General features: G+C 45.1%; 1 protein-coding gene and 1 pseudogene across 1 annotated transcript; both read right to left on the bottom strand.

Annotated features, from left to right (window-relative positions):
• Positions 1-31,476: 31,476 nt before the first annotated feature.
• On the bottom strand, positions 31,477-31,592 carry LOC133389835 (5S ribosomal RNA; annotated as a pseudogene).
• A 1,153-nt stretch (positions 31,593-32,745) lies between these two features.
• Positions 32,746-119,251, bottom strand: LOC133389722 (uncharacterized). The gene is made up of 9 exons (XM_061637748.1): positions 119,183-119,251; positions 117,839-118,366; positions 81,218-81,278; positions 80,745-80,813; positions 51,829-51,940; positions 43,482-43,571; positions 36,816-36,990; positions 35,837-35,963; positions 32,746-33,052 (listed from the first exon to the last, which is right to left on the bottom strand). The coding sequence occupies exons 1-9, from the start codon at positions 119,249-119,251 to the stop codon at positions 32,760-32,762; spliced, it is 1,524 nt and encodes a 507-aa protein (XP_061493732.1). The 3' UTR covers positions 32,746-32,759.
• Positions 119,252-127,013: the final 7,762 nt, after the last annotated feature.

Genomic DNA, 127,013 nt, shown 5'->3' with positions numbered 1-127,013 from the left:
CAGAGGGAGGCAATGGTAAACCCCCTCTGAATACCGCTTACCATGAAAACCTTATTCGTAGGGTCGCCATAAGTCGGGATCGACTTGAGGGCAGTCCATTTCCATTTTCAAGCTACTTCACAGGGTTCTTGTGGGAATGAAATGGAGAGGGAGAGCCGTGTATACCACCTGCACTCCTTGGAGGACAGGTGGGATAAAAATTGTCATGATGAGGTATTCAGAGATGGTTTACCATTTCCTTCCTCTGAGTTTGGATGCATCTTGGTCTGGTATCTCAGCTTTGACCATTCCGCCTTGGGTGACCCTGCTAGGAATCTGGCCTCTTGGTCTAGACTCCTGACGGCATTGCTCTCAGCTTCTTCGACACTCTCAAACCGCCTCACGTTAAGGTGTGCATCCTAGATGTTATTGGTTATTGTTGTGGTTATTATTATTGTTTTCTTATTATTATTATTATACACATTTTAGTATGTACTTAAGACAGTTTGTATCCTGTCAGGAGGCTGTATTCAAGGTAGCGCTTAAGTAAGTAGTTCTGTCAGTGCAAGGATTTCTGCTTGTGCAAAGGGACTTCCCCCTTTCTCCCCTCACGCGCCCCCTAAATCCAGAACATTGGTGGAGGGCATGTGGCATGCGCAGGGGGAGGAGTTCTGTTTCACTAGTGGTAATCTTTGCACTGACGGGATGCATTGTAGAATACCTCCCATTGTACTTCTACAATGACCCTGCAAGGTAGGTTGGGCTGAGAGATGGTGACAATGCCCAGGACCACCCAGTGAGATTCATGGCTGTGGAGAGACTTTATCCTAGGAGTCCCTAGCCTACAATTAGCCCATTACTCATCACTGAACAAGCTTTTCAACTGCACAGCTCCTGTGTCGGGGACCATATTGTTGCCATACTCTGTACAGGGCCTAGCACGCTGCTGGAACCAAAGACATTCTTTTAACAGTGGTGATATTTATTCTCCCTAGTCTGGGTGCTCATCTAAGGCTCAGACGACTACATGTTAGGTAGTGTTCTGTAACTCTTTCCTCTGCAAAGTGGTAGTTATGTGCCTTCAAGTTGATTACGACTTATGGTGACCCTATGAATCAGTGACCTCCAAGAGAATCTGTCATGAACCACTCTGTTCAGATCTTGTAAGTTCAGGTCTGTGGATTCCTTTATGGAATCGATCCATCTCTTGTTTGCCCTTCCTCTTTTTCTACTCCCTACTGTTTTTCCCAGCATTATGGTCTTTTCTAGTGAATTGGGTCTTCTCATGATGTGTCCAAAGTATGATAACGTCAGATTCATCATTTTAGCTTCTAGTGATAGTTCTGGTTTAATTTGTTCTAACACCCAATTATTTGTCTTTTTCGTAGTCCATGGTATGCTCAAAGCTCTCCTCCAACACCACATTTCAAATGAGTTGATTTTGTTGCATGCTTTTAAACCAGAGCAGCCCACCAGGGCTGGATGCGCCTGAGCGGCAGGAAGAGGGTGAGTAAGAAGAAGCTGCTTAACCCTTCCCTCCCCGCCCCTTTTCCAACTCACACTGATCTTTTCCAAGGTGTTTTTTCATCTGCACGGAGAAAGATGCACCAGTTCCTATTGTCTAGTTCTAGCATCTTTCCCTCCACAGGTGAAAAAGCTGCTTGGGGAAGATGATGTTGAGATGAAAACAAGCCATGCTTTCTGTCAGCACCCAGGAGGGTTGGGCAAATCTGGGGCCCACCTGGAGTCGCCAACATTTCCCTTTTAAAAAACTTTTCAGGAGGATAGGGAGCTGACATGAAGTGGATAAGGTATTTAAATTTTTTCCTGCCTTTCTGTTTACTCACATAATCTTCAAAGGCCTTATGGGCCAAAAGCCAGGAGGGATAATTTTGCCCACAAAGGCTGTTCAGCATAATGATTAATGAGCACAAAACCCAGAGTCTGTGAGGCTGTGAGAGTGATGTCTAAGCCACAGGCCTGCAGCCATTTCAGCACGCTCATTTCTTTTCGTGGGGCAATTTAGACCTCTTTTTTTTTTTTAAAGCAATGCTAGTTTTGACCTGGAAGTGGCTCATCTCCTGAGTTGTCCTCGTCAGGGCCATGCATTGGTCCTGATCCAGCTAATAGTTGTCACCATGCTCACAAAGGACCTCATAGCTTAGTGGTAGAGCACTCGCCTTGCATGTGGAAGGTCCCGAGTTCAATCTCTGCCATCTCCGGGTAGGTCTGGTGGAGAGCCCTCCGTGAAACCCTTGAGAGTCGCTCCCAGTCAGTGTAGAAAACACTGAGGTACATGGACCGATGGTCTGAAGGTGTAAGACAACTTCCGGCATTCCTATGTTTGGGGAACGGCTGGAGCTCAGTGGCAGAGCACTTGCCTTGCATGCAGAAGGTCCCGAGTTCAATTCCTGACATCTCCAGTTAGGGCTGGGAGAGATTCCTTGCCTGGAACCTTGGAGAGTTGTGGTCAGTCAGTGCAGACAATACTGAGCTAGATGGACCAATGGTCTGACTCCGTATAAGGCAGGTGCCTATGCTCCATAGAAATCCATGGAAGAAGGTCGTTCTGACTGAGGGTGCAGGTCGATGCTCAGTGCACCTTAACTGTAATTTAGGGTGGTATTCAAGTAACTTTTTGCACTAGTACTAGTACAGTGGGGTTTCTCCCCCTCTCCTCCCCCCGCACAAACACACCGCTGTCCCAAATCTGCTCTGGAATCATAGAATGGTTGAGTTGGAAGGGGCCTGTAAGGCCATCTAGTTCAACCCCTTGTTCAATGCAGGAATCCAAATCAAAACATACCTGACAGGTGGCTGTCCAGCTGCTGCTTGAATGCCTCCAGTGTTGGAGAGCTCACCACCTCCTTAGGGAATTGGTGTTCCGTCAAAATCTGGCGTCCTGCACTCTGGGACTACTGAGAAGAAATCCTGGCCCTCCTCTATGGGACAACCTTTCAAGTATTTGAAGAGTGCTATCATAGCTCCCCTCAGTTTTCTCAAGGCTAAACATGCCCATTTCTTTCCGTTTCTCCTCAGAGGGCTTTGTTTCCAGTCCCCTGATCATCCTTGTTGCCCTCCTCTGAACCCATTCCAGTTTGTCTTCATCTTTCTTAAAGTGGGGTGTCCAGAACTGGACGCAGTACTCAAGATGAGGCCTAACCAGTGCCGAATAGAGGAGAACCAATACTTCATGCAATTTGGAAACTATACTTCTGTTAATGCAGCCTAAAATAGCATTTGCCTTGTTTGCAGCCACATCACACTGTTGGCTCATATTCAGTTTGTGATCAATGACAATTCCAATATTCTTCTCGCGTGTAGTATTGCTGAGCCCAGCATCCCACATCTTTTTTTTTTTTTTTTTTTCAATAATTTTTATTCAGATTTTCATAAAACATACAAGACAAAATCATAAAACATTCAAAGACAAAAAACAAAATCAAAAATAGTTAAACAAAAAGAAAAAAAGAGAAGAAAAAAAAAAAAAAAACAAAAATAAAAAATAAAGAGTAAAATATTGACTTCCCATTTGTCAAAGATCAAATCAGTTATAAGTCTATAATATATAGCAATCCTGTCTCTTAAGTCATATTATAAAATCACTTTCCTCCAGTAGTTATCTTACTTAATCATCAAATCTCATAAACATTACTTTATTCTTTCCACAAAAAGTCAAAGAGAGGTTTCAATTCTTTAAGAAATATATCTATCAATTTTTTTTTTCCAGATAAGCATATCGATTAATCCATCTCATTACTAATTATGATAATCTTATTGTCATAACCATAGTCAAAATAAACATTTCAATTAATCCATCACATCAGAATCTGTTAGGTTCAGTAATTTCAGTAGCCATTGTTCTATTATCTCTATTAGTTCCATTTTCCATCTTCCATCTTCAGTAGTCTTGTTAAGTCCAGTAATTTCAATATCCAATCTTCCATTATCAGTATTCCATAATAATCTTGCTGTCAAAGCCATAGTCATATAATAAGAGTCTGATGGGAATTACCTCTATCCCAAATATTTTCTTGCCATCCATTCTGAATAAGTTGCTGAAATACTGCTGTAAAATCATATCTCTGTTCTTTTTTTCAAAATACACTGGGTCATCTCTTAAAAGTTTTTCCATTATCACATGGCTGCAGTTAATTCCATAGATTTTCTCTATATTGGGCTCCATCACATCATTCCAGTCCAGAAGATAATCCATGCCATTGATAACTTTATCTCTAGAATCTTCATTAATTTCTTCAGAGATAACATTGAGTTCCAAACAATAGATTTTATTTCTAAAGTCCATAGACTCCAAATCTTGTTCCTGTTCCACGTTTGTTCCAATCTTCGGGATCTCCTCTCTCACAGGGACCCCTATTCCAGTCTCCAGGGTCTCCTCTCTCACAGGGACCCCTATTCCAATCTCCGGGGTCTCCTCTCTCACAGGGACCCCTTCCAGGGTCACCTCTCTCACAGGGACCCTTATATCTTTAATCTCCTGCTTCATTTTACTCAATTCAATTTTCGTTATAGCTGTGCATGTGGTTTCTTTTCATAGGTGTAGAACTTTGCTCTTACCCCTGTTAAATTTCATTCTGTTGCTTTCAGCCCAATGCTCCAGCCTATCAAGTTCCCTTTGAATTTTGTTTGTCTTCCAAGGTATTGGCTATCCCTCCCAATTTTGTATCATCTGCAAATTTGATAATCATTCCCTACACCTTCTCATCCAAGTCATTAATAAAAATGTTGAAGAGCCCTGGGCCCAGAACTGAGCCCTGATGTACCCCACTCGTTACCTCCCCCGACTTTGAGAAGGAACTACTGATAAGCACTCTTTGAGCATGATGCTATAGCCATGGATCCACCTGATAGTTGTTCCATCCAGCCCACATTTAGCTAGCTTGCTAATCAGATTATCATGGGGCACTTTACCAAAGCTTTGCTGAAGTCGAGATGTATTATGTCCACAGCGTTCCCACAGTCTACCAGGAGGGTTGAGGGAAACTCCAAACCAGATTCAGGGGGAGAATAAGGAGAACTTGTTCTGTCAGGCAAGGAGGAATTGTTTGTGCTGATGGAATGATTATCTCAGCACTACGTTGAATACCATCCATTATTCTCAGGGCTTACCATGGAACTGAGTCATCATAACTAACTTTTAGTGTATTGGGCCTATTTTGTTTTTAGTTGTACGCCTGTGATTTTTTTTTTAATTACGCCCTTAAAATTGTAATGACTTATATTACCTTAAAGATGTCCTGTGTCATCAGCAGGGGATTAGAGTAGATGACCTTCAAGGATATTTCAGCTCTGTGATTCCAACAGATTTATTGTGGCTTTAGGATTTTTGGACTAGAACCTATTTCATCAAATGCATGATGGACACAAACGCTTTATATGAATCAAGAGAGAGAGATACTTGGAGAAAAAACTACTTTAAGTTAGTGTGGTGTAGCGGTTAGAGCGTCAGACTGGGACCTGGGGGACCAGGGCTCAAATCCCCACTCGGCTATGGAGCTCACTAGGTGACCTTGGGCCAGCCACTATCTTTCAGTCTATCCTACTTCACAGGAATGTTGTAAGGATAAAATGGAGGTGTGTGTAGGAGAACCGTGTAAGCCAATTTGAGCTCTTTGGAGGAAAAGAGGAATATGAATGTATTGTCATGCAAGTCTTTGTCCTTGTTATGCAAGTCCCAAAAGTACACAAGATCAGAAGGGAGCAATGCATTCACAACTATACCTTACCTTGTTTGTTTTATTGCAGCAAAAGCAAATCTTGTAGCACCTGAAAGAGGACTAATCTACACTTTGCTATTGCATACTTTAAAAAAAAAAGGCATGCTTAAACTGGCCATGCTTATCTGGAGAAAATAATTCCCTGGTCTGGAATGTGCTCCCAGTCCAGAAAGAGATGCTGAGCTGGTTTTATGCTCCCTATGACTGCTGTTTGCCCCAGAAGGTGCTATTCAGGGAAAATTGCAGCTCTGTGTGTGTAATGTTTGGCAGCAAGCTATCCCTAGAGCTGGAAGTAGTTCATTAGCAGGTTCCAGTTTAAGCCTGCTTTTTAAAAAGCTTATTTATCATAATGGTCTGGTTGTCACATTCGACTAAGCCATAGTTTGTTCAACAAACGCCCACGAGTTGTCCCACAGATGATCAAACAAATCATGATTTGTTCCTCTACAGTTTGTATTGTTTTCCAGCTGCTCTTTCATCATGCCTTTGCAATTTGGTGAGCATCTGGGGCAAGGTGGCCAAACGAGATAGTAGTGACGAGAGATGAAGTTATACACTTAATAGAAAAAATAAAAATGTCATGTTTGGATGGCATCCACCTGAGAGTTCTCAAAGAACTCAGAAGCGAAACTGCTGATCTTCTAACAAAAATATGTAACTTGCCCCTCAGATCCTCCTCCACACTTGAGAACTGGAAAGTGGCCAATCTTTAAAAAGGGATCCAGGGGAGGGGGTTTCCTGGAAATTACAGGCTGGTTAGCTTAACCTCTGTCCCAGGAAAACTGGTAGAAAGTATTATTAAAGATAAATTAACCAATCATATAGAAGAACAAGCTGTGCGGAAGCAGAACCAGCGTGGCTTCTGCAAGGGAAGGCCCAGTCTTGCTACCTTATTAGAATTCTTTGAGAGTGTCAACAAGCATATAGGTAGAGGGGAACTAGTGGACATAGTGTACTTGGACTTTCAAAATGCTTTTGACAAGGTGCCTCACCAAAGACTCCTGAGTAAGCTTAGCAGTCATGGAATAAGAGGAGAGGTCCTTGTGTGGGTCAGGAATTGGTTAAGTAGCAGGAAGCAGAGAAGAATAAATGGAGGGCCGTAGAAAACTGAGTCCCCCAAGGATTGGTGTTAGGGCCTATGCTTTTTAACTTGTGCATAAACAACCCCTAGAATAAGGGGTGAGCAGTGAGGTGACCAAGTTTGCTGATGATACTAAATTGTTCAGGGTTGTTAAAACAAAAAGGGATTGTGAAGAGCTCAAAAGAACCTCTCCAAACTGAGTGAATGGGCAGTACAGTGGCAAATGCAATTCAGTAAGTGTAGAGTTATGCATATTGGAGCAAAAAATCTTAATTTCACATACATTCATGGGGTCTGAACTGGAGGTAACTGATCAGGAACAAGACCTTGGGATCAGTCGATCAGTCGATGAAGATGTTGACCCAGTGTATGGCAGCTGTGAAAAAGGCAAATTCCATGCTGGGGATCATTAGGAAAGATATTGAAAATAAAACTGCTGATATCATAATGCCATTGCATCAATCTATGGGGCAGGCACATTTGGAATACAGTTTTGGTTGCTGCACCTCAAAAAGGATATTGTAGAGTCGGAAAAGGTTCAGAAAAGGGCAACCAAAATGATCAAGGGGATAGAATGACTCTCTTATGAGGAAAGGTTGCAACATTTGGTGCTTTTTAGTTTAGAGAAAGGACAGTCAGAGGTGACATGACAGAAGTATATAAAATGATGCATTGCGTGGAGAAAGTGGATAGAGAAAAGGTTTTCTCCCTCTCATAACACTAGAACTCATGGACATCCAATGAAGCTGAATGTTGGAAGATTCAAGACAGATAAAAGGAAGTCCTTCACACAGTGCATTGTTAAACTGTGGGATTCTCCCACAAGAGGCAAGGATGGTCACTATCCTGGATGGCTTTAAAAGAGGATTAGACAAATTCATTGTGGGTAAGGCTGTCAGTGGCTACTGGCTATGATGGCTGGGCTCTGCCACCATAGTCAGAGGCAGGATGCTTCTGAAAACAGTTGCTGGTAGCAGATTGCACTCAGGTCTTCCTTGCAGGCTTCCCACGGGCATCTGGTTGGCCACTGTCAGAACAGGATTCTGGACTAGATGGGCCACTGGCCTGATCCAGGAGGCTCCTCTTATGTTCCAAGCCTTAACGAAAACAAACCCGATCTTTGTAAGCCAACAGACAAACCATGCCTTCAGCTTGTGGCTTGTCAGTAGTAAGCAAAGCATAGTTGATCCAGTGGGCAGGGTTTATATACAATGCTAAACCATGGTTGAATAAACCATAGTTCCATAAACCATGGTGTAGCGTTCTGTATAAACCAGATGACTGTAGTATAATTTAGGCCTAACAAATGTATTGTGGCAGACACATTTGTGGATTGGAGCCTACTCCGTCAGATGCACAAACTGTTATTTTCAGTTGGCAGATTATGTCTACTCAGTTGGCAGATATGTCTGTATTACACACGCAGGTATAGTGTGTGTGTGTGGGGAATAAACTATGGGACCAAATTGCCATGAAATGCAAGACAAGTAATATCTTTCTAGTACTGCAATGCTAATTTAACACCTGGAAACCCAGAGTTCCAATTAAGTCTGATTTTCATAGAATCAAATTTGTGGGGGGAAATCACCACCAGCAACAATTTCACTCTGGAGCCTCCCTTTGAAGTCCCTTTGTTTGCAAATAGAGCATTTTCAGGTCCTCAATAGAGCTTCCTGGGAAGATGAACTTTTTCTTAGTAGTTTCCAGTTGCTGCTGTTTCTTATGTCTGATTTGTGGTATTCCCGATCTCTATGTATGAATGTTAAAACTAGACAGTGAAAAAAGCAGGTAAGAGAAAAATCAACTCATTTGAAATGTGTTGGAGGAGAGCTTTGCACATACCACGGACTGTGAAAAAGACAAATAATTGGGTGTTAAAACAAATTAACCCAGAACTATCACTAGAAGCTAAAATGATGAAACTGAGGTTATCATACTTTGGACACATCATGAGAAGACCGGATTCACTAGAAAAGACTATAATGCTGGGGAAACCAGAAGGGAGTAGAAAAAGAGGAAGGCCAAACAAGAGATGGATTGATTCCATAAAGGAAGCCACAGACCTGAACTTACAAGATCTGAACAGGGTGGTTTATAACAGATGCTATTGGAGGTCGCTGATTCATAGGGTCGCCATTAGTTGTAATCGACTTGAAGGCATATAACAACAACCAGTTTACAGTATTTTTTCCCCTCTCTGTACCTGTAAAAGCATCTTTTGTGGAGAAAGTTAGCACATTAGGGAGAAATATTCTCTCCTAACCCTCTCCCTCATGAGCGCTTCTCCATGCAGAGGAGAAGCATTTTTCAACAGGTGACCCTGCCCTCAGCAGTGGTGTAGACAAGTCCAGGTGGGATTCAAAGCAGCCTTGAGCTGTAAAGCAAGGATGAGGAACCTCTGCCCCCTCCAGATGTTTGTGTTGGACTCCCAACTGCCATCAGACATCCAGCGGCCAGGGATGATGGGAGATCAACAACCTCTGGACGGCCAGAGGTTCCACACCCGTGATAAAGATCCACCAGTAGCATTATACCATTTCCTGTCCTGGGCTCCTGCTGGTAGGAAAGGCGGGATATAAATCAAATATACCAGGGCGGGGGAACCTGTGACCCTCCCAGCGTTGCTGGACTGCCGCTTGCATCACCCCTGACGGCCATGCTGGGAACTGGACCAGAGGTGCCCCACCCACTGCACTCTACCATAGGACAAAACAAGGGGACACCAATGGCAGGTCACTCTTGGGAGGCTGAAGCGATGAATGGAGGTGGAGACAGGGAAGAGTCCACAGTAGAAGTTGGTCAATTAGGGCAAGTGGAGCACTGCCCCACCAAGTTCAGTCTGCCCTCAGCCAACTCCTGCCTACCTGCCTTTCTTACATACTTGCAAGACGTCGTCGTTGGGAGGGGGATCACGGCCTGCCAGCTAAATCGTCTCAGAAGTAGAACTTGGGAAGGAGGAGGATGGAGATAAAACTAGAATTGGTTGACTATGCTGGCTGTTGGCTCTGGCTGTACCTACCTGAGGGGCTGCTTGCGTTCCACCCCAGCAGTTCCAATGGATTGCAGCCACCACTGCGGAGGAGCTGCCCCAGATGAGGGCATGGGAGGTAGATAAGTTTTAATTTCTTCTTGTCTCTCCTGAGCCCTTAGAACAAGCTGGGGGCTGCAAAATCCCAACCAACACACAAACAAATCAATAACAATCAACCTGAAACGCGGCAGCCCTTCCTGAACTGTATTCATGCAATGCTTTGGTTGATGGGAGCGAAGGAACTGCGTGGGAACAGCTCGGCTCTGATTATTATACCTTCGTTGCCGTCTGCGAGCCAGCCAGCTTGACCTGCCACGCTGCAACGGAGGCCTTCCGTAAGCACAGAGGACGAGAAACTCCCCCCAGAAAGGGAAAGCCAAGATTTGTGGCCACAGGGGTTGGAAGGGAGAGATGAAGCTGAGTTCGTACATGTGGTCCAAAGATATCCCATGCGACAGTGAGGATTTCTGATGGAGCCACACGAGAGCCGTTGGAATAAGAGGGGCTCTGGGAAGCTCCCCCAAAAGAGGGCATGGAGCAAACACCGTTGGTAAGAATGTGGGCCTGGGGAGGGACATGAACGAATGGATCCCTGAACAGAGCCACAGGGAGCTTCAGAAGCAATTCAGGACTGCCCAGCCTCAGGCAAGAACGCAGGCAGATAAATACAGGATTCCCAGTCTCCTCTCTGCCCAGATGCTTTTCGTAGGAATTTCACTTGGGAATCTGCAGATGGAGTCAGTCTGGGCTCAAAGCAGCTGCGGGGAGGGTTGCTAAGGGAAAATAGCAAGTAGCTGCCTGGTTAAGCCACCGCTGCTGGCTCTGCTGTGTGGCAAAGCTCAGCAGGGGTACAGGCCCAAGTGAACTTCAGGCCCCAGAGTTGCTCCAGCAAGGAGCAAGCTGCGACGGAGCCCTTATTATTGTTTTATTTCTATCCCGCCTTTTGGCCAAAATGCCCTCAAGGCAGCTTACAGAAAATAAACACAAATATAGAAATACATATCAATAAAAACAATACAATTTACAAAAATTAAATAACAAGGTAATAACATTAAGAAAAAGCAACAGTTACAACTTCCAATGAAAATACAATAACAAATCACACTTTCCTAATAAATTCCTAACAATTCAACAATGTCTACTCTTTCAATATGTTGACATCAAAACATGATACCACTGAGGTGTCCTGCTGGTACGGCATCTGCCAGTCCTAATACAGGAGAAGGAGCAGGAGCAGTCCAACATTTTGCCAACATAGACGGTGTCCACGGTAAGCAGTACTTCAACTTGATTACGGGGATGAAGCGGTTGCCGTTCCGGCTCTCGTAGCTCGTTGCAAAGGTGGAAACGAGCCCTTACATAGTAATAGCAGCAGGTGTGGCCTTATTCCTCGGCTGTGCTGTGCTGCAAGATGTTGCTTGACCTAAAGGGACCAGCCTGCTCCAGTAATCTTTGGAGGCAGAGCAGGAGATGCTAGGGTCTTCCATGGTCTGTGCAGTGGAATCCTTGGAGTCAGAGTATGGCAGTGCCTATCCTTGGGAGTGGAGGTCACTGGCCCCACAGGTTATTCTGGTAGCAGCACCTTGGGCTGCTCCTGCACACCCTTCCCCTTAGGTTCAAAGTCCTCGCCTCACCATCTGATGAAGTGGAATCCAACTCCTGGTCTCTGATAAATGTAAATGGACTGCCTTCAAGTCTATTCCGACTTATGGCAACCCTATGAATAGGGTTTTCATGAGGCTGAGAGGCAGTGACTGGCCCAAGGTCACCCAGTGAGCTTCATGGCTATGTGGGGATTGGAACCCTGATCTCCCAGGTCGTAGTCCAACACCTTAACCACTACACCACACTGGCTCTCATCCTGGTCTCTGATAACCGCTCCTGATTGCCGCTTCTCGCTTGCAAATGCTTGTTTGCAAGACTGGGAATTTAAGGTTCCAATTCCGCCCTTGTGGATTGCCTGAAGGCTGGATACAGACTAATTTGTTTCAAAGGAGAAAGTGAAGTGGGCAGAATTAGTGAGGTTCCTCGTCCTGGTCTTTTGCTACCCGGTATGCTCCGGATTCATCTGTCTACTCCTTTGCCTGCATCCTTCCCCATCAGAAATTGTGCCGAGTGGATAAGTGCATGAGAAGAGCCTGCCTGCTGGATCAGGCCAGTGGCCCATCTAGTCCAGAATCCTGCTCTCACAGTGGCCAACCAGATGCCCCAGTAGGAACCCCAGAAGCAGGATCTGAGTGCGACAGCAACTCTCCCTACCTGCAATTCTTAGCAACGGGTATTCAGAGGCATTATATATATAGATATATATAATTTCATTTTTGTTCGACCACTTTGCTCTTATGCTAGCCCCGGATCTTCTGCCTCCTCCCTTAAAAAAAAAAAGACACTTTGCTTATCAGGTGGCCGGGCCCTATGAAGCACAATGCCGGTGAGGTCCCAGCCATTTCCCACCATGCCCCATGGGTGTCTATAGATGTAATGGGAGGTACAATTTGTTTGAGGTCAGTTTTGTATTGTACCCCAGTGGTGGTTGGTGCCCATTGGCGGAAGGCAGTAGCCAGAGCCAGAGCTAGTGACAGGCAGAGCCAACTAATTCTGGTTTTGGCCCTGTCCTCCTCCCTGCTTAATAGGATGCACAGAGGGCACTTCCAGACTGTCGCTATTTTCAGGTGGATTTATCATAGAATAGTAGAGTTGGAAGGGGCCTATAAGGCCATTGAGTCCAACCCCCTGCGCAATGCAGGAATCCAAATCAAAGCATTCCCGACAGATGGCTGTCCAGCTGCCTCTTGAATGCCTCCAGTGTCGGAGAGCCCACTACCTCTCTAGGTAACTGGTTCTATTGTCGTATGGCTCTAACAGTTAGGAAGTTTTTCCTGATGTCCAGTTGAAATCTGGCTTCCTGCAACTTGAGCCCATTATTCCATGTCCTGCACTCTGGGACGATCGAGAAGAGATCCCGGCCCTCCTCTGAGTGATAACCTTTTAAGTACTTGAAGAGTGCTATCATATCTCCCCTCAGTCTTCTCCAGGCTAAACATGCCCAGTTCTTTCAGTCTCTCCTCATAGGGCTTTGTTTCCAGTCCTCTGATCATCCCTGATGCCCTCCTCTGACCCTATTCCAGTTTGTCTGTGTCCTTCTTGAAGTGCGAATTTAATGTGATTTAATTGCATAACAGCAAATTGAGGTTGCACAGTTACAGCCAATTGTGAGGACTTCCGCAATAAACATGCTTCCCCCAAAGATCGGACTTTTTGTGATAGGGAAAATACACTGGAAAGTGTGGGGCAACACTTGCTTCCATGCAATGCCATGAAACCTCCTGCCAAAAACTCAGAATGAACATGCAATAAACAGGTCATCTGGAAGCGCCCTGAGACTGAGGAGCCCTGGACTGGTTGTAATTGAGAAGGCAGGCAGCTGTGGGGGCTGGCTGAGGGCAGGATGAGATTGGTGGGGCAGTGCCTTACTTGCCCTAGTGGACTAGCCTCCGCTGTTGGACCCACTGCTGTTTTATGTTACTTTTTGTTATTTTAGCTTATGCTGTGTTTACCTTGCAGTGTTGTTGATGATTTATTGCATTTTTGTCACTAACTACATAAAATATCTCAAAGCGATCTACAATTTTAAAAGCATACAGAATATAAAACTTAAAATAACATCAAAAAGATTAGAATCATAGAATTGTAGAGTTGGAAGGGGCCTGTAAGGTCATTGAGTCCAACCCCCTGCTCAAGTCAGGAATCCAAATCAAAGCATTCCCGACAGATGGCTGTCCCACTGCCCCTTGAATGCCTCCAGTGTCAGAGAGCTCACTACCACCCTACGTAATTGGCTCCATTGCTGTACCACACTAATGAATTGGACGTTTTTCCAGATGGTCAGCCGAAAATCTGGCTTTCTGTAACTTGAGCCCATTATTCCGTGTCCTGTACTCTGGGACGATCCAGAAGAGATCTGGCCCTCCTCTGTGTGGCAACTTTTCAAGTACTTGAAGAGTGCTATCATGTCTCTCCCTCAGTCTTTTCTTCTCAAGGCTAAACATGCCCAGTTCTTTCAGTCTTTCCCCATAGGGCTTTGTTTCCAGTCCCCTGATCATCCTTGATGCCCTCCTCTGACCCTATTCCAGTTTGTCTACATCATTTTTAAAGTGTGTCCAGAACTGGACACAGAACTCAAGATGAGACCTAACCAGTGCCGAATAGAGGAGAATTAATACTTCACATGATTGGAAACTATACTTCCGTTAATGCAGCCTAAAATAGCACTCGCCTTTTTTGCAGCCACATCACACTGTTGGCTCATGTTCAGCTTGTGATCAACAATAATCCCAAGATCCTTCTTGCACATAGTATTACTGAGCCATCTATCCCATCTTATAACTGTGCATTTGGTTTCTTTTCGTAGGCATAGAACTTTGCATTTATTCCTGTTAAATTTCATTCTGTTGTTTTCAGCCCAATGCTCCAGCCTATGAAGATCACTTTGAATTTTGTTTCTGTCTTCCACGGTATTATCTATCCCTCCCAATTTTGTATCATCTGCAATTTGATAAGCATTCCCTACACCTCCTCATCATTGATAAGAAGTCATTAATAAAAATGTTGAAGACCACTGGGCCCAGGACTGAGTCCTGAGGTACCCCACTCGTTACCTCCCCCCAGTTTGAGAAGGAACCATTGATAAGCCTCTTTGAGTACAATTCTGGAGCCAACTGTGGATCCACCTGATAGTTGTTCCATCCAGCCCACATTTAGCTATCTTGCTAATCAGATTATCATGGAGTACTTTGTCAAAAGCTTTGCTGAAGTCGAGATATATTATGTCCACAGCATTCCCATAATCTGCAAGGGAGGTTACCCGATCAAAAAACAAGATAAGATTAGTTTGGCTTTGTTCTTCATAAATCTATGTTGGCTTCTAGTAATCACTGCATTGTTTTCTAGAATCATTTTTGATTCCCGTCACGAAACAATCCATTTTTAATCCAGGTTCACAGACTATTTTAAAGACAAAACAGAAGCTCCCGATTTAATAATCTGTTTTTTAATAATCCAATTCGCCCAGAGGCACTCTTTACCTTGTCGCAGAGGATGAGGTCTGGTCTCTAACTCTTTTTTTTTTTTAATCATGTGGAATCTACTTGAAACAGCCTTTGATCTGAGCACTTAGCCAATTCTTTGGTGTTCTCCCCGGTTGTCTCTTTCTGGGTGGGGGAGAAAGGTCAAGAGCCTTTCTGCAAACCTGTTTTACTTTGCTATTAAACCAGCACAGCAGGGTGGCCAAAGTAAAGTTTACGGCCATTTTTATTTCTGTAAAGGGAGGAAAGCATGCTTTATAAACATCTTGAGAGTCACAGAAAAGAGAGGTGGAAAAGCAACTTAATTCAACCCTAGCCAAACACAAACTCTCTGTTGAAGAAACTTTGAAAGAAACTTTATTGAGACTAACAGAGGGACCTTGCCTTTTCATTTGGGGATGGACCACCACCGGCAGAAAATTCCTGGTTCAAAAATCCCTTTTATTTTATTTTCGGGATAGACCATGGTTCTTAGTCCAAATCGTGCCACCTCTAGGCTGTGTACATGGTTCTCCTCCCTCTCCATTTCATCCTCACAACAGCCCTGTAAGGTTGGTTAGGTTGAGAGACTGTGACTGGCCCAAGATCACCCAGCAAGCTTCAAGGCTGAGTGGGGATCTGAACCCTCATCTCCCAGGTCCTGATCCAGCAGACAGCAAGAGCAGGAAGGCTTCTCTGTCTCTTCCCAGCTCTGCATTGGACTAAGAACTAAAACACACAGGCTACCTCCTGGCCGTAGCCAGGTGCATCCCTGGCCATTTGTTCCTATAGCAACACCTCTGCTCTTGACCAAGTCTTTAGATGTGTTAATGGAGGCACTTGACCGACTTGGCCGGGCCTATTAACTGAACAGAGAAACTGCCTTGACCAGTTCAGCAGGTTCCTTTCATATACAGGCTTGGAGGGTACCCACAGACAGGGCTGGCGCCAGAGGGCAGACTGGGGCCAAATGCAGCCCTCCAACCTCTCTACCTGGCCCTTGGAACTCTCCCCAGGCCACACCCCTGACATCTTGATGGAAGATAGAGAGGGGTGCATCAGTCTGTGTTGAAACAAGCCTGCTGCATCCAAGTAAAGTTTACATTACATCCATTGCTCCGCCCATTTTTGCCTCTAGCCCGGCTCTTGAAAGGATGCCCAGAACAGAATGTGGCCCTCAGGCTGAAAAAGCTTCCCCATTCCTGGACTACAAGGGTACGTTTCGGCACAGAAAGGCACAGCCTCCACCTACATATAATTGTGCGCCACTGGTGTTTCAAATGCTCGGCCTGCTCAACAAGATTGGATGCTTTATAAATATCTGGTGGGTTCCAGTGGCTGAGCACAGAACGGCCTGATGATCCTAGCAAGCACACGGGAACCTAGAATGCCCCATGTTGGATTCCTGTTTTTTACTGGCTGTTTGGAAACTGTTGCATTAGTTATGGAAGTCTGCTGAAAATATTTTCGTAAGCATATGTGAAGGATGCATTCAGCTGCTAGCCAAAGCCATTGATTATAGATAAAGCCAGAGCTATTGGTTAATAGATATATATATGTCTAATAAATATCATTCCTTTTTATCCCAGGACCCTTAAAGATTTCCTTTCAGATCCTTTTGGGAGGGTGGATTTCTCCAGGTGTTAAGCCTGGGGGGACCACAATCAACACAGACTTCAGCATCAACAATGCAACAGGGAAAAGAAGGAATGAACAGTCTCTCAGAATCTTAGAAAGCCAGGAGATGGGGGATTAGGCCAGCAGTGCAAAGAATAATGCAGGAAAATGCATCCAATTTTTCAGGAGTGTGCAAAATCCTTCGGGGGTGCATTTTCCAGTATTACATCAGCCTGCAACTGGGACAGCTCCATTCCAGAGGGATGACATGCCCAACAGCCATGCGATGAACGCAGAGTCACGTGCACACACACCATTTGTTTCTGTGAGGTGTAGCACCAACAGAAGCCCTGTAATTGGGAAAAAATAACGTTTATAGCTAATGGAAAACATTTGGGTAGATTGAGTTCTAAAGCGAGGCAGCCGCAAATCAGCCAAAGCAATTTGAGCTGAGCAGGACTGGCAGGCAGCAGCTGCTGCTGGGCCCTTTGCTTTGAAAGTGACAGAGCAGCGCCTCCTTTCGGTAGCCGCCTGCGGACGTGGCCAGCCTGATTGCCAGCAAATGCACTGCAGGCCTGCAAGGAAAGCAGCGAGCAGTTTAAGAGGCACAGCTTTACAGCCAGATCCCTTGCAAATATTGCAGCCGATGCTGGGATCCAAACATCCCGGTTTGGCCACTGCCTCTGCATGCTGGGAGGGAGGGAGATAAGCTTCACCTGGTGAACTTCTACTTGCCAGGAATTTGTTAAAACAAGGGTGGGAAACCTCAGACCTGAGGACTCTCTGGCTGGCCCTTGGGATTATTCTCCCTAGGCCACAGCCCTTCTCCCCACAACCCTCCCCAGCCCTGTTGTGCATCCTCAAGGGTTTTTGCTTAGCTAAGATGTGTCGTTGGTCTCTGATAATGCTTCTTGCTTGTCTGGATGGAGAACAGAGGGGTGTGTGTGAGGGTGTCTAGAAACCTGCCTGCTGTACAAAGGTAGAACTGGCATTTGTTGCTCTGCCCACCACTGGCATGCTGCCCGTGGAACGTTGCGTGGAAGAGAATGTGGCGCTGGGGCTGGAATGGCCCTCAGAAACCCTGCCAGCACTCCTGATCAGTGACCAACCCACCTGCCACTCTTTCACATTCTGCTGCTACGTGGGGAATTTCAAGCAGAGCTAAAGTTTGCATGTAAGAAAGCAGACGCAAACACACGCAAAACACAACCCAATGAAAGGAACGGGCAGGAGGAGAATAGCAGAGATGGACTTAAGATGCTATATTAGGCTGCATTAACAGAAGTATAGTTTCCAAATCGCGTGAAGTATTAGTTCACCTCTATTTGGCACTGGTTAGGCCTCATCATGAGTACTGCGTCCAGTTCTGGTCTCCACACTTTAAGAAGGATGCAGGCAAACTGGAACAGGTTCAGAGGAGGGAAATGAGGATGATCAGGGGACTGGAAATAAAGCCCTATGAGGAGTGACTGAAAGAACTGGGCATGTTTAACTTTGAGAAGAGAAGACTGAGGGAGATATGATAGCACACTTCAAGTACACGAAAGGTTGTCACATAGAGGAGGGCCAGGATCTCTTCTGGATCATCCCAGAATGCAGGACATGGAATAATGGGCTCAAGTTACAGGAAGCCAGATTTCAACTGGAGATCAGAAAAAACTTCCTAACTGTTAGAGCCATACGACAATGGAACCAATTACCTAGAGAGGTAGTGGGCACTCTGACACTGGAGGCATTCCAGAGGCAGCTGGACAGCCATCTGTCAGGAATGCTTTGATTTGGATTCCTGCATTGCACAGGTGGTGGACTTGATGGCCTTATAGGCCCCTTCCAACTCTACTATTCTATGATTCTATGAAGTCTTTACGCTTTATGCACAGGGTTATCTCCTATGTTTGAATCCCAGTGTGTCCAAGACATTCCGGATTACCCAGTTTTTCCTCACAGCAACCCTGTCAGGTAGGTTAGGCTGAGAGATGGTGACTGGCCGGGTCTATCCAGTGATTTTCATGGCTGAGTAGTGACTTGAACAGACCCAAGTCAGGCAGAGCAACTTCACCAAGCATCATTATCCCATCAATTAAATTTTGTTCTTTCTGTCTACATGTAATTGGTCTGACCATTCCATCCCATTCCCCCAGCCTTCTGTTAAAGTAGATCTGGTGAGGGGAACCCCGGACCCTCTGGATGCTAGAATCGTAGAGTTGGAAGGGGCCAACGAACTTCAAAATTCCCCATCAAGGCCATCGAGCCCAACCCCCTGCTCAATGCAGGAATCCAAATTAAAGCATACCCAAAAGGTGCCTGTCTAGCTGCCTCTTGTATGCCTCCAGTGTTGGAGAGCCCACCACCTCCCTAGGTCATTGGTTACCTCTCTAACAGTTAGGAAGTGTTTCCTGATGTTCCGCCGAAATCTGGCTTCCTGTAACTTGAGCCCACTATTCCGTGTCCTACACTCTGGGATGATCAAGAAGAGATCCTGGCCTTCCTGAACTGCAGCACCTATCAGCCCCAGGAATCATGGCACATGGACAGGGATGGTGAAAGCTGTAGTTTAGCAACATCTGGGGGTTCAGCAAAGGTTCCACATACCTGCAGTAGACTCTACGGAGCAGAGTGTGACCTAAATACAGGATGCAGGATGGGTTCATCATGAAGTAAAGGGAAGGGCAGGCTTGATTCTTAGTTAAGAGCCTAAGAAGAGCCTGGTTGCTGGATCAGGCCAAAGAAGGCTCATCTAATCCAGCATCCTGTTCTCCCAGTGGCCAACCAGACGCCTGTGAGATGCCTGCAAGGAGGGCCCGACTGCAACAGCACCCTGCCCACTTGGGATTCCTAGCACGTGGTGTTCAGAGGCATATTGCCTCTGACCCTAGAGAGAGAACACAGCCGTTGTGGCTAGTAGTTATTGATAACTGCTGGTGTGACCAGCAAGAGGGGCATGTTTATCTCCTCACCAGCACCTGTGAGGAGGTACACAAAATGGGTTTTTTATTCTCAGATGCATCTCAGTGGATCAGAGTGCACGAATCTATAGTTTGGGTAACCTCTATGAAGCAGGCTTTGATCCCAAACCACAGTGCGGTCAGAAAAAGAAGACACGTACCAACAGAGTTAAGAAGTAATATGGAAGGTTCCAAATTCCAGGTTTGCTAAGGAATAACCCCTTTAACTAAACAATGGTCTGTGGCCAAGGTAAAGTTCAGGTCAATGAAACCCACACAAGCTAAGGTATCAGTTTAATTTACACTTGTACAGTTTCTCTAGAGGCTGCAGATAAAGGTTTAACTCCAGGCAGGTAGAACAATCAAGACATAGGATATTCTTTCATGTATTGAATCACTCACTAGTATCCCCCCTCCCAATTTACACTCACCCTAATGAAGGCTCAAAGTATATTTAAAGCCTAGTATTGTCAGGGAGTCTGCAACACCGCCCAGGGCTCCAACAATTTCCTTCATCTACACAATGCCCCCTAGGAACAACACCAGGTCTACATGGAACCATGAGAACTAAGGGAGGGTGAGATCTTTCAGGTCTAGCAAAGGTTAGGGTGAGATCTTTCGGGTCTAGCAAAGGTTACGGAAAGGGCAGTGCTTTGGCTCACAGGCTAGATGCAGAAGTCCTTCTCATCTAGGAAGGTTCCTTCTCAACTGGGGGGAGGTAACAAGAGGAGTACCACAGGGCTCGGGCCTGGGCCCACTGCTCTTCAACATTTTTATTAATGACTTGGGAATGCTTATCAAATTTGCAGATGATACAAAATTGGGAGGAATAGCTAATACTGTGGAAGACAGAAACAAAATTCAAAGGGACCTTGACAGGCTGGAGCATTGGGCTGAAAACAACAGAATGAAATTTAACAAGGGTAAGTGCAAAGTTCTACGCCTAGGAAAAACAAACCAACTGCACAGTTATAAGATGGGGATACTTGGCTCAGCAATACTACATGCAGGAAGGATCTTGGGATTGTTGTTGATCACAAGCTGAATATGAACGAACAGTGTGATGTGGCTGCAAAAAAGGCAAATATAGTTTCCAAATCGTGTTAAGTATTGGTTCCCATCTATTTGGCACTGGTTAGGCCTCATCTTGAGTACTGCATCCAGTTCTGGACATCACACTTTAAGAAGGATGCAGACAAACTGGAACAGGTTCAGAGGAGGGTGTGACGTCCTTCCCCTGGCACTATATAACCTATAGACTGTGCCTTAGTCTCTTCCTGGTTATTTTGATACCTTGTGTCTGTGTGTTTAAGTAATTCCCAACCTCCCTGAAGCCTCTTGCCTATGAAGCTCACAGCTCTGGGTGGTTCTGTGGTACTGGATGTTGATACAATATCTCTTCCTTCACCGCTGCCACCATTTGATACTATTTCTTCTTCAGCCTTGGTTACCCTGCCTCCCCCCTGGTCTGTGCACGCCAGCTGAGGAATCAGGCTTTAAGTGAACCAAGAAACTATTTATTGATAACACTAAGAATAACAAGATTACTTATAGGTTTCATTGACAAGCATATGGTTTCATATATGTTTCTCTTATGTTCCTAATTCCTATTATATTTGCCTCAGAACTCCCAATCCAATCTCTCAACAGCCACCTCTTACTCTCCACATCAACATCCCTGTCCACAACCACCCTGTGCAACACCCACCACCCACTAACTAACCAACCACGAGTGGTCCACGACTCAACTGTCATCCTCTCATTTATACCGTCAGCCATTCAAACACACAGCCAATCATCATCCAGCATTATACAGCCCATGTACTCCCCCTTCTCACTCACTCCACTTACCATATTTCCTATAATAAACCTGCACTTACCATATTTACATTACATTCACATACAGGAATATCACATTCCCCCCCTTTAAAATACAAGCACAGTATTACTCCTGATCCAGGACTAATACGATGCGTTGATTACACTGGTGAGTCACTCAGGGGTAGAGTGTCCTTTCTGCCCCATATCTCGGTCACGTGACTGCAGTTCCGGCCACCTGCCTCAAAAATCCATCTGCCAACACATTGTCCTTTCCTTTTATGAAAATGAAGTCCACCTGGTGTTTCTGCAACACCCAGGACCACCTCTGCAGCATGGAGTTATTGTTCCGCATGGTATCCAGCCACAGCAACACGCGATGATCAGTCACGACCATGCATCTTCGTCCCCACACGTATGGACACAGCTTGCTCAGGCCCCACACGACCACTAGACATTCCTTTTGCACAGATGAATAGTTTTTCTCTCTTGATGTCAGTTTGCGACTTAAATATGCTATCCGATGCCTGGTGCCTTCTCTCTCCTGCATTAAAACGACTCCAAGAGCTAAATCTGATGCATCCGTGGCCACGATAAAAGGCTGCTCAAAATCTGGCGCTACTAACACAGGGCTTTGACACAATGCTTGTTTTAATTGGTCAAAGGCCTTTTGACACATTCCAGTCCATAGCACACGCTCAGCACACTTTTTCTTTGTCAAATGATGTAATGGGGTTGCTATTTCCCCAAATCCTTTTATAAATTTCCGATAAAAACCAGCCACACCTAAAAATGCCCTTACTTGTTTTTTAGTTAAGGGAATGGGCCACGATTGTATTGCCTCGACTTTGCTCCATAAGGGGATTATCTTCCCACTTCCCACCTTATGTCCTAAATAGATCACCTCATTCAGCCCGAACTGGCATTTCTTGGCTTTAATGGTTAGCCCAGCCTTCTTAAGTGCCTCTAACACTGGTGTCAGGTGTTGTACATGTTCAGGCACTGACTTACTAAATATGACTATGTCATCTATGTAGGCCATAGCGAAATTTGACATGCCTCTTAAAACTGTGTTAATGTCTTTGAAAGGAACTTGGTGAGTTCCTAAGTCCCATGGGTAGAGTTACAAACTCGAACAACCCATCCGGCGTACTAAAGGCAGTTTTGGCTCTGGATTGTTCTTCTAACTCCATCTGCCAAAACCCTTTACACAGATCTATTGTGGAGATAATTGTTGCTGCTCCCAATAGTTCTAGCATTGCATCTACCCTAGGCATAGGATAAGCATCTGGGACTGTGATTTTGTTGATGGCCTGATAATCAATGCAAAATCTGATCGTTCCATCTTTTTTCGGCACCAACACTATACTTGTGGCCCAGGAACTGATTGATTCCCTAATCACACCTAGTTCTAACATATCTTCCACTTCCTTTCTGATCTCATTCAATACTTTCCCATTCACACTGTAAGGAACAGATCTGATTGGGGCATGATTTCCAGTGTCAATTGTATGTTTGGCTACACTGGTTCTGCCAGGTCTGTTGCTAAAGAGATCCCCACATTTTTTCAAAACTCTCAAAATTTCTTCCTTGACTTCTTCCTCCACCTCCTTAGACCATTCCAACTGATTTACCCCTCCTTCTGCTTTGCTCTCTTGTACCAAGTCTGGTAATTCGGGACCACTTCCTTCAGGGAACAAGGTAACCTGTAAAACCTTGGCATCCCTGGTGTGATACGGTTTTAGCATGTTCACATGCACCACCTTATGTTTTTTTAATTTGTCTGCCGTGATTACATAGGTCAAAGTGTCAAGCTTTTCCCTTTCTTGGTTCTGTTTTCACTGCTCTTCCCTCAGCAGGATTACCAATAGGGTTGGCAACTTTACAGTGGAAGCGGAGATGTCCAGGCCTACCACATTTATAGCATAGTTTCCCCCCCATTTTGGGGTACACAGACCCACTCTGAGGTGTCCTGTGCCCTTCTGATTTTATTGGAGGGCTCACTCGCTGTGGTACCACCTCCCTTCTGCCATTGTTACTTGCTCTGGGTTTAAACTCTCTTGATGTTTTTCCCACCCAGCCAGTTCTATTTGAGGCAAAGTGATCTGCCAGCTCTGCTGCCTCCTGCACAGATGTAGGGGAACAGTTTTTAACTAGGAGCCTTATTTCTGGTGGTAACTGATGGTATAGTTGGTCCAGTATCATGTGGCTTTTCACCTCTTCCACTGACTGAGCCTTCGCACTCCCCATCCACTTTCCAAATATGTCCATCAATTTTGCTCCCAATTCTACAAAAGATCTCCCTGTTTGGATCTGGCAGTTTCTAAATAACTTCCTAAAGTAGTCAGGTCCCAGTCTGAATTGTTTGAAAACTGCCTCTTTAAATTCGGCATATGTTACTGAGGGGATATGTCTGAGCGGAAATATTGGTATATCTCTGCCAATTCCCCTTTGATTAGATTGGATAAATATTGCATATATCTTCCGGTAGCCCCCACATCTGAGCTGCCTTTTCAAATGTGTTGAGGTAAATTTGTGGGTCTTGTCCAGACTCATATACAGCAAAGTCTTTTGGAGTGACTTTTATTTTTGATCCATCTTTCTCTTTTCTTGTTTCATCAGAATGAAACTTCTCTCTTTCTAATTTTACCTTTCCACTTGTATCTGAGCATCCATTCTCAATCTCTCAGTTTCCAACACACGTTGCTTTTCCTTCTCCTCAGCCTCCATTTTAAATCTTTCAGTATCCATTCTCACTTTCACCATTGCAATCTCTCTATCCTTATCTTTTTCCTCACGTTCCCATCGTAACTTCTCTCTTAAATACTCTATATAAGCAGGATTACTTGAGTACCCTACTAGGGTCTCTTCTCTGACAGGTTCTTTGTGTTGGATTGATGCGAATTTTATCAATGCTATCCGCAGTTCATCTACCCCTTTTCCCTCGTGAGGTAAATGGAACATTATGCATTTATCCACCAGCTCCTCTCTTTTCATTTTCATATATTTAGCCATGTTTTTGGAGCTCACGCACTCTTTGTCAGTCACTCTCAAGTAATCTTTATCTGTTATTCCTTTAAGCCATACCACTTTTAGGGACTTTCTGTTGTTCGTATCCCACCGCTACAGCCACCACATGTGACGTCCTTCCCCTGGCACCACCTGTGATGCTCTCACTCGTGGCTACCAGCAGTCAGGATCGTCTTGTTTATTTTTACCTCTCTCCGCTCTAGCACAGATCTCAAAACATCCCTCTGCTAGGCCACACTACCCAACACTCTGTGTATCCAATATAACCTATAGACTGTGCCTTAGTCTCTTCCTGGTTATTTTGATACCTTGTGTCTGTGTGTTTAGGTAATTCCCAACCTCCCTGAAGCCTCTTGCCTATGAAGCTCACAGCTCTGGGTTGTTCTGTGGTACTGGATGTTGATACAATATCTCTTCCTTCACCGCTGCCACCATTCGATACTATTTCTTCTTCAGCCTTGGTTACCCTGCCTCCCCCCTGGTCTGTGCACCCCAGCTGAGGAATCAGGCTTTAAGTACACCAAGAAACTATTTATTGATAACACTAAGAATAACAAGATTACTTATAGGTTTCATTGACAAGCATATGGTTTCATATATGTTTCTCTTATATGCCTAATTCCTATTATATTTGCCTCAGAACTCCCAATCCAATCTCTCAACAGCCACCTCTTACTCTCCACATCAACCTCTCTGTCCACAACCACCCTGTCCAACACCCACCACCCACTAACTAACCAACCACGAGTGGTCCACGACTCAACTGTCATCCTCTCATTTATACCGTCAGCCATTCAAACACACAGCCAATCATCATCCAGCATTATACAGCCCATGTACTCCCCCTTCTCACTCACTCCACTTACCATATTTCCTATAATAAACCTGCACTTACCATATTTACATTACATTCACATACAGGAATATCACATTCCCCCCCTTTAAAATACAAGCACAGTATTACTCCTGATCCAGGACTAATACGATGCGTTGATTACACTGGTGAGTCACTCAGGGGTAGAGTGTCCTTTCTGCCCCATATCTCGGTCACGTGACTGCAGTTCCGGCCACCTGCCTCAAAAATCCATCTGCCAACACATTGTCCTTTCCTTTTATGAAAATGAAGTCCACCTGGTGTTTCTGCAACACCCAGGACCACCTCTGCAGCATGGAGTTATTGTTCCGCATGGTATCCAGCCACAGCAACACGCGATGATCAGTCACGACCATGCATCTTCGTCCCCACACGTATGGACACAGCTTGCTCAGGCCCCACACGACCACTAGACATTCCTTTTGCACAGATGAATAGTTTTTCTCTCTTGATGTCAGTTTGCGACTTAAATATGCTATCCGATGCCTGGTGCCTTCTCTCTCCTGCATTAAAACGACTCCAAGAGCTAAATCTGATGCATCCGTGGCCACGATAAAAGGCTGCTCAAAATCTGGCGCTACTAACACAGGGCTTTGACACAATGCTTGTTTTAATTGGTCAAAGGCCTTTTGACACATTCCAGTCCATAGCACACGCTCAGCACACTTTTTCTTTGTCAAATGATGTAATGGGGTTGCTATTTCCCCAAATCCTTTTATAAATTTCCGATAAAAACCAGCCACACCTAAAAATGCCCTTACTTGTTTTTTAGTTAAGGGAATGGGCCACGATTGTATTGCCTCGACTTTGCTCCATAAGGGGATTATCTTCCCACTTCCCACCTTATGTCCTAAATAGATCACCTCATTCAGCCCGAACTGGCATTTCTTGGCTTTAATGGTTAGCCCAGCCTTCTTAAGTGCCTCTAACACTGGTGTCAGGTGTTGTACATGTTCAGGCACTGACTTACTAAATATGACTATGTCATCTATGTAGGCCATAGCGAAATTTGACATGCCTCTTAAAACTGTGTTAATGTCTTTGAAAGGAACTTGGTGAGTTCCTAAGTCCCATGGGTAGAGTTACAAACTCGAACAACCCATCCGGCGTACTAAAGGCAGTTTTGGCTCTGGATTGTTCTTCTAACTCCATCTGCCAAAACCCTTTACACAGATCTATTGTGGAGATAATTGTTGCTGCTCCCAATAGTTCTAGCATTGCATCTACCCTAGGCATAGGATAAGCATCTGGGACTGTGATTTTGTTGATGGCCTGATAATCAATGCAAAATCTGATCGTTCCATCTTTTTTCGGCACCAACACTATACTTGTGGCCCAGGAACTGATTGATTCCCTAATCACACCTAGTTCTAACATATCTTCCACTTCCTTTCTGATCTCATTCAATACTTTCCCATTCACACTGTAAGGAACAGATCTGATTGGGGCATGATTTCCAGTGTCAATTGTATGTTTGGCTACACTGGTTCTGCCAGGTCTGTTGCTAAAGAGATCCCCACATTTTTTCAAAACTCTCAAAATTTCTTCCTTGACTTCTTCCTCCACCTCCTTAGACCATTCCAACTGATTTACCCCTCCTTCTGCTTTGCTCTCTTGTACCAAGTCTGGTAATTCGGGACCACTTCCTTCAGGGAACAAGGTAACCTGTAAAACCTTGGCATCCCTGGTGTGATACGGTTTTAGCATGTTCACATGCACCACCTTATGTTTTTTTAATTTGTCTGCCGTGATTACATAGGTCAAAGTGTCAAGCTTTTCCCTTTCTTGGTTCTGTTTTCACTGCTCTTCCCTCAGCAGGATTACCAATAGGGTTGGCAACTTTACAGTGGAAGCGGAGATGTCCAGGCCTACCACATTTATAGCATAGTTTCCCCCCCATTTTGGGGTACACAGACCCACTCTGAGGTGTCCTGTGCCCTTCTGATTTTATTGGAGGGCTCACTCGCTGTGGTACCACCTCCCTTCTGCCATTGTTACTTGCTCTGGGTTTAAACTCTCTTGATGTTTTTCCCACCCAGCCAGTTCTATTTGAGGCAAAGTGATCTGCCAGCTCTGCTGCCTCCTGCACAGATGTAGGGGAACAGTTTTTAACTAGGAGCCTTATTTCTGGTGGTAACTGATGGTATAGTTGGTCCAGTATCATGTGGCTTTTCACCTCTTCCACTGACTGAGCCTTCGCACTCCCCATCCACTTTCCAAATATGTCCATCAATTTTGCTCCCAATTCTACAAAAGATCTCCCTGTTTGGATCTGGCAGTTTCTAAATAACTTCCTAAAGTAGTCAGGTCCCAGTCTGAATTGTTTGAAAACTGCCTCTTTAAATTCGGCATATGTTACTGAGGGGATATGTCTGAGCGGAAATATTGGTATATCTCTGCCAATTCCCCTTTGATTAGATTGGATAAATATTGCATATATCTTCCGGTAGCCCCCACATCTGAGCTGCCTTTTCAAATGTGTTGAGGTAAATTTGTGGGTCTTGTCCAGACTCATATACAGCAAAATCTTTTGGAGTGACTTTTATTTTTGATCCATCTTTCTCTTTTCTTGTTTCATCAGAATGAAACTTCTCTCTTTCTAATTTTACCTTTCCACTTGTATCTGAGCATCCATTCTCAATCTCTCAGTTTCCAACACACGTTGCTTTTCCTTCTCCTCAGCCTCCATTTTAAATCTTTCAGTATCCATTCTCACTTTCACCATTGCAATCTCTCTATCCTTATCTTTTTCCTCACGTTCCCATCGTAACTTCTCTCTTAAATACTCTATATAAGCAGGATTACTTGAGTACCCTACTAGGGTCTCTTCTCTGACAGGTTCTTTGTGTTGGATTGATGCGAATTTTATCAATGCTATCCGCAGTTCATCTACCCCTTTTCCCTCGTGAGGTAAATGGAACATTATGCATTTATCCACCAGCTCCTCTCTTTTCATTTTCATATATTTAGCCATGTTTTTGGAGCTCACGCACTCTTTGTCAGTCACTCTCAAGTAATCTTTATCTGTTATTCCTTTAAGCCACACCACTTTTAGGGACTTTCTGTTGTTCGTATCCCACCGCTACAGCCACCACATGTGACGTCCTTCCCCTGGCACCACCTGTGATGCTCTCACTCGTGGCTACCAGCAGTCAGGATCGTCTTGTTTATTTTTACCTCTCTCCGCTCTAGCACAGATCTCAAAACATCCCTCTGCTAGGCCACACTACCCAACACTCTGTGTATCCAATATAACCTATAGACTGTGCCTTAGTCTCTTCCTGGTTATTTTGATACCTTGTGTCTGTGTGTTTAGGTAATTCCCAACCTCCCTGAAGCCTTTTGCCTATGAAGCTCACAGCTCTGGGTTGTTCTGTGGTACTGGATGTTGATACAATATCTCTTCCTTCACCGCTGCCACCATTCAATACTATTTCTTCTTCAGCCTTGGTTACCCTGCCTCCCCCCTGGTCTGTGCACCCCAGCTGAGGAATCAGGCTTTAAGTACACCAAGAAACTATTTATTGATAACACTAAGAATAACAAGATTACTTATAGGTTTCATTGACAAGCATATGGTTTCATATATGTTTCTCTTATATGCCTAATTCCTATTATATTTGCCTCAGAACTCCCAATCCAATCTCTCAACAGCCACCTCTTACTCTCCACATCAACCTCTCTGTCCACAACCACCCTGTCCAACACCCACCACCCACTAACTAACCAACCACGACTCAACTGTCATCCTCTCATTTATACCGTCAGCCATTCAGACACACAGCCAATCATCATCCAGCATTATACAGCCCATGTACTCCCCCTTCTCACTCACTCCACTTACCATATTTCCTATAATAAACCTGCACTTACCATATTTACATTACATTCACATACAGGAACAACACAGAGGGCAACAAGGATGATCAGAGGACTGGAAACAAAACCCCATGAGGAGAGACTGAAAGAACTGGGCATGTTTAGCCTGGAGAAGAGAAGACTCGGGGGAGAGAAGATAGCACTCTTCAAGTACTTGAAAGGTTGCCACACAGAGTAGGGCCAGGATCTCTTCTCTGTCGTCCCTGAGTTCAGGACACTGAATAATGGGCTCAAGTTGCAGGAAGCCAGATTTTGACAGAACATCTGGAAAAATGTCCTAACCATTAGAGTGGTAGAGCAATGGAGAGGGTTGGCCTCGATGTCTTTACAGGCCCCTTCCAACTTTACGATCCTGTGATCTTTTGATTCTACATTCTTCAGGAAAGGTATATTCATTCCCAACTCTTTGAGTTTCTTTCTCTCTTTTTCTCTCTGTATAACTTGGTGCAATTTTTAATGTGATTAGGTTTAAGGACAGAATATGGAGAAGCCGATTGGTTCCCCATTGGAAAGGGTGTGAGACAGGGGTGGATTTTATCACCCTACTTGTTTAATCTATATGCAGATCATATGGAAAGCGGGATTGGAGCAAGATGAAGGTGTGAAAATTGGAGGAAGAAATATCACTAATTTAAGATATACAGATGATACCATACTACTAGCAGAAACCAGTAATGATTTGAAACAAATGCTGATGAAAGTTAAAGAGGAAAGCACAAAAGCAGGACTACAGCTGAACGCCAAGAAGACTAAAGTAATGACAACAGAAGTTTTATTTAACTTTAAAGTTGAAATGAGGACATTGAACTTGTCAAGGCTGCATGGGGTTGAAAAGGGTAGCTAGAGAGGAGACCTCCTGGTTGCTAGGCTAATACCTGTCCTTTCATCTCCTGCTGTCTCTTCCTTCCTGCTAGACTGATATGCATAGGATGTTGACCACATCTCCTTCCTCCTTTTTCTTGAGAGGGAGAGCAGACATATTTCCTTTGTCTCTCTCTCTCCTCCAAGCATGAGGGCAAACACTAGGCTTAGTGTTTGCACCTCCAACTTAGCTAGTTAGTTAGATACAGGACTCTTTCCTATCAAGCATGTACTTCCAGAATAAAGTAGTTATTCCTTATTTTAAAGCTTGAAGTCTCTGTCTGACTAATTTGCAGGGAAGGTATAATCTTTAGCAAAGATTCAAACACACAAATAGGCTCACCCAGAAATCTCCGTTCCCAGCATCGCCACTCTCTGACACTACCTGCATTGACGGGGTGGGACTAGATGACCTCAGAGGTACCTTTCAGCTATATGAATGTGTGATTCCAGTCTCATGCCCCAAGAGGTGTGGGAGGGGATGCCCATCTCAAAGAGTCCCAAGGCCTCCTCCTGACTCAGCTGAAGCTACTCACCCTGGGAAGAGCATAAAAAGGAGTGGCTCCCTGAGAGAGGCGTTGAGGACCAGGAATGGTAGGTCTCGGAGGGGATGCCGCATCTGACCAGGGAGTGCCACAATCAGGTCACACGGGGGCCACGCAGGAAGGAATGAGCCTCTGGAGGACACGAAGCATTGATCCCTGACCTTGTCCCGCTCCTCCCTCAGTGGCTCCTTTGGCAACCGTGTACCCAGAAGACCCAGTGGAATTGGGGGACCCCAACGTCCTCATCTGCTTCGTGGACCGCTTTTCTCCCCCGGTGCGGAACATCACCTGGCTGAAGAACAACGAGGTGGTCTTGCAGGGTGTGGAGAAGATGGACTTCTACCCCAGCATGGTCAACACCTTCCACAAGTTCTCCTAACTTCCCTTCGTCCCGGAGCAGGGTGACTTCTATGTCTGCCAAGTGTTTCTGGACCTTGCTTCTCAAGTTACCCCTAAGTTTTAACTTTGGACTGCTATTTGACCTTGCTTCTTGGGTAGCCCGTTCATTTGCACCTGCTCTGCAGGTGTGCTGCCTGAAGCACGACATGTTTGGTGTTAGATGCTGTTGGCGGGTGGCTGCAGCTGCTGTCAGCTGTGCTTACCATGGGAACAAGGTGGCCACTGTGGGCTCGCAGCCTGACGCTACCTCCCCGGTTTATCAGGCAAACTATGAACGAATGAAATCTCCATTTAAAAGTTTGATTGGGAAAAAAAAGGTCTTCAGTAGATGCCCAAAGGAAAATAGAGACAGCACATGTCTGATATGTAATGGGATGGAGTTGCAGTGATTGGTTGGATATGTAAGAGGTGATAATCTTCTAGGTATCCTGGCCCAAAGCCGGGTAGGGCTTTAATCTTTGGGAGCCTGCAAGATTACAATTAACTACATACTCTTTGTTGCTGTTGTTATTATATGCCTTCAAGTCGATTACCACTTATGGCGACCCTATGAATCTTTTTTTGGATACATTCATCGGGTTTTCATGGTAAGAGGTATTCAGAGGTGGTTTACCATTGTCTTCACCCGGTATTCCCAGGCAGTCTCCCATTAAAGTACTAACCAGGCCTAACCCTGCTTAGTTTCTGAGATCAGATGAGATCGGGCGTGTTCAGGGCAGTACGGCTGTAGGCAACTACATACTTAACATTGCTAAACACATTGGTCCACTAAAATTTCACCAGTCCTCTATTTTAAAGACACAGAGTAAGGCTCACACTGAAGTTTATTCCGCATTCCATTCATTTACATAGTTTCTCCCCTGCATGCATTCTTTCATGTAAAGGCAACAATTCTTAGTGAAACTCTTTCCATACACCACACATCTAAATGGTTTCTCCCCCGTGTGTGTTGTATGATGTACATTAAGTGTACTACTCACACTGAAACTCTTTCCGCACTCCATACATTTATATGGTTTCTCCCCTGTGTGTGTTCGTTGATGTACAGTAAGATGACAGCTCACTATAAAATTCTTTCCACCATCTGTGCATTCAAATGGTTTCTCCCCTCTGTGTGTTCTTTGATGTAAAGTAAGGTGACTGCTCTGAGGGAAGCTCTTTCCACACTCCATGCATTTATATGGTTTCTCCCCTGTGTGTGTTTGTTGATGTACAGTAAGATGACAGCTCAATATAAAATTCTTTCCACCATCTGTGCATTCAAATGGTTTCTCCCCTCTGTGTGTTCTTTGATGTAAAGTAAGGTGACTGCTCTGAGGGAAGCTCTTTCCACACTCCATGCATTTATATGGTTTCTCCCCTGTGTGTGTCCTTTCATGTAGAGTAAGAGAAGCCTTTTGACTGAAACTCTTTCCACACTCTGTGCATTTAAAGGGTTTCTCCCGTGTGGGTTCTTTGATGTAAAGTAAGGGAGTAATTCTGAGAGAAGCTGTTTCCACACTCCATGCATTTATATGGCTTCTCCTGTGTGTGTTCTTTGATGTAAAGTAAGGTGACTGCTCTGAGGGAAGCTCTTTCCACACTCCATGCATTTATATGGCTTCTCCCCTGTATGTGTCCTTTCATGTTGAGTAAGAGAAGCCTTTCGACTGAAACTCTGCCCACACTCCATGCATTTATATGGCTTCTCCCCTGTGTGTGTTCTTTGATGTAAAGTAAGCTGACTGCTCTGAGGGAAGCTCTTTCCACACACCACACACCTAAATGGTTTCTCCCTCGTTTGTGTTCTATGATGTACATTAAGCCTACTGCTCACACTGAAACTCTTTCCACACTCCATACATTTATATGGTTTCTCCCTTGTGTGTGTTTGTTGATGTACAGTAAGATGACTGCTCATTATAAAATTCTTTCCACAGTCTGTGCATTCAAATGGCTTCTCCCCTGTGTGTGTTCTTTGATGTAAAGTAAGCTGACTGCTCTTACTGAAGCTCTTTCCACACTCTGGGTTCTTTGATGCAAAGTCTGAGAAACAGAGGATTTCTTCCTCCCATTCTTTGGCCGGTTTCTTTCAGACTTTTTTGGTCTCCTGTGATTTCCAGACGACTCTTTTTGTACTTCTCGCTTAGCCAATGTTACCAGTGACACCATCTGTGGTTCCCTATAATTCTCATTCTTCTGCACATCATCTGCTGAGGGGGAAGAGGGAGAAAAAAAATAGTGTTGGAATTTCAAGGCAAAGACAAAGGATCTCGTTGCTTATCAAGCCCAATAAGCTACTTCTCAATTTTTCCATCTCCACAGTTCTCCCCCTTTCTCTTTCTATGCCCAGCTGAAACCAAGATTATCTGAATATTCTACAGTGTCACACAACATGAATTCTTCTCACATCCATATTCCACTTCGTATCACTGGGTCCAGATGTGTCTTGTTTTTTCTCCTACTGTGAAACAACTGAGATATATTTCTAAAATAATATACAATAAGTGGAGTAAGGGGGAAATGAAATACAGAAGTGAAATTACTATTTCTATGAGAATACTGGCTTGGAAAATTACTCTTACAATATATCAGCAGAAAACGAGCAAATAAAATTCATTCTCCACATTTCTGCATTAATTTCTGATTAAAAAAAAATCATCCTCATTAGTGCAAATCTACCCTAATAAACACATTTTGTAGGGAGATTTGGCCAATGTACACATATTTGCCAGCCATTTCTTGTCAAATACATTTTTGCATGTCATTTTCACTCATATATTCATTCTTATGCACAATTTCTCCTAATATATCATTTTTGCAAACATTGGTTGGTTGGCAAACTACATCGCAAAATTTGAATAAGTGCAGATTTCGAAGGATGGCTGTGTTTCTGTTCTCATCGTTTCAGAAAGTGCAAATTTGATGAATTTGGCTTGAAATTCCCACCCTATTCTTAGATTTCACAGGATGTCTAGAATTGCATGACTACATCACTGTATAACAGTATATTTTCAAGCTTGACTAATACTGTTGAACCGAACAGGCTTTATGTAACAGCCTCACTGCTCACATCTAACTTTAGATTGTTTATGAACAAGTTAAAAAGCACAGGTCCCAGTACCAATTCTCAGGGGACTCCACTTTCTACAGCCCTCCGTTGGGAGAACTGTCCATTTAGTCCTACTCTCTGCTTCCGGCTACTTAACCAATTCCTGGTCCACAAGAGGACCTCTCTTCTTATTCCATGACTGCTATACTTACACAGGAGTCTTTGGTGAGGTGTCTTGACGAAAGCTTTTTGAAAGTCCAACTACAGTATGTCCACTGGATCACCTCTATCTAAATGCTTCTCAAAGAATTCTAATAGGTTTGTGAGACAGAATTTATCCTTGCAGAAGCCATGCTGGCTCTTCTTCAGCAAGGGTTGTTCTTCAGTATGCATGGTTATTTTATCTGACTCTGCCAAGAACCGCCCACCCATAGTTCTTCCATCTTGTCTAGAATCAGCTTCAGTTTCTTGAACTGCATCTACCTATTACTGTCTCCAGACCTTGGCTGAGGACCTGCCCTGCCTCTCCTGGTACTGATGGAAGAGAGAGACACAGAGTTGAGGGTCATCAGCATACTGGAGAAGACTTGCTCTAAATCACCTGAGCTCCAAATTGCGGGAAAGGCAGGATTTAAGAATTTCAAATAAAATAAATTGTAAAAATATACAGAGCCATCTTTCAAGTAAGCATGCTCGGTGTTGCAGCCTGATTTTAATTCCCAGTTCACAATTCAGTTATAATTTGTATAGGAAAAAGGATCTATCCGTGGGGGTGAAGGGAGAACCCTGTTACGAATTTCATTGGAAAAAATACAAATCAGGAGCAACCAGAGAATGTTCCTCAATGTGAATGTAGAAGACAGCTACGTTTTCTGGTCCCTGCTGGGGATGCCGTGAGCCTCGTCAAGGACCCCAGCTCCAACGCAGGTGGGCAGGATCCAGGGAGACACCAGCCCTGCTCATAGCTGGATGCAAGCACAGCTGTGCCCACCTTGATTCTGCAAACTGCCCCCTCCGCCTCTTCCTGCTTCAGAGACAAAAGCTGACCTTTGGAGCGAGCAGGCAGTGGGTGCTCCCAGGCTCCAGGGGAGCATCTTTTTCCACTGGGGTTTAGACCACAAGTCACAGAGCGTGAAGTTACCTGCTAGGGACTCAGAAGATGCTGTGCATGGGCTTGGGAGTACCTGCCCTCTCCTTCTCCCGCTGCAAAGTATGTCTTTTGGTCCTCGGGCAGCGGACATTTGCAGACACTTTTCATATTGAATGATCAAAAAGCCCCAACAACAGAGGAAGCTGCATTATTCCAGGTTAGAATCATAGAATCATAGAGTTGGAAGGGGCCTTGTAGGCCATCGAGTCCAATCCCCTGCTCACAGCAGGGAATCCACAGCTAGAGCATCTCCCGCAGATAGCTGTCCAGCCTCTGCTTGAAGACATCCAGCGAAGGGGATCCCACCACTTCCCTAGGCAGTCGGTTCCATTGCCGAACTGCCCTTACTGTCAAGAAGTTCCTTCTAATGTCCAATCTGAATCTACGCTCCTGCAACTTAAAACCATTAGACCTACTCCTACCCTCTGGGGCAGCAGAGAACAAATCTGTTAGAGTCTTTGAGCGTAGAATCATAGAATGGTAGAGTTGGAAGGGGTTTCTAAGGCCATCAAGTCGAACCCCCTGCTCAATGCAGGAAGCCACATTAAAGCATATTAGCCCAGCCTTGTCTCCTGCAACAAGCAATGGATCTCCAGGATCAGAGGTGGACAAACCCCTTTCCCGGCATCTGCCACCCATCCCCAAAGGAGATGCCAGGGACTGAACTAGGATCTTTCATGGGCAAAGCAGGTACTCTCCCCTTGAGCTGTGGTCCCTGCAGTGGAGGGTTAAATGGCACGAATACTAAATCTGTACTTTCAACATTTATCAGTCAAGAAAAAAAAGTCTCCTTACCTAGAGAGGCCACCATGTCATACATTTCCTCCATCACTTCCCTGTGCAGAGCCCTTTGGCTGTGATCCAGCAGAGCCCACTCCTCCTCCGTGAAATGCACGGCCACCTCCTCAAAGGTCACCGGACCCTGGAAAGGGAAGAAGAAGAGTTAATCTCTCCAACAGAGTAATGGCGTGTGGACTTTTGTTGATTTATCACGCCTGTGGTTGCTTTTAGATCTTGCAGTGAACACCTCTAACTTGGAAGGCTTTCAAAGAGGATTAGGTAAATTGATGGAGGATAAGGCTATCTGGCCATGATGCTTCCACTGTCACAGGCAGCATGCTGGGGATCGTGACCTAGCAGGCCAGGGGTAAGTGCATTTCGGTTCATATTGGACTCGTAGAGTTTGCCTGGGCAATGGAACACGCTGAGATTACTCCCTTACTGACCCCCTCTTCTTTCACGACATGAGTAAAACCAGAAACCGCTCGACTCTGAGTTTCACGCCAACGGACGTGTTCCACACCATTTTCCTTCGATTTTAAGGTGTGAATGCATGAAGATCAATCTGCAACTAAATGTTTTTGCTGTTTCCTGTAACAAACGGAAACTTCACTCGTGCATTCAATAGAGCTTTTGCGCAGGGAATGCATTTCTAGGTTTTAGACTGCTTCTACAAAATGTTCACAGCAGCACACAGCTGACTCCTGCGGAAGATCCCACCTCTCTAGGAGTGTGTTTTAAGACATGTGGGCACATGCATGTTCTGCCAGGTACATGAAAGAGAATCACAAGTGGGGAGAGTGCTCTTGCGCTGAGGTCCTGCACAACAGGCATCTGGTTGGCCACCATGAGAACAGGATGTTGGACTAGATGGGCCATTGGCCTGATCCAGCTTTTCTTATGCAGTGTCAAAGGTGAGACAATAAGGGATATTCTTCCACAGCTCCTCCCCACTCCCCACAGATAGAGGCACCCCCAATGATTCCTCTCTTACCTGAAGGGGCTGCCCGGCAGCTCTTTCCACCCCACCCCAGAGAAGGGACGGCCCAGACAGTCCCTCTGAGGCCATTGTGCTGCCCGCTGGGGAGTCAGGTGGGCCGCCTCTGGGGCTCTCGCAGCCACTGCCACTGCCACGATGCACCTTCAAGTCAGGAGCTGCTTGCGAGTGCCTGCAGGGAAGAGACGGGAGGCGAAGAATTTAATCACATTCAGATCTCAAGAGATTAAATATTACAACGGCATGTCTCTTTCCTGTGTTACTTTCCTCCAGCCTCAGTGTCCTTCAGGATGCTTGACCTGCAAAGGGCCTTCACCATCAGGCCCTAGATAGCTCCCAGAGCCTTCCCCAGGTTCTTCCAGACTGCCCTCCGTGCCTGGAACGAAGGCCCCACCTCCTTCACCACCCCCAGTATTTCCAGCCATTGCATTCTCCTTCCCCCTCATCTATGCCCCTGCTGTTTCAAGGCCTTTCCTTCTTGCCCACCACAGAGGTTTTCCTCCAGCTTGTGAACAATTTCAGGCATTGTTATTGGACTGATGGGAGTTGCAGAGGGCACCAGGTTGCAGAGGGCTGTTCAGAGTTCTGCAGGCGGCGCACAAAGCGGAAAGCTTAACAGCATTCTCACCTACCTTAAAGGGTTGCAGTTTGGGCAACTGAGATAAAAAGATTGTTTACTTATATTTTCATCCATGTATCTTACTCTGTTTTTATATTTTCACTGAGGCCTTTCTGTAATGAGCTCAAAGTGGGAAACATAGTCTGACACACACCCTCCCTTTGTCTTCACAACCACACTGCCACTGAGCTGAGGTCACCAAGGGAACTTCAATCCTGAGTAGGGATTTGAAATATAGCTCAGTGTACAATGGGAAGCTGACATCCAAAACGTCGAGTGGCACATAAAGTCCCCCACCTAGCATTGCCAGAACTCCGGCAAAGGGCCGGAAACTCTGGTTTTGTGCTTGCTCTTCTGATCTCCGGTCAGACTGGCCCCCATGTCCAAAAATCTCCGGCTTTTGTGGACGTTACTGGGGGGGAGCAAGTGGAAGTCTTCTGTTCCTGTGTTTGGTGGACAGAAGACATGTGCTTCACACTGGGCTTCTGCGCAGGCTCGCTCTTCCCTCGTGCTCTGTGTTAGGCGGCATGAGGGAGGAGGTGAAGAGGCGGGGGGGAGCACCAGAGAGAAAAAAATGGACGGTGGAGGAGAAAGCCAGGGCAAGGATGATGGAGAAGGCAGCAGCAGAATGGAGGTGAGTGACGATGGTGTATGTATGTGTGTGTAACCCCCGCTCTCTCCCCCCCACCTGTCCTCCCCGCTGGTTTAAAAGCTCAATCGATCAATCACTCTGCCCCCCACCCCCATTTCTCCCCCACCTGCCCTCCCCGCTGGTTTAAAAGATCAATTGATCAATCACTCTGCTCCCCCACCCCATTCTCTCCCCCTGCCTGCCCTCCCCGCTGGTTTAAAAGCTCAATCAATCAATCACTCTGCCCCCCACCCCCATTTCCGCCCCACCTGCCCTCCCCACTGGTTTAAAAGCTCAATCGATCAATCGCTCTCTTGCAAAAGCTATAATATTTGATTCTCTGAAGGATCAACAGCTTGTTTATATAAGTGACTGTAAAAGTGCCAAAGAGATGCTAGACAAACTTCAAACAGCTTTTGGATTTCAAAGCTTTAGATGCCAAACCATGTTGATTAAAGAGATAGTGTATTTAAAATTGCACACAAAGGAAAATTGTGAAAAACATATCACTTCCTTGTTGCTTATTTTTAACAAATTGAAATTGGCTGGGCTTGATTTTAACCATCAACAGAAATTGGGTTTTCTTTTGGGATCTCTTGGAAAGAGATTTGATTCATTTATTTCTGTTCTAAACCACAACCCTGAGATTCTTTTTGAGGAAGCTCTTGCGAAACTCCGAGAAGAATGTGTGATCCAGAGAGACTTAAATGATAATGGATCAAATTACCTGGCTAGCAGGGATAAAAGGAAGGGAAAAGCCACTCCCAAGAGCCAATCACAATGCTGTTTTTCATGTGGGAGGCGTGGTCACCTGGCCAGGGACTGTGACTCACCCAAAAGTTCAACAGCCAATGGCAGCTCTCCCAATTTTAAACAAAGAGAACAAAGGCAGCATGCTTCATCTAAGGATAAGCAGGAACCTCAGAGAGACGGATCCAAAGGAAGAAATTTCCTTTTAACGCACAAAAGTCTTGTGGCTAATAATTACAAACAAAAATCAAACAATTGGATTTTAGACAGTGGATGTACAAACCACAGTTGTTATAATGAAGATTTATTTGATTAAATAAACAGTGATACTGAAGGAAGAATCCAGACTGCAAATGGTCAATATATGAACATTAATGGATCTGGATCCATTGCTCTTAGGTGCAAGGTATCCGATCAAACCATAGTAAATGTAGCAGATCATGTTTTATATGTCCCAGACTTAAATTGCAATATGCTGAGCATCTCAGCTTTAGACAAGAAAAGATTTGCAATACATTTCCAGGATGGAAAGTGTACAGTGACCAAAGATGATGAATTGCTTGCATTAGCTTATGAAAATGATGGTGTTTATGAACTGAGTCTTACAGCTGAACAAGCAAACACAGCCGTGGTGGACAAGGAAGAGACCAGCCTAGAACTTTGGCACAGAAGACTGGGACACCGTGATGCAAAGGCGATCTTACAGCTGCAAAAGCAGAATCTTGCCACAGGTATCAAGGTAAACCAACAGAACCATGATAAAGCAAGCAGGTGCGTAAATTGCATTGAGGAAAAGGGTGTTAGGCCCAAGGACTGAAAAGAGAAGCACCAAGGTGCTAGATCTCATACACAGTGACCTCTGTGGACCATTTAATGTACCCTCACTTGGGCAGAATAGATATGTTCTAATTTTTGTGGATGATTTTTCAAGGTACTGTGTGACTTACTTATTGAAGGACAAGAGCCAAACGCATGAGATGCTGAAGAAATACATCTCCATGGTGAGCACAAAGTTTGAAAGGAAGCCGAAAGCTCTACAAAGTGACAACGGTGGGGAGTTTATATCGCACCAAACACAAAGTTTCCTGGAGGAACAAGGCATTTTGCACAGGAGGACTGTCAGTCATACTCCAGAGCAGAATGGGATTTCTGAAATGAGACTTAGATCTCTTCTGGAAATGACAAAATGCATGCTTGCTGACGCTGATCTACCCAAAAGGCTGTGGGGTGACGTGATTGTGGCTGCAATCTATATCCAGAACAGATTGCCAACCAAGGGCACCACACACACACCATTCCACTTGTGGCATGGCAGGATTCCAAACCTAGCACATATCAGAGTGTTTGGAAGCATTGCTTTTGCCTACATAGCAAAACAAAAGAGGCAGAAGCTAGATGCTAGAACAGACCAGACTATTTTGATAGGATATGCTCCTGGTAGCAAAGGCTACAGAGTTATGAACCTAAAGACAGGTGAAGTCAGCACAAGACACGTTGTCTACTTCGATGAACGAAGCAGAGCTGACAAAAGAGGGACTGTGCTAGATTTCTCAGAAGAGCAAGGACACCACGTCCAATCTCTCATAGATATCCCAGTACCAGTGACATCACAGATATCTGCACAATCTGATCCAAGCCTTAAACAAGAGGAAGAGGCAGAGATTGCAGAAAGTGATGATGAGGCTGAGAGAGGTACAGACGCAGATGAGAATGATGAGATGACTGGACTGGAAGATGCTGCAGAGCCAGACCAGATCCCAGAACAAGCTCCCAGATCCTCATCGCGAACCAACAAGGGTGTACCACTTCTACGCCTGTCCTACCTCGCAAAGTCGGTGCTACCCAGAGAACCATTAACTTGGGAGATCAAGCAGATGCCAGCATCCGAGGCCACTCAGTGGAGAAAAGCCGCTCAGGAGGAGAAGGATGCACTGCACAAGAATAAGACTTGGACCCTGACAGAACTTCCACCAGGCAAGAAAGCCATAGGATGCAGATGGGTGTTCAAGGTGAAGCAAGATGCAGGAGGAGAAATTGCTACAAGGCAAGACTGGTTGCCAAAAGTTTCCTGCAGAAATATGGAGAGGACTACGATGCTACTTTTGCTCCTGTTGTCCGACACAGCACAATAAGAATGCCACTAAGCGTGGCAGCCTCCAAAGAGATGCACATCAGACACCTCGATGTCAAGACTGCCTTTCTGCATGGAGAAATAACAGAGGAGTTGTACATGCAACAACCTCCAGGTTTCGTGAACCAGAAGCAAGCACATCTTGTATGCAGACTTAAAAAGGGCCTGTATGGGCCTTGCAAGCTGCAAGGGCCTGGAACGAGAAACTGGATAAAATGCTCAAAGAGCTAGGCTTCAAGCAAGGTGATGCAGACCGATGCCTATACACCAGAAGCAAAGATGGACATTTGACATATATTCTGATTTATGTCGATGACTTGATTGTGGCGAGTCAAAGATATCAAGACTACAGAGAAGTTGTACATCATTTGAACAAAGAAGGTGAAATCAAAGAGCTAGGCACTGCAACATACTACCTAGGCATCCAGATTGAAAGGGAAGCAGATGGCTCCTACCTACTCAACCAAAAACAAAAGATTGTTGATCTTTTAGAGACTCTAGAACTCAAGGATGCCTATCCTGTAACAACGCCTATGGCAACAGACTTTCTTAAAAACAATGATGTAGGTGAACCTTTACCAAATAATAACAAGTACAGAACAGCAATAGGGAAGCTTTTGTACTTGACCACAAACACCAGACCTGACATAGCAAGTGCAGTAGGAATCCTATGTAGGAAAACTAGCACACCCACACAAAAGGACTGGGTTGCTGTCAAAAGGGTGGCTAGATACTTGAAAGGGACTATGGACTTTAAGCTGAGATTGCCAGCTAATAGTGATCCAAAGCTTGTGTGTTACACTGATGCTGACTGGGCTGGAGATAGCTCAGACTCCAAGTCAACTAGTCGCCTTTCTGTTCATGTATGGAGATGGACCTATCTCCTGGGCTAGTCACAAGCAAAGACATAATAGCATTTTCTTCCACAGAATCTGAGTATATAGCTGCTGCAGAAGCCTGCAAAGAAGCCATTTGGCTCAACAGACTACTAAAGGACCTTGGAATAAGGGTGCAGAGACCTATCCAGGTGATGGAAGACAACCAAAGTTGTATTAGACTTTCTCAGACTGAGAGAATCACTCCACGTACTAAACATATAGCTATAAAATATCATATTGTACGTGAGTTGACAGAGAAAGGATTCATCAAGATGAACTACTGTCCAACTGCAGAGATGACAGCTGACATCTTGACAAAGCCATTACCAAGAGACGGTTTCCAGAGACTTCGTGTCAAGATGGGCTTGTTAGATTAATGCATGCAAGTTAGAGGAGCAGTGTTGGAATAGGCTAATATTGCATGGTCACTTTAAGGGATATTTGGGAAATATCCCATGTACCTGTTTACCATGATGTAACTTCCTAATGGGTGGGGTTTAGTTACCTGACTTCCTTCTCCTTTGTCCTGGGGGATTTTTGAATATTCTCACTTACTTGCTGATTTTCTACCTTTGAGGGAGGCCGCATGGCATGATGCTCTCTCTAAGAGCATCCATTACCAACACCAAGATGGACTGAGACCTATATTTTCTTTCTTCTAAGCTAAAGCCTATGTTCTTTTTTTTTTTAAAGCCTATGTTCTTCTAAACATATGAGGTCGTGAGTAAACATTCTTTTTTCTTTTACCTAAAGGATTGTGTCTGTTATCATTTATATAGAGAAAGGTGGGCTGGTTTACATGCTCATTCTGCTGCTTGTATTTTTACAACTCTAAGAAATAGGACCAACCAAATTAGTTCCTATTTCTGTGTGTGTATTTTTATAATACCAAACAGAGAATGAGATCTTTGTTAATGCCTAGGAACCAATAAGCATGAAAGAGGAGTGTTAGCTACTGAGAAGAGTGTTTGACTCACTTCCTTTCACCCTGATTGGCTCCAATCAGCAGGTAAGGTCAAGGAAGCATGTTAGAAGACTCTTCTCAATGGCTAACATACTCCCCTTTCATGCTGATTGGCTTGTAGGATGCTGGGGACATAGGGACCCTGCTGGAACCCTGCTCCCAGAAAAATAAAGGGTATAAGACCCCCCCGAGACCCCGCATGACTATACCCCTGTTCCATAGTCTTCGCTTTCCTGCATGCTTTTTATTTTGCCTGCAACCAGGCTATCCCAGGCCTTCAATTTTTTAATATTCTAGAATTTATTTGTTCTGAAAAAGTATGTCTTGCTGGTTCAGTGCTTATATATATATACATTGCAGCCTTGTAGCAGCTTTAAAGCAGCTAAACAGGCATGAAATTCCTCCAAGAATGTTTAGGATAGTGGGGCTGCTGGAGATTTTATGTTAGTGAGTGAGACCCCTGCCTGTTTTGTGCTTGGGCTGTTCTGCTGAAAGTGCTGCGTGCTTGAATGGTTTAGGATAACTTTTAACGTCTCTGCTAGGAATTGCAACAATGACCACAAATAGTATTAAGCGGCTGGCTGCAAGCACTCATTTGCTACAGTTATGTACATGGACTGCTACTACTACTGTGTCCAAGGACTACTGGGATGTTACTTGGTGCTTAGATTGACAAAGGAATATACCAACCAGGAGCCAGTTCTTCTGTCCTTGATCTCACTTGGTGTGGGGTTCAAGAAGGTAGGTGGGCACATGCACTTCTTCTGGTCTGCCAGGCCCCTAGAGGAAAGGACGGTAGTGCTCAGCTGACTGCTTGGCTGGGTGAACTAGGCATGGCACAGAGCAGCTGAGAGGTGCCAGGGACACAATGATATTTTATTAGGACTCCAAAGTCATGGCTGAGAGCTAATGAAATAATCTTTTGGGAACATGGTACCTCTTCGTTTCAATTAGAGCCAAATGCATCAGTTTGTTGGGAAGAGGCTTGTTGGGAAGAGGAAAGGATACTCATCTGCTCGGTGATGGCTGCCTTTAGTCACACCTTCCTGAACCGATACAAGCTAATTGTCTAGACATGTTCCAAATACCATCCTTCAGCATCCATCTTATTCATATGCCCTAAGAAGCACATTCTGTGTAGGTAGCCAAGAAAAGTGTGTGGTTGCTAGTTTGAGCAGTTTGTTTTTTATTAATATTTGTTAAGCAAGCGCAATGGTAGGCAGAGTGTGAGAGTATCTTTCTATAATATCTATCTTTACTTAATCATTTGCATTTATTTATGTGAATGGTAGAGGCGGATTGGGAGGAGAAATGGTGGGTGGCTTCCCTGTGTGTTGTAATCTTAAACAACATCTATGTACTATTGGACCTGTAGGGTTTGTTTGTGTCTCTAGGTTTGGAAGAAGTATGGAGGTTTTGCATTCCTGTTTTTCTTCAGGTTTTAAAAATGTAGTGTGTATGATCACTTGTTTGGCTACTGTGAGAAGAGGATGCTGTATTAGATGGGCCTTTGTCCTGATGCAGCACGCTCTTCTGCTGTCTTGATTATAAGATGTACTCTTTATAGTAAGGATACATGTTGTGGAATCACTTTATTAAATACAAACAGAAGTTTCTCATTGGTGAGGCAGATGCACTCTATGTGGCCAATATTCTCTCCAAAGTTCAATGCATGGTGAGCACCACCAACACCTGCTCACAAACATAGCCTCCTCTCACAGACTTGAGCAGAGAAGATAATGATTAGAAACTATAAGCCTCCGAAAAAAATGGCATGAGCTTACACTGGGAGCACATGCCTCACCAGTAAGAAGCATCTGTTTGTATTTCATAAAGTGATCCTACAACTGGTATCCTTTGCATAAATAATACAACTTATAACCACCACAGTAGAAGAGCATCCTAGGTTAGGCCATAGTCCAATCTAGTTCAACACCCCCTTCTAGCAGTGTATATATATGCCAAGGACTTCTTGCTTAAAATTGAGTCTTTAAACAAGCAGTATCAATTCCACAACAAGACTATACTTGCTACTTTAGATGTCACATCTCTTTACACCAGTATACCACATAATGATGGGATTCAGGCTTTAAATGAGTTCCTTAACACCAGAGATATGAACAATCCTCCAACAGAGGTTCTCACAACTTTAGCTACGCTAGTCCTGACTTGTAACAACTGTACATTCAATGGAGAACACTACCTGCAACTACAAGGCACAGCTATGGGGACTCGCATGGCTCCATCATATGCGAATCTCTTTATGGGTAAACTTGAACAGGAGATCCTCAAAAAGGCCATCAACAAACCACTTATATGGTGGTGATACACTGACGACATCTTTATGGTCTGGACGAATGGTAAAGAGAGTTTGGAACAATTTAAAAATTACATCAACTCTATCCATCCCTCTATTAAGTTTACATTTAATAGTCAAATGACAATCCGCACATCCCTTTTCTGGATGTCCTTCTTACCATTGAAAACAACAAAATAGCCACTGATCTCTACAGCAAACCCACTTATGCCCACACCTATTTAAACTGGAAATCCTGCCATCCTAGGCATATAAAGAAGGACATTGTGTATAGCTTAGCTCTGAGAATCAAATTTATTTGCAACACTGAAGATAAATACCAGAGAAGGATCAGTGAACTTAAAAAACACCTTCTTCGAAGAGGATATTCTCCACATATTATGAATTGCAACATCCACCGAGCCTCCATTCTGTCCAGAGAAAACCTCCTCCATCATATTGAGGTGTCAAAGAGCAGAGAGCAATGGATTCCATTTGTGGTAGATTTCCATCCAGCATCTCTTAACTATCACCGAGCAATCAAGGAGAGCTACCAATTGCTGGCAAACTCTGAACATCTTACCAGAGCCATCAGCAGGCCTCCTGTTATAGCATTTCGCCAACCTCCTAATTTGCGCAGACTGTTGGTGAGAGCTGTGCTTAAGCCACCTATCACCAATCCAGGGTCTCATCCTTGTCACTCCAAACACTGTATCACCTGTGTGTACCTCAGGGAGACAGCCACTTTTACAAGCACTAGGACAGGCAGGACATATTACATCAAACAGAACATCACCTGCAGGTCCTGCAATATAGTTTACATCATCGAGTGCAAAAGACCAGGATGTCGTATCTAATACGTAGGAAAGACCACAACTGACCTATGCACGCGCTTCAGGAACCACAAGTCGGCAATCTTGACAAAAAAAGTGGAGCAACCAGTTGCAAAGCATTTTAACATCGAGGGTCACAGCCTGTTGGACTTTTCCATTACAGCGATAGAGATGCCAGCAGATCCAGCAGCACTGACCAAAAGGGAGAACTTTTGGATATACTCTCTGGACACATTGGCACCACATGGCCTGAACCTGGAGGACAGTACCGCCACTACTTAGCTTCTGCCAATGAAGCCCCTCTGAGCATTCCATCCTCAAAGCTCTATAACTGCCACCTTGGTAACAGCATCTGTATGTCGGCAGCTGATGAAGGCGGAAGCTGAAATGTTTTGTTAATATAATAAAAACCTCTGTTTGGTTAATCACAATTACGTTCATATATATATATATATATATATATATACACACAGAGAGAGAGAGAGAGAGAGAGAGAGAGAGAGAGCTCTAAAGTTCCCTTACAAAATAGAACCAGCCAATGAGGTTTTGTCAAGTAGACATTCTAGGGCCGGTGAAATGACCTGCTTTAGGTAACAGAATCAGTGGGATAGATGAAGGCAAGAATTATTTTTTGAACGGTGCCATGAGATTTTTTTTTTTTAATGTTGGCTCTTCCATTGTGGAGGGTGGGGATTTGGGCTCCTTTTCAGGCAGTGATACACCTCCTGTGAAAATCCTAACACAAGAAGCAATTTTTGTTTATTTACTTTTCAAAGCTAGCGTAACTCAGTGGCTGAGCAACTGAACTCTGAATCAGGAAGCCCCTGCAGCACACATTGTGACTTTACTGTGGGATAGCCTGGCCTCAGTGATCCATGCTTTGATAACCTCCTGTGTAGACGACTGCAATGCACTCTACATGAGGCGCCCATTGAAAACTGCAGCTGGTGGGGAATGCTGTGGTTTGGCACTGAGAGGGCTGGGTGGGGGAAATCTCTCTATTTCTCAGACTGTTGCTGCGGCTTCTGGTGTGTATTAATTTGAATAATCATAAAACAAGTATAAACAGTTGCAAAACAGCTTAAAGTGGCATAATTCTGAATTTTGGGTTGGGTGAATGAAGTTTATTTTTATTTATTTATTTATTATTTGATTTATATCCCACCCTTCCTCCTAGTAGGAGCTCAGGGCAGCAAACAAAAGCACTAAAAACACTTTAAAGATCATAAAAACAGACTTTAAAATAGATTAAAACAAAACATCTTTAAAAACATTTTTAAAAGCTTTAAAAACTTCTTTTTGAAAAGAAAAGGTTCCAAAGCGTAGGTGCTGCCACTTTGTTGTTGTTGTTATGTGCCTTCAAGTCGATTTCGACTTACGGCGACCCTATGAATAGGTGACCTCCAAGAGCATCTGTCATGAACCACCCTGTTCTGATCTTGTTATGTTCAGGTCTGTGGCTTCCTTTATGGAATCAAGCCATCTCTTGTTTGGTCTTCCTCTTTTTCTACTCCCTTCTGTTTTTCCCAGCGTTATTGTCTTTTCTAATGAATCATGTCTTCTCATTATGTGTCCAAAGTATGATATGTGTCCAAACTCAGAGGAAGGCAATGGTAAACCACCTCTGAATACCTCTTACCACAAAAACCCTATGAACAAAGCATCCAAAATGCTGCCACTTTACAGGACTGATTTCTTACAAGAGCAGAACAAGTACTATGTGGCACTCATAACATGGACAGCACAGGTTGAACTTGGCCTGGTAGCAAATCAACAACCAATGCAGATTTCAGAGCAGAAGGTATTACGTGTGGATAGGATCTCACTCATGTCAGCAATCATGCTGCAGCATTCTGCATTAACTGAGCGGCTGCCAGGATTTTTTTTAGTTTTGGTTTTCGGTTATGAATCCTGACTGGTTGTGGGATGCCAAGTTGTCTGCCTTACTCATAGGAATCTTGTTGTGGTTGGTATGGTATCATGTTTAATGACATAAATAGGGCCCGCCCTGTGATGTCGCTAGGGCCAGCCCCGTGATGTCACTAGGGCCCGCCCCCATTTTCTCAGGTTTTTGGATGGTTCCGACCTGGCAACCCTACCCCCACCCTTCATGCTCAGAACAACCCAGTGAGGTAGGCTCTGCTGGGAAATAGCCACTGGCCCAAGATCACCCAGGGAGCTGTGTAGCCGAGGGGGGACTTGATTCTGGGCCTCCCTGGTAGGCATGTGAAGGCCCATAAAAGTTCTTTTTCCTGTGTTTTTCCTAGGCCTTCACATCTGCACCTCCTAGCCTAAGCCCAGTGCTCTAACCCACTCCTTGAGTTCTCGTGTATGTGTGTGTGTGTTTGTCGAAGAACCTTCTGACTTTTAAATGGCTGCAGCATACTCTCCTATAGAAAGGTCAGACTCACAGCCACTGCTTTAAGGGCTCTTTCCTCCGGCCCTGCCCATCCCTGTAAAGTGGCTCCCAGAAAGCGGATCAGCTGGTGAGGAAATGCGGCCCTCAGGCTGGACAGTGCCCCTCCCCTGCTCTAACCAATACATTATTGACAGGCTCTCATCCTGCCCACCCTATAGGGTTGTTTTGAGTATTGGCCAGCTATTGTACTTTGGACCATCTATAGCACTTAGGAGGCCCTCCTGTCAGTATGGAGGATCCTAAGGCAAACAGTGAGCCTGTGCAGAAGCGCTTCATATACTTTTTTTTTATAACTTTAATAAGTTATCTTTTACTTTCAATGGTTATTACCTGAAGGTCACTTTGAGTGCACATATTGGTGTAGAAAAGAGACTACATAAGAACATAAGAAGAGCCTGCTGGATCAGCCCAGTGGCCCATCTAGTCCAGCATCCTGTTCTCACAGTGGCCAACCAGGTGCCTGGGGGAAGCCCGCAAGCAAGACCCGAGTGCAAGAACACTCTCCCCTCCTGAGGCTTCCGGCAACTGGTTTTCAGAAGCATGCTGCCTCTGACTAGGGTGGCACAGCACAGCCATCATGGCTAGTAGCCATTGATAGCCCTGTCCTCCATGAATTTATCTAATCTTCTTTTAAAGCCATCCAAGCTGGTGGCCATTACTGCATCTTGTGGGAGCAAATTCCATAGTTTAACTATGCGCTGAGTAAAGAAGTACTTCCTTTTGTCTGTCCTGAATCTTCCAACATTCAGCTTCTTTGAATGTCCACGAGTTCTAGTATTATGAGAGAGGGAGAAATTTTTTTCTCTATCCACTTTCTCAATGCCATGCATAATTTTATACACTTCTATCATGTCTCCTCTGACCCACCTTTTCTCTAAACTAAAAAGCCCCAAATGCTGCAACCTTTCCTCGTAAGGGAGTCGCTCCATTCCCTTGATCATTCTGGTTGCCCTCTTCTGAACCTTTTCCAACTCTACAATATCCTTTTTGAGATGAGGCAACCAGAACTGTACACAGTATTCCAAATGCAGCCGCACCATAGATTTATACAACGGCATTATGATATCGGCTGTTTTATTTTTAATACCTTTCCTAATTATCCCTAGCATGGAATTTGCCTTTTTCACAGCTGCCGCACACTGGGTCGACATTTTCATCGTGCTGTCCACTACAACCCCAAGGTCTCTCTCCTGGTCGGTCACCGCCAGTTCAGACCCCATGAGCGTGTATGTGAAATTAAGATTTTTTGCTCCAATATGCATAATTTTACACTTGTTTATATTGAATTGCATTTGCCATTTTTCCGCCCATTCACTCAGTTTGGAGAGGTCTTTTTGGAGCTCTTCGCAATCCCTTTTTGTTTTAACAACCCTGAACAATTTAGTATCGTCAGCAAACTTGGCCACTTCACTGCTCACTCCTAACTCTAGGTCATAAATGAACAAGTTGAAAAGTACAGGTCCCAATACCGATCCTTGAGGGACTCCACTTTCTACAGGCCTCCATTGGGAGAACTGTCCATTTATTCCTGCTCTCTGCTTTCTGCTTCTTAACCAATTCCTTATCCACAAGAGGACCTCTCCTCTTATTCCATGACCGCTAAGCTTCTTCAGAAGACTTTGGTGAGGTACCTTGTCAAATGCTTTTTGAAAGTCTCAGTACACTATGTCCACTGGATCACCTCTATCTATATGCTTGTTGACACTCTCAAAGAATTCTAATAGGTTACTGAAACAGGACTTTCCCTTGCAGAAGCCATGCTGGCTCTGCTTCAGCAAGGCTTGTTCTTCTATGTGCTTAGTTAATCTAGCTTTAATAATACTTTCTACCAGTTTTCCAGGGACAGAAGTTAAGCTAACTGGCCTGTAATTTCTGGGATCCCCCCTGGATCCCTTTTTGAAAAACTGGCATTACATTTGCCACTTTCCAGTCCTCAGGCACGGAGGAGGACCTGAGGGACAAGTTACATATTTTAGTTAGCAGATCAGCAATTTCACATTTGAGTTCTTTCAGAACTCTCGGGTGGATGCCATCCAGGCCCGGTGATTTGTCAGTTTTTATATTGTCCATTAAGCCTAGAACTTCCTCTCTCGTTACCACTATTTGTCTCAGTTCCTCAGAATCCCTTCCTGCAAATGTTAGTTCAGGTTCAGGGATCTGCCCTATATCTTCCACTGGTGCTTGTTAATGGAAGATCTCCAAGACCCTCAGCACCCCCCGAGCTGGGCCAGATCAGAACCAGAAGGTGAGATCCACCAGGCAGCTTTGCCCTCCCCTCCAACAAACTCCTGCCTGGAGGTTGTTTACTGGGAAGGCATCTCTCCCCCTTCCAAAAAAAGCACGCCTCATTTTCCTTGCCTCACAGGAAACCCAAAATCTGAATGAAAAGGACGGAGGAGCTCCCCCTCACTCTCCCTTCCTCCCTCCATCCCAGAATCCACAGAGAGGAAGGAAGGGGATTGATCCAGCCCCAGCCCCCCTGCAAGTGGGGCCCTCAATGTCATTCTGAAACCTTCTCCCTATGTTGAAAGGGAATATCACCCAGAAATTAACCTTTTCATCACCTGTTACAGAGATCCGCCTTGAGAGTATTAAGCTTGGGTCTGACTGGTCACTGTATCCCACTTCGCCAAGACCTGACGCTCATCCTGCTTGTGACATCATACATGACATCATAATCAAATCTTGATTTCAGACTAGACTGTATCCATGCTGGCTGTGGTGAATAAAGCCCTGTACTAGGTAACCGTCAGCCTGACCCTTCAGCAAATCAGGCTTCAGGTGTCACCCCAGAGCTGCTCCTGAGATGTGAACAGAGACAGCAGAGTCTTGTATTGAAACTGCTGCTCTCCATGAGCAAATCTCAGGAAACGGCGATGTTGGGGCAGAATTGGAACATGCAGATACGCTTCCGTAAGGTCAATTGAGGCGAGGAAGTCTCCGGGTTGAATTGCCTCCGCAATAGACCGGAGTGTCTCCATTTTGAATTTCCTGGGGCAGATGAACCGGTTCAGGAATTTCAAGTCCAATATGGCCCTGAAATCGCCATTGCGTTTGGGCACTGTAAAAAAGACAGAGAAGACCCCTGACCCACGCTGACTTGTTGGCACCTGTTCTATTGCGCCTATGTTGATGAGATGAGCTATGGCATCTAGGGTTCTCTGTCTCTTTTCGGGGTCCTGCGCCATGGGGACTGTTGACCACCTGTCCGCAGGAATGCAGGTAAACTCCAGGGAATATCCCTTTTTTACTGCTTCCCATGTCTTCCAAAAGAACTGAAGCCTGCCCCCGATTGGTAACTCCACGGCGTCAGGATTGAGCTGGCTTGGAGTTGGGCTTAGGTGGCGGTGTCTACCGAATCTACTTCCCGTGGAAGAGGTTCGGTGCTGCTGTCGGGCAGTGCCCCAGGAAGAACTCCATGAACCCCTGTTCTGTCTCTTGCTCCTATAAGCGGAAAAAGAAGCCTTCGGACAAAAGGACTGCACTGACCTCTTACGATATTGCTTGCCCTCATCCTTCTTCTTAGCCATGGGCAAAGTCTTCTTCTTGTCCCTTGTCTCTACCAAATGGCGATCCAAGGACTTCCCAAAAAGCTGTCCTCCTGCATAAGGAAGAATGGATAGGCTGGCTTTAGAATGGTGATCCACCTCCCACTGCTTAAGCCAAATGTTTCTCCTGACAACCACCGCATACCCTACGGTTGGAGCTGAATACTGTAAGCTTATGAAACAGTGGAGAGCCTCCCAGAGGACTCTCAGTCAATTTCCTCCTCAAGTTAAAAGAAGGAAAAAAAACTTTTCTCCTCCCCCCCCCCGTCTGACTAAACGCTGACGGTTGGGGCAAGTAAGAGAAAAAAAAATTCAGAGTAAGAAAATCTTTAGAATAACACTTTGCTACACACAGGAGCATCCAGAATGACTCTGTCAACTCGCTTGACGCAGAGTCAAGACTGGCAGTTAGAGAGTGGTTCCCTCCCCCTTAGGATGGCCGCCAACTGACACTTTGTTTCAGTTTGACTCTGCCTGAAGGAGGAGTTAACCCATTCCTATATGCTCCACAACTCCACAACTGAGAATTTGGCTTCTTTGTCGTGACTGGAACACACATGTAGCCAGTCTATGTGAGGACAGTTGAAGTCACCCGTTATTACAGCCTCTAGTACTTTGGATACTCCCTCGATTTCATTCTCAGTGGGCATTTTAATCAATATAAAATACGTATCGGAATTATCAATCTCCAATCTCAGAGACCCTCCCTCGATGGCCTCACAAAGCCTTCCCCGCTGACATGGCCCAGGGCAGCAGCAGTAGGGTTGCCATATTCCAATTCCACATTTCCGGGCAGGCTGATTTGCATATTATGCAAATTATAAATTAGTTGCATAATTTGCATAGTATGGAAATAATGTCCTGATTAGGCAAATTAATCATATTAACAGTTGCATTGTCCAGTTTTGTTTTGTGCCTAGCAATTACCACCAAAAACTGGGGGAGGATCTGAAGATTAAAAAAAATCCGTCATTTTCAACCTTAAATGCCTATTATGGAATTATATCCTGCCTTTCCACTGTTAAAACAGAGTTCAGGGCAGCTTACAAACATAGTAAAAACAATAAACATGCACAATCAATGTAAAAACAATAAAAACATAACAAACATAAAACAAGTCAATGCAGCACTATAAAAATCATACAACTTTTAATGCAGATAGAAATCAAGATGTCAATATTATCAGTTCTGTCAATCATCTTATCTAAAGGGAGCATGTCTGAGCATGTAAGAAGTGTCTTTAGTACACTGATTCTCACATATCCGATCAGAGAGAGGGGAAATGGAGCCTTCTATGATAAAGGCTGGAACGTGATGGAGACCTGGGTGCTGGCACCTCTTTTTTAAAAAAGAAAATAAAAATGCAGGGAATTCTAGAGACCTGGCAAGCTGTGGTAGCATTAGACAGGGTAGCTGTTCCATTCCTTAAGGGGGGGAAGGTTACACCCCCCACTGCATTGAATATACGCATAGAGAGAGGGAGCGCCTCTGTGTGTATGTATATATATACACATGCGTGTAGGTATACATGCACACACTCACACACACATATCCATTCCTGGGGAGATGGAAGTAGGGTGATCTTTGGTGGAGAGATGCCTGCCAGTCATTTTGAAAAAGGGTATGTATCAAAAATATTTTTTAGCCTTTTCTGAATTGCTGAACAGAGGCTCTTTCAGGCAACAGGGTGAGTGAGGCTGCATTCCAATGCAACTTTACTTAGGAGTAAGCACCATTTAACAAGGTGGGTACAGGGCTGAAAAATGCAAATGCTAGTATCACTGCCTTTTCTACAGAGAGGTTTGCTTTTATATCTTGTATCTGTTCACGGGAGGGAGTGTTTAGTGGAATCAAACTCTTTTATTCCATCCTCCATGATGACAGGCAGACCCTCCCATTACATTCACCACTTAAGACACGTATCCTGAGAAACAGGCAACTGAGATGAAAGCTGCTTCTCCTTGCTGACGCAACCGGAGGGTGTATGGGTAAGGGGTGGAGCTGCATGTGTTGATCAAGTGGGCATGGGCAGTTTTCTAAGCTGCTAGATTCTGCAGATGCAGCAGGCAAGCAGCCTAAAATTCTTAATTTTTCCAGGGTAACTGTGGTGTCCCTCATGGGCTAAGAACAATGGAAGGCAGGAATTAGGGTTGCCAGGTCAGAAGCATCCCAAACCCTGACATTTCAAGGGCAGGCCAGAGGGGTTACTCCTGAGTGATGTCAGGGAGTGTGCTTGAGTGATGTCACAGGGATGGGCCCTAGTGCTGTCATTAAGCATGATACATTAAGCATCAATCACAGTTGTTTAGAGCATACAATGAAAAAAAACATTTCTCCGATTGGAAATTAAGGTAGAAATCTTAGCTAAAATATGAAGCCTGATAGGGAACATTTAATCTAGCCCATTTGCTTTCAGTAAGAAGGGTTTAAATGCCCCCAGGCCAGTCACCAGAAGGCCATTGTAGGAAGAAAGGAGCAAAAGTGTTGTGGAGATGTTAGGTGGGAACAGTCAGGAGTAAAAATGGATGCCCCCAAAGGCTGCAATTCTAAACACACGTACTAATGCACTAAGCACCATAGAACTCAACAAGACTTACTTCTGAGTAGATATAGTATGGATTGTGCTGTTGGTAAACCTTGACTATGGGTCCTCTGCAAAGACATCCATATCCCAGCAGGGTTGGCAACCCCCTGCCTGCAGTGCCCTGCCCCTATCTTTTAACATGGCTGCTCCAAAATTCTTAACAGATTTGACCCTTCAGAAAGAGGTCTGAGAAATGAGTAAGAGTAAGAAGATTCTCTACCCATTCTGTCTACCCTGTGGGCTGCTATAAACTCACTTTGACAGCCAACCCAATTCCAGTGAGCAATAATGGACAGAGAGAAAACACACATGGTTTGATCTACTTTCATAGGCAGCAGCTTGGGAACAACAGTTGTAGCCACGCTTCCAAATATGTAAATTCTCTTTTACTACTATTGCGCAAGAAACAAACTGTCATGCAACCAACAAGGTGCATCATCAGTGGGTTTAAGGGGGTTGCCCTGAGCACATGGAACCACTGCTGTTGCTTCTATGGCTGTAACAGAGTTAGGTTAAAGATAAGTGAAATGCAAATAGAAAAAACAACAACACAAAAGGCAGAACACTTTCCTAAATGCAATACCATACCACCACAAAAAGATTCCTATGAGTAAGGCAGAAAACTCAGCATCCCACAACCAGTCAGGATTCATAACCAAAAACCAAAACTAAAAAAAATCCTAGCAGCCAGTCAGCCAAAGTCACAGAAATCTCCATGCAGCACAGCCTGACCTGGGGGCTGCAGTTAATGCAGAATGCTGCGGCACGATTGCTGACATGAGGGAGATCCTATCAGCACATAATATCTCTGCTCTGAAGTCTGCATTGGTTGCTGATTTGCTACCAGGCCAAGTTCAAGGTGTGCTTTCCATGTTATGGGTGCCACATAGTACTTGTTCTGCTCTTGTAAGAAATCAGTCCTTTTGTGTGGCAGCACCTACGCTTTGGAACTCCTTGCCTATTGACATTAGGCAGACGCCTCTTTTCAGCACCTGCTAAAATCAGTTTTCTTGAGGCAAGCCTCTCCAGGCATGTAGAAGCTATTGTGTTTTTAACTCATTGTTGGTTTTATTATTTTGAATGTTTTTCAATATCTGTCCTTAACGCTTTTGCCAATAATTTTATTGTTTTAATTCTTTCTGTAAACCCCTTTGAGATTTTTTTTACAATAAAGCAGTATATAAATGTTGTAAATAAAAATACATAAATAAATGTTGGAATCACTGTGGCCCTTGAGTCTCTTCCCACTTTTAGGAACCAAGGAATCTGCCTTATACTGACTCAGGTCATTTCGTACCATCTAACTCAGTACTCATGACATGGACTAGCATTGGCTCTCCAGGATTCCAGGCAATAGTCTTTTCCAGGAATTGAGTTTTGGACCTTGTATGCAAAGCATATGCCCTACCGATCAGCTACAACCCTCCCCATTTAAGAAAGTATCTTTTAAAATGGTTCTTTGCAATTCACTCTTGAATGCACATCATACCTAGGGCAGATCCATACCATTCATTTATAGCACATTCAACACATATTTGAAGCACATGAATCCCACCACAGAATCATGGGAATTTTAGTTTGTTAAGGGTGGCGAGAACTATAACTGTGAGGGGGAAACTACACTTCCCAGGATTCTTCAGGGGAAGTCATGTGCTTTACTGCAAGTTGGATGTGCAATGTATTGTGTGGATCTACTTAATCAACTTTGCCTGCATGTAAATCACTTTAATTAATTTTTCAAAATGGAAATGAGCTATAAAGTGTACTGGGTGACCATGGGCTACTCACCATCTCTCAGCCTATCTGCCCCTCAAAATGAAAACAATGGAGAACCATGACCACCCCAAGGAAGAAGGGACACTTAAAACGTAGAGGAAAAAATAATCTACAACCATAGTGTGAAATCAAATACTTATTGGGACACAGTATGAAGAAATATTTATATAAACATGACTATCAAATATGTTTATTAATTACACAATCTGTAAAGATATTTATAGTGCAATCCAATGTTTGTTTACTCAGAAGCAAGTCCCAATGTAATGGGGCTTACTCAAACTTGGAAGTGTGCAGAGAACTACAGCCTCAAGTGATAAGGAACTTGTTCTTTCAACAAGCCTTTTAAGTTGAGACCTTATCCCAGTCTGAGTCTGTGTTGGAATTGCTTTTTAATATGTTTTTAAGCCTTTTCTTTTAAAAAAATGTTTTTAAAGCTTTTTAAAAATGTTTTCAAAGATGTTTTAATAGATATTAAAGTCTGTTTTTTATGATGTTTTAAAGCGCTTTTAGTACTTTTGTTTGCCATCCTGGGCTCCTACTGGGAGGAAGGGCAGGATATAAATCAAATAATAAATAAACTTCATTCACTCAACCCAAAATTCAGAATCATGTCTCTTTAGGCTGTTTTCCAACTGTTTATTCTTTACGGTTATTGGATTTTAAAGGGATTTATTTCTTATTGCGAGTTGCCTTGGTTTCCAATCACCATCCCAACCACAGGGATGTTGGAAAGACTCCATACACACACACACACTGCAGATATATAAATACATACAGCCCATATAATAGTTTATTGTCAAACCAGTTGGTCATTGCAAGAAATCAGTATTAATTTTTAAAAAATCAGTACGTATTAGTTTCCTACATAATAAAAAACAGGACGGTGTAAAAGCCGGAATGGAACAGAACAGGCTGGAACGGGGCCTTTATAAAAGAAATTGATGCCGAAAACACTGGGATGTGTTAGAGACACTTGAGAACAACATTTAGGAACAAAAACCATTTCGATAGTATTTTTATTAACCCTTTAACAACCAAAATGCCCTCCAGAACGGAATGAAACAGCCCGGAACGGCGACTTCCCAAATTCACCAGTCCCACATGACTACATGGGATGCATGCAATAAGACACAAAAATTCCACAAAAACCACGTTTCGATACCCGTTCCGGGCTGTAATACGCTTTTACGTAAAACAGCCCGGAACGGCGACTTCCCAGTGAGCCAGACCTCCCAAATTCACCAGTCCCACATGACTACATGGGATGCATGCAATAAGACACAAAACTTCCATGCAAACCACATTCCGATACCCGTTCCGGGCTATAATACGCTTTTACGTAAAACAGCCTGGAACGGCAACTTCCCAGCGAGCCAGACCCAACAAAATTCACCAACCACACATGGTGCAATGAGCTCCTGGCTCTCCAGGAACGACTTCATTTCCTTGAAGCCAAGGTGGCGGACCTGGAAAAGCTGAGAGAGGCAGAGAGGTGTGTGGAGGAGGCCTTCAGGGACGTTATAGCTGTGTCCCACTCCAACGATGATAGCTCTCCTGCTATCTTTTTTTTTTTTACAATAATTTTTATTCAGATTTTCATAAAACATACAAAACAAAACCATAAAACATTCAAAGACAAAAAACAAAATCAAAAATAGTTAGACAAAAAAAAAATAAAAAGTAAAATATTGACTTCCCATTTGTCACAGATCACATCAGTTATAGGTCTACAATGTATAACAATCCTGTCTCTTAAATCATATTATAAAATCACTTTCCTCCAGTAGTTATCTTACTTAATCATCAAATCTCATAAACATTACTTTATTCTTTCCACAAAAAGTCAAAGAGAGGTTTCAATTCTTTAAGAAATATATCTATCAATTTTTCTCCAGATAAGCATGTCGATTAATCCATCTCATTAATAATTATAATAATCTTATTGTCATAACCATAGTCAAAATAAACATTTCGATTAATCCATCTCATCAGAATCTGTTAGGTTCAATAATTTCAATAGCCATTATTCTATTATCCCTATTAGTTCCATCTTCCATCTTCCATCTTCAATAGTCTTGTTAAGTCCAGTAATTTCAGTGTCCAATCTTCCATTATCAGTATTCCGTAATAATCTTGCTGTCATAACCATAGAAATATTAACTTCCCATTTGTCACAGATCACATCAGTTATAGGTCTACAATGTATAACAATCCTGTCTCTTAAATCATATTATAAAATCACTTTCCTCCAGTAGTTATCTTACTTAATCATCAAATCTCATAAACATTACTTTATTCTTTCCACAAAAAGTCAAAGAGAGGTTTCAATTCTTTAAGAAATATATCTATCAATTTTTCTCCAGATAAGCATGTCGATTAATCCATCTCATTAATAATTATAATAATCTTATTGTCATAACCATAGTCAAAATAAACATTTCGATTAATCCATCTCATCAGAATCTGTTAGGTTCAATAATTTCAATAGCCATTATTCTATTATCCCTATTAGTTCCATCTTCCATCTTCCATCTTCAATAGTCTTGTTAACTCCAGTAATTTCAGTGTCCAATCTTCCATTATCAGTATTCCGTAATAATCTTGCTGTCATAACCATAGTCATATAGTAAGAGTCTAATGGGAATTTCCTCTATCCCAAATATTTTCTTGCCATCCATTCTGAATAGGTTGCTGGAATACTGCAGTAAAATCATATCTCTGTTCTTTTTTACAAAATGTACTGGCTCATCTCTTGAAAGTTTTTCCCTTGTCACATGGCTGCAATTAATTCCATAGGTTTTCTCTATATTAGGCTCCATCACATCATTCCAGTCCAGAAGATTGTCCATGCCATTGATAACTTTATCTCTAATATCTTCATTAATTTCTTCAGAGATAACATTGAATTCCAAACAGTAGATTTTATTTCTAGCTCTCCTGCTATCATGGACAACGATGGCCTCGGGGAAGGAGAGCATCCAGCTGAGGAAGAGGGAAACGATCCCTTAGAAGGGACCCATTCCTTGGGGGATGAGCAGCTATCCTCTCGTGCCGAGGATATATCTCCAGGGGCTGGAGGGATCCTTGTAGTGCGTGATTCGATCATTAGGAACATAGACAGTGGGGTGTGTGATGGGTGTGTAGACCGCAAGGTGTTTTGCCTGCCTGGTGCGAAGGTTGCGGATATCGCCCATCGTTTAGATAGTTTAGTAGACAGTGCTGGGAAGGAGTCAGTGGTCGTGGTGCACGTTGGCACCAACGACATGGGGAAATGCAGCCGTGAGGTCCTGGAAGCAAAATTTAGGTTGCTAGGTAGGATGCTGAAAGCCAGGACCTCCAAGGTGGCTTTCTCTGAAATGCTACCAGTTCCACGCGCAGGACCAGCCAGACAGGCCCAGCTTCGCAGTCTCAATGCGTGGATGAGACGATGGTGTCGGGTGGAAGGGTTCGGATTTGTTAGGCACTGGGGAACATTTTGGGACAAGCCGGGCCTGTACAAAAGGGACGGGCTCCACTTGAACCAGAATGGAACCAGACTGCTGGCACTTAAAATTAAAAAGGTAGCAGAGCAGCTTTTAAACTGACTGAGGGGGGAAACCTGACAGGAGCTGAGAAAGGTCCGGTTCGGAATAAACCTCCCCCCTGGGATAAAAACCAAAGAAATGATGAAATTTTAAAAGGGGTAGGCCTAGAAGTAGGCATTGTGAGAGCAGGGGCACAGGATATAAATTCAGAAGAGCAAAATTACCACAGGCCAAAGACACTTGAAGAGAGACACTGCTTACAAGTGCCTGTATGCTAATGCTAGGAGCCTGCGAACCAAGATGGGAGAACTGGAGTGCTTGGTCTTAGAGGAGAGCATTGATATAGTGAGCATAACCGAGACCTGGTGGAATGGAGAAAACCAGTGGGATACGGTTATCCCTGGATATAAACTATATCGGAAGGACAGGGAAGGACGTATTGGTGGCGGAGTCGCTCTATACGTGAAAGAAGGCATTGAATCCAGCAAGCTCGAAACCCCAAAAGAGGCAGACTCCTCCACAGAATCGTTGTGGGTGGTGATACCGTGCCCCAGGAGGGACTTAATACTGGGAACGATCTATCGTCCCCCTGATCAAAATGCTCAGGGAGACCTTGAGATGAGATATGAAATTGAGGAAGCATCCAAACTAGGAAATGTGGTAGTAATGGGTGACTTCAACTACCCGGACATAGACTGGCTGCGTATGTGTTCCAGTCATGACAAAGAAGCAAAGTTTCTAGATATTCTAAATGACTATTCCCTAGATCAGTTGGTCATGGAACCGACCAGAGGGACGGCAACCCTGGACTTAATCCTCAGTGGGGACCGGGACCTGGTGCGAGATGTAAGTGTTGTTGAACCGATTGGGAGCAGTGACCACAGTGCTATTAAATTAAACATACATGTAACTGGCCAATTGCCACGAAAATCCAACACGGTCACATTTGACTTCAAAAGAGGAAACTTCACAAAAATGAGGGGATTGGTAAAAAGAAGGCTGAAAAACAAAGTCCAGAGGGTCACATCACTCGAAAATGCTTGGAAGTTGTTTAAAAACACTATATTAGAAGCTCAACTGGAGTGCATACCGCAGATCAGAAAAGGTACCGCCAGGGCCAAGAAGATGCCAGCATGGTTAACGAGCAAAGTCAAGGAAGCTCTTAGAGGCAAAAAGTCTTCCTTCAGAAAATGGAAGTCTTGTCCAAATGAAGAAAATAAAAAAGAACACAAACTCTGGCAAAAGAAATGCAAGAAGACAGTAAGGGATGCTAAACAAGAATTTGAGGAGCACATTGCTAAGAACATAAAAACCAACAACAAAAAATTCTATAAATACATTCAAAGCAGGAGACCATCTAGGGAGACGATTGGACCCTTGGATGATAAGGGAGTCAAAGGTGTACTAAAGAACGATAAGGAGATTGCAGAGAAGCTAAATGAATTCTTTGCATCTGTCTTCACAGTGGAAGATATAGGGCAGATCCCTGAACCTGAACTAACATTTGCAGGAAGGGATTCTGAGGAACTGAGACAAATAGTGGTAACGAGAGAGGAAGTTCTAGGCTTAATGGACAATATAAAAACTGACAAATCACCGGGCCCGGATGGCATCCACCCGAGAGTTCTCAAAGAACTCAAAGGTGAAATTGCTGATCTGCTAACTAAAATATGTAACTTGTCCCTTGGGTCCTCCTCCGTGCCTGAGGACTGGAAAGTGGCAAATGTAACGCCAATCTTCAAAAAGGGATCCAGAGGGGATCCTGGAAATTACAGGCCAGTTAGCTTAACTTCTGTCCCTGGAAAACTGGTAGAAAGTATTATTAAAGCTAGATTAACTAAGCACATAGAAGAACAAGCCTTGCTGAAGCAGAGCCAGCATGGCTTCTGCAAGGGAAAGTCCTGTCTCAGTAACCTATTAGAATTCTTTGAGAGTGTCAACAAGCATATAGATAGAGGTGATCCAGTGGACATAGTGTACTTAGACTTTCAAAAAGCGTTTGACAAGGTACCTCACCAAAGGCTTCTGAGGAAGCTTAGCAGTCATGGAATAAGAGGAGAAGTCCTCTTGTGGATAAGGAATTGGTTAAGAAGCAGAAAGCAGAGAGTAGGAATAAACGGACAGTTCTCCCAATGGAGGGCTGTAGAAAGTGGAGTCCTTCAAGGATCGGTATTGGGACCTGTACTTTTCAACTTGTTCATTAATGACCTAGAATTAGGAGTGAGCAGTGAAGTGGCCAAGTTTGCTGACGACACTAAATTGTTCAGGGTTGTTAAAACAAAAAGGGATTGCGAAGAGCTCCAAAAAGATCTCTCCAAACTGAATGAATGGGCGGAAAAATGGCAAATGCAATTCAATATAAACAAGTGTAAAATTATGCATATTGGAGCAAAAAATCTGAATTTCACATATACGCTCATGGGGTCTGAACTGGCGGTGACCGACCAGGAGAGAGACCTTGGGGTTGTGGTGGACAGCACGATGAAAATGTCGACCCAGTGTGCGGCAGCTGTGAAAAAGGCAAATTCCATGCTAGCGATAATTAGGAAAGGTATTGAAAATAAAACAGCCGATATCATAATGCCGTTGTATAAATCTATGGTGCGGCCGCATTTGGAATACTGTGTACAGTTCTGGTCGCCTCATCTCAGAAAGGATATTGTAGAGTTGGAAAAGGTTCAGAAGAGGGCAACCAGAATGATCAAGGGGATGGAGCGACTCCCTTACGAGGAAAGGTTGCAGCATTTGGGGCTTTTTAGTTTAGAGAAAAGGCGGGTCAGAGGAGACATGATAGAAGTGTATAAAATTATGCATGGCATTGAGAAAGTGGATAGAGAAAAAAATTTCTCCCTCTCTCATAATACTAGAACTCGTGGACATTCAAAGAAGCTGAATGTTGGAAGATTCAGGACAGACAAAAGGAAGTACTTCTTTACTCAGCGCATAGTTAAACTATGGAATTTGCTCCCACAAGATGCAGTAATGGCCACCAGCTTGGACGGCTTTAAAAGAAGATTAGACAAATTCATGGAGGACAGGGCTATCAATGGCTACTAGCCGTGATGTCTGTGCTCTGCCACCCTAGTCAGAGGCAGCATGCTTCTGAAGACCAGCTGCCGGAAGCCTCAGGAGGGGAGAGTGTTCTTGCACTCGGGTCCTGCTTGCGGGCTTCCCCCAGGCACCTGGTTGGCCACTGTGAGAACAGGATGCTGGACTAGATGGGCCTCTGGCCTGATCCAGCAGGCTCTTCTTATGTTCTTATGTTCTTATGTTGCTGCCTCTCCTTTTGTTGGGAAATGGGAGATAACACAGGATGACCCAGGAACCTCTGGGGTGATCAGCAATACCCTTTCTTGCTTTGTAGGTCCACTAAGCAGCACTATTGATGCTGCTACCAGGTTGCGAATGGCTGGTGAATTGGGGAGGGAGAGAGAGAGAGAGATTGGAGGGGCAAGTCGGCTGGCAGAAGGGGGAGAGAAATAGAGTTTGCCTTCTGTGAAATAGATGCACTATCACAGGAAAAAACTGGGTTCAAAGAAGTGCTCTTGAGTGCTTGGGCTCAGACTCCACCTCTGCCTTGTATTCAAGTTCTGGGCCAAACCTCACCAGTTTCCAAAATCTCAAGAGCTTCAAATGCTGAAAGTTGCTCAAACTTAAGCATGTATACTACACTCATGGCTTTTCTGCTGTAGGTAATGAGAGAAGACACTACTTGCTGCCACTGAGCTACCTCCACAGTATAAATATAGCATACCTGGGCTGCTGCCTTTTTGGTCTGAAAAAAGAAGGGATCGTCCTGTCTCTGCAGAGACCAACAGATCTTATAGTGCCCCTAGTGGGAAGAAGAGTAAACTGCAGCTATTCTCTAGCACCAAAAGCTATCTGTAGTTGCATTCAATACTAGTATAGCAGTAGTAGAATTTTATTGCATAGCTGTAGGCTGTCGCAATGCAGACAGACAAATAAGCAGACAAACAATCAGCACATATTAAAATCTTGCAATAAAATAAAACAAATGGTATAAACTTAACATCACTTAGCGAAAATACACTCCGCAGATTACTAGTATAGCTTACTACAAAAACCTTGCTAGGAAAGAAAAATGACAACGTACTATATTGTTTTCACACACATACCTCATTAATCATTACTAGAGCTGCCAACTAAGTAATAATATTTATTGGAGCAATTTGTTTTGCAGTTAAATTTGCATACTATCAACATTTCATTCAGGATGTTTTGTGTAGATGACTGTATAATTTATAAATAAACACTACAGCTCGTTGGAATGAAAGGTCATCTTTAATATATATTGCAGTAACATAAGAGAATCAAAGTATTCACAAAAATACAGAAGTGTGCCCTTAACTTTCAGCAGTACCAATTTAAATTTAAATTTGCATCAAATGAAATTTGTCTCTGTTGTTAAATTAACTAAAGTTATATTTGGCTATCTACCAAACAATTGGGCGCATAGCACAAATCTTTGCTTGTGTGTATGCAAGTGAAAGTGGTTGCTGTGAAAGCTTGTGGCCCAGAGCATTGACTCATACAGTTATGCATGACTGGTGCATTTGATTGACTTAGCTGGTTCAGATGTTGTTATGGGCTCTGTTCAGAAAGATGTATTATTGCATGGAACGTGGCTTATGTGGAAGTTTTGTGTCTTATTGCATGCATCCCATGTAGTCATGTGGGACTGGTGAATTTGGGAGGTCTAGCTTGCTGGGAAGTCGCCGTTCCGGGCTCTTTTACGTAAAAGCATATTATAGCCCGGAACAGGTATCACAACGTGGTTTTCGTGGACGTTTTGTGTCTTATAGCATGCATCCCATGTAGTCATGTGGGACTGGTGAATGTGGGAGGTCTGGCTCACTGGGGGCATGGCTTCACGGAGATACAAGATGGCCACATAATCCCTTTGCTCTGCTCCTCCCCGAGATTCAACACCCTCTCTACACACACTATTTAACTCAAATACTCTTAATTTCCTCCTGCCTTACTCTGGGGAATGCTCTCCTCCCTTTCTAAGTCATAAGAACGTAAGAAGAGCCTGCTGGATCAGCCCAGTGGTCCATCTAGTCCAGCATCCTGTTCTCACAGTGGCCAACCAGGTGCCTGGGGGAAGCCCGCAAGCGGGACCCGAGTGCAAGAACACTCTCCCCTCCTGAGGCTTCCGGCAACTGGTTTTCAGAAGCATGCTGCCTCTGACTAGGGTGGCACAGCACAGCCATCATGGCTAGTAGCCATTGATAGCCCTGTCCTCCATGAATTTGTCCAATCTTCTTTTAAAGCCATCCAAGCTGGTGGCTGTAACTGCGTCTTGTGGGAGCAAATTCCATAGTTTAACTATGCGCTGAGTAAAGAAGTACTTCCTTTTGTCTGTCCTGAATCTTCCAACATTCAGCTTCTTTGAATGTCCACGAGCTCTAGTATTATGAGAGAGGGAGAAGAACTTTTCTCTATCCACTTTCTCAATGCCATGCATAATTTTATACACTTCTATCATGTCTCCTCTGACCCGCCTTTTCTCTACACTAAAAAGCCCCAAATGCTGCAACCTTTCCTCACAAGGGAGTTGCTGTCCAGTTCAGAACGAGAACCACCAGTCGGAGACGAGGGTGCAATAAATTCTTGTTTTATTAAAGTCATGGATACATCAAAGGCTGTGTGCCTCATAGAAACCCCTATGCTAACTCACTTCAATCCCTAACTGCACTCTAGATATGCTTGGCAATTTGTGAGGAAAGTTGACTCAGCACCCACTTCTGGGCGCGGTAGCCTCCAATAGGAGAGGTCTTGGGGCATAACCTCTCACTCCGTCGCACACATGCCCCCTTCTGCCCTGTCCGCTTCTCCCCACGTCATGAGCGCGGTGAGGGGGGGCCAGCCTCCGAGGGCTCATCGGAAAACACAGGTTCCTGATTGGCAGGCGGGAGAGCGGAGGGCGGGGAAGTGTCGGGCGTTTCTAAGATACTGCTTGGCGAAGGAGGAGTGTCTGCTCTCTCAGGAGCATCCCCCAACAGTCCCGTGGGAGTGCTGGGGGGCTGAGTGCTGTCCCATTGAGGGGCAGGACCAGCCGTGGGAACTGGTGGGGCGGGCGACTTGTTCTCTTCCCCAAGGTCGGGGTTAAACTCAACAACAGCTGGATTGTCCATGCTCCCTAACGGCTGAGGCTTCTGAAACTTATGCCTTCCCCCTCCTTCTTCAGGAAGGAGGCGGGGTCCGTCACCCCTGGGCTCAACAGTCGCTCCATCCCCTTGATCATTCTAGCTGCCCTCTTCTGAACCTTTTCCAACTCTATAATATCCTTTTTGAGATGAGGCGACCAGAACTGTACACAGTATTCCAAATGCGGCCGCACCATAGATTTATACAACGGCATTATGATATCGGCTGTTTTATTTTCAATACCTTTCCTAATTATCGCTAGCATGGAATTTGCCTTTTTCACAGCTGCCGCACACTGGGCCGACATTTTCATCGTGCTGTCCACTACAACCGCGAGGTCTCTCTCCTGGTCAGTCACCGCCAGTTCAGACCCCATGAGCGTATATGTGAAATTCAGATTTTTTGCTCCAATATGCATAATTTTACACTTGTTTATATTGCATTTGCCATTTTTCTGCCCATTCACTCAGTTTGGAGAGGTCTTTTTGGAGCTCTTCGCAATCCCTTTTTGTTTTAACAACCCTGAACAATTTAGTATCGTCAGCAAACTTGGCCACTTCACTGCTCACACCTAACTCTAGGTCATTAATGAACAAGTTGAAAAGTACAGGTCCCAATACCGATCCTTGAAGGACTCCACTTTCTGCAGCCCTCCATTGGGAGAACTGTCCATTTATTCCTACTCTCTGCTTTCTGCTTCTTAACCAATTCCTTATCCACAAGAGGACCTCTCCTCTTATTCCATGACTGCTAAGCTTCCTCAGAAGACTTTGTTGAGGTACCTTGTCAAAAGCTTTCTGAAAGTCCAATAATCACTAACAAAAATGGAGATAACAGTCAAGAAATCAGAAGGCGGCTACGACTGGGGAGGGCAGCTGTGAGAGAACTAGAAAAGGTCCTCAAATACAAAGATGTATCGCTGAACACTAAAGTCAGGATCATTCAGAACATGGTATTTCCAATCTCTATGTATGGATGTGAAAGTTGGACAGTGAAAAAAGTGGATAAGAGAAAAATCAACTCATTTGAAATGTGGTGTTGGAGGAGAGCTTTGCACATAGCATGGACTGCGAAAAAGACAAATAATTGGGTGTTAGAACAAATGAAACCAGAACTGTCATTAGAAGCTAAAATGATGAAACTGAGGTTATCATACTTTGGACACATAATGAGAAATCATGTTTCACTAGAAAAGACCATAATGCTGGGAAAAACAGAAGGGAGTAGAAAAAGGGGAAGGCCAAACAAGAAATAGATTGATTCCATAAAGAAAACTACAGACCTGAACTTACTAGATCTGGACAGGGTGGTTCATGACAGATGCTCTTGGAGGTCACTGATTCATAGGGTCGCCATAAGTCGTAATTGACTTGAAGGCACATAACAACAACAAAAACACCATACATTTAAAGCACATTGCTTCCCCCAAAGAATCCCAGGAAGTGTAATTTACCCCTGACAGAGCATCGTTCCCAGCACCCTTAACAAACTACAGTTCCCAGGATTCTCTGGGGGGAATGATGTGCTTTAAATGTATGGTGTGTACACAGCCTTAGACTCAGCCACCTAGCACTGATCCGAGCATCAGAGAACTAGAGAAAGTTTTAATGGGGGCATGTCTGGGAAGGTGTTATTGGTGGTCCTTGCTGTGGAGCTAAGGCCCCTGAAAGCTGCCCAAGGATACCAGGTGCTGGCGCCAACCCTGTTCTTTTCAAAATGCAGGCAATCCCTCTGCACATGACTCAGCTTTCATAAGCGATGCATCTTTTGCCAGTAAATTATTAAATTATTACAGGGGGTGGGTCAGGGTGCATCAAGCCTTTAATTGCTTGTCCCTTTCCTTCCCTGTAAAAAAAAAATATTCTTTTTACTTTGTTAGAGGATGGCTGGGTAGACTGCAAAGTGCAGCACTGGTGAGATCCTAGCACACACACACACATCTTAATTTTGTTGAAGCATTTATACCTGAAATTTAGCTTATTCAAATGTGTGCCACAGGCTTGTGCCCTGAGTCTGTCGAAGGAACAACACCCCTGTTGTGTCATCTAAGCACTACGAAAATGAGATGCCCCTGAGACCAAAGTACTTCCATGGAGATGGTATCTAGACTGAATTCCACACAAGAAATGAGCATCAGCGTTGCATTTTTTCCCCACAGCCGCCCGCCCTTTCTGAATGTTGTTCATTTGTATCTCAGCATACCAATCTGCTACTGAAAGGAAATGACTGCACAAAATGCGTGAAGAGAAATTGAGTCGCATATCTTGGCAATCCACACATTTGACGCTTTCTGTCTCATCTATGCTGATTTTTTTTAAATTTCCTGTTGTGTGGGTGCCAAGCCTCAGAAATTGCAGAACTGATACCATCTTCTGACAGTGGAGAGTTTTACCAACTTTCAGGCTTGCACTCTGTGCAAATGCGATATCAAGGAATTATGAGTGTGTCACCTGACAACAACTTCAAGATGCTTAGCCCTCCAGAACAAGTGGCAGGTGACAGACACTGAGGCACGTGGCTATTGACCTTGCAGACCCCAAGCAAATGAACTCATTATGATAAATCCAAGGAGGCGGCAGATTTAGGGGCACCAACAGGAATTTCTGGATCCATTATACTGTATGTGGATTGGTCTGACCCACAGCTTTGTATAAAATGTGCATATTCCTTGTGTCATGCACAAATGTGTGTCCTCTTTTGCAGATGGAGTAGAGGATCCAAAAATAAATTGGTGTCCAGACAAAATCTGAACAGATGAAGCTTTCCCCATAATTACATTCCCATGGTTATAAAAAAGGCTTAACTTGTTGAATTTCTGCCTGCCACATAGCTGATACATGCACAAGAACCTTACTTTCACGCAGTGCCAACCCTAAGCCTAGGATGCAATTCTGTACACACTTCCCTAGGAGTAAAGCCCATTAAACACAAAGAGATTTACTTCTGAAATACACAAGTACATCATAGTACTGTAAATTAACTATACAGTGAATTCATAAACCAAGAAACATGCCCAAGTCTCTTTGCAATGTTTTCACATTTTGCATTTGCCGTGGTGGGGATTCTTTAACATCCACCTGCACTTATTGTTGGTCAGTGAAGCATACTGTGAGACTCACAGACAGGGTTTTTAGCAGAGAGAGTGAAACCTGAAGCAGAAGGGTTAAGCTGGAAGAACAGAGCGCCAGGTTTGCCAAGGTCAGCAGCTGGCTGGCAAGCAGATAAGAAGGGATTCTTGCAGAAGCTCTGTGTGGGGGAAAAGTTGTTTGTGGAGAGAACTGTGTCTAATGTCTTTTGCTAGTAAAGACTCTTACAAGAAACTTGCCTGGCCTGGCTTATTTCCTGTTCTGTGCGACACTTGGATTTCTTCCTTGTATGATCTCTATACGCACGCACCAACAGCGGTTATGGGCCCAGCTTATCATACAAGGCAACGGGTTCGAGAGTCGTTGACATGACGTTGTTGCACACAGAGAAAAAGAAAGTGCAAGAAAGAGGCAAGTAAGAGTGGACAACATGGCTGTAAACCTGTCATCCGGGATGCCGATGGAGAGACTGAATGCTGTAAACTACTCCAGCTGGAAATGGAGAATGAGAGCAGTTCTGATTAAAGAAGATTTGAATGATGTAGTAGAAAACACCCCTCCGGCAGCTCCTTCAGCAGCGTGGTTGAAGAAAGACGAGAAAGCGAAGGCTTTTATTACTCTGGGGCTGTCTGATTCTCAACTGTTGCTGGTGAGTAATGAGCTGACAGCTAATCAGATGTGGGAGAAGCTAAGAGCCGCTCATGTGCAGCAAACTGCAGGGAGCAGGCTGTGTTTAGCACGGAAACTTTATCAGATGCGTTTTACAGATGAAGTGACTATGACAGAGCATCTGGCTGAATTTCATAGATTAAATGCTGAGCTGCAAGATAGAGGAGTGCATCATAGTGACATTCAGATGGTCTATATACTGTTATCTTCATTTGATCAAAAATGGGAGGTCATGGTCTCGAGCTTGGAAAGTTTACCAGACGGAAATCTAAATTTGAACTTTGTGGAACAGAAACTTCAACAAGAGTGGAATAGAAGACAAGAAAGTAAGAAAACTGAGTTAAAAGAGACTGTGGCTGTACAACAACAACAATATCAAAGAAACAGGCAAGAGAATAAAATATGTTATTTTTGTGGGTCCCGTGGACATATACAGAGACATTGTTTAAGGAAGAAGAGAAATAACAGGGACTTTGGAAGTCAGAGAACAAGCGTGAACTTTGTTACTAAGGAGGACAATAAACTAATTAACTCTAAGTGGCTTCTCGACAGCGGAGCGTCTAATTGCCTGATCACAGACTCTAGTTTATTTTACACTTCAAAGCCAGTGCAGGAGAAGATTTATCTGGCTGACGGATCGACTCAGGACGCAATTGCAAGAGGCACACTCAGGTTGAGTAATTTGGGAACTATATTGACAGATGTGTTATTGGTTTCTGGTTTAAAATACAACATTCTATCAGTAAGAAAATTGGCTCAAATAGGTTGTAAAATTACGTTTGAAGGGGATAGATGTTTTGTGAGAAAAGATGGTGAAATATGTATGCAAGGGAAATTACAGAACCAAATGTTTATGGTTGAGTGCACTCTTGATAAACCCACGTGTGCCTGGATAGGAGTAAATAAAAATAAACATGAAAACTGTTTACATGAATGGCACAGAAAATTGGGGCACGCACATTTTGAAAAAGTGAAAAATACTCCAAAGCATAGTCAAGATTTGGAATTAACACATTGTGAGCATGTGGATGAATGCGAGGTATGCTATAAAACAAAAATGACTGTGACTCCGGTAAATAAGAGCTGTGAAAGCATGACCACTAAACCCTATCAGCTCATACATGTGGATTTGGCTGGACCTTTCCAGTGCTCAAAAGGTGGAGCAAGGTTTTATTTAGTGATTGTGGATGATTTTTCCAGATTTACACATGTATTCTTATTGAAAAAGAAAAGTGAAGCAGAAGAGAAATTAAAGGCATTTATACAGAGGACAGAGACACAATATGGGGTTGTTATCAAAAATATCAAATCAGATCAAGGTGGGGAATTTACCAGTAATTCATTTAAAACATATTTGGAAAAGAAGGGAATAATACAGAGTCTCACTGCTCCCTTCAGCCCATCCTCCAACGGAACTGCAGAGAGGAGGAACCGGTCATTGCAGGATTCAATGAGAGCCATGCTAGCAGATGCAGATATGAATAACACTTATTGGGGTGAATGTATTCTGTACACTGTTTACATTCAGAACCGTCTTGTGCACAGAGTGATAGGCATGTCTCCATATGAGAAGTTGACTGGAAGAAAGCCCAGGGTGAAACACATAGAGCGTTTTGGGGCAAAATGCTGGGTACATGTTGCAAAACAGAAAAGGCATGGTAAATTAGGCTCAAGAGCTCAGGCAGGACACGTTTTGGGATTTCAGAATTCATATTATAGAATTTGGTTGCCTGAGAAACAACAATTAGTGTTAAGCAGAAGCATAAAGGTGATAGATAAACCTTGGAGAGAGAGTCAAACAGTTATCCTAGATGGTGCAAGCAAGCAGGAAGCAGCAGATGTTCCGTTTGGGTATCAAATACCATTAAGGACTGCATTGACTGATCTAATACACAGTGGCAAACGTACTGTAAAAAGACTGAGAAGTGAAGACATGGCAATGCAAGATACAGAAGTGCCAGGTACTAGTGCAAGAACAAGTGCAGACACAGGTGCAGGTCCAAGTAAAATAGAGAGTGAGGAAGAAATGGAAATAGATAATGTTAGGAGGTCAGAAAGAAAAACAAAAGGACAACCACCTCAGAGATTCACATTTAATGTTACACATAAGAATGATGAGACAGATGAATATCTGGTAGAATGGGAAAAAGAAGGGCCAATAGATAAAGAAACAATGGATCTCATGTGGAAATTTTGTATTGAGGAATGAAATATAAATGTGTTATCAAATAAAAGTGAACAAAAATGACTCTGTGAAACTTGTGTGAATAAAGAAATAAAGAAACAAAAACTGAACTGAAAAATGTAAATAGAAACTGTAAGGAAACAAACCATGTACTGATATGTATTGAAATGAAAAAGTTAATATTGTAGAAATGTAATAATGAACAATGAAGTTTTGTAATCTGTGAATCTCAGGTGGGGGCTGTTGGTCAGTGAAGCATACTGTGAGACTCACAGACAGGGTTTTTAGCAGAGAGAGTGAAACCTGAAGCAGAAGGGTTAAGCTGGAAGAACAGAGCGCAGGTTTGCCAAGGTCAGCAGCTGGCTGGCAAGCAGATAAGAAGGGATTCTTGCAGAAGCTCTGTGTGGGGGAAAAGTCGTTTGTGGAGAGAACTGTGTCTAATGTCTTTTGCTAGTAAAGACTCTTACAAGAAACTTGCCTGGCCTGGCTTATTTCCTGTTCTATGCGACACTTGGATTTCTTCCTTGTATGATCTCTATACGCACGCACCGACACTTATTGTGCCGTAGTATTTGTAGAAAATAACGTCTAGGAGTACCTGATCTCAGACAAATCCACTACAGGAAAGATACAGCCTAGTTGCTAGGAAAAAAGGAAGGGCAAACTATGGAGATTCTAAGAACTAGAAAAAGAGACAGAAGCAGGAAAAGAGCACAAAAGCAGAAGGGGAAATGGCAGCTCTTTAGGGCCCTAAGGATGCCCATTGCCTGATGTCGAAACAACTCATCAGTCACAGTTCTGACTTCACTCATTGGCTAAAAACGCTGAAAGGTGGGAGCAGCCAGACTGGGTCATCTCACAGAAATCAGTTAGAAAGGTGCCTGCACAGTTTGCTTCAAGGGTTTCTTTCCGGGAGGGCTAGATACTTGCTTTTATAAAAGAAAGGAAGCTCAGTCTAGGGCCTCTGCTGACTACTGCCCAGCATATCAGCAGCCCTGGATGGATTTGCAGTTGGCCAGTGGCTCTTCTGTTGGCAAACTGGCATTAGAAACCGCCTCACCTGTTCTGAAGTGTACTGCCTTCAAGTCGATTCGACTTATGGCAACCCTATGACTAGGGTTTTCATGGTAAGCGGTATTCAGAGGGGGTTTCCCATTGCCTTCCTCTGAGGCTGAGAGGCAGTGACTGGCCCAAGGTCACCCAGTGAGCTTCATGGCTGTGTGGGGATTCAAACCCTGGTCTCCCAGGTCATAGTCCAACACCTTAACCACTACACCACACTGGAGGGGAGTAGATTAAGAACATTAAGCCAAGGCCCTATTGCAGTTCTCTCAGCATGAAGAATGGGCAGAAAGTAAGTAAAGTGCAGACCATTGGCCTGTTTCCAATGGACCAACTGGCATAGCATTCTCCAGCCTGGTGCCCTCCAATTATTTTGGACTATAGCTCTCCTTGGCCCCAGCCAAGCACAGTTGCCCGCTAATGGCACATGGCCCCCAGAAGGCTGCTCAGAGGTAGCATCCTCAACCCTGCTCCAGACAGAGGGGTTCTAAAGTCAGGAGGGACTAGAACCAGGAGGTGCTCTTCTGCTCAGGTCCTGCTTGTGGGCTTTCCATAGGCATCTGGCTGGCCACTGTGACAATAGGATGCTGGACTAGATGGGCCTTTCAGCTGATCTAGAAGCAGGACTCTTCTTATATTCTTATGACTGGCTCCTTGGGTCACATGATCCGGTGCAAATCAGCTTGCAGTGTTGCCTTGGTGGGCCGCTGGACCCTCTGCAATTGCAGCTGCATGCCCACCATACATGTAAAAGCTTGGAAAGTCAAGATCAGTTAGTCATTCCAGCTGCAATGTAAGACACCCATTTTTCCTGTGTGATGATGGGAGGCTAGCATCCATTGCTTGTATATTGTTGTAAACTGCCCAGAAAGCTTCGGCTATGGGGCGGTATACAAATGTAATAAATAAATAAATAAATAAGTAGATAAATAGATAAAACTCATATAAAAATACATGAAAATGGAAATGGTCTGCCTTCAAGTCAATTCTGACTTACGGCGACCCTATGAATAGGGTTTTCATGGTAGGTGGTATTCAGAGGTGGTTTACCACTGAGAGACAGTGACTGGCCCCAGGTCACCCAGTGAACTTCATGGCTGTGTGGGGATTCGAACCCTGGTCTCCCAGGTCGTACTCCAGCACCTTAACCACTACGCCACACTGCCTCTCACCAAAATCCTTGGAACTGCAGTTTACTCCTCACAGACCTACCGTTTCCAGCAGCCTTAACATACTACATTTCCCAGGAATCTTGGTTGGATATGTGTGCTTTAAATGTGCTTTAAATGTATGGTGTGTACACGGCCTGAATCTACAACTTCTTCAGCACAGGTTCTGTTCAGGAGGGTAAGGCACTAGAAGCAACTTGAGGCAGGGTGTCCCAGTTTGAGACTCTTAACACTTTATACATTTTTGTCCTCAGGGAAGTAGAATAAAGACAGAGAATTTGGTGTCACAGCAGGCCTGTGAACAACTTGCCGTCTCCACGACCAACAGTGTGCTGCCATTTGCTGATCTCTTTGGGGAAGTAGCAGTGTCAATCCCAGCAAAGGTTTTGGAGCAAAAGTGCGCTTTTACAGAGTCAGCGTTTAAAGGGGCAGGCCATGTTTTGTAGGGACAATGGCTGTCTAATAGTCCGGGATGATGACCTGAGCTTGCATCAATGTGAGCTAACAAGAGAAGATGGACTCTTAATCGCTGGGGATCTCTCTCTAGTGGTTGGAATGAAACATTCGTCAGTGTCTGCAAACGGTGTCCACCAGCTGAAGAAGGAAAGCTACAACACAGCAAAAAGCAGCTGAAATTAGACATTAGAGTTGGGAAATGGTGCTAGGAGGGCATCTGCTTTCATGCAGAAGTCCCCAGTATCTCCAGGAAGGGCTTGGGGGAGAAACGTGTCTGAAACCCCGGAGAGGCACTGGCTGCCAGTCTGCTTAGACAATATTAAGCCAGATGGATCAATGGTCTCGATAGAAGGCAGCTTCCTAAGGTCCTTCACAAAGTTAGTCGAAATGGGGATGCAGCCTTGGGGGTGATGCAGAAGCTTACGAAAGGAATGCCTGTTTCTTTCCAATATGTTCTGTTTATATGTTTGCACATAATACAAACATTACCAAAAAGACCCGGAAATTTCCCGTGCTCTTTAATCCAAAGGAAGCTAAGCTGCATAAGAAGAACCCAGCCGGCTCAGGCCAACATTCTGTTTCATCCAGCATTCTGTTCCCTCCAGGAAACTCACAAGCAGGACGTGGGGGCAATGGCGTTATGCTGCTCATGATCCCCAGCAACCTGTATTCAGAGGCTGCCACTGGTTCTGGAGGGAGCATATGGCCTATCATGTCTAGTAGCCAATAGCCTTTCTCCTCCATGAATTTATCTAATTCCCTTTTAAAGCCATCCAAGTTATTGCCCGTTACCACATCTTGCAGTAACAAGTTCCGAGTGCTTGAAATGAACTAGTTCGGTTGACATGCACCCAGAAGCAGTTCACTAAAGATGAATTAAGTTCATTTTGGGTTGAACTTTGAATGGTTTGAATGTTCATTCTCCCTCTCCCCAAGCAGGAGGCCTGGACTCATACCTTTCCTTTCCTTTATAAAGTAAGTCAATTGGACATGTATAAAGAAAGTTAGAAACATGGAGGCAAAGTTCTAAGGCTTATTAGGCAGATACAGAGGCACTGTTGCTAGGGTATTTTAGTCATTTAATCACAGTTGCCAAGCTTAAGAAGGAAGGGATGTGAGTCATTTCCTGTATCTTCCCTGTTAAAGAGATTAGCTCTCTTCCAACAAGAGCAGCTTGCAGGCAGAAGTACAGTATAGGAACAAAGCAAATGATGCCTTTTGCCTTTTAACAGCTGTGTGTCTGGTGTTGGAAGTGGGGCAAGAGCAACTCCTGTTTTGTTCTTTTGTTTAAGCTCCAGAAGGAAGATAGAGCTAGGGTCCTCCAGATGGATAGGCTTGTTTACCTTTTACCTGTGATGCTCTGACTGACTTCCTTCTGAAGCTAGACTGTGACGCCTTTAGGGAACCTTACCTGCCCCTCCTCCTTCCACCCTTTCCATCCCTTTCTTCTCTGGCTGACCAGGAGAGAGGAGACATCACTTTGTCTCTGCTCTCTCCTAGCATGAGGCTAACTCCCGCACCTGGGCATTATGCCTCCAACCTAGCTAGTTAGTAAGAACTAGATTTGCCTTTTCTATCTACAATGTATTTCTATAAATAAAGTAGCTTTTCTTATTTTACTAAGTCTCAAGTCTCAGTGATGCTGATGCAGGGTAAAAGCCTGCTTTCTTAGGCAAACGCACACACACGCTAGCACACTCGCATTTCAACATCTGCTGTTACTCTGCTGCTGCTGTTGTTTTGCTTTGAACGAAATTAAGCACACAAATACACAGCGCAACATCTGGCACAAATTTTAAAGGGTAAACTTTTTCTACTATGGGAATACAATTATGGTGAAAGCTTTGCCTATTAACATTCTGTCAGACATGTTATTACTTGTGTGTGGCTCCTGATTTACTCTTGGACCTTAGGCTTCAGCACAACAGCCTATAACATTCTGAAAAAAAATATTCCAGAGGATGAACTTTTTATGAATGGCAAGAAATTAATCTGGATGAACTCGAACTGAACTAGTCTGTTTTGTAAAGGGACAAACTTGAACCAGAACTAGTTCCTTTTTGGACAAGACCAACTTGTTCCTTTTCAAAACAAACTTTCCAAGTACAGCGAGTTCCATAGTTTAACTATGTGGTGCATGAAGAAGTCCTTCCTTTTGTCTGTCCTGAATCTCCCACGTTTCAGCTTCATCGGATGGCCTCGATAGGAGGATGTGAGCAACTCTGTAGCCCTGCTGCATAACAACTCCTCATCACTCAGGGATGCTGGGAGAGCATATAATGATGTGCAGCCCTCCATCGTGGCATTGCAAAGCTAAACACTTTCCTCTGCGCTCTTTTTCAGCCATTAGATTAATTTTGCAGAATTACTATATATTCACACTCATTTCAATTCCAGCACAATGGCATCCAATTCCACAGCACACTGCTGCTAGGCGACATCTGTTTTTCTCAACACATCTGTTTTTGTCCAATGCAATTCAAATGCCTTTTCTGACTAACACAGCTATTGTCTATCAAGTACTGTATCAATAACAAGAATGGTACTGAGTCTGTTCATTAGAGAGCTGTTTGTGTTGAAGGTGATAAAACATAAGGATGCAGGCTTCTCAGGCAACACTCTTTAACAGGTGTTGGCGAATTTAGCTGTTTTATAACTGAGAAGGATAATTGGCTGATATTTCATTAATGGAAGCTAATGAGAAGAGATGGTCTCCTGACAGCTGGGAGTCTCTCTAGAGTAGCTGGAATGAGATATCCATCTCTGTCCTAGAAACTCCACGCAGTAGGAAAAGCTGCCCCTGTTTGGATGTCATGGAGTTAATGGCACAGAACCTTGGTCAATTATTAAAAGATAGCAACCCTATCACTGCCTCAAATAGGTGGAAACGGCTGAAACCCAGACAGGTGGTGATCCCTGCAACTGAGATATTTTCAGTGTTCATTCTTGCACAGAGGGATTTGTTTATTTTCCTGCTGTTAAGTCTGCTTGTGCTTGGAAATGTCTTGGGATTAGCTGTTTTCAAGGCAGAGTGAGAGGAGAGTGTGTAAATCTTTCTTTTGCAGGAGAGAGAAAATATTTGGATTCAGTTCCATGGCATCTGTCTGTGATATATAAGCCGGTCCTGTCCTTTCTGAAGCCTGGGAGTTAGCAAGCCAGAGTGGGATGGAGAGGAAAGTGCACGTTGCTGTGGATTTGGCTACACTTCTGTTTCCACATATTTCAGGAGTCTGGTTGTTTACTAATAGAAGGGAAAAGGCACTTCTTGAAATTGCCCACCCCATCTGTTGTTGATACAACCTTCTTGCGCTCCTTGACAGAAGCTCTCCATCAAGGAAAGAAAGTGTTCGTCCCGCCTGTAAAAGATGGCGACACTCTAGGGATGGGATCTGTTGGTTCATGCGAAAGCACAGGCCGGTATCGATACGAGCTCTTCGTGGTCCGCTAGCTGCTGCTTTACTAACCCTTTTTTCCCCCTCACAAAAAATATTGATATTAATATCGATATCTTTAAAGGAAATATCAATATTTTGAAAGGAAATATCAATATTTTGAAAGGAAATATCAAAAAATGAAAGGATTTCTTGATAAAATTATTGTTCTTAATGTCGATATTTTAGAACTGTGGAAAATCGCTACATAAAAATCCAATCTGCAGTGATCTGCCCATGAGCTACCAGGCCAGGTTCAAGGTTCTGACTTTGATGTACAAAGCCCCATGCAGCTTAGGATCAGGATGCCTGAAAGATCATCTTACCTGACCTCTTATATACCCAGTCGATCTCTGTGCTCTGCAGGTGAGGGCCTCTTGCAGATACCATCTTATCAGGAAGTCCGTTCTGCACAACATAGGAAATGGACCTGTAGTGTAGTGGCACCGACCCTGTGGAATTCCCTCCCTTTAAATATTAGACAGGCGCCACCTCTGTTATCTTTTCGATGCCTACTGAAGACTTTCCTCTTTCAACAAGCCTTTTAAGCAGAGGCCTTATCCCAGTCTGTGTTGGAATAGCTTTTTAAGATGTTTTTAAACCTATTTGTTTAAAGATGTTTTTAAGATGTTTTGTTTTAATATGATTTAAAGTCTTTTGTTTTTAAGAAGTTTTAGAGTGCTTATAGTATTTTTGTTTGCCACCCTGGGCTCCTTTTGGGAGGAAGGGTGGGATGTTATTATTATTATTATCATCATCATCATCATCAATCATCATCATCATCATTGTTGTTGTTGTTGTTGTTGAATAAACAAATTAATGGAACATTCAGTACCAAATCCGAATTGGGTCAGATTTTAGCACATCCCTGCAACACCCAACATCACAACCAACCCAGTAGGGTAACTCACTAGCAACAGGTGCCCCATCCCATTTTTCTCTTCTAGGGCAAGGCGTGTAGGGATTCCCACTGCCTTATGGTGGTCTCCTCAGGAGTAGGGGGACTGCCAACTGAATTACAAGTCTCCTGCCTGGCAACTTCATCACCCCCCCCGAAAAAAACATCTCCCAGGCGTTTTAAACAAGTACCATAGCCCCAAAAGTCTGAACAATGTGGTGGTGATTTTGGGGGGAAGAGGGGACAAACAGCCCTTGATTGTGTTCAGGAACCAATGCAGACAAGAAATTCAATTAAGCAATTTATTTAAGGCGCTCTCCAGACAACCTTTTTATTGTGCATTCATGCTTATTTGTGTTCACAATGCTATTGGGGCAATCACACGCAATCCCCCTTTCAAGACTGTTTGCACACTGCTTCATTTCCAGTCAGTGCATATCCTGTAACTTCCTGTAGGTTTTTAATACCATAAATATTCTGTTTTATTTTTGTCCCACTTTTGTTGCATTCAGAGCTCCTCCGGACAGCAATAATGTGCTCGCACAGGGGAAGCATCACAGAAGACACTAAAGCAGAATAAGCCCACCACTAATGAACTATAATTGTGGCAAGAGCATGTCGCAGAATGCACCTGCAACAAAACGCAGGTCATATCTCCCTATGTGCTCGATCACCAAATGAGTTTGGTTCATTTTCATTTGTTTGGGCCACAGGCCATAATAATGCGGCATCATAACAGGTGATATTAAAATCTGAGGTGAAACAGTGGTACCAAGATGACAGCAGCAGAAGACACCAATAATCAAATATACAGCCTGATAACTCTGTCATGTGCGGGGGGGGTGAGACAGACACCAGTGCTCCCCCCATACAGTCATGACTTCGGATCTCCGCAGCACCTTGGCAACTGACAGAGAGGGGAAGCAGTCATCAGCAGGGCCAGGGGTGTGAACTGCAGACACACTAGACCAAGTCCCTGTCACCAGGGATGAGCCCTCAAAGCAGGTACCCCTTGACCCCAAGCCAGGACCGCCCCCCGAGACAGCAGTCCTTGAGATGGATCCACCTGAGGGACTAGCATCCTCACCCCCAAGGGCCTCCCACTCCAGAGAGCCCACTCACCAACACAGCTTGACTCTTTGCTAGGAGGCAGCAACCAGGACCATTTAGTATTTTTAGTGTTTTGTTTGCCATCCTGGGATCCTACTGGGAGAAAGGGTGGGATATAAATTCTTCTTCTTCTTCTTCATCATCATCATCATCCCAGAGCAGCTTATCCCAGTGCTGAAATGGCAACATTGCTCTGAGATGCTTGGTTTATCCTCGTGCCCTTGCCATTATTATTATTGTTGCTGTTGCTATGAATATGTCGAGGAAATCAAAGCAAGATCTTCACAGTCACATTTTCAGCAGCTGGGGAGGCTCCGTCCTGGTTCCAGACACACTCACTAACAAGATCACCCCAAAAACCCTGGTAACCTCAAGCCAGAAAAGGAAGAAAGAGGCCACATTCACACCAGACATTTATTCCACTAGTATTCCACTTTGAACAGTCATGGCTTCCCCCAAAGAATCCTGGGAAGTGTCATTTGTGATGGGTGCTGGGAGTTGTTAGGAGACGCCCTCGTCCCCTCACAGAGCTCCAGTTCCCAGAGTTCTCCAGGAAGAGGGACTGAATGTTCAACCGCTCTGAGAATTGTAGCTCTGTGAGGAGAATTGGGGCCTCCTAGCAACTCTCCGTATCCTTAACAAATGAACCTTCCCAGGATTCTTTGGGGAGAGCCATGACTGTTTAAAGTATATGAAGGGGAAGGGCTGCCTGAGGCAGCGCCTTGGCACATACCTTGGCATCGCGCAACATGCGACGCTAACTGTGCACTTAGCGTCACACTTGGAGTCGTCTTGGGGCTGTCTTGGAGAAAGAAGACACCGGAAGAAATGTTCATAACGCTACTGATTATAGAAGATGGTGGTCAGGTGGGGAGGAGCACAATGGGAAATTAGAGAATATTTTTAGATAAATTTTATAATTGTTATATTCTTTTTGTTTGGTTTTGTATTTGATTTATTCTGTTTTCATGTTATGCATGTTAGAGATTTATTGTTCAGTGATGTTTCTTTAAAACGTGAATTACTGTTTTTCTTTGTTATGAGCAATTGTATCAAATGTGATTGTATATTGATTTTTATGTTGTAAACAGCCCAGAGAGCTTCGGCTATGGGGCGATATACAAGTGTAATAATAATAAATAATAATATAAAGTGGAATAATAGTGGAATAAATGTCTGGTGTGAACGTGGCCAGGAAAGCCTCACAGCTCCCATACATGAGGAAGAGTCTCAGGCCACCATTCTCCTGCCCAGAGAAGAACATCAGCTGGAATGCGATATGGAGGGGAACACAGACTGTCAGCCAGAGCTGCCCAAGGGAGACCACAGATACGCAGGGCTAGAGCCTTGGATGGCCACCTTTGGGAGGATATGAAGGCAAAGAGAGCATTTTGGGGTCTTCTTGTGGGTGAGTGTGTCTGGGTGAAAGCCTGACCGCCACTGTTCTGTTGAGGATAGCAAGATGAACAGCAGCTGGAGCATAATTATTCACGATATTATTATCTTCAGTATGTAATTTTGTTATTATTACATGTTTTATATTGTACTCGGTGTTCTTGTCTTGTAAGCCGCTTTGAGTATTGTTGCAATAAGAAAGTGGGGTATAAATATTAAATCTAAACTGATCTAATGAGAACTAGCATAGATAGGAACCTAAGCTTTACACAGAGCCATACCATTGGTCCGTGCAGCTCAGTATTGTCTACACTGACTGGCAGCAGCTCTCCAGGGCTTCAGGCTGGTTCTCTTCCAGTCCTACCTGGAGATGCCGGGGACTGAACCTGCAAACCTCTGCATGCAATGCAGATGCTCAAGTTGCAACCCTTCCTTGTGCTAGGCTCCAGACCAAAGGGCTGCCCCTTGAAGACTCTCCACTCCCCAGCAAGCGTAGTTGGGGCTAGGAAGTATCTAGGGCTTGACTGGCCTAGAATTTTTGTTGCAGCAAGTTGTCTGGTGAGTTTCAGGAAGTTTCTGTGAGTTTCAGGAGTTTCTCCTGGAACCGCCTCTTGTCCTGGAGGCTCTGCATATAGCTGAGAGGACAGAATAAGTATTTTATTTTATCGGGACAATTTCTATGCCACTTATATTTAAACAAACTCTACGTTGTTTACAACATAAGTTTAAAACATCTTAAATAAACAGCAAATACAAAAAGCAAACACAACCACCGAAGAATTTCTACATTCTGGAAGACACGGTTAACAGCGACACAGAACATAAACTTTTGTACCAAAATGAACATTGCACATAAAGATCAACTACAAACAATGCAGGAAAAACTCATAATAAACATAATAAGCAACTGAACGATATGTTCCTGCGCTGAGCAGGGGGTTGGACTTGATGGCCTTATAGGCCCCTTCCAACTCTACTATTCTGATTCTATGATTCCTCTAGACAGCAGGAAATAGAATGACTAATAAAAATCAAGTGAAAAACAAAAACAAATTCAGCCTTTTAAAATAACATGATAGATGATTAGACTAAAGAAAAGCAACTCACTTCCTAGCAACTCTACATCAGTCGTCTCATTAAAAAAAAGCTAACTACAGCTGGAAATGTATATCATAGGGTAGGGTTGCCAGGTTCAATCCCTGAGACTGATCCTGTATCTTTAGGAGAAGAGAAAGTCAGTCAAGTGCAGGTGTTCTTGCAACCCTGTAATAGGAAAAACCACAAGGTGGAATTCTTCCTTCCCCCTGCACAGCTTTTAAAGATACAGAAGACCTCTTGGTTGCCAGGCCCAGCCTCCAAGTGGTCTTCTGTATCTTTAAAAGTTGTGCAGGGGGGAGGGAGAATTCCACCTTGTGGTTTTTCCCATTACACTGTTGCAAGAACACCTGCACTTGGCTGACTTTCTTTTCTCCTAAAGATACAGGATCAGTCATAGAATCATAGAATAGTAGAGTTGGAAGGGGCCTATAAGGCCATCAAGTACAACCCCTTGCTCAATGCAGGAATCCAAATCAAAGCATTCCCGACAGATGGCTGTCCAGCTGCCTCTTGAATGCCTCCAGTGCTGGAGATCCCACTACCTCGCTAGGTCATTGGTTCTATTGTCCTATGGCTCTAACAGTTAGGACGTTTTTCCTGACTTCCTGCAACTTGAGCCCATTATTCTGTGTCCTGCCCTCTGGGACGATCAAGAAGAGATCCCGGCCCTCCTCTGTGTGACACCTTTCGTGTACTTGAAGAGTGCTATCATATCTCCCCTCAGTCTTTTCTTCTCCAGGCTAAACACGCCCAGTTCAGGGATTGAACCTGGCAACCCTATCATAGGGAGAGTGTGGCCCTGTTAATTCTCCTTGATTTCTCAGCAGCTTTCGATACCATCGACCATGGTATTCTCCTGGAATGGCTGTCCAAGGCGAGGGTGGGAGGCACTGCTGTGCAATGGTTCCAGTCTTGCTTGGATGGCTGACCTCAGAGGGTCGTGCTTGGGGAATGGTCTTCAGCCCAGTGGAGCCTCCAGTGTGGGATCCTGCAAGGTTTGATTCTATCCTCCATGCTATTTAATAGCTACATGAAACCGCTGGGTGAGATGATCTGGAGTTTTAGAGTACATTGTCAGCAGTATGCTGATGACACACAGCTCTACTCCTCCTTTACATCGCAGGTACGGTAGTGGATGTGCCAAATTGGTGTCTTGCCTCCGTAATGGACTGGACAGAGCCAATAAAACTGAAGCTTAATCCAGACAAATGGGTGGTTTTCTAGACCGGTTGGACGGGTTGTGGTCTACTCTGGATGGAGTTACATTGCCTGGGAGTACTCCTGGATCCACTACTGTTGCTTGAGGCTGAAGTGGCCTTCCACCAGCTTCGACTAGTGGCCCAGCTATACCCATATCTGAACAAGGATAGCCTAACTTCTGTTGTCTACACTCTGGTGACCTCTAGGTTAGACTACTGCAATGTGTTATATGTGGGGCTGCCTATGAAGACAGCTTGGAAACTCCAGCTGGTGTAGAACCCAGCGTTCAGATTGCTGACCGGAGTAGGTCAGTTCATACACATGATACCAATTTGGGTACAGCTGCACTGGCCACCAATTCGTTTCCAGGCTCAATTCAAAGTGCTGGTTTTGACCTATAAATTATTTATTTATGTATTAGATTTATATCCCGCCCTTCCTCCCAGCAGAAGGCCAGAGCTGCAAGCAAAAGCACTACAAACCCTCTAAAACACCATAAAAACAGACTTTAGAATATATTACAACAAAACATGCGACTCAGGGCCTCAATATCTCAAGGACCGTCTCTGAACAGACCCGGACCCTGAGTTTGTCATCAGAGGTCCATCTTCATGTGGTCCCTCCATAGGAGGTTCAGAGGGCAGTAACATGAGAAAGGGCCTTTTCAGTGGTGCCCTCCCAGCTGTGGAATGCTCTCCCCAGAGAGGTATGTCTGGCACCGTCTTTATCCACCTTTAGGTGCCTCGCAAAGCCCTTTCTCTTTTCCCAGACCTTTGGCCATTGATGTATGGAGTCTTGGCTATTGATGACCTCTTCTCATAAGATGGGACCTGTAGACCTGCTCTTGATTTGCATTGATTGTGTTTGTTTAACTGTTTTTTTATTGTCAGAAATGTTTTTCTGTTTTATTGATTCTGTTGTTTTTAACTAGTTAATGAAAGTTGCTTTGGGTCACCTTGGTGAGAAAAGCAACCAACTAATAACAATAACAATTCAGTTCATTCAAATACAGTAGTGTAGCGGCAAATCCAGAAGTGCAGGGTCCTTTCATGATAGTCATGTTAAGCCCCCTCACTCGTTTGCTCTCTGTTGTCATCTCCACACTCCTCAGTCCTTCGGACATGTGCCCTCTCCCACAACAACAGACGTTCCTACAAGCCTATCAGCATGGGAGGGGAGTGTATTAGCTACTGAGAAGAGTCTTCTTTTTCACTCTGATTGGCTTCAATCAGCAGGAAGGACAAGGAACCATGTTAGACTGTTATTCTCAGTGGCTAACACACTTCCCTTTCCTGCTGATTGGCTTGTAGGATGCTGGAGACATAGGGACCCTGCTCCCAAAAAAGTAAGGGGTCTAAGACCCTCCAAGATCCTGTAAAGCTACATCCCCTCTCAAACCCTTACAAGTTCAGCATACTCACATTAATCAAACACATCAATGCTAAAGCGCTGATTTACTCATGGAGGGGAATGGGCTCCAAGATGGTTCTGCGTGGGTAGGGATGGGTGAGAATTTCGATTCATATTTCAAGCAGAATTTATCAATTTCCAAAACAATATGGGAACCGAAACACAGCCATCCTTCAAATTTCTCATTTATTAGAATTTTGGGATGCAGTTTGCCGACTAAGCAACATATATTAGGGAAAAGTGTGCATAAAATGAGCACATGAGTCAAAATAACATGCAAAAAGGCATCAAATGATGAGAAATGGCTTGCAAAAATGTGTACCTTTGTCAAAACTGTCCACAAACATGTTTATTTGGAGAAATTATACAGCCACGAGAGTGGCTGTATACTATAGCCAGTAGGGATTTTTCACGTTCTACCATGTTAAATACCCCCACACACACCTTTCTGGTGCTTTGTATAGTCCCAATTCAAAACAAAAACTTACAAGTCTTATACTGTTGGATTCAGAATCGCTTGCTCTACAACTCTGAAAGTTTTCTTGGTGATACACAACCCCCTCACGGAGAATTCACAGGTTAAAGTGAAAAACGGGAGAGAGAAAAACAAGATGCCGTTTGGACTTTTTTCTTGAGAAGTTCTCATAATCTGTTGTCATCCATTAAAACTCAGAGATGACTGTAAGGTATGTCTAATCAAATTCCTGAGCTTGCCCCAAACACAGACCGTCATCTTCAGTAGGTTTAAAGTAAAAAAAACCGGCATGGTTTGTTTTTAATTAATAGATTAAAAAATGCATTACCGTGGGTGATAACGTCATGCAGGCGCAGTAGAAAGCAGGAGTTCTTTTGGTCCACTCCCCCTTCCCCTTCCAGTTACTTGGAGGAAGCAGGGGAAGTCTTCTGCTCCTGTGATTGGTGGGCAACAGACATGTGACTCACACTGGCCTGCTCAGCGTTGCTCTTCCCTCGTGCTCTGTGTGAGGAAGCACGAGGGAGAGAGTGAAAAAAATGGACGGTGGAGGGAGAAAGCCAGAGGGCAAGGATGACGGAGAAGGCAGCAGCAGAATGGAGGTGAGTGACGGTGATGTGCATGTGTTCCCACCCTCGCTGTCTCCCGCAGCCTGCTCTTTCTGCTGGCTTAGTCGCCCTGCCACCCCCACCCCCTACCCCTACTCTTAAATGGGTTTATAAATGACAAAAGCTCAAATACTTTTTGTTTGCAGTGTGTGCGGCTGTTTGACCTGTGCTCATAATCTCAGAGAGGAGTTCAGGTCTCCTGCTCCCCTGGTGCATTCACTATAGCTGCCCAATTTCCCTGCTTTTTAAAGTTTTTTTTTTAATTAATTTTTATTCAAATTTTCAAAAACAAAAAAACAACACAAAACAAAAACAATTATACAAAAAAAATAAAATGTTGACTTCCGATTTGTCGCAGATCAACCATAGGTCTACAATATATAACAATCCTGTCTCTAAAATTATATTACAAAATCACTTTCCTCCAGTAGTTATCTTAATTAATCATCAAATCTCATAAACATTACTTTATTCTTTCCACAAAAAGTCCAAAAGAGATTTCAATTCCTTGAGAGATATATCTTTCATTTTTTCTCCAAATAAACATGTCGCTTAATCCATCTTGATTCAAATCTGTTAGGTCCAGTAATTTCAATAGCCATTCCTCCATTATCAGTATCCCATAATAATCTTGTTGTCATAGCCATAATCCAAATAAACATATCGATTAATCCATCTTGTCGAATCTATTAGGTCCAATAATTTCCATAACCATTCTTCCATTATCAATATTAATTCCATCTTCCATCTTCAATAGTCCTGTTAAATCCAGTGGTTTCAGTATCCACTCATCCATTATCAGTATCTCATGATGATCTTGCTGTCATAGCCATAGTCATATAACAAGAGTCTGATGGGAATTTCCCCCTTCACAAATATGTCCTTGCCATCAATTCTAAATATGTTGCTGAAATATTGTTGTAAAGTCACTTCTCTGCTCTTCTTTTTTACAAAATGCACTGGCTCATCTCTTAAGAGTTTTTCCATTGTCACATATTTGTAATTAATTCCATAGATTTTTTCTATGTCAAGCTCCATCACATCATTCCAGTCAAGAAAATTATCCAAGACGTTGATAACTTTATCACTAATATCTTAATTAGTTTCTTCAGAGACAACGTTGAATTTCAAACAGTAAACTTTATTTCTAACATCCGTAAACTCCAGATCTTTTTCCAATTCCTCATTTGTTCCAGTCTCCATGGCTTGTATCTTCCCTTTAATTTTTCTTTTCTCATCTCTAATCCCATCAAAATCCTCTTTCACATAATCCCCTATTTTTTTAAACTCCTGCATCATTTTGCTAAGTTCAATTTTCATCTCCTGTCTGCCCTGTCTCAGGGTTTGTTTCATTATCTCAATCTCACTCATTATTTTCTGAAACATAATTTCTTCCATGGTCTCAGTCACTTTCCTGGTTGTCATTCTTAAAACCACAAAAACAAAAAATTATTTCAGCCACAATTGGGTTAATGTTTCAGGCTTGCAGACATCAATACAGCCTGTCTTATATATTCAGGAAAACAAAACAAGTTTAGTTCCCAGCTTCAAACAGTTAGTGGCATCATGAGTAAGCAGATTCGTCAAAATGAAATAGACCAAAAAAAAAATAGTTCCAGACATGATACTCCAAAGTTCATAAATCAAATTTGTTTATTTTTTTTCCCTCCTCGAAATAAAAATCCCTCTTCCGTTAATATGTTTAGAATGCACTTCCAGGCCCGCTTTTTGCAATAAAAACAAAGATAAGCTTTTTTCGATTTCTTTCCTCCTTAGTTTCGTGAGTGAAAGAGAATTTTTTTAACTCACCCAGTTCTTTATAGCTGATTCATTGACAAATCTCTTTTTGGTGCAACAATTTAAACCAAGTAAAAAAAAATGGAAAGAAGGATGCTTGCCTGTTATTTCGTTTTTCTTTGAAGAAAAGATAAACGTGTCGCTTAATCAGCAAGAGCTTTGATGGAAGTCCGTCCGGCATTCGCTGGCTGAACTTTCTCTCATAAATTAATGAAATCCAGTCCTCCCAACAAAAACAGGCTTTGTGGTTAATCTCACGTTTCTCCCTGGCCGGGAGAAAATCTTAACCAGTCAAAAAAAAAACATTCTGACTGATTAAAGCTGAAAAAACTTAATCTAAGACAAGAGCTTGTCTCAGAGGCAGCACAGGCGAATCACCCTTCCTGGAAGTCTCTGCTTTTTAAAGTTTGATAGAAATAGTTGTGGGCTATAGGTATGTTCTTAAACCGCAAGGTGGTTTTTTTGCCTATTAATGAATTCGCACTAAAATGTTGAAGAATTTCCATGAGGATTAAAAAAAAAAAGATCGCTGTAGAAATGTAGAGAACTGAAAAATGAGAAATTGAGAGAACCGAAACTGACAGGTCTTTCCATCCCTACAGGTGTGACATGAAGGGAGCACTGAGCTGTTGCCACAGGCAGACCACCCCATTTTTATACCTGGAGTGGAAGAAGGCCTTGCAAGATTTTATTTATTTATTTATTAGTCACCCATCTGGCTGGTTGTCCAGCCACTCTGGGCGATGTACAGAATAAAAACATACAAATACATTAAAACATTAAAGTCTCAACAGCAGTAATAAACCTAACCCACCCCAAAAGCCTGTCTGAAGAGCCAGGTCTTCCTGACCTGGCAGAAGCTCATCATAGTGGGGGCATGACGGAGATCGTTTGGGAGGGAATTCCACAGAGTGGGAGCCACAATAGAAAAAGCCCTCTCCCTAGTCCTCACCAGTCTAGCTGTTTTAAGTGGTGGGATAGAGAGGAGGCCTTTTGAGGCTGATCTTGTTGCGCGGCATCCTTGATGAAGCTGGAGGCGCTCTTTCAGATAAACTGATTTTAGACAAAAACAACAAACAGCTGCAGCATGCAGAGTCCTTCCAAACCCACACACCAAATACTGTCCTATGAGGAAAAGTTACAACATTTGGGGCTGCATACATGCTATACATTTACAGTAAATAGGCCCTGCGCCAGCAGACGGCCAGGTTGGGCACTGGTCAAGGTCCCCTGCAGCCCAGAAGGGCCCCTACTTAAGCTAGGAGGATGGAGTTCCTGCTTTGCGATCTGCACCAGCATTGGGTCATGGGGTGAATCATGCCCAGCAACCGGCGGAAGCTCCACCCTCCCAGGCCACACTCCCCTGCATGCAGCTGGTCTTAGATACGCCCAGACACCTCACCTACTTCTTGCGTTGCCATGTCAGTGTGCTGCATGCACACACCTGCCATCACCCAAGATGACGGTAGGGGCTTCCCTAAGGGGTTGATGCCCTTGCTGCCATCTTGGAAGATGGCAGGCATGCGCGCACAGCACACTAGCATGCTGATACGGCAACATGGGAGGTGGGATGAGCAGGCCTGCCTCTTTAAGCCTGCATCAGCTGCATCAGGAGGGGGTGGGGGGAGCACGATGACCAGGACCCAGGGTTCAATCATGCTTGGTGTTGGCCCTGCATTTGAAGTACATTCTCCTCTCCAAAGGATCCTGTGAACTCGATTGTTAAGAGAGTTGGGAACTGTACCTTTGTGAGGGATAAACTACAGTTCCCAGAATTCTTGTGGGGGTGTGTGTGTTAGATGTATGGTGTGTATGGAGCCTTAATCTGGGTGGTTCTTCTGGATGCAAAGGAAGTCCATCACAGATATAGAAATGTCAGCCCCATAAAACACAGTCTGGCCCCCAAAGAGATGAATGAGCAAAGCTTGTCCTGTTTTCGATTTCCAAAAAGATGTAAGGATAAATGGGGGGGGGAAACAGAGTTTGCAGAGAGAGAGGCAAGTGGTTGGAATAACAGTAGCTGGAAAGATTACAGCTGAATGAGAAGAGATTGACAAGAGCAGGCTTGGAAGAAATGTATACGATGACTAACATCAAAGCAAACAAAGAAGATAGCAATTAGTGGGCAGAAGATGAAGAGAATTTCAACTGCGCTCCTGTAATAAGGAAATATTACGGACAGATGCCCTTCAGTATGTTCTCTGTTGACCAACTGTATCCAAACAGGGGCTGGATAGTTGAGTTACCCTTAATGATATTTCAAAAAGTTCCTGCTCAGAGACGGCTGAGAGAGTGACCCTATCTTCTTCATAGGCAGAAATGTTTTGTGATTCAGCTCACGTGCGTATTCAGTGCTATACTATATAGTGACAGTTTTCCCCAACCCAGTGCCCTCTAGATGTTTTGGACTACCAAGATGGTGCCAAGTGAACACCCTGTGGGAGAGAATGTTGTCCACGCACTGGTAGCCTCTAGCCTCGATTACTGTAATGTGCTCTATGTGGGGCTGCCCTTGAGGTTGGTCCGGCAGCTGGTGCAAAATGCAGTAGTGAGACTGCTCACTTGGGCAGGGTGTCGCCAACATGTCACCCCGCTGCTGAAAGAATTGTACTGGCTGCTTATTAGCTACTGGGCCAAGTTCAAGGTTCTAGTTTTGTTGTACAAAGCCCTATACAGCTCGGGACCAGGATACTTGAAAGACCATCTTACCCCTTATATACCCAGCTGATCACATAAGAACATAAGAACATAAGAAGAGCCTGCTGGATCAGGCCAGTGGCCCATCTAGTCCAGCATCCTGTTCTCACAGTGGCCAACCAGGTGCCTGGGGGAAGCCTGCAAGCAGGACCCGAGTGCAAGAACACTCTCCCCTCCTGAGGCTTCCAGCAACTGGTTTTCAGAAGCATGCTGCCTCTGACTAGGGTGGCAGAGCACAGCCATCATGGCTAGTAGCCATAGATAGCCCTGTCCTCCATGAATTTGTCTAATCTTCTTTTAAAGCCATCCAAGCTGGTGGCCATTACTGCATCTTGTGGGAGCAAATTCCATAGTTTAACTATGTGCTGAGTAAAGAAGTACTTCCTTTTGTCTGTCCTGAATCTTCCAACATTCAGCTTCTTTGAATGTCCACGAGTTCTAGTATTATGAGAGAGGGAGAAGAACTTTTCTCTATCCACTTTCTCAATGCCATGCATAATTTTATACACTTCTATCATGTCTCCAACTGCACTCTCCAGGTGAGGGCCTCCTGCAGATACCATCTTATCAGGAGGTCTGTCCTGCACAACATAGGAAATAGACCTTTAGTGTGGTGGCACCTACCCTGTGGAATTCCCTCCCCTTAAATATTAGGCAGGCGCCATCTCTGTTACCTTTTTGGCACCTATTGAAGATCTTCCTCTTTCAACAAGCCTTTTAAGTAGAGACCTATTCCAGTCTGCATCTGTGTTGGAATTGCTTTTTAATATGTTTTTAAACCTTTTTTTTAAAACAATATGTTTTTAACCTTTTTTATAAGATGTCTTGAAAGCTTTTTAAAAACTGTTTTTAAAGATGTTTTGTTTTAATGTATTTTAAGGTCTGTTTTTACGATGTTTTCAAGTGTTTTTAGTGCTTTTGTTTGCTGCCCTGGGCTCCTGCTGGGAGGAAGGGCGGGATATAAATCAAATATTGTTGTAAACAGCCCAGAGAGCTTCAGCTATGAGGCGGTATAGAAATGTAATAAATAAATAAATAAAAATTGAATAAATAATAACCTCCCTAGACAGAGTTGCCTAGCTGCCCCCTCCTCACCCTCCTCAAGTTGGAGGGATCACGTCTGCAGCATTTTCCACTCTTGCAGGCTCCCCGGATATTCTAGAATCCGGATTTTCCAGGGTTCTAAATTGCACGGGGATCCTTTAGGAGCATAACACAGGAAGCAGCCTTAAATCCTGGGTCAGACCAACTAACCCATTGTTAGGCCCCCAGGCAGGCAGCTGCGGACCTCCCTCTCCTTCTCCTCTCTCAGCCAAGTTGTTATTCAGCTCCCGGAGCTGAGCAGAGGCCAGCGAGTTTTGGCAGGATCCATCAGCCCAATCCTTGCAGCAACACAGCTGAGTCCACTCATGGGTCAACTCTTTTAAAGCAGGCTGGAAGGCAAAGGAAATTCTCCCCTCGAGGGATGCTGCAAAGGGTGATGGGGTATGGGCAACTCCCCACAAAGGAGGTGGCATGTTTGATCCACTCAGCTCACATTTGCACCATCCCATTCTTTGCTTGGGGGGAGGAGAGAACTCCGGAGAGAGGCAGGGAAGAGCAACAGGCCTGATCCCCAGTCTTGCTGTAGAGCTGGCAGATGGTGAGGAGGGGGACTGCCAGCCGTGGAGGAAGGAGCTTGGCCACAAGAGATAGGCAGAGGGTGCTTTCCCCCCCCATGCTGCAGGAAGGCAAGTCAAAGGGAAGGGACTGCCTGGCAGGGTCGCAAGGCTCTCTGACTTCAAGAGGGCCCTGTACCCCAGGCATGTGGGGGGCTGCTAGAAGGCAGCGGAGGTGGGCCCCACGAGGTGACCGGACTCCAGGGACCACTGGGGCTAGACACTGGCTGTAATGTACAAGCAACAAAGGAACCCGTAGAGAAGGCCGCAGGCATTTCCTGTTCGTTGGTGGGAAGCAGAATAGATCCTAGGTGTTTCAATGTGCCCCTCCCCACCAAACCTGTCGCACCCATCTAGCTCAGTATTGTCTACACTGACTGGCAGCAGCTGCCCAGGATTTCAGGCAGGGAGTCTCTTCCAGCCCTACCTGGTGATGCTGCCAGGGGTTTAACCTGGGGCCTTCTGCATGCAAGGCAGCTGCTCTACCACTGAACTACAGCCTTCCTCCTCTTTGAATGTGTTTGCCTGGCTGCAATGTGCCGTCGAACTCTAATAATGCCTCTTGCTTGTCTGAATGGAGGGTAGCCTCTTGTGCAAAGGCAAAATTCACACTTGTTGTTCCGCCCACTTTTACCTCTGGCCCTGCCCACCACTGGAATGTGGCCCCCGGAAGGAAATGCGGCCCCTGAACTGAGAAAGATTCCCCTCCCCTGCTTGAACTCATGGATGGTGAGGGCAGCAAGGGGCAGAGGTCAGCTCCCTAGCCCTTGCTCCAAGTGCCTGTTGTAAAAGGAAACTGAAAAACTGGGGCGTGAGCGAGCGGCACGCTCTACTTGAGCTCCTTCCAACTTATAGTATCTTGGAGGGCACAGGCAGCTGCAGACTTAACAAGGTTACGCCTGCTAAGGCTATGCTGCAACATTTTGTTGCAGGCAGTGGAGACTGGTGGCTCAGATGTCAGAGGGGCGGCGAGACTGCTCTGTGTTTTAGTCTGAACTTTCAAGGAGCTGTCTGTGGTGCGGCGCCTTGGGCAGCTCCTGAAAGGTTTGGACTAAAACCTGAAACAGATTCACTGCCCCACTGACATAGAGCCACCAGTCTCCAGTGGCTGCAAGGCCTGTTTTTAGTCCTGTTCACACTTTTATCATGTACATGTTTGATTTTATTTTTGTAAGCCACCTTGAATGCCCTATTATAGGGTAGAAGGGCGGGAAGAAATATTTTAAATAAAATAAAAGAATAGTTCCTCTCCCTGACCTACGTACGAGTGGCTTGTTGGTTGGTTCTCGTTTTCTTTGTCATAAACATGGCGACATTTCCAGGCCACTTTTGCATCAAACAGCAGCTCATTATGCAGCGTTAATGCTAACTGCCTTCCATCCTAGCCTCTCTAGGGAGCCTACTTGGATCCTGGCACCGCTTTGGCAAGATCAGCTGACTGCAAGTTGGTCCAGCGTGTCCCAGGATCCATCAGAACACTGATGTCGATAACAAGCTCCTTATAGGTGAAGGATCTGCTCTGGGGCTTCCTCTACATCCTTCAAGGCTGAGACTGGGTGTGCTTCGTCTGCTCTCGGCACAGGCCCTTCTAGTGCTCCTCTGATCTCCAAAGTGATTAGCCAATTGTTTAATTACACAAGAGTCTTTAATTACACAGCTGGAACACCATCCATCGTATCTCCCCAGCCCATCCCTCTTAACCTTGAACATGTATAGCTCTCGAAGATTTACGCTTCCATTTCTGTCTTGCACTTAGTTCCTTCTCCAGAGTAGACCTGGCGGTCTTCCTCTGCCACCATTTCCACAGTCTCTTCTTTCTGTGTAAGCCTAGAATCTCTGGCTTCTGGGAGCCCTAAACTGTCTTCTTTCTCAACTGCAAGGGTGATCCTCGGCCCCTCAATTGTGGTTGGACTCCCTCTCCCATCAGCCTCAGCCAGCATGGCCAATTATTGGACAAGATAGGGTTTTTGGTCCAGAACCATCTAGAGGGCCACAGGTTAGCCCTCCCTGCTCTGTGGGCACATTAGGAAACTGTGGCCTCTTGTGTGTTGCTAGACTCCAATTCCCATCAGCGCCAGCCAGAGCGGTCAGTGACTGACCAGGAAGGAGATCTTGGGGCCGACGTGGACAGCTCAAGGATGACCCAGTGGGTGGCAGTTGTGAAAAAGGTGAATTCCAGGCTAGGGATCATTAGGGGACGGACTGAAAAGGAAAGTGCCAGCATCGTAATGCCGTTATCAAGTGGTGCAGCGACATTTAGAATACCATGTACAGTTCTATTGGCTGCACCTCAAGAAGGATATTGTAGAGCTGAGAAAGGTTCACAAAAGGGTGACCGAAATGATCGAGGGAATGGAGAGACTCCCTTATGAGGAACGTTTAACATAAGAACATAAGAAGAGCCTGCTGGATCAGGCCAGTGGCCCATCTAGTCCAGCATCCTGTTCTCACAGTGGCCAACCAGGTGCCTGGGGGAAGCCCGCAAGCAGGACCCGAGTGCAAGAACACTCTCCCCTCCTGAGGCTTCCGGCAACTGGTTTTCAGAAGCATGCTGCCTCTGACTAGGGTGGCACAGCACAGCCATCATGGCTAGTAGCCATTGATAGCCCTGTCCTCCATGAATTTGTCTAATCTTCTTTTAAAGCCGTCCAAGCTGGTGGCCATTACTGCATCTTGTGGGAGCAAATTCCATAGTTTAACTATGCGCTGAGTAAAGAAGTACTTCCTTTTGTCTGTCCTGAATCTTCCAACATTCAGCTTCTTTGAATGTCCACGAGTTCTAGTATTATGAGAGAGGGAGAAGAACTTTTCTCTATCCACTTTCTCAATGCCATGCATAATTTTATACACTTCTATCATGTCTCCTCTGACCCGCCTTTTCTCTAAACTAAAAAGCCCCAAATGCTGCAACCTTTCCTCGTAAGGGAGTCGCTCCATCCCCTTGATCATTCTGGTTGCCCTCTTCTGAACCTTTTCCAACTCTATAATATCCTTTTTGAGATGAGGCGACCAGAACTGTACACAGTATTCCAAATGTGGCCGCACCATAGATTTATACAACGGCATTATGATATCAGCTGTTTTATTTTCAATACCTTTCCTAATTATTGCTAGCATGGAATTTGCCTTTTTCACAGCTGCCGCACACTGGGTCGACATTTTCATCGTGCTGTCCACTACAACCCCGAGGTCTCTCTCCTGGTCGGTCACCGCCAGTTCAGACCCCATGAGCGTATATGTGAAATTAAGATGCTCCAATATGCATAATTTTACACTTGTTTATATTGAATTGCATTTGCCATTTTTCTGCCCATTCACTCAGTTTGGAGAGGTCTTTTTGGAGCTCTTCGCAATCCCTTTTTGTTTTAACAACCCTGAACAATTTAGTGTCATCAGCAAACTTGACCACTTCACTGCTCACTCCTAATTCTAGGTCATTAATGAACAAGTTGAAAAGTACAGGTCCCAATACCGATCCTTGAGGGACTCCACTTTCTACAGCCCTCCATTGGGAGAACTGTCCGTTTATTCCTACTCTCTGCTTTCTGCTTCTTACCCAATTTCTTATCCACAAGAGGACCTCTCCTCTTATTCCATGACTGCTAAGCTTCTTCAGAAGCCTTTGGTGAGGTACCTTGTCAAACGCTTTTTGAAAGTCTAAGTACACTATGTCCACTGGATCACCTCTATCTATATGCCTGTTGACACTCTCAAAGAATTCTAATAGGTTACTGAGACAGGACTTTCCCTTGCAGAAGCCATGCTGGCTCTGCTTCAGCAAGGCTTGTTCTTCTATGTGCTTAGTTAATCTAGCTTTAATAATACTTTCTACCAGTTTTCCAGAGACAGAAGTTAAGCTAACTGGCCTGTAATTTCCAGGATCCCCTCTGGATCCCTTTTTGAAGATTGGCGTTACATTTGCCACTTTCCAGTCCTCAGGCACGGAGGAGGACCCAAGGGACGTTACATATTTTAGTTAGCAGATCAGCAATTTCACCTTTGAGTTCTTTGAGAACTCTCGGGTGGATGCCATCCGGGCCCGGTGATTTGTCAGTTTTTATATTGTCCATTAAGCTTAGAACTTCCTCTCTCGTTACCACTATTTGTCTCAGTTCCTCAGAATCCCTTCCTGCAAATGTTAGTTCAGGTTCAGGGATCTGCCCTATATCTTCCACTGTGAAGACAGATGCAAAGAATTCATTTAGCTTCTCTGCAATCTCCTTATCGTTCTTTAGTACACCTTTGACTCCCTTATCATCCAAGGGTCCAATTGTCTCCCTAGATGGTCTCCTGCTTTGAATGTATTTATAGAATTTTTTGTTGTTGGTTTTTATGTTCTTAGCAATGTGCTCCTCAAATTCTTGTTTAGCATCCCTTATTGTCTTCTTGCATTTCTTTTGCCAGAGTTTGTGTTTGTGGTATTTGGGGCTTTCTAGTTGAAAAGAAAGGCGAGTAAGAGGTGACATGACTACTTCATGTTCTACCTCCACTGTCGGAGGCAGTTTGTCAAAGGGAGGCTGGTCTCTAGGGCAAGGTGGAGCAAACTCCTCCCGTTATTTTTTTCTGCACCCTAAAATCCAAAGCTAGAGTGCAGCAACCTTGTGTCTCATGTAGCCATATCTATACACTTCCTATCATTCATAGAATAGTAGAGTTGGAAGGGGCCTATAAGGCCATCAAGTCCAACCCCCTGCTCAATGCAGGAATCCAAATCAAAGCATTCCCGACAGATGGCTGTCCAGCTGCCTCTTGAATGCCTCCAGTGTCGGAGAGCCCACTACCTCTCTAGGTCGTTGGTTCCATTGTCGTATGGCTCTAACAGTTAGGAAGTTTTTCCAGATGTTCAGTCGAAATCTGACTTCCTGCAACTTGAGCCCATTATTCTGTGTCCTGCACTCTGGGATGATCAAGAAGAGATCCTGGTTCTCCTCTGTTGACAACCTTTCATGTACTTGAAGAGTGCTATCATATCTTCCCTCAGTCTTGTCTTCTCCGGGCTAAAGATGCCCAGTTCTTTCAGTCTCTCCTCATAGGGCTTTGTTTCCAGTCCCCTGATCATCCTTGTTGCCCTCCTCTGAACCTGTTCCAGTTTGTCTGCATCCTTCTTGAAGTGCGGAGACGAGAACTGCATGGAGTACAGAAGGTCCCCGGAGCCTTTTTTGTCCATCTCTTTTGCTATGAGCAGAGCTGACAAATCACCGGCATATCTAGATATTCGATGCTGACTCTTAGAACAGTAACATTTCTAGGTGTCCAGGTTTCCTCCTCAGGGGCTGGGTCTTACACACCTGATGCTTGTGTCCAAGAATTACTGAAGTCTGCACTGTGTAAAGAAAGAGGATGGAGAGGAACTGAGAATGTGACTCTACCTCCAATGACCTCCCTAGCTCCTCCTCCTCCAATTTGCTACCCTCCCGTTGTCCCATGAGGTCAGTTCATTTTACATCACTGTGTATGCCTTTGAATACCAACTGCTGGGAAATGCACGTGTGGAGAGAGAGCTGCTGTACTCACGCCCTGCTTGTGGGCTTCCCAAAGGCATCTGGTTGGCTGCTGTGGGAACAGAGTGCTGGACTAGATGGGCCTTTGGCCTGATCCGGCTGCAGGGCTCATCTTACCTTCTTCTTAAAAGAAATGCCAAAATGAAGGGAATGTGCACGCAGCTGGCGCCCTCCAGTGGCCAACAGCATGCTCCCACCCAACTCCGCATCCCATGTATAGGGATCCTAATTTTGGCTTGCATTCCAACAGAACTCCTTCCTTCCCCTGAGGGTGATGGAAGGCAAGGCTAGGTTAGGGCCCGAGGCTCAGAAGACAAATCGCTGTTTGGAGACAGCTGGACTAGTGAAGAAGGAGGAGGGACCAGTGGCCCCTTGTGGCTCCATGTCAGTGGGGCAGCGGAATCCACTCTGGGTTTTAGTCCAAACTTTCAAGGAGCTGTCCGAGGTGCTTCAGCCCTTGGACAGCTTATTGGAAGTTCAGATAAAACCCCAGAGCGGATTCCATTGCCCCACTGACATGGAGCTACCAGCCACCACTGGGTGGGAAGGAGGGTTGCCAGACTGCAGATCCAGAGAACATCCCAATGTTATTAACAGCCTTGCTTCTACGAAAGAAAAATGCATCTGTGGCGTCTGCGGCTTTGCTCTTCTTCTGACCTTGTTGCTCACCGTTCGTGCTCCCCTATAGGAGTAAATAGGCCTGTTGTGGTGTTTTCTCCTCACCCCCTAACACCAGCTCTCTTGCTCAGAGTTCCTGCCAAGAGTGGTGTAGTGGAGAGGGAGTACAGGGGAATTCAATTTATTTATTATTTATTTATTTTATTCAGCTTATATCCCGGCCGACTAGCAAACAGTTCTCTGGGCGGCAAACATAGAAACATATACAATAATAAAATTACAATATCAATATAACAAATATAAAAGTACATCATCTAAAATACCAATTACAACATTTACATAAATAACTTAGATTAAAATGCCTCAGAGAAGAGAAAGGTTTTAACCTGGCGCCGAAAAGATAATAGTGTCGGCGCCAGGCTCCTCGGGGAGACTATTCCACAATTCGGGGGCCACCACTGAGAAGGCCCTAGATCTTGTTACTACCCTCCGGGCCTCCCTATGGGTCGGGACCCGGAGGAGGGCCTTCGTAGTAGACCGTAGTGTACGAGCCGGTTCATAACGGGAGAGGCGTTCCTGCAGGTATTGTGGTCCTGCACCGTATAAGGCTTTATAGGTTAATACCAACACTTTGAATCTGGCCCGGTAGCATATTGGAAGCCAGTGCAGGCGAGCCAGAACAGGTGTTATATGCTCAGACCGCTTAGTTCTTGTTAGCAGTCTGGCCGCCGTATTTTGCACTAGCTGTAGCTTCCGAACCGTCTTCAGAGGTAGCCCTACGTAGAGCGCGTTGCAGTAGTCCAAACGTGAGGTTACCAGAGCATGAACCACTGATGTAAGGTCCTCCTTACTCAGATAGGGACGTAGCTGGGCTACCAACCGAAGTTGGTAAAACGCATTCCGTGCCACCGAGGCTACATGGGCCTCGAGTGATAGGGAAGAGTCTAAAACGACTCCCAAACTATGAACCTGATCCTTTAGGGGGAGTGTAACCCCGTCCAGGACAGGGTATGTATCCACCATCTGACCAGAGAAACCATCCACCAGCAGCATCTCAGTCTTATCCGGATTGAGTCTCAGTTTGTTAGTTCTCATCCAGTCCATTGTCGCGTCCAGACAACGGTTCAGCACATCGACCGCCTCACCTGAAGAAGATGAAAAGGAGAAGTAGAGCTGCGTGTCATCAGCGTACTGATGACAACGCACTCCAAAACTCCGGATGACTGCACCCAATGGCTTCATATAGGTATTAAAGAGCATGGGAGACAAGACCGAACCCTGCGGGACCCCATATTGGAGAACCCACGGGGTCGAGCAATGTTCCCCAAGTATTATCTTCTGGAGACGGCCCGCCAAGTAGGAGCGGAACCACTGCCAAGCAGTGCCTCCAACACCCAACTCCGCAAGTCTCTCCAGAAGGATACCATGGTCGATGGTATCAAAAGCCGCTGAGAGATCAAGGAGAATCAACAGAGTTACACTCCCTCTGTCTCTCTCCCGATATAGGTCATCACACAGGGCGACCAAGGCCGTCTCAGTGCCAAAACCAGGTCTGAAACCCGACTGAAATGGATCTAGATAATCGGTTTCATCCAATAGCGCCTGGAGCTGGTCAGCAACCACTCGTTCCAAGACCTTGCCCAAGAATGGAACATTTGCCACTGGTCTATAGTTGTTAAAGTCCTCTGGATCCAAGGAAGGTTTTTTCAGGAGTGGTCTCACCGCCGCTTCTTTCAGACAGCCAGGGACCACTCTCTCTCGTAAAGAGGCATTTATCACTTCCTTGGCCCAGCCAGCTGTTCCATCCTTGCTAGTTTTTATAAGCCAAGAGGGGCAAGGATCAAGTACCGAAGTGGTTGCACGTACCTGTCCAAGCACCTTGTCCACGTCCTCGAACTGAACTGACTGAAACTCATCCAACAAAACATGACTAGACTGTGTTCCAGACACCTCATTAGGACTAACTGTCATAAAATGGGAATCTAGGTCCCGACGAATGCATAAGATCTTATGCTGGAAGTGCTTAGCAAACTCATTACAGCGGGCTACCGATGTATCTACCATGTCCTGTGGGCCAGGGTGGAGTAGCCCTCGGACAACTCTAAAAAGCTCCGCTGGGCGGGAGAGAGATGACTTAATAGTGGCGGCGAAATGTTGTTTCTTCGCCGCCCTCACCGCACCTACATACTGCTTGGTAGAAGCACAAACCAGCGCATAATTGCATTCGTCGGGAGTTCGTCTCCAACTCCGCTCAAGCCGTCTCCTATCTTGCTTCATCGCTCTTAGCTCCAGAGTATACCAAGGAGCTGTATGAGCTCTACAAAGGAGAGGGCGCGCAGGAGCGATCGTGTCCACTGCCCGGGTCATCTCTGCATTCCACAGATTAGCCAGGGCTTCGACAGGAGCGCCAGTCCTATCAGCCGGAAAATCCCCCAGAGCCCTTTGAAAAGCATCAGGATTCATTAGTCTCCGGGGGCGGACCATTTTAATAGGTCCCCCACCCTTGCAGAGGAAAAAGGCCACTGAAAGTCTAAACTTCAGCAAGCAGTGATCTGATCATGACAAAGGGAGAGATGTAAGACTCCCCACATCCAGATTACTATCCCCATGTCCGGTAGCAAGGACCAGGTCAAGAGTATGCCCCGATGTATGTGTTGGGCCACTAACACGTTGAGACAGCCCCATGGTTGTCATGGCGTCCATGAAGTCCTGAGCCGCCCCAGACAAAGAAGCCTCGGCATGGATGTTGACATCCCCCAGTACTAATAGTCTGGGGGATCTCAACAATACCTCCGAGACCACTTCCGTCAGCTCAGTTAGGGAAGCCATTGGGCAGCAAGGTGGGCGGTACACCAAAAGGATTCCCAGTCTGTCCCTCTGGCCCAACACAAGGTGCAAACACTCCAGACCCGTAACTGCATGGACATGGTGCTTGGTGAGTGAGATGGAACTCTTATAGACCACAGCAACCCCACCTCCCCAACCCTCAGATCTCCCATGATGCTGAACCAAATACCCCGGTGGGCAGAGCTGGGAGAGACTAACTCCACCCTGCTCGCTCACCCAGGTCTCGGTTATGCATGCCAGATCGGCTGCCTCATCCATAATCAAATCATGGATGAGGGAGGTTTTATTTTGTACCGATCTGGCATTAAGAAGCAGCAACTGGAGATCTGAGGGTTGGCTGAGAGGACAACCAACAACCCTGCAGATATGATTCCAGGAAGTTCTTCAGAGCAGAAGTAATGATGTCATCTTCCAGATCACCAGGCTAACTGAAGGACTCTCTTTGCTTTAGCGTGTTAATGAGGTGATAACGAGGCTTTTGAGTTTGTGACAGATTCGCACACAGGAAGACAGAGAATGAAAAAAACAATCAAGCAGAGGCTAGCTACTGCTTTCTTTTTCTTTGATGAGGTTTCTGCTTCATGCCAGCAGTTTTAATGGGAACACTTCTTTGCGAGTTACACATTTCTAATGAAAAACTAAACTTTGCATTTTAGTTGGCTGAAGGTCTTTTGTAAAAGTTCACAGTGTTTTCCAGCTTGAATCTCTGCACTTAGAAAAAAGCACCACTGTGTGCAATGACACTCATTCCCAAGAAACTATGGGCGGTATTCAATGCTAGTCCTACTCAGAGTAAACCCATTGAAGTTGATAGACATAACTAACTTATTCATTCATTTCAACGGGTCTACTTTGAGTAGGACTTAGTTGAATACAGCCCTATGCACAGGATTGCAGTCATGCTAATTCTAATAAACGGGGCATCATGCCATGCAGTGCTGCTCTTTGGCATCTCGCTTTCTCTGTAATAGTGGATCAACACAGCAGTTTGTATCTCTGGGTTTTCCTTGGGCCCATGGCTATAGACTCTTCTTGGGCCTGTGGTGATGACTGATGGGGCCTGTCATAATGAGCTTCTGCACTTCAACATTTGCCACTACATCAGTCGATCCGCCCTCCTCCTTCAGAGCATTATAGTCTGTAAAGTGCTTGGATGGCTTTAAAAGCAGATTAGACAAATTCATGGAGGAAAAGGCTATCAGTGGCTATTAGCCTGATGGCTGTGCTCTGCCACCAATCAGAGGCAGGATGCTTCTGAAAACTAGTTGCCAGCAGCCGCAGGAGGGGAGAGTGTTCTTGCACTCAGGTCCTGCTTGCGGGCTTCCCCCAGGCACCTGGTTGGCCACTATGAGACCAGAATGCTGGAATAGATGGGCCGCTGGCCTGATCTAGCAGGCTCCTCTTATATTCTTATGAGCTCAAGCAGGACATTCTATTCCTTCACTCTCACACACAAAGACCTTGGCTTTCTTTTCCAGCTGATAATAAATAATGGCTACTGAGGGTAGAGACACACTTACTGTTGAGCTGGTTACAGTTCTGCCTCTCTTTTCTGAAAATGAGGACACACAACGCAAGTCAAATTCCATCCCTTTTACTCTAAAACTCTGGTCAGATCAGCTCGAGTGCATTTTTTTAAAAAAATTCAGCTTCAGGCAGATTTTGCACCTGATTGGTAGATTAACCCATTTGCCTTCCAGGTGTGGCCAATGGAAACACTTTGCTTTAGGCTCAGGCAGTAGCATAGTGGCAAATTCAGAAGTGCGGGGTCCCTTCATGATAGTCACAGCTATGCCACACTACGTGCCCTCCCCCTCCTTTTTTTTGCTGCTGGGGTGAGAATGAGATCCTTGTTAATGCTTCCCACCACCACAACATATGTTCCTAGGAGCCTATGAGCATGAAAAAGGAGTGTGTTAGCTACTGAGAAGAGTCTTCTCAGTGACTGATTCACCTCCTTTTACTCTGATTGGCTCAAATTAGCAGAAGAGGGCAAGAAAGCATGTTAGAAGACTCTTCTTTGTGGCTAACACTCTCCCCTTTCATGCTGATTGGCTCATAGGATGCTGGAGACATAGAGACCCTGCTGGGACACTGCTCCTGAAAAAGTAAGGGGTCTAAGACACCACCCCTCAAGACCCTAGACAACTACGCCCCTGGGCTCAAGCAGAGACAGTGATAGGTCCAACACTTTGCTGTGGTTGGTCCTGAAAAGTCTGAAGTCAGCAGTGGGGAAGGGAGGGGTGGACAGCAGAGAGCAGAGTTGTTTCAAAAAGCAGGCAGAAAAACCATTCTCGCTGCTTTTGAAGTGACTAGTGTGCCCACAGCCTGAGTGTGCAGGCTGAATTGGCCTATTGGAGGGTGTTGCCCTCTTGGTTTTTTAAGAAAGTCTGTTTTTGTACTTCTGCAATCTCTGGGATCTCTTGAGCATGCAGACTTTCTCAGTGGCCCTGTTTGTCTCCAGTCCTGTTGCCACTCAAGCTTATTATTAGCAAGAGTGCTACTAGCTGTCTGAGCCTCCCCAGATGTCCTTTTAATTGTGCATTCATGCCGATTTGTACACATGATAGCACCACGGCAGCTATAGACGATCCCACTTCTAATACCGTTTGCTCCTGCAAAAGTTTTGCGACAGACGTACTGCTTCATTTCCAAGCAGTGCATGCCCCATAACCTCCTGCTGAAAACCTGTAGCTTTTCATAAATATTTCAGGAACAGGAGAACGTTTCAGGTTGCACCTGGAGGAACCTGCATCACTGCACAGCGGACATCACTCTTTCCTTCTCTGCATCTGGGACAGAATGGAAGGAAACTGGAAGGATTTTGTTCCCTCTCTCTTTCCAGGCAGATGCGGCTGTCAACTGTGGAACTTGAGCCAGGTTTCCATAACTCTTCTTCTTTTTTTTGGTAAATGTTGATTTGGTTAAATATGGTACAGAAATATCTATATATTTACTGATTATTTAGAAACTCTAATGGGGGGTTGTATCTTTACAACACAAAATAAAAGCTACCATACTGAGTCAGACACTGCTCCAGCTAACTCAGTACTGTCTACTAACCGGCAGCAGTTCTCCAAGATTTCAGACAGTGGGTGTTTCTTAGCCCAGCCCTACCTGGAGATGCCAGGGATTGAACCTGCAACCTTCTGCATGCAAGGCAGATGCTCTGTCCCTGAGCTACAGCCCTTCCCCTGAATGTTATATTTAGTACACAAATATCGATTGATTGATTGATGATTCAGAAACTCCTGTGGGTATGCTAACACTTGGTACACAACTACCCACCTGTTGGTTTATTTAAAACATTGTCATGGTGCTCTTCACTGAAACAATTCCAGAGGAGGTAACAACAAAATATACACAAAAACATCAGCATAAAATCAACATGTAGAAGCATAAAATGAGGCGGATAAATTTCTGGCACAAAAACACCCAGCCTGACATCACATCCCCCCAAAGCTCTGATGAACAACCAAGTCTTAGCCTGGTGGCAGAAATTCACAACCTCCTCTGTCTTGGGTGCCAGAGCTGTAAATCTGTAGTGGAGAGGGAGTACAGGGGAACACAATTCCAGGAAGTTCTTCAGAGCAGAAATAATGATGTCATCTCCCAGATCACCAGGCTAACTGAAGGACCCTCTTTGCTTTAGCATGTTAATGAGGTGATAACGAGGCTTTTGAGTTTGTTTGTGACAGATTAGCACACAGGAAGCCAGAATATGAAGAAAAAAAAACAATCTAGCAGAGGCTGGCTACTGCTTTCTTTTTCTTTGACGGGGTTTCTGCTTCATGCTAGCAGTTTTAATGGGAACATTTCTTTGTGAGAGAGTTACATATTTCTAATGAAAAGCCCTGGATGAACAACCAAGTCTTGACCTGGTGGCAGAAATTCACAACCTCCTCTGTCTTGGGTGCCAGAGCTGTAAATCTGTGGTGGTCTGCTCCACAAGAAACAACCTTACAAAGCCTGCCTTGCACTTCCGACTGCTTAAAGAAACAACGTGTAGGTTTTCTTGCGATGGTTGTTCCCTTTGCCCCATGGAAGTCAGTGGCATAATCTGTACATTATGTGTGCAAATTGGCTTACGCAAATGAGCAATGTGTCTTCTTCTTTTTTGCTGTGAGAGGTGAGGAACTCGCATCGGGTGGGCCAGGCATGCACTTCGCAAGCTGGACTGCCCTTTGCAAAGATGCTGGAAAGAATTAAAGGCAGCACTGCAGCAGATCACAGTTTTCCCTGTTGCCTGAAATAGCAGCCATTAGCCAGAATTGTGTGGTTTTACTTCTGTGCTGATCACTGGGCATGAAAAAGCAGTTTCCCAATATTGCTCCCAGTGAGCCACTCAGAAAGGTAATTGACTGGAGGCAGGGGGGAGATGCGGAGCATTTGCAGACAGCGCTTGCTCCTGGTGAAAACTGGTGACTCTGATGTCAGTGGGGCAGTGAATCTGCTCTGGGTTTTAGTCTGAACTTTCAAGGTGCTGTCCAAGGTGATGAAAGTTGGACTAAAACCCGGAGCGGATTCACTGCCCCACTGACATCGTAGCCACCAGCCTCCACTGGCCTCTGGGAAACTCTACAGCCAAAGCAAATCTTTAGCACCTCTCCTCTTCCATCTCCAAAGCGCAGCCAAGAAAACCCCTTGATGTGCCAAACTGTAAATGCTTCTTTTGCACTTTTTTTTTTTTTTAAATAGCTGGCTTTTTCTTGTTGCTGCTGCTGTTGTTGTTTTCTCCTCCTGTCAAGCAGGTGAAATAAAGACAGAATCATATGCAGTGCAGAGAAATAAAAGCAAGCCCATAAGTTCCCAGCTGCCATGGGATTGGTGTGTTGCTGCAGGGAAAGCAATAACTGAGAGTGGGGTGCGGGTGGAGGGGGCATTTTGCAGGAAATGGAGAGGCAATTAAAGCTCAAGTGAAATGAATGATGAGACAAGTCTATCTTTAAAAAAAAATTGGTGCAGAAGAGGAGAAATAATAACCCACTTACAATTTGCCCCTTATGGTTGGAACTCCATCGTAGAACACCTATATGGGGATGCTTATCAATGGTTCCTTCTCAAACTGGAGGGAGGTAGCAAGCGGGTACCGCAGGGCTCAGTCCTGGGCCCAGGGCTCGTCAACATTTTTATTAATGACGTGGATGAGGAGGTGCAGGGAATGCTTATCAGATTTGCAGATGATACAAAATTGGGAGGGATAGCTAATAACCCGGAGGGCAGAAACAAAATTCAAGGGGATCTTGAAAGGATGGACCATTGGGCTGAGAACAACAGGATGAAATTGAAGGATAAGTGCAAAGTTCTACACCTGGGAAAAAGGAACCAAAGGCACAGTTATAAGATGGGGGATACTTGGCTCAGTAATACTACATGCGAGAAGGATCTTGGGATTGCTGTTGATCACAAACTGAATATGAGCCAACAGTGTGATGAGGCTGCAAAAAAGGCAAGGTTCCCCTCTATTCGGCACTGGTTAGGCCTCACCTTGAGTACTGCATCCAGGTCTGGACACCGCACTCTGTAAAGCAGGATCATGTCACAGGGAGCTGAAAGGAAGGGCTGCAACTCAGTGCCAGAGCATCTGTTTTGCGTGCAAAGGTTCCAGGGTCAATCCCAAATGGCATCTTTTGGAAGGACTGGGAACATGCCCTGTCTGAAAGTCTGGAGAGCTGTTGCTGTGTAAATAATGCTAGATGGAGCAATGGTCTGAACTAATATAAAGCAGCTTCTTTCTCTGTTCCTTGATCATTGGTCCGTCCACCTACTTAGTGTTGTATCTGCTGACTGGGAGGGGCTCTCCAGGGTTTAAGATAGGAAACACTCCCAGCGCTACATGGAGTTGGTAAAGATCATCTCACTCCTTCTATACCCAGTCGATCACTGCACTCTGCAGGTGAGGGCCTCCTGCAGATACCATCTTATCAGGAGGTCCGTTGTGCACAACACAGGAAGTGGACTTTTAGTGTTGCGGCACCTACCCGGTGGAATTCCCTCCCTTTAAACATTAGACAGGCGCCATATCTGTTATCTTTTGAACACCTGTTGAAGACCTTCCTCTTTCAACAAGCGTTTTAAGTAGAGACCTTATCCCAGTTTGCATCTGTGTTGGAATTGCTTTTTAAGACTTTTTAAAGCTTTTTTTAAAAAATATTTTTTAAGATATTTTGTTGTAATATGTTTTTAAAGATGTTTTGTTTTAATGTGTTTCTAAAGATATTTTGTTTTAATGTGTTTTAAAGTGCTTTTAGTGTTTCTGTTTGCTGCCCTGGGCTCCTGCTGGGAGGAAGGGTGGGATATAAAGCAAATAATAAGCAAGCAAATAAATAAATAAACAAGTCATACCATCTATCCATTTTGCTCAGAATTGTCTGCACTGACTGGCAGCAGCTTTCCAGAGTTTCCAGGCACGGGTCTTTCACTGCTGTACGTGAGGGGCTTGACACTGGGACATTTCCATGCAAAGCTTGGGCTCTGCCCTGAAGCGATGGTCCTTCTCTATGGGCCCGTCCATATGACTGTATAATCTGCAAATAGCTTTGTGTCCTCATTAATTCACCGTCGTCCATATGGCATTGCAAGCTAGTACGGATTTTCGTGTTCACAAATCCGCATTAGAAATACCACTGACAAACTGATATGCTTTCCTCAACCGATAATCAATCGCATTAACGTCCGTGGGCTCAGATGCAATGCCATGGACTTTCCTGCAATAGGCGGTCCATGGGTTTTCCTCCATTGTATGTCAAGCCCCTTGTCTCCTTCCCACCTAGTGGCACATCCACAAACCTGCGCATGAGTGGGAATAAAAAAACCAGATATATGTTTCTGCATTCTTCCAAAGAAGTGTGCGAAAAGCAAAGTATGTTATGGACCAATCACTGCAAAGGGGTGGGCTTAGGGGAGTGGCCAATGCTAAAACAATTTAGACCAAAAAAATGTCCACACGTATGGATGCTTGCCAATTGGGTTTTCACAACAATCAGACCACAAACAGGACACGTGTGGATCGCGAGGCCACCAACCAAATATGGAAAACATTGTTTTCCAGTTAGGTATGGATGGGCCCTATCTCACTCATTGTTGTCTCCATTGACTGGCAGCAACTCTGCAGGGTCTTAGGGCCAAACCAGAGGTGATGTTAAGGGTATATTTGCATTTCATCTGCACATGTCTTTTTGAAAAGAATAGAAAAATCAAACTGCAGCCACTATTCGCGCGTGAGTGCGTGTGTTTTCCTTTTGCATACTTCCCCCCATCATTATATCCTCAGAATAACCCTGTGAGGTAGGTTAGGCTGAGAGATAGTGACTGGCCCAAGGTCACCCAATGGGCTTCATGCCCAAGTAGGGATTTGAACCCTGGTCACCCAGCTCCCAGTCCAACCCTCTAACCACTATGCCACACTTAGTCTCATGATTATCAGGATTTTTCTTATCTGTTTCTTCCACTCCTGAAGTCCTGACGAAAATCACTCCACCTCAGTGGTACCAACAGAGGAGTTTCCATCAGAACCACAGGGAAGGAGGAAAGGGTTAAATTCACCTCTCCCCACATGCTGCAATCTCTAAAATTAACACCCATACCCACACACACGCATAATGGCTGAAATCTGATTTTTCTTTTCTATACCCCTAACGTCACCTCTGGTTTGGCCCTGAGACCCTGGAGGAGCTGCACAGGGGCAGAGCACAAGCTTTGCGTGGAAAAGGTCCTGGGGTCAAGCCTCCCCAGCAGAGCAGTGAAAGACCTGTGCCTGGAAACCGTGGAAATCTGTTGCAAGTCAATGGAGACAATTCTGAGTAAAATGGATGGATGGTATGATTGGACGCAGCTTCCTAGTTTCTAAGAAGGTCACAGGTTGGTTGGTTGGTTGGTGGGTTGGTGGGTGGGTGGGTTGGGTGGGTGCGTGGGTTGGGTGGGTGGGTTGGGGTGGGTTGGGTGGGTGGGTTGGGGTGGGTTGTGTTGTGTTGTGTTGTGTTGTGTTGTGTTGGGTTGGGTTGTGTTGGGTTGGTTGGGTTGGGTTGGTTGTGTTGGGTTGGGTTGGTTGGGTTGGTTGGGTTGGTTGGGTTGGTTGGTTGGGTTGGGTTGGGTTGGTTGGTGGGTGGGTTGGGTTGGTTGGTTTGGTGGGTTTGGTGGGTTGGTTGGTTTGGTTGGTGGGTTGGTGGGTTGGTGGGTTGGTGGGTGGGTTGGTTGGTTGGTTGGTTGGTTGATGGGCCAGTGGACTGGAGCCCTTTCAATCCAGATTCTGTCCTTTGCACTCCACTGAGATGGACCCTTACGAAGATCACAAATGAGAAGGTGAGAAATGACTAAAGCATGAACTGGAGTCTTTGCGAAGAGACAGACAAGAACAGTCTGATTCTGGCAATATGATAAAGAGGGGAAATGACATGACTTTGCCACAGACTCAGTAAGAGGAACAAAAGAGAGAAGACTCAAAAACGAAACCAAGATTGCTTGCTTTCTCCACAGGATGGAGGAAGACCTTATTAACAGTAATGGAAATTGTATATTGTGAAGAGGGCTTCAGGGGGGTGGGGAATAAGCAGTTCTGCCTTTGCCATTTGCCTTTGCTGCTCCACAAGCTAGAGGGAGCCCCAGCTGACAAAGCGTCAAGGCGAGTTAAGCAGCAGAGCAAGTTCGGCAGCAGGGCGAGGAGGCCAGGGCCCCCCACTCTGCCCGTCTGTTCCCTGACCTCAACTAAACCGCAGTCTCCAACCCACTGACGTAATAAACCTTAAACAAAACTATGCAGGTAAGAAGCCAGCAGGGGTGTGGGGGCTTTCCAGTGTTTTGCACCGCCTGCAGCATGTACGACTATCTGCCTGTTGGACAGAAGTCGTAGGTGTGCTCTCGGTGCAATGAGCTCCTGGCTCTCCGGGAACGACTTCATTTCCTTGAGGCCAAGGTGGCGGACCTGGAAAAGCTGAGAGAGGCAGAGAGGTGTGTGGAGGAGGCCTTCAGGGACGTTATAGCTGTGTCCCACTCCAACAATGATAGCTCTCCTGCTATCATGGAGAACGATGGTCTTGGGGAAGGAGAGCATCCAGCTGAGGAAGAGGGAAACGATCCCTTAGAAGGGACCCATTCCTTGGGGGATGAGCAGCTATCCTCTCGTGCCGAGGATATATCTCCAGGGGGTGGAGGGATCCTTGTAGTGGGTGATTCGATCATTAGGAACATAGACAGTGGGGTGTGTGATGGGTGTGTAGACCGCAAGGTGTTTTGCCTGCCTGGTGCGAAGGTTGCGGATATCGCCCGTCGTTTAGATAATTTGGTAGACAGTGCTGGGAAGGAGTCAGTGGTCGTGGTGCACGTTGGCACCAACGACATGGGGAAATGCAGCCGTGAGGTCCTGGAAGCAAAATTTAGGTTGCTAGGTAGGATGCTGAAAGCCAGGACCTCCAAGGTGGCTTTCTCTGAAATGCTACCAGTGCCACGCGCAGGACCAGCCAGACAGGCCCAGCTTCGCAGTCTCAATGCGTGGATGAGACGATGGTGTCGGGTGGAAGGGTTTGGATTTGTTAGGCACTGGGGAACATTTTGGGACAAGCCGGGCCTGTACGAAAGGGACGGGCTCCACTTGAACCAGAATGGAACCAGACTGCTGGCACTTAAAATTAAAAAGGTAGCAGAGCAGCTTTTAAACTGACTGAGGGGGGAAACCCGACAGGAGCTGAGAAAGGTCTGGTTTGGAATAAACCTCCCCCCTGGGATAAAAACCAAAGAAATGATGAAATTTTAAAAGGGGTAGGCCTAGAAGTAGGCATTGTGAGAGCAGGGGCACAGGATGTAAATTCAGAAGAGCAAAATTACCACAGGCCTAACCACAAGTGCCAAAGACACTTGAAGAGAGACACTGCTTACAAGTGCCTGTACGCTAATGCTAGGAGCCTCCGAACCAAGATGGGAGAACTGGAGTGCTTGGTCTTAGAGAAGAGCATTTATATATTGAGCATAACGGAGACCTGGTGGAATGGAGAAAACCAGTGGGATACGGTTATCCCTGGATATAAACTATATCGGAAGGACAGGGAAGGACGTATTGGTGGCAGAGTCGCTCTATACGTGAAAGAAGGCATTGAATCCAGCAAGCTCGAAACCCCAAAAGAGGCAGACTCCTCCACAGAATCGTTGTGGGTGGTGATACCGTGCCCCAGGAGGAACTTAATACTGGGAACGATCTATCGTCCCCCTGATCAAAATGCTCAGGGAGACCTTGAGATGAGATATGAAATTGAGGAAGCATCCAAACTAGGAAATGTGGTAGTAATGGGTGACTTCAACTACCCGGACATAGACTGGCTGCATATGTGTTCCAGTCATGACAAAGAAGCAAAGTTTCTAGATATTCTAAATGACTATTCCCCAGACCAGTTGGTCATGGAACCGACCAGAGGGACGGCAACCCTGGACTTAATCCTCAGTGGGGACCGGGACCTGGTGCGAGATGTAAGTGTTGTTGAACCGATTGGGAGCAGTGACCGCAGTGCTATTAAATTAAACATACATGTAACTGGTGAATTGCCAAGAAAATCCAACACGGTCACATTTGACTTCAAAAGAGGAAACTTCACAAAAATGAGGGGATTGGTAAAAAGAAAGCTGAAAAACAAAGTCCAGAGGGTCACATCACTCGAAAATGCTTGGAAGTTGTTTAAAAACACTCTATTAGAAGCTCAACTGGAGTGCATACCGCAGATCAGAAAAGGTACCGCCAGGGCCAAGAAGATGCCAGCATGGTTAACGAGCAAAGTCAAGGAAGCTCTTAGAGGCAAAAAGTCTTCCTTCAGAAAATGGAAGTCTTGTCCGAATGAAGAAAATAAAAAAGAACACAAACTCTGGCAAAAGAAATGCAAGAAGACAATAAGGGATGCTAAAAAGAATTTGAGGAGCACATTGCTAAGAACATAAAAACCAACAACAAAAAATTCTATAAATACATTCAAAGCAGGAGACCATCTAGGGAGACGATTGGACCCTTGGATGATAAGGGAGTCAAAGGTGTACTAAAGAACGATAAGGAGATTGCAGAGAAGCTAAATGAATTCTTTGCATCTGTCTTCACAGTGGAAGATATAGGGCAGATCCCTGAACCTGAACTAACATTTTCAGGAAGGGATTCTGAGGAACTGAGACAAATAGTGGTAACGAGAGAGGAAGTTCTAAGCTTAATGGACAATATAAAAACTGACAAATCACCGGGCCCGGATGGCATCCACCCGAGAGTTCTCAAAGAACTCAAAGGTGAAATTGCTGATCTGCTAACTAAAATATGTAACTTGTCCCTCGGGTCCTCCTCCATGCCTGAGGACTGGAAAGTGGCAAATGTAACGCCAATCTTCAAAAAGGGATCCAGAGGGGATCCCGGAAATTACAGGCCAGTTAGCTTAACTTCTGTCCCTGGAAAACTGGTAGAAAGTATTATTAAAGCTAGATTAACTAAGCACATAGAAGAACAAGCCTTGCTGAAGCAGAGCCAGCATGGCTTCTGCAAGGGAAAGTCCTGTCTCAGCAACCTATTAGAATTCTTTGAGAGTGTCAACAGGCATATAGATAGAGGTGATCCAGTGGACATAGTGTACTTAGACTTTCAAAAAGCGTTTGACAAGGTACCTCACCAAAGGCTTCTGAGGAAGCTTAGCAGTCATGGAATAAGAGGAGAGGTCCTCTTGTGGATAAGGAATTGGTTAAGAAGCAGAAAGCAGAGAGTAGGAATAAACGGACAGTTCTCCCAATGGAGGGCTGTAGAAAGTGGAGTCCCTCAAGGATCTGTATTGGGACCTGTACTTTTCAACTTGTTCATTAATGACCTAGAATTAGGAGTGAGCAGTGAAGTGGCCAAGTTTGCTGACGACACTAAATTTTTCAGGGTCGTTAAAACAAAAAGGGATTGCGAAGAGCTCCAAAAAGACCTCTCCAAACTGAGTGAATGGGTGGAAAAATGGCAAATGCGATTCAATATAAACAAGTGTAAAATTATGCATATTGGAGCAAAAAATCTTAATTTCACATATACGCTCATGGGGTCTGAACTGGCGGTGACCGACCAGGAGAGAGACCTCGGGGTTGTAGTGGACAGCACGATGAAAATGTCGACCCAGTGTGCGGCAGCTGTGAAAAAGGCAAATTCCATGCTAGCGATAATTAGGAAAGGTATTGAAAATAAAACAGCCGATATCATAATGCCGTTGTATAAATCTATGGTGCGGCCGCATTTGGAATACTGTGTACAGTTCTGGTCGCCTCATCTCAAAAAGGATATTATAGAGTTGGAAAAGGTTCAGAAGAGGGCAACCAGAATGATCAAGGGGATGGAGCGACTCCCTTACGAGGAAAGGTTGCAGCATTTGGGGCTTTTTAGTTTAGAGAAAAGGCGGGTCAGAGGAGACATGATAGAAGTGTATAAAATTATGCATGGCATTGAGAAAGTGGATAGAGAAAAGTTCTTCTCCCTCTCTCATAATACTAGAGCTTGTGGACATTCAAAGAAGCTGAATGTTGGAAGATTCAGGACAGACAAAAGGAAGTACTTCTTTACTCAGCGCATAGTTAAACTATGGAATTTGCTCCCACAAGATGCAGTAATGGCCACCAGCTTGGATGGCTTTAAAAGAAGATTAGACAAATTCATGGAGGACAGGGCTATCAATGGCTACTAGTCATGATGGCTGTGCTCTGCCACCCTAGTCAGAGGCAGCATGCTTCTGAAAACCAGTTGCCGGAAGCCTCAGGAGGGGAGAGTGTTCTTGCACTCGGGTCCTGCTTGCGGGCTTCCCCCAGGCACCTGGTTGGCCACTGTGAGAACAGGATGCTGGACTAGATGGGCCACTGGCCTGATCCAGCAGGCTCTTCTTATGTTCTTATGTTCTTATGCCATATTAAGTTCCAGGCGACGATGACGAATCCATGCAGAGAGGCCCAAGAGACATGCCTTAATATGATATTGGGCATCAGAGGAAAGTTCTGGGGTTGAAAGATATAACAGTGTATCATCGGTATACAGCGGATAGTGAAGGCCGTGAGATCAAATAAGATTACCCGGGGACCGCATATAGAGGGAAAACAACAAAGGCCCCAGGACTGGGCCCTGCGGAACCCCTGTCGAGAGGGTAAAAGAAGATCAGAGCTTGGAAAAGTTACTTTTTTGAACTACAACTCCCATCAGCCCCAGCCAGCATGGCCACTGGATTGGGCTGATGGGAGCTGTAGTTCAAAAAAGTAACTTTTCCAAGCTCTGAAGAAGATGATGCACAACCTCCAGCCAACACATTTGTCATAAGCCCCATGGAAAGGTCTTGGAGTGATGAGGACAAGGAGACAGACTTGGGGGAACGCCCTAGTGATGTGCCTCCAGATGTGGTTGAGCTTGAAGGCTCCCGTGCCACTGACAGTGACAGCTCTTCCCCCGTAGATCCAATTGCCACTGATGAGGCGCTGCCCGATCAGGAAGTTGCCTCTTCACCTTCCCGTCATTCCTCTTCCTCACTCACCCAGGAGTCATCACCGCACAGTTCTCTTCCTGAGGAGGGGAGGACCTTGCTGAAGTGGTCCAGCCATCCTCACCTTGGCCCTATAGGCTGTGGTGCCAGCAGGCTCAAAGAGTTCCTCTGAGGAGGCGTGTGCATGGGTGCGCATGCTCCTGAGTGTGACACTTTTATTCCACATCCTTACTTAAGGCTGGTGAGGAGGAGGCATGTCTAATTGTTGCAACAATGTCTTAGTGCTATGTAGTCATGCCTAGTTATACCTGGTAAAGATGCTTAAGCCTGTGTAACTTGTAAGCTGATTCATGAAGTGCTCTGAACGGAAATTTTCCATTAAACCTATTAAAGAAAAGCACACCTTCGTTTTCCCATCTGACTTTAACCGTGTTGGGAAGGAGAACGAAAGGCCTTACTGATAAGAAGCAGACCATCTAAGGACTGAGTCGTGAAACCCCAGATCAAGAAGGGAGTCTAGCAGAAGATCATGGTCAACTGTGTCAAAAGCCGCAGAAAGATCAAGAAGAATGAGTAAGGAGTTTTGACTTTTCAATAAGAAGATCATTTGTGATCTTCATAAGGGCAGTCTCAGTGGAATGCAAAGGATGGAATCTGAATTGAAAGGGATCCAGAGGTACGAGAAAGTCGAGGCAATGTGAGTAAATAACATGTTCCAAGACTTTGAAAAGAAAAGGCAGCAGAAGATAGCGGAGATGAATCAAGCGAAGGCTTTTTGAAAATAGGGCAAACAGTAGCTTAAATGCAGAAGGAAACAGGCCAGAACAGACTGATAATGTGAAGAAGAGACAGGAGGTCAACAGGAGCAACAGTGATTAAAAGGTGGGAAGAACAGGTAGAGGGACTTGAAGATAATAGCAATCTGGACCTTCATCCAGCAGAACCAGGAAAAAGGTAGAAAAAGTAGTTGAAGAAACAGACTTTTGAAGAGCTGGCAACAGAAGAGAGTCAATAGTAGCAAGATCGAAACCGATAGGTTCAGTTTTGGTATTTAATCAGGTGGCAAAGTTGTTGGCAGAGAGTGAAGGGGGAAGAGATGGCTGAGTGGACTTTAAGAGAGAATTAAAAGTAGAGAAAAGACACTGAAGATGCCTAGCACTCGTGTGAATTAATGAATTAAACTGTCGTTTAGTCAGAGAAACAGCAGAAGAAAAAGGATGACATCTGAAATGAACAGAGTCCCCCCACTCCCTGGTCCTCCTCCAAAGGTGTTCAGCCACCTGGGCACAAGAACAAAGACAAGAATAAGGAGAGTGAGCCAGGGCTGGGCTCCAGCCGGGAGAACTGTGCATGTGGACAACAGAGCAAAATTATCAAGAGTGAAGATAACGCAGAATTAAATGAAGAAACAGCTGAGTGCAAGGGACCTACAGCGACAACAGAAGAAAGAGGCCAGTGCATGAGAGGGAGTCTCAATAGTCACAGAATGCAGGAGGAGCAAGAAACAGATTGCAAAAGAGATGGATCATAAGCGACCCTAAAAGAAACTCAGTGATGATCTGACAGACGGAAGTCAGTAACAGAAAGACCGAAAACAGAACAATTCTTAGTAAAGATGAGATCTTTACTAATGGCCAAGGGGAATGCATAGATGAATCAGACCAGAGTTTGAGATCAAAAGCAGCAGAATCCAAGGGATCATCCACATGAATATTAAAATCACCCAGAATAAGAGTTGGAATATTATCCAAAAGGAAGGAAGTCAGCCATGAATCAAAATCAAAAATTGAAAAAGCGCCAGGTGGACGGTAAATCCCTGAGACCCGCAGCCTCATCACGTGAGCCTCAAAAGAAGAAATAACAATGTGATGACAGAATAGGAAGGGTCTTAATTTTCCTCATGATTGGCCAACCCTGCCACTCATACAGTGGCTTCTATTTGCATTCATAAAATGTTTGTGTTAATTTAAATGCAAAGACACATTTAATGCAGCCTCTTAGCATCCAGCAGCATTCCTGTCACTTGCAGCCTGCAATCCTTTGAAATGGGAGGTGCCATTGGGGATGGAACCTGGGCCATTCTGCATGCAAAGCAGTGCTCTTCCACTGAACTGCAGCCTGCCCCCATTCACAGTGGCGCTGTTAGATAATGTTAGATTCTGGACAATGTTCTAACGGGGCGGGGGAGAGAGAGAGAGACTCTTTAGATGATCACGCATATCACTTTATTCAACATGTGATAAGCCAGCCTTGCTGCATGTGGGGACCCTCCAACCTCTTTTGTTGAGTGGGGCCCAGGCCTCTGCCCCAAAGTCCTATTCTGATGGCACTGTGGCTGTCCAGTTCAGAGCAAGAACCACCAGTCGGAGACGAGGGTGCAATCAATTCTTGTTTTATTAAAGTCATGGATACATCAAAGGCTGTGTGCCTCATAGAAACCCCTATGCTAACTCACTTCAATCCCTAACTGCACTCTAGATATGCTTGGCAATTTGTGAGGAAAGTTGACTCAGCACCCACTTCTGGGCGCAGTAGCCTCCAATAGGAGAGGTCTTGGGGCGTAACCTCTCACTCCGTCGCACACACGCCCCCTTCTGCCCTGTCCGCTTCTCCCCACGTCATGAGCGCGGTGAGGGGGGGGGCAGCCTCCGAGGGCTCATCGGAAAACACAGGTTCCTGATTGGCAGGCGGGAGAGCGGAGGGCGGGGAAGTGTCGGGCGTTTCTAAGATACTGCTTGGCAAAGGAGGAGTGTCTGCTCTCTCAGGAGCATCCCCCAACAGTCCCGTGGGAGTGCTGGGGGGCTGAGTGCTGTCCCATTGAGGGGCAGGACCAGCCGTGGGAACTGGTGGGGAGGGCGACTCGCTCTCTTCCCCAAGGTCGGGGTTAGACTCAACAACAGCTGGATCGTCCATGCTCCCTAACGGCTGAGGCTTCTGAAACTCATGCCTTCCCCCTCCTTCCTCAGGAAGGAGGCTGGGTCCATCACCCTTGGGCTCAACATCATCCCCCCCTCCAGGTATCCCCTCCCCCCAACCCCTCGGTCGGAGCTTCTCTGGATAAGCCTCATGGAAGTCTCTCACCAACTCTGGTGCATGCACGTCCTCCACTGACTCCCACGAACGTTCAGTCTGATCATACCCTTTCCAATGAATCAGATATTGGAGGCGCCCTCTGAGCTTCCGCGAGTCCAGTATCCGTTCTACCTCGTATTTCTCCTCTCCACTGACTATGAGAGGAGGGGCCGGCTCCGACTGTGGCCAGTGAGGGTCGGGGGAAGCTTCCAGCATCAACAGCGCCCGATGGAACACTGGATGCATCTTGAAAGTGGGGGGTAACTTGAGTCTATAAGCCACTGGGTTGACTTGCGCTTCCACCTCGAACGGACCCACTCTCCGGTCTTGTAACTTCCGGCAACGGCCGGCCATGGGCAAGTAGCGCGTGGACAACCACACCTTGTCTCCCACCCGGATGGTGGGACCCTCATGCCGATGCTGGTCTGCAGCTCGCTTATAAGCTGCCTTGGCACGCTCCAACTGCTCTTTTAGCAACTGCTGCATGGCTTGACGTTCCTGCATAAATTCCTCAGCTGCTGGGACAGAGGGACTGTGCTGGGGGTTCGGAAAAGCTCTAGGACGATATCTTAGGTTAGCAAAGAAAGGGTTCTGTTGCGTGTGCAAATGCACTGCATTATTATAGGCAAATTCAGCTGGAGGCAAATAGGACATCCAATTATCTTGCTGGTACCCCACATAGCACCATAAATACTGCTCCAAAACAGTGTTCACCCTTTCCGACTGCCCATCTCTTTGGGGGTGATCCGCGGACAACAGTCTTAGTTCACTTTGTAACAAACGCCACAAAGCTTGCCAGAAAAGATCTGTAAATTGGGTTCCCCGGTCCGAGACCAAGCTGTCTGGCAGGCCATGCAACCGGTATATCTGTTGTACATACAATTTGGCGGTGACTTGAGCATTTGGGAGCCTGGAACATGGAATGAAGTGTGCCATTTTCGTGAAGGTATCCACCACTACAAGAATGGTGGTTTTCCCTTGAGAGGAAGGGAGGTCTCTGATAAAATCCATAGTGACCATTCACCAGGGTCCCTGTGGAGTGGGGAGGGGTTCCAACAGCCCCAGCGGTCGTCCAGTGGTGTGTTTAGCTCTCATGCAAAAGGGACAGGATCTCACATAGTGCTCCACGTCTTTCTTCACCTTAGGCCATCAGAAGTCCCTGCTTACAGATTGCATAGTCTTAAATACTCCAAAATGTCCTGCCGTGGGGGAGTCATGGTATTGACGCAGTACTCGGGCTCTCAAGTCCCCTGGAGGCACGTAGACGGCTTCTTTATGGTACAGCATGTCTCCCTTCCAAGTATACTCATTTGGTGCTACTTCAGGCTGTGTAGCTAAGTCAGATAATCTCACCTTGATGAACGGGTCTTGCTTTTGAGCCTCGCGCAAGTCCCTCTCCCACGAGTTTTGGCATGCCCCCATTACGCCCTTCTCGGGGAGAATAATGCACTGCAGTGGCCTCAGGGTGGGGTTTCCCAGGTACTCTGGTTTGTGAGAGAGGGCGTCAGCCCTCTTATTTTGAGCTTGAGGAACATAGTGGATTTTGAAATGGAAGCGTGCGAAGAACTGGGCCCATCGTACTTGCCTCTGGTTGAGTTTTCGTGCGGTGTGAAGGCTTTCCAGATTGCAATGGTCTGTGCGCACCTCAATCTCGTGCTGCGCCCCCTCCAGATGGTGTCGCCGGGCCTCAAAGGCATCTTTGATAGCCATCAGCTCCTTTTCCCACACGGTGTACTTTGCTCAGCATCGGTTAACTTCCGTGAGAAATAAGTGCAGGGTCTCAGCCCTCCGCCTCTCGGCGCCAGTTTTAAAAGGACCTCCCCGATGGCTACATCCGACACATCTGACTCCAGCACAAAAGGGAGTGTGGGGTCCACATGTTGCAGGATGGGCTCTGACGCAAACCTCTGCTTAAGTCTTTCAAAGGCTTCCTGAGCATCTTCCGTCCACTGGAAAGGTCCTGCGCCTTTTAGGCAGTCAGTGAGAGGTGCCGTCTCCTTCGAATAATTGGCTATGAAATGGTGGTAATAATTAGCAAACCCCAAAAAGCATTGCAAGTCCTTTTTCGTCTTAGGGGGTTGCCAAGTGAGAACACAATGGAATTTCTCGGGGTCCATCTCCACCCCCTCTGGGGAAATGCGATACCCTAGGAAGTCTATGTTGGTTAGATCGAACCCACATTTCTCCAACTTTGCGTAAAGATGGTGCTCTCGCAGCTTCTGCAGCACTGCGCGCACATGGACTTTGTGTTCCTCCTGAGAGTCCGAGTATATCAGGATATCATCCAGATAAACCACCATGAACTGGTCCACAAAGTCCCTAAAAATGTCATTCATAAAATTCTGGAAGACTCCAGGACCCCCTGACAATCCATAGGGCATCACTAGGTACTCATACTGACCATAGCGGGTCTTGAAGGCGGTCTTCCACTCATCCCCCTCCTTTATCCGCACCAAATTATAAGCCCCCCTCAAGTCCAATTTTGCAAAGACTTTGGTGGATCGCAACCGCTCCAGCAGCTCCCTGATGAGAGGCAAGGGATAACTATTGGGGATCATGATTTGATTGAAGGGTCTATAATTATTACACGGATGTAACTCACCCCCTTTCTTCTGGATGAACAACAGTGGCGCCCCAGCCGGGGACTGTGAGGGACGGATGAAGCCTTTCCTCAGATTAGTGTCTAGGAACTCCCTCAACGCCACCAGCTCCTGCTCTGACTGGGAGTAAATCCGTTTAGCGGGGATGCGCGCCCCCGGCAACAGGTTGATGGCCCAGTCATAAGGCTGGTGAGGGGGTAGATGCTCTGCTTCCTTCTTGTCAAACACATCCCGGAACTCCTCATACTTAATGGGTAAAGTTCTTCCCGCTTGGGCAGGCACAGACAGGCCCCTTCTCTCCTGCGCTTCTCCCTCACTTCTTCGGTTAAGAGTGGCCTAGCCCCCCGAATCTGCATGGGCTCTTCCCCCAAGGGTACCGGGGCTCCCACGCTGGGCAGAGGGCGCGCACGTGGAAGGGGGATAGGTGCCTGAGCACGAGGGGTCTCCATCCACGGCTCCAACTTCCTCCCTTCCAGACGGCTATCGATTTGCATACACAGCTAGATCACGCCCTTCAGGGTGTCTGGGGGCATGGAGCGTGCCAGTTTGTCCAAAACTTCCGAACTAAGGCCGTTTCTGTAGAAATATATCAAGGCCGGGTCATTGTAATCCGTTTCCTGGGACAAGACACGAAAGGCATTGGTATACACCTCCACTGTGCCCCTTCCCTGTTTCAGGGTTCCCAGTTCTGTCCCCCATGCTGTTCAACATCTACATGAAACTGTTGGGTGCGGTCATCCGGAGCTTTGGAGTGCGTTGCCATCAGTATGCTGATGACACGCAGCTCTATTTCTCCTTTTCATCTTCTTCAGGTGAGGCTGTCAATGTGCTGAACTGGTGCCTGGCTGCGACAATGGACTGGAAGAGGGCTAATAAACTGAGGCTCAATCCAGACAAGACTGAGATGCTGCTAGTGGGTGGTTCTTCTGACCAGATGGTGGATGTTCAACCTGTCCTGGATGGGGTGGCACTCCCCCTGAAGGAGCAGGTTCGTAGCTTGGGGGTTCTCCTAGAACCATCTCTGTCACCTGAGGCTCAGGTAGCCTCGGTGGCACGGAGTGCCTTCTACCAACTTTGGTTGGTGGCCCAACTACGTCCCTATCTGGACAGGGATAACCTGGCTTCAGTTGTCCATGCTCTGATAACCTCCAAATTAGATTACTGCAATGCATTCTACATGGGGCTGCCTTTGAAGACAGTTTGGAAACTGCAGCTTGTGCAAAATGCAGCGGCCAGATTGGTAACAGGGACCAGACGGTCCGAACATATAAAACCGATTCTGGCCCGCTTGCATTGGCTGCCTGTATGTTTCCGAGCTCGATTCAAGGTGCTGGTTTTGACCTATAAAGTCTTACATGGCTTGGGTCCACAATACCTGATGGAATGCCTCTCCCGATACGAACCTACCCGTACACCACGTTCAAGATCAAAGTCCCTCCTCTGGGTGCCTACTCCAAGGGAAGCTGGGAGGGTGGCAACAAGGGAGAGGGCCTTCTCATAAGAACATAAGAAGAGCCTGCTGGATCAGGCCAGTGGCCCATCTAGTCCAGCATCCTGTTCTCACAGTGGCCAACCAGGTGCCTGGGGGAAGCCCGCAAGCAGGACCCGAGTGCAAGAACACTCTCCCCTCCTGAGGCTTCCGGCAGCTGGTCTTCAGAAGCATGCTGCCTCTGACTAGGGTGGCAGAGCACAGACATCACGGCTAGTAGCCATTGATAGCCCTGTCCTCCATGAATTTGTCTAATCTTCTTTTAAAGCCATCCAAGCTGGTGGCCATTACTGCATCTTGTGGGAGCAAATTCCATAGTTTAACTATGCGCTGAGTAAAGAAGTACTTCCTTTTGTCTGTCCTGAATCTTCCAACATTCAGCTTCTTTGAATGTCCACGAGTTCTAGTATTATGAGAGAGGGAGAAGAACTTTTCTCTATCTACTTTCTCAATGCCATGCATAATTTTATACACTTCTATCATGTCTCCTCTGACCCGCCTTTTCTCTAAACTAAAAAGCCCCAAATGCTGCAACCTTTCCTCATAAGGGAGTCGCTCCATCCCCTTGATCATTCTGGTTGCCCTCTTCTGAACCTTTTCCAACTCTATAATATCCTTTTTGAGATGAGGCGACCAGAACTGTACACAGTATTCCAAATGCGGCCGCACCATAGATTTATACAATGGCATTATGATATCGGCTGTTTTATTTTCAATACCTTTCCTAATTATTGCTAGCATGGAATTTGCCTTTTTCACAGCTGCCGCACACTGGGTCGACATTTTCATCGTGCTGTCCACTACAACCGCGAGGTCTCTCTCCTGGTCGGTCACCGCCAGTTCAGACCCCATGAGCGTATATGTGAAATTAAGATTTTTTGCTCCAATATGCATAATTTTACACTTGTTTATATTGAATTGCATTTGCCATTTTTCCGCCCATTCACTCAGTTTGGAGAGATCTTTTTGGAGCTCTTCACAATCCCTTTTTGTTTTAACAACCCTGAACAATTTAGTGTCGTCAGCAAACTTGGCCACTTCACTGCTCACTCCTAATTCTAGGTCATTAATGAACAAGTTGAAAAGTACAGGTCCCAATACCGATCCTTGAGGGACTCCACTTTCTACAGCCCTCCATTGGGAGAACTGTCCGTTTATTCCTACTCTCTGCTTTCTGCTTCTTAACCAATTTCTTATCCACAAGAGGACCTCTCCTCTTATTCCATGACTGCTAAGCTTCCTCAGAAGTCTTTGTTGAGGTACCTTGTCAAACGCTTTTTGAAAGTCTAAGTACACTATGTCCACTGGATCACCTCTATCTATATGCTTGTTGACACTCTCAAAGAATTCTAATAGGTTACTGAGACAGGACTTTCCCTTGCAGAAGCCATGCTGGCTCTGCTTCAGCAAGGCTTGTTCTTCTATGTGCTTAGTTAATCTAGCTTTAATAATACTTTCTACCAGTTTTCCAGGGACAGAAGTTAAGCTAACTGGCCTGTAATTTCCGGGATCCCCTCTGGATCCCTTTTTGAAGATTGGCGTTACATTTGCCACTTTCCAGTCCTCAGGCATGGAGGAGGACCCGAGGGACAAGTTACATATTTTAGTTAGCAGATCAGCAATTTCACCTTTGAGTTCTTTGAGAACTCTCGGGTGGATGCCATCCGGGCCCGGTGATTTGTCAGTTTTTATATTGTCCATTAAGCCTAGAACTTCCTCTCTCGTTACCGCTATATGTCTCAGTTCCTCAGAATCCCTTCCTGCAAATGTTAGTTCAGGTTCAGGGATCTGCCCTATATCTTCCACTGTGAAGACAGATGCAAAGAATTCATTTAGCTTCTCTGCAATCTCCTTATCGTTCTTTAGGACACCTTTGACTCCCTTATCATCCAAGGGTCCAATCGTCTCCCTAGATGGTCTCCTGCTTTGAATGTATTTATAGAATTTTTTGTTGTTGGTTTTTATGTTCTTAGCAATGTGCTCCTCAAATTCTTGTTTAGCATCCCTTATTGTCTTCTTGCATTTCTTTTGCCAGAGTTTGTGTTCTTTTTTATTTTCTTCATTCGGACAAGACTTCCATTTTCTGAAGGAAGACTTTTTGCCTCTAAGAGCTTCCTTGACTTTGCTCGTTAACCATGCTGGCATCTTCTTGGCCCTGGCGGTACCTTTTCTGATCTGCGGTATGCACTCCAGTTGAGCTTCTAATAGAGTGTTTTTAAACAACTTCCAAGCATTTTCGAGTGATGTGACCCTCTGGACTTTGTTTTTCAGCTTTCTTTTTACCAATCCCCTCATTTTTGTGAAGTTTCCTCTTTTGAAGTCAAATGTGACCGTGTTGGATTTTCTTGGCAATTGGCCATTTACATGTATGTTTAATTTAATAGCACTGTGGTCACTGCTCCCAATCGGTTCAACAACACTTACATCTCGCACCAGGTCCCGGTCCCCACTGAGGATTAAGTCCAGGGTTGCCGTCCCTTTGGTCGGTTCCATGACCAACTGGTCTAGGGAATAGTCATTTAGAATATCTAGAAACTTTGCTTCTTTGTCATGACTGGAACACATATGCAGCCAGTCTATGTCCGGGTAGTTGAAGTCACCGATTACTACCACATTTCCTAGTTTGGATGCTTCCTCAATTTCATATCTCATCTCAAGGTCTCCCTGAGCATTTTGATCAGGGGGACGATAGATCGTTCCCAGTATTAAGTTCCTCCTGGGGCACGGTATCACCACCCACAACGATTCTGTGGAGGAGTCTGCCTCTTTTGGGGTTTCGAGCTTGCTGGATTCAATGCCTTCTTTCACGTATAGAGCGACTCTGCCACCAATACGTCCTTCCCTGTCCTTCCGATATAGTTTATATCCAGGGATAACAGTATCCCACTGGTTTTCTCCATTCCACCAGGTCTCCGTTATGCTCACTATATCAATGCTCTCCTCTAAGACCAAGCACTCCAGTTCTCCCATCTTGGTTCGCAGGCTCCTAGCATTAGCGTACAGGCACTTGTAAGCAGTGTCTCTCTTCAAGTGTCTTTGGCACTTGTGGTTAGGCCTGTGGTAATTTTGCTCTTCTGAATTTATATCCTGTGCCCCTGCTCTCACAATGCCTACTTCTAGGCCTACCCCTTTTAAAATTTCATCATTTCTTTGGTTTTTATCCCAGGGGGGAGGTTTATTCCGAACCGGACCTTTCTCAGCTCCTGTCGGGTTTCCCCCCTCAGTCAGTTTAAAAGCTGCTCTGCTACCTTTTTAATTTTAAGTGCCAGCAGTCTGGTTCCATTCTGGTTCAAGTGGAGCCCGTCCCTTTTGTACAGGCCCGGCTTGTCCCAAAATGTTCCCCAGTGCCTAACAAATCCGAACCCTTCCACCCGACACCATCGTCTCATCCACGCATTGAGACTGCAAAGCTGGGCCTGTCTGGCTGGTCCTGCACATGGAACTGGTAGCATTTCAGAGAAAGCCACCTTGGAGGTCCTGGCTTTCAGCATCCTACCTAGCAACCTAAATTTTGCTTCCAGGACCTCACGGCTGCATTTCCCCATGTCGTTGGTGTCAACGTGCACCACGACCACTGACTCCTCCCCAGCACTCTCTACCAAACTATCTAAACGACGGGCGATATCCGTAACCTTCGCACCAGGCAGGCAAAACACCTTGCGGTCTACACACCCATCACACACCCCACTGTCTATGTTCCTAATGATCGAATCACCCACTACAAGGATCCCTCCACCCCCTGGAGATATATCCTCGGCACGAGAGGATAGCTGCTCATCCCCCAAGGAATGGGTCCCTTCTAAGGGATCGTTTCCCTCTTCCTCAACTGGATGCTCTCCTTCCCCGAGACCATCGTTCTCCATGATAGCAGGAGAGCTATCATCGCTGGAGTGGGACACAGCTATAACGTCCCTGAAGGCCTCCTCCACACACCTCTCTGCCTCTCTCAGCTTTTCCAGGTCTGCCACCTTGGCCTCAAGGAAATGAAGTCGTTCCCGGAGAGCCAGAAGCTCATTGCACCGAGAGCACACCCACGACTTCTGTCCAACAGGCAGATAGTCGTACATGCTGCAGGCTGTGCAAAACACTGGAAAGCCCCCACACCCCTGCTGGCTTCTTACCTGCATAGTTTTGTTTAAGGTTTATTACGTCAGTGGGTTGGAGACTGCGGTTTAGTTGAGGTCAGGGAACAGACGGGCAGAGTGGGGGGCCCTGGCCTCCTCGCCCTGCTGCCGAACTCGCTCTGCTGCTTAACTCACCTTGACGCTTTGTCAGCTGGGGCCTTGACGCCTTGTGGTTGTGTTTCAGGAAGGCTGAAGCTGCCCTTTCTAGCAAGGACTGAGCTGACTCTCTCCCTGTATATGTCGGTGGAGTTTCCTTTCCCCCCTTCTCTCCGACTGGAATTTAGCCTTATTTACAGTGTCCCCTGAAGCTTTCCTGCTAGGGTGGTGTTGAACACTAGCTTTCTATAGGCTTCCTTCTCCTAGGATCTGTCTCCTAAGATATAGGTTCTTTCAGGATTTGGCTCCTAGCTCAGGGTGACCTTAGGCTGCCCTTATTGCTTATTTCTCTGAGCTGTTTTAATTCAATTAAATAATGGAATAAATGGGAGCTACTTACCCTCTTTTCGCTCTGCTGCTTAACTCGCCTTGATGCTTTCTCAGTGGTGGCCCCCAAATTATGGAATGATCCTTCTGACGAGGTGTGCCTGGCGCCAACACTGTTATCTTTTCGGCACCAGGTCAAGACTTTCCTCTTCTCCCAGGCATTTTAGCGTGTGTTTTATACTGTTTAAATTTTTTTTTTTAATAATAATTTTTTTATTATTATTTACTACCTTTACAGTATACAATGAATTCTATTTTACAAGAGAGGAAGATACCGGATAGTTGGAAAAATGCCAATATAACATTAATACCTAAAGAGGAGCAGGAGCAGGACCCAGTGTGCGGCAGCTGTGAAAAAGGCAAATTCCATGCTAGCGATAATTAGGAAAGGTATTGAAAATAAAACAGCCGATATCATAATGCCGTTGTATAAATCTATGGTGCGGCCGCATTTGGAATACTGTGTACAGTTCTGGTCGCCTCATCTC

The sequence above is a fragment of the Rhineura floridana genome, chromosome 7 (assembly GCF_030035675.1).
Source record: "Rhineura floridana isolate rRhiFlo1 chromosome 7, rRhiFlo1.hap2, whole genome shotgun sequence".
NCBI classification, from domain to species: domain Eukaryota; kingdom Metazoa; phylum Chordata; class Lepidosauria; order Squamata; family Rhineuridae; genus Rhineura; species Rhineura floridana.
Note: the sequence above shows the minus strand (reverse complement) of the source record. Positions and strands in the feature narration are given on the sequence as shown.

What these genes read in the sequence shown, in the direction of transcription:
- LOC133389722 (XM_061637748.1), bottom strand. Translation starts at nt 119,251, where the DNA reads ATGGGGGCATGCCAAAACTCGTGGGAGAGGGACTTGCGCGAGGCTCAA. An exon ending in GCATGTTGCGCGATGCCAAG is followed by an intron (nt 51,941 to 80,744) that starts GTATGTGCCAAG and finishes TTCCTTATGCAG; the next exon opens with GAGGACAGCTTTTTGGGAAG. An exon ending in GGCAAGCAATATCGTAAGAG is followed by an intron (nt 43,572 to 51,828) that starts GTCAGTGCAGTC and finishes CCTTTCCTCTAG; the next exon opens with GGGCCTGGCAGACCAGAAGA.